The sequence below is a fragment of the Plecotus auritus genome (assembly GCF_963455305.1).
Source record: "Plecotus auritus genome assembly, chromosome: 8".
Lineage (NCBI taxonomy): Eukaryota > Metazoa > Chordata > Mammalia > Chiroptera > Vespertilionidae > Plecotus > Plecotus auritus.
The window spans coordinates 106,388,551-106,532,729 of record NC_137782.1 but is presented as its reverse complement, the minus strand read 5'-3'; the positions used below and the strand labels follow the sequence as shown (position 1 = coordinate 106,532,729).

Here is a 144,179-nt window from a genome sequence, read left to right as displayed (position 1 = left end):
CCTCCCTCCCCCTTCCCTCCTGCCTTCATCCTTCCTTCATCAGAAGTGGAAGAGATAATAAGCCTAACCTGCTGACTAGCACTGTGCTTACTTGTGTCTCTGATGAGGCTGGTTTCTGAAACAGCTCTTCACACATCCTAGCCTGGACTGGTTGCTCTCTCTAGTGGTCCTCTTCCTTCCTGTCCACTTTTTTACTCTGCTCTCCTAACCTTGGTTTAACCAGACCGGAAATACTTAGGGATAAGTTGGGGTTTCCAGTCATCAGAGCTGGTCACAAGCCTGTTGGGAAGTGCTCTTCTTGCACACTCTCAGGGCATGGGTCCCACTGGACTCTTCATCCCTACGCCCCAGTGTCACCCATCCTCTCTGGCCCACTCCGTGGACTATCACAGGCAGCAACTCCATCCACAGGGTCCCTTGACATTTTTTATGACTTTGTGAGTGAACTCTCAGCACATTTTCAACATATGCATTCATACCCTTTCTTAAGGTCAACTGGATCCCATTTTGTAAAAAACAAAAAAAATTAAAAAACAACAACACCAAAAAACCCCAAGAAACAAAAATAGTTATTGGCTGAATTATGAATAAATTCAAAATCATTTTTCCATTTGGAGAGTTTTATACTCCCCTTCAGGTGCAATAATAATATTACTAATACTTTGGGAATACTGACTATATCTTTGGCAATCTCCTAAGCACTTTCCTATTGCAATAGTTGATCATCTCTCATTTAATTTTGACAGTAGCCCTATGAAGTAACTACTACAACTTTAAGGAAGAGTGAAATAAGACCCAGAAAGTTTAAGCAACTTGCCCAAGTCAAGTGGCAAGGATGGGAGAATGCCAAGCAAGGACCTGCTGAGAAGAAATAGGACCTTTCAAAGTACGTTTCCTTTTCCCTCACTCCATGCCTACCGTGGAGAAGAGACTTCTTGTAGGCGTTTATTCTTCTCAGTCTTAGGGAAGCGGAGAGAGCCAGGACAACCACAACTGCCTAGTTTTGACCTTGACTTAACCCTGAAAGAAAGGAGAGCAGGGGAGAAACCAAGATGGCGGCATAGGTGAACACCTAAACTGCTGCCTTGCACAACAATTTCAAAACTACAGCTAAAAGATAGAACAGACATCATCCAGAACCACAGGAAAGCTGGCTGAGTGGAAATTCTACAACTAGAAGGAAAGAGAGGGGCACACGGAGACTCAGAGGAGCTGCAAAAGGCTGAGGTACAGAGACACGCTTGCGGAGAGGACGGGCGGCTGAGTGCCTGGCTAGCTTTCCCTAGCTGGAGAGAGATGAAGCTCCCGACTGCACTGAACCCCAGTACTGACTGCACTGAACCCCAGTTCCAGGCGAGACCCTGGGGTCCCAGACTCATACAGGGGGGAGTCTGGACTGTTGGGAAAAAAGAGGAGTGCACGGAAACTCAGGGGAGCTGCGAAAGGCAGAGGTCTGGAGGCACACGTGCAAGTGCGTGCAGAGAGGACTGACTGCTGAGTGTGCTGCTGGCTTTCTCTAGCGGGAGAAAGGCAGAAGCTCCCGACTGCACTGAACTCCAGTTCCGGGCAAGACCCTGGGGTCCCAGACTCATACAGGGGGAGTCTGGACTGTCAGGAAAAGAGGAGTGCACAGAAACTCAGGAGAGCGGCGCCGCTGGCTTTCTCTAGTGGGAGGAAGATGGAAGCACCCGACTACACTGAACTCTGGTTCCAGGCAAGAATCCGGGAATCCAGATTCATTGGGGGAGAAACTGGACTGTCTGGCAATGGGCGGAACTTGAGGGCGGCTTTCTCTCAGAGGTGCTTGCAGCGATTACTGAGGGACACTGAGACCTAGGGGCCTCATAGGGCAGGGCTGATGGGAAGCCCAGGCTGTCTGCTCAGCCCTGAGACTCCGCCCCATCCAAGCTGAGCACAGAGGCTTTTGCAATTTTGCAAGTCTTGTCTCATAAGGCTATCTCCAGCACAGAAGTTCTCCCAGCATAGACACAGCTGATCCTCACAGTCAATTGGCCTGGAGGTCAATTCCTCCCAGTGATACCACAACAATCAAGACTTAACTACAACAAGGCTGTACACACAGTCCACAAAGGGGTGCACCAAGAGTGTCCACCTCAGGTAACTGGGGAGGCTGAGCCACTGGGCCATATAGGAAACCTAGCACACAAAACTACTCTACCAACTCAGGGAAGTAGCGAAAATGCGGAGACAAAGAAACAGATCACAAATGAAAGAGATGGAGGAAAGCAAATGACTGGATATAGAGTTCAAAACCACGGTTATAAAGTTTTTCAAGAATTTCCTAGAAAAGGCCGATAAATATAACGAGACCCTCGAGGATATGAAAAAGGACCAACTAGAAATTAAACATACACTGACTGAAATAAAAAATATTATACAGAGACCCAACAGCAGACTAGAGGAATGCAAGAATCAAGTCAAAGATTTGAAATACAAAGAAGCAAAAAACACTCAACCGGAAAAGTAAAAAGAAAAAAGAATCCAAAAATTTGAAGATAGTGTAAGGAGCCTCTGGTACAACTTCAAGTGTACCAACATCAGAATTATGGGGATGCCAGAAGAAGAGAGAGAGCAAGATACTGAAAACCTATTGGAAGAAATAATGACTGAAAACTTCCCCCACCTGGTGAAAGAAATAGACTTACAAGTCCAGGAAGTGCACAGAACCCCAAACAAGAGGAATCCAAAGAGGACCACACCAAGACACATCATAATTAAAATGCCAAGAGCAAAAGACAAAGAGAGAATATTAAAAGCAGCAAGAGAAAAACAGTTAATTACCTACAAGGGAGCACCCATACGATTGTCAGCTGATTTCTCAACAGAAACTATGCAGACCAGACAGGAGTGGCAAGAAATATTCAAAGTGATGAATAGCAAGAACCTACAACCAAGATTACTCTACCCAGCAAAGCTGTCATTCAGAATTGAAGGTCAGATAAAGAGCTTCACAGATAAGAAAAAGCTAAAGGAGTTCATCAACACCAAACCAGTATTATATGAAATGCTGAAAGGTATTCTTTAAGAAGAGGAAGAAGAAGAAAAAGGTAAAGATAAAAATTATGAACAACAAATACATATCTATCAACAAGTGAATCTAAAAATCAAGTGAATAAAAAATCTGATGAACAGAATAAACTGGTGAATATCATAGAATCAGGGGCATAGAAAGGGAGTGGATTGACAATTCTCAGGGAGAAAGGGGTGTGGGGGTTGTGGGAAGAGACTGGACAAAAATCGTCCACCTATGGATGAGGTCAGTGGGGGGAGGTAAGAGCAGAGGGCGGGGTGGGAACTGGGTGGAGGGGAGCTATGGGGGGAAAAAAGCGGAACAATTGTAATAATCTGAACAATAAAGATTTATTAAATTTAAAAAAAAAAAAAGAAAGGAGAGCAGCCCAAAAAAAGCAGATGTTTGACTCCATAAAGAACCCCCGTCTCTCTATAACAGCACATTGTTTTGCTCTTTTATTACATCATAATAATATCATGATACAATTTGCCTCAGATACTTTATTGTTATCAAAATCAGTTATTTGTTGCTGCTATCAATGTTATCTTTAGATCATCTATACAGCATCAAAATGAATTGTGAAAAATACAGTCAAGCACCTGGCCAGACCTTTTTCTTGTTTGCATAATGTCAAAGTCAAATCTAATTTTTATTGAATGAGTTGGTCCCAAGTATGTTTATAAAAATAGATTTTTAGGGAAAATGGGAAATTGACCGTTGCTCTAAGAATTTCATATGGAGAAGTGCTCTCTTCTGTTTGATAATGACATGCGACCAAGCACTCCTGTGTTCTTTCCTTTTCCCTTGGTCAAGAATTAGAATACACATTGACTTAAAATTAAATAAATTCTCATAAGCATCATTCACATCCCCACTGTCAGTCACTAGCGCTTTGTAAAACTGGTTTTCCATTTAAATGGTTTCATGTCAAAATGGGAGCTGACTGCGGCTGCTCGGGTCCAGCTGGGAAGCAGCCTGACCCGCTCAGCCTGCGGCCAGGGCGGCCCAGGCTGGCGGTGGCCACAGGAAACCGGCTCGGGCACTGCAGGAAGATGTAGCCAGGCAGTGCCAGTGGCTGAAGGGCAAGCAGAGACATGGAGGGCAACTTCGGCTGGACCAGGGAGAGGGGCAACCATTCAGCTGACTCGTAGATCAAGGGCTCCTGAGGGAGTTCATCTCAGGACACCTTGCTCCTTGAATTGGCCCGCGGGGCACTCGGCTGTCCTCTGGGCGGGGAGCTGAGGGCCACATCCCATCGCCTCTGGCTCCCTCCAGATGGTCAGTGGATCACGTGGCGGCTTGGGGCCATGGACACAGCTTCCCCCTCACCAGGCAGTGTGGGACCCTTTCTCCCGAGAAGGCAGGAGGCTGTGCTCAGGCAGGCTCTGGGGTAACCACTTTAAGGGATTTTTGCCTTGTGATTCACTAGTTGTATGGAAAATGTGAGAAAACAATGTTACATAATTCATTCTTCCTTTTCTAATTCGGATGCTGTTTTTAAAATGTGACAGATTTCAGAATAACTAAATAATCTCCAATGTCACTTTTTTCGTCCAATATTAGTATCACATGTGAACCTGGTATTTTGAGACTTTCCATCATCCATCTGGATCTCTAGGAATCTTTAAAAAGTACAAGTACTTAAAAAAGAATGAGAAAGACAGAAAAAAACAATGTTTTAAACGATATACATATGTCCGTTTTGCCAAAGTACTTTCTAGTATTGTCAGCAAGCCTCAATGAACTAAGCATCACTATTTAGTCTTACAATTTATCAAATAAACTAAAAATTTTAGGGTAACTGACGTTCCCATGAATTGCTTAGCTGACAGATTGATTTCTGCATTCTTTGCTATACACCCTTGGAGAGTGTTTAGTGAAGCCACATTTAAGCTGGATTTAAGTAACCCCCAGGGGTCACACCGCTGGGAGGAAGGGAAAGCCTCCTCACTCTTGCTTGACTGCAGCCATTCTTAGCTTCTACTCTGAGTGAGCACCACCATACAGTCCTGGAGGATCATGTGATCACAGTGGACCCAGGTCATCACTGGGGACAACTGTGCCAGTGGGACATTCCTTGCTGCTCTTTTCTCCTTAGACAGGGTGGTCACATGCCCTCAAAAGTCACTCCAGCCTCTGCTATAGTTCTGTCCTTTTTACTGTTAGAGTGATTGCTCCTTCTCATCTCCTGATCCGGAACCATGTTCTGAATGAACAGAGCTCATTCTGCCAGGCATTTGATCAGCTGTGATTGAGCTTCAGGTATTTCTATAAATTATCAAATTTTACGGTATTATAAACCTGTGTGGTGATTTGAGTTCTACATGCTGTTTTCTTTTTGCCATTCTATCTCAACTTCATTTCTAGAGAAATTCTTATTCCAAAGTGTATTAATTAATGAGAGCCCTGACAGTGAGCCATGCATGGTCAACCACCTAAAATATGTGTGGTACTCAGGTATGTTGCTGTGAAGATCCAGAACAAAGTGGAGATGGCAGCACGTTTTTAAAAAAGATCAACTGGAGTTCACTCCAGAACGCAATAATAGTTCACTAATAAGAAATGTTAATATGATTCGATACTTTAATAAGTTAATCTCAATCCTTTGTTGCTCTGAATAAATGCTAAAACATATCTTAGAGATAACATCTCACTCTGATTTTTAAAAACACCTTCTATAATGAGTCTAGATCCACACTTCATTAACATGATAAAACTGCACACAGAGATCCATTCCAGGATTAGTATTACATTATCATGTTTGTGGTAAAACCCTAAAAGAGAAGTGTTTCTATTAAAGCCAATAGCAGGTCAAGGGTCTCTGTTATCACCAGTATCCTCTCAACCAGCGGCCACCACCCGGTGGTCCGTGGACCACTGTGGTCCGTGAGGTCCCAAAGGTTGGCGACCGCTGCTAAGCTGTCCTAGAAGTCCTAGTCAAAGGAATCAAAATCACATAATAAGAGGTGCAGCATTTTTATTATTTGCAGTTGACATGTGGTACACCTGGGAACCCCCATGAAAATGAAATAAAATCTTACTTAAAAGCAAAATAAATTATTGGCCACTTACTGACAAATTAAGTTTTTAACCATAAAAACATAGGACAGAAGAAGAAAAGGGGGAGACAACATTTTATTTATTTATCCAACACCTTTCTTGAGAGGCTCCTTTGTGCCTGGCGCTGGGGACACAGCTACAGTAAGACAGAGTCCTGCTATCTCTCATAATTAGAGATAAACAACCATAAATGACAAGTGCATAAATGGACAACTAACACTTTCAGGCAGGGGTAAGTGCTGAGAAGGAAGTCAGGAGAATAAGGTGATGGGATAGTGGAACTACGAGGTCAGGGGCAAGCTGGGCCAGTGCTACCTCAGGCGGGAAGGCCTCTCCCAGGCGGTGGAATGGGAGCAGAGACAGGAAGGATGAGGTGGCCAGCCTTGCTCAGAGCTAAGCAGAGGATTAGAGAAGTGGGGGCGGGCGGGCAAAAAGAGCGGGCCTGTCAGAGACAGGAAGGAGCCAGCCCGGTCAGGGAGGGGCTGGAGCAGCATCACTCAGCATCAGGCAGGATCACTTAGCATCAGGCAGGGTCCTGCAGGATCATGCAGGATCACACAGCATCACCCAGGATCACACATCATCATGCAGCATCAGGCAGGGTCCTGCAGGATCACACAGGATCACTCAGCATCACACAGGATCACACAGCATCATGCAGGATCACGCAGCATCAGGCAGGATCGCACAGCATCACGCAGCATCATGCAGCATCACGCAGCATCAGGCTGGGTCTTACAGCATCACGCAAGGCACATGCAGGAGTCTGAAACTTATTTTAAGTGCAATTGGAGGCCATTGAAGGGCTTTAAGCAGCCTAGCATTGATACTGATGCAATGACCTTGGAAAATTTAATTCTGGCAGATATGTAGAGATTGGATAGTAGGAAGCATGGGCAGAAACAGTAACCTTCGACCGGGTGGGGGGAGCTAGCCATGGGGTGGCGATGGGAACAGCTGCGTAGGTTTGACTTCAGATGCAGAAAGAACTTGCCAACAGGTTGATGTGGAGAATGAGGAAGAGAAAAAATCAGGGTGTAATTCAGAGATTCCATTCACAATAGAAAACAAAAAAAACCATGAAATGTCTAAAAATACATTACATAAGAAATGTCCAAAACCAGGCGAAGAAAGCCACACGCCTGCCAGGGCCTATGAGAAACGGAGGAAAGAGCAGGGGTACTGGATACACACTGTAACAGAAACATCTCGACAGTTGAAGAACTCAGGGCAGGCCCAACAAACGTATCTTTTTGTGTTTTTGTTGTTGTTGTTGTTTTTAACATGACAAAATGATACACAAGTCCATCTGGAGAAATAAATATTTGGGAATAGCCAGGACAATAGTGGAAGAAAAAAAATGTTCAACAACCAAAGACAGTCTCTACCAGCTACAAAATGTAAACTAGCCTGGCTGGCATGGCTCAGGGGTTGAGTGTAGACCTATGAACCAAGAGGTCATGGTTCGATTCCCGGTCAGGGCACATCCCAAGTTGCAGGCTCAGTCCCCAGTGTGGGGCATGTAGGAGGCAGCCAATCAATGAGTTTCTCTTGTCATTTATGTTTCTATCTCTCTCTCCCTCTCCCTTCCTCTCTGAAATCAATAAAACTATATTAATAAAAACAAAACAAAACAAAAATGTAAGCCAAAGCTTCAGTCATGAAAATAGGGAAGTGACTGAGAACTGCACAGGCACAGATGAGTGCAGGTTAAGGATCCAGTGAGCAGTCAAGATCCAAGTTTTGTCACACACTCTTTGTATTGAAAAGGGGCACATCCACCCAGAAAAGTGGGCTGATTAACCAGTCCACTAGCCCTCTGGAAGAAAAAAGCTGTATCACTCTTTTATTGCTCACAAAATAAATTTAAGTGGATCAAAAACATAAAGAAAGGAATGTTTTGTAATCTTGGAGTGAGGAAGACATTTCTAGGCATAATACAACATTTTAAACCATCTGAGGAATGATTGTCAACTCAAACTACATAAATATAAAAAATTGTTTGTATACCAAAGAAGCAAGCAAGCAACCCCCCTAAGTTAATCGAATTCATTCAGTTCCGTGTGTTTAAATCTTATCTATTTTCTCATGAATTTCAAAAGATACCTCCAGCCAAATGTCCCCACATTGCTGTGGGCTGGATTGGACTGTGCCCTCCAGAAGATGTGTTCAAGTCCTGGCCTCAGGCACCTGGGAATGTGACCCTATTTGGAAATTGGGTGTTTACAGATGTGATCATGTTAGGATGACGGTATCCTGGATTATGGTGGCCCTAATTCAATGACTGCTGTCCTGATAAGAAGAGGAAAATTTAGACACAAACACACACAAAGAGAAGACAGTCATGGAGATGGGGGCAGAAATTGGAGTGATGAGGCTAAGGAACGCAAGGTTCGCTGGAAGTGAGCAGAAGCTAGAAGCGAGATGTGGGACAAAGTCTTCCCTAGGACCTCAGAGGGGGCACGGCCCTGCCAACACCTTCATTTTGAACGTCTGGTCTCCAAAACGGAGAGAATACATTTCTGTTGTTCTAAGCCACCCGGTTTGTGGTAATTTATTACAACAGCCCCAGGAAACTAACACACACATTAGTATCTGATATTAGGGCTTATTAAACTTAACTTTGTTAATATAAAACTCTTTGTCAGTTACACATTAGCACATACATAAATAAAAAATCTGAAATAGCATCAAGCAACAGCAGCAGGTAATGCTGGAGGATGAGGATCATGAGGATTTTCTCTCTACACGCATTTGCACAATCTGACTATTTTACAAATTGCATGTGTTGCTTTTATAATAAATTGCAATTTTTAAAGAGAAAATGTACAAATGTACAGAAGCCTGCCATAATGTCATGAGTGGAATCCAAAACATTCAATTGTGTGAAATGAAAGGTCGTGACATTGGGGATGAATAGACCAGGATGAACACGAGCAGCTAGCCAGGGGTCCAGCTGCCCCTTTCCCAGCCCATTTTGGTCTCATCTGGGCCTTGTTGCCATCATGGTGATTGTCTGTGCTGATTAAAGATCCAGGGTGTTGATTCTGAGACTTGGGGTGGCTAGGATTCCCGGGATAATGGCTCTATTCCCAGAATCTCCCAGTCAGTTGGCACCTGTTTCATGGGGCCAGCTGGGGAGACCAGACCTGAGGAATTCAGCCAACACAGGGACCCAGTCTTTACCTTTCTCCTCCCCACACTGCATCGCCGAGCATCATCCATCTGCTTGGCTCTCCAGTTCCTCCACACCTGTCTCACTATAGTAGCACAGCCTTAAGAACTTCAGCCTATCCTTTTGTGAATTTGAAATGCATAAAAGACAGGAACCAGTAGCCAATCTCAGTATACATCTGAATGTGCATTTCTACAGGGTGTACTAAGAAGTGTGTGTATTTCTTATACATTGTGCCATGACTTGGATAAGGAGTAATAGAAAAGAATAATAAATCACTATATCCTACATGATTCCAAGCCCCAAATCCCACTATTCTCATGTTTAGTATTTTTGTTTCAGACTCACATTTATAAATTATTGATTATTACCTGGATTATTAATTCTCCTGTATTACCATTTGCCATATATGCTCATTCATGTTCTAAAATGTTTTGCTTTATTTATTTCAATTCTACATTCTATATACCTTACATTGGGCCTGATAGACTACACTCTAAAGGTTCAGATAATTGTTCAACCAATGATAATTAGCCTTAAGTAACTGACCCTCCAACAGTGCTCCAGAGCAGCAGAATAAAGGGTATTCCTTTAATGTGCTGCTTGGGGCCATCTAAAACATCGAGAATTCCAACTGCTGCCAACTCACTGTCTTCCTGACAGAGATGTCAGGGTTGCAAAGCTTTGTCCGGCCTTTCTGCCACAGTCCTGCCGTGAATCCTACTCCATACACCAGGCCCTCTGCCGTCTTACCACCCCAGCAATCCAAGGTTATTTTGCTGGTTAATTTTACATGCCCACTGGCTGGGCCCCGGGATGGCCCCATGGCTGGGAAAACACTCTTTCTGGGTGTCCCTGGAGGGTGTTTCTGGAGGAGGTTAGCATTTGAATCAGTGGGCTGAGCAAAGTAGCTGGCCTTCCCCAATGTGGGTGGGCATCACCCAGTCTGTAGAGGGCTGCAGAGGACAAGAAGGTGGAGAAATGAGGGTGCATGCTTTCTCTCTCTGCATTGGATTGAGACTCACACCCCCACTTCCCTGGTCCTTAGGCCCTGAGACTGGACTGGAGCAGCACCATTGGCTCTCTGGGTCTCTAGCTAACAGGTGACCCATTGTGGGACTTCTCGGCCTCCATAATTGCATCAGCCAATTCCTTATAATTAATAAATACATTTATTATATAAATACCATTGGTTCCGTTTCTCTGGAGAATTCTGATGAATACACCAGTCTGTAGCTCTGAGGCCGACTCCTCCCTGGGACTTTCAATCTCTCCTAGTCGCCTCAGCCTTTCTACATAGCCCTTGAGTAAGGAGCCGGAAACCCTGGTTTCACCGTGCACCAGACCAACGTGATATCAGAGCAAACTCAGAACAACCAACTCGTCTTAGCGTGGCTGATCCAAGTGCCAGCCGAGGAGGGGAGAGCCAGTCCTGCTCAGGAACTCGCAGAAGCCCCCACCCCCATGCTATTTTTCTGACAGGAGTTAAAGGAAGGAGAGACAGAATTTATTAACTATGTCCTTGGCCCGCTGCTGCCTGACTTCCTTTGGGCTCACCAGACATGGTTTAGGCGCCAGACATGTATGGATGCTGTCATTGCGTGTCTGTGTTCAAGTTGACTTAATTAAGGGAGTTTACCTCAAATAAGTGCTTAAATGAATTCTATTAGTGGTGTAAGACTTTTGCCTGCTGCCTATTGCTGTGCCTTGTGGCTGAGAAAGGACAGACAAATGAACTCTGCAGCCACTATGAAGTCATGTTTACATGACTGGGGTCGAATGAACTCCTGTTGGATAAACAGAGATAAATAATTCAGATCCTCATTATAATAGAGCATAGGCCCTGGCGCATGGCGCACCTGCCTTTGTGCGATGTGGTGTGCACTGGCCGCTCACAGGCTATGCGTGCCACCCAGCGCTGATGCTCACATAAACAAAGGCAGGAATGGGCGATGTTTTCAAAGCCTGACAGGGTAACTGAATCCACACTCTAGAGCTTAGTCCTCCTGTGGATGTTAGTAATCATGTAATAGAAATGTTGACCTAGTTGAGATATTCTTTGTATTACTCTCTGAGAGGATCTTTAACACAATGTCTTTTGTAGACAGTTTTTATAGAATGCATTGAACAAAAAGAAATATGCCTGTTTTGGTAATGTGGTATGTTTCATTAGCTCAGCCTACAGCGATTACATTCTAAAAGGAGCACAATTAATAACAATGCGAGATTCTGCTCTCATAGGTAGCTGCTCTCACCGGTCCCGGCGATTCAGCGGAGGCACCCAGCGCCTTTGTCTGCACACCCTAACGGCACCCTGTCTCCGCGTGTTGAAGAGTTATTTCGTTAGCATAGAATCTGTAATTTATTTTGATGTTTTCTATAATTCAGGCCACCATTATAACAAATGATTTTTCTCTCTTTTTTTATTCAGGTAAGAAAAAATCTTTTACAGTAACTAGCGAGTAGAAATAAACATTTCTTTGGAGTGGCGCAGCTTCCATTTCTCTATAAGGGGTGAATGATGACAAAGAAGATGCGCACAGTAACTGCTGGGACAACCAAATAACACCCCCGCTGCTGCTACAGGAGCACGTGCAGGCCCCGCGCACAGACGGCCATCCAGGGGAAGCTGCTCTTCGGCACCATTAGAATAATCAGCAGGATATGATTCCCCTCCTTGGTGACCTTTATGCTTTATGCTCAATGACAGTGACGATTCTGGAACACGGTGATTCCCCAGAGTCTCAGTAGCCAAGGTTTCTTTTTTCTCTAAAGAGGTTTCATGTACTTCTCTCTGCATGCAGAAATAGCTCGTGGCTCCCTTCACTGGTCAGCTCTAACAGCCAGAGCAAAAGATACACTGGTTTGAAACAGGAAAATTCTGGTGTTTAAAAGCAGAGGATAAAGGGTCCGGCTTAAAATCCCATTTCTGTGTGTCCAGTCTGTTTCAAGCTTTCAGGGTCATGGTCGTGTTGGGCCAAGGGGAGGCTGCAGGCAGCAGGTGAGGAGAGGGTGGGGAGAGCCCCCGCCAGTTATTCCTGCTGCCCCAAATGTATCCTGACGACTTTCCTTGGCGAACATCTACAGTCCGCGTGCAGGTGTCAGAAATGCCGCCACGGAGCCTGAGCCTTGGGGGGATCAGTATGCGATTTCACTTCCACTCCTAAGTAATGCATTAAAATTTTGTAGCTAATAAATTCTTAATCCGAGAGGCTCCTGGTAACTTCTCACTCACACAGCTCCTTGGTTAATGGAACACCAGCCTGGCCACCGCGCAGGCCGCCTGCTCTTTTCTGCGCTGTTTTCCCAGGGCTGGCACACGCGGTTGGCTGGCCTGCCAACTCCCCCTTCCTGTGGCCACTGCTTAGTTCCTGCATAAATGCAGAAGCACACTCCTCTTCAGACAATTAAATCACACCAAACTGCTCGGGGACTGAGACCTGGGAAGGCTGGGCAAGCAGCCCCGCCCCTGCTAAGTATTATTGACAAATCCATCAAAGGCAGTGATGCATTGGTTTCCACCTTACCTAGAAGGACACTGGGGCAGCGGCGACATGCTGTCACCGTGGCAACTGCGGCTGAAGTGAGCAGCCTGTTAGGATAGGTGACCTCTGTTGGCAGTGCGCCTAGAGATGTAGCACTTGCCTGGTGCCATGTCACGGGGACCCCAAGGAGTGGCCCAGTGCCCTCAGATTGATTCATTAGGCCCTAAACATATCGATCGCTCCAATTTGCAGGAATTTATTATATTGATATTGGACTGATTAACATTTTGTGCCAGACTGGTTCGATATGTGCTTGTAGCAGCTTTTAATGATTAATTGACTTTTATGATTCCATCTCAGGGCTGTCAGTGAGCTGTGAACTGTGGGCAGGCGTGCTTCTGGGCTGTCCCTCAAGTGGCACAGGGCAGTGATTGAATACCTCGGAAATTAGTGTCCTTGCTGTCTCATTTTATGAAAGATAAATGCTATGACATTTAATGCAGACCTTAATTTAGAACAGAACTGAGGAGATCATTTTGCAATTTAATCATAAACAGGTAAATATCAAAACTTGTTTAGCATCTTGCAAGTTAAGCACACAGAACGCAGGCAAAGTGGGGCAGGCAGCAGGGGACCACGGAAGGCAGAATAAAATAATACTGGCTGGGACAGCGCCGCAGTGTAATCATCCCGCAATTTATCAGAGCCAACATCCGAGCCCACTTTTCAGCCCAGAATACACTGCCCTCATTCAGGCGGTGGCGAGCCCAGGGCGTGCCCCTTGGCACCAGCTGAAAAGGTAGCATTTACCTTCCTGGCCGCAGGCAGCCCTGCGACACTGCCTGGTGAGTCGAGAAAAATACATGGACTGACTTGCCGCAAAGTAAATAGAGGAAGGGACGGGCTCTAGTTTGGTAGGTGCCCGCCATGTAATAAGGAGAATATTCCACTCAGCGCAGGTTACGTGGCCCCTAAAACAGCCATAGACGCATTGGGAGAGGCTGGGAAGGTGAGACCTCGCTGTGTTCTCCAGCACAGGAGAGAGGCGGCCACAGCTCACCTCCTTGCATTCCTATTTACAACATATTTCCTTTCTTTCATTTTAATTAAAAGCCTTAAGTCAGTGAGAAGCTGTGTCAACACCACGGCAGGTTATTCATGTGTGCATGTAGAAGGTGGGACACGCAATGGGTCTCCTGCACACCGTCTTTCTTCTTCCCCGGCTCCCTTTCCCATCGTGCTGAGCAGCGAGACACCTTGACCTGGTGTGCAGTTGTCAGTTGCTAAGCGTAACCTCGCGTACGCAGTAAACATATTTGCTGGCCTGGCTGAGATATGCTCAGACCATTTGTGTTTAATCCAGCCTTCCACTGCGCGGAACAGGGGCCAGTGAGTCAGGCACCTAAAGACACAGGGAACTCCGTCCTGCAGCTCCATTCATGCCTGACAAAGGCCTCGGCCGCCCCCTCTTCAGCTTGCGGACAAACGACCAGCGTCATTTGCACTTCTGTGCAGACCTGTGTCTTTGATCTTCACGATTCTTTTATTGGATGGAAAGCAGAGCTAAATTGGGGGTCTTGATATGTGTGTATCTACAGACACACCCAAGCGGGAAGTCTTGACTATACGAATTTCACTGTGTGGTCGGGAGCACATTAGCCTCCCCACCTGTCCCAAATTCCGAGGCTGCTTGGCTTTGGTAGCAGTTGGCTTTGTGTAGCATCTGGCATCGTGACACCCCTGTTCAGCACATCAAGTGTAGAGGGGCAAGGGCACTGGGACCCCCCCAAAGTGCATTCCTCCTGTTTGGAAATCGAGGAAGCAGAAACGTAATTGCTTTTGCTGGATCCCAATCCTGAATAGCAGAAGACCTTTCAGACTCTGCCCTGCCTGCGAGTGGCTCCACCTCCTCTCCCTCTGGCTCATGTTCACCATTCTGCGTTCTCTTCATTACCAAGAGCTCTTTCCATGCCAATGTTGTGTCTGCTGAAGGGTGGCTTGGACTCAGGTAGGTAATCGGATCCAGCGCCACACAAACCCATAATAGATGAAGGCACACCACGCACAGATAAGTTCTACAGCAAGAGCTGTGTTTCATGCTTAAGAATCTGGTTCTTTCCCTTGTGCCGGAAATGCCACATCCCCCAGCACAGAGAGGGGGATGGGTCTCTAGCCATCCTGGAGTTCTGCTCTGGGCTTGCACTGCTAAGCTGCAGCTGGAGTTGCGCGTGCATGTGCACAGTGTGGGAGACTGGGGGCTGATAAACAGCGGCAAACACACACAGCTCTAGGCACGCACACTCAGGCACACGCACCAACACTTCTGATCCATGAATCAATGTTCTGTGTTGGTTCTGCCCATTCCGCTCTATCAGGGAGGGCTTGTCTTTTGAGTGTTTCAGCAGCATCATATACTCATGCTGCGTTCCAAATTACAATTCAGATTTCTCAACTTGGCCCACACCATTGGTTTCACCTTCCCCATATTAATTCTGCAAGGAGAATTTTCAGGAATGGCTGAACCCCTGTTGCCTCTTTCCTTCCAATCACTAATCGAATAATTTTCTGCATCTATTTTATCTTCTAGTTCTGCTGTCAGATACCTGTCATACTATTAGCAGGAATTCCATGAAAATTTTAACAGGAAAAAAAATGTTGATTCCCCCAAGTGGACTACTAGAATACATTTTCTCCATATGCTGTGGTTATTAGCCTTAAAATGCTTTTAGTGAGCAGTTTAACTCAGGCAGAGAAAGTACACAAAGTGTAGAAGAGGATCTTATTTTAAATCTAACACCTAAGGAAAAATATTCAAAAGTTCAAGAAAAAAAAAATATCCAAGTTTCTTGTTTTATTTAAATATTTTTTCTTGCCCAGCCAGTGTGGCTCAGTGACTGGGCATCAACCCATGAAACAACAGTTCGATTCCCGGTCAGGGCACATGCGTGGGTTGCGGGCTCGATTCCCAGTGGGATGCGTGCAGGAGGTAGCTGATTGATGTTTCTTTCTCATCAATGTTTCTATCTCTCTATCCCTCTCTCTAAAAATAATTAATAAAAACATTTTAAAAATATGTATATATAAATATAGAGAGAGATTAGCATTAGATTTCAAAATGGAATATAGAATACACACACACACACACACACATATATATATATGTGTGTGTGTGTGTGTGTGTATTCTCTCTCTCTCTCTCTCTCTATATATATATATATATATATATGTATTCTGTCAATTTTATTAGTAATATCTACCAATGAACCTCTATGGTATGCTTTATGTTATAGTCATAAAATATGCAAGCAAACTGTAGTAGACTACCTACATGGAATAGAAATTCTAGTACCAATATTTTACATTTTTTGATATGAGAATTACTATTACATATTGAAATTGTACTTAATACCACCCTGATATTGCTTTTAAAATTGATGGCATAATCCATCACAGGGTATGAAGGTTAGATTATATTATTTTATAATCATATTTGCATGTCTCTAAACAACAATATCCCCAGTAAAAGGTACATACATAGATATATCTTCACTTAGTCTCTTAGTCAGTGCAGACTGCTATAACCAAATACCATGGACTGGGAGGCTTAGAAACAACAGAGATTTCTTTTTTTTTTTTTTTTTTAATATATTTTATTGATTTTTTACAGAGAGGAAGGGAGAGGGACAGAGAGCTAGAAACATCGATGAGAGAGAGACATCGACCAGCTGCCTCCTGCACACCCCCCACTGGGGACGTGCCCGCAACCCAGGCACATGCCCTTGACCGGAATCGAACCTGGGACCCTTCAGTCCGCAGGCCGACGCTCTATCCACTGAGCCAAACCGGTTTCGGCCAGAGATTTCTTTCTCACGGCTCTGGAGAAAGAAATGTGACCAGGATGCCAACATGGGTAGGTTCTGGTGAGGCCTCTTCCGAGTTGCAGGGAGCCAACTCCTATTGTGTCCTCGCATGGTGGGAGTTCTCTGCTTTCTTCCTACGAGGGCACTAATACCATTCAGGAAGGCCCCACCATCAAGACCCAATTCCCTCCCGAAGACCCCCCTCCAAACATTGCATTGGACATTAGATTTCAATATAGAATTTGGCAGGTGGTGGCCAGGGAACATACATACAGGAAAACATTTTTTCTCATTTCATAGCTACATGAGTTGGAGTTTTAAACTTAGCCAAATTAAATTTATCTTCTTATTTATCTCCCTAAAGCCAGAGGGAAGTCGTTACTGGCTTCCATGATTTGATCTTTGAAGGGATCTGGAATGTCAGTACACGTTGTTTCCAAATAGCTCGACATTGGCTGAAATGCATACAAAACTTCTGGTTCGAGGTGATGCTTCACTTTTTATGTATATGTTTGGCAGTGTGCAGACAAAAAGACCAACTTCTGAGTCATCACTGCCTGAGCCTCTATTCCTTTTTAGCTCCAATAGTTTCTTTGTCTGAGGCAAAAGAGTACCTGCCTTCCCTTGGCTGTTCACAGACCAGCCTCCCAGCTGGGGGTCAGTTCTGGCCTTTCCGGGGGAATTCACCACCAAGAGGGCTTGTGGGCTGACAGGTGAGGCTCTGGGATTGGTTTGGAGGCCGTGCTATGGTTTGCTCCCCTCAACTCCCCCATCTCTCCTTGCTCCAGGTGGAAGGTAGAAATAGGTGAGCAAAGGGGGAGGTGAGATGCTCCTTTCCTCTCACTCTCCCAGGTGTGGCTGTACCCAAATGAATCATTCCTTAGCAGCTGCCATGTATTGGGGCAGAGACCTCGGTCCTCAGGTCTGGGTTCAGGCTCTCCTCGCAGCTTCTGTGGGAGAAGGACTTGGCATGGTAGAGGCGGTGGGTTTTCCTCCTGACTCACCTAGAGCCTCAGCTGGGCTCTCCGCTTTGCTGGTCTCCTTGACTTCAGCCCTAGAAGAAGTGCTTTCCCTGTGAAACACGGGCAGCCTGCTGCCCACTCCTGCTGTGGTAGCTCCCCCCTTCCACCTCCACTTCAGCATTAGCTCAAGTTTCTGACCCAGGTGTGTTAAGATTGTAATGGCGCCCTAACTGGCTTGGCTCAGTGGATAGAGGGTCGGCCTGCGGACTCAAGGGTCCCAGGTTCGATTCCGGTCAAGGGCATGTACCTTGGTTGCAGGCACATCCCCAGTAGGAGGTGTGCAGGAGGCAGCTGATCGATGTTTCTCTCTCATCGATGTTTCTAACTCTCTCTCCCTCTCCCTTCCTCTCTGTAAAAAAATCAATAAAATATATTTTAAAAAAACATATTGTAATGGCAACTTGTAAGGAGAAAGGAGGAAATGGGGACTTTGGGGCAGGGACTCAAAAGTCCAGGAGTCAACAGGCAGGGTACCAGACACCTGAGCTCCCACCTCCACTTGGGCTTGCACCTGTGAACCAGGCCGGGCCCTGGGTTCCAGGGGCAAAGGCAACAACTACAGATGGTGTGAGACCATCCTAACTTCCCCCATGTCCATCTTAGTTGCGACAGGCCTCCTCCCAAGAGATTGTGGGTGCAGGTCAGTAGATAGGCTCCATCCAGTCTCAGGGAGGAAGGGAGGTGGAGGGTGGAGAAGGGAGAACAGAGGAGTGAGAGGCAACTGAGCAGAGGGCTGGGAGGAAATGGACATGGCTGAGTCTGACCTGAGCTGGGCCCTGAGCCAGGGAGTCACTGACGTAATCCCATGTTCCTGACTGAGGTGTGCTTCTTGAGTCACTGATGGATGAGCTTGTGAGGTCATTGAAAAATAATAAGGAGCCCAGTCTGCGTGGCTCAGTGGTTGAGCATTGACTTGTGAACCAGGAGGTCACAGTTCGATTCCTGGGCAGAGCACATGCCCAGGTTTCAAGCTTGATACCCAATATGGGGCATGTAGGAGGCAGCCAATCAATGATTTTCTCTCATCATTGATTCTATCTCCCTCTCCCTCTCTCTTCCTCTCCAAAATCAATAAAAATATATATTTTAAAAAATAAGTAAAATATATTTCATACCAAGGTAAGGGGAAATAACGTAGCTGTTATGTAACTGACTGAACTTGGAGAGACACTGTATTATGGCATGAAATCTTCATCAAAGCTGCTGGTGTCTCAGGGTCTTTGATGCAGAACCATGCAGGGCTCTTTAGTCCAGCCGGAATGGGACCCGTATGGACTGTGTCATGCGGCCTGGCCAACACCAAGACAGGGAAGAAACGGGAGTGTGGCAAGTGCAGGGGACAGGGACTGCATTCCCACTAGAATCTCTAGTGACTAAATGCAGGGCTGAGGCTGCCAGATCAACCCAGGGATCCCCATCCCAACTAGATCTGGGTCTCAGCTGCATGAGGGCACAGGAGGACTGAGCCACACAGCATGAAAAGCCCTTGTCCTAGGTCAGATGCTGCATTGCCTGGGATGCCCATTTCTGACACAACAAACCCTATGTGGTTGTGGAAATGCACGAAACTCCCAAATGTACAAGCTTGCCCTCCAATGTGTTTATCCAACGGGCCCAACCTTTAGCTCTGAGGGTATGAGAAAGCTGGGGCACAGGAAGTGGCAGGAGTAGAATGGCAGAACCTCTCCTGAGTTTGTGTCCTGGGGTCCTGCTGTTTTTCCTGGTGTTTGGGTATTTGGGAATAAATTCTTCAAATTGCATGTTAATTACTGCATTTGCAGTGTCTGTAGCATCAGGCATTTTCAGGAAACGTTACAGTTATAATTTCCAGATTAATAAAACTGGAGACAAAGTTGACCCAGTGGACATAATTTACTGTACTTTTCAGAAAGCTCTGATAAGACCCCTCATAAAAGGCTATTAAGAAAATAAACAGCCATAAGATAGAAAGGAAACATCTGTAAATTACAGGATGCAAAAGCACTGAACCCTGCACAGAGGTACACACAGACTTGGTTGAATTGGGTTGTTTACCTAAAATATATGAGCAATTGGTGGTGAAGAAATAAAACAGTAATAGCCCTTGAGTTGCCATCTGATTGGCCTCCAGATTGCCCAACCCTATGGAGAAACAAACTGAGTGGGCTTGAGGGTGCCACAGGGTGGAGGCAGGCTGCCAGTGAGTGAGGGCGCCGCCTGAGGGGTGGGCCAGGAGGAAATGCGCTGCTCTCGAAGGGCTGCAGGCTGGGAGGCAGGTCCAATCTAGTAGGAGTTTTCTGGTCAAGCTCTAGATAAACCCCTCAGGAAACAGCACTTTGAGGAGGAAAGATGAGCACACACAGAGAAAAACAGAAAAATCCCGGCCCACAAACAAGCCACGCAGCCCTGGGGAGACCTGGGAGCCCCGTGCTGCTGGCCTTCAAACACGGGAGGCCAGCCTCCAGGACAGCCCTGGGCCAGGCCAGCTGCCCTCAGCTGCCTGCCACCGTGGGCTTGGGGGTGATGTTTTAGACCAGCCGTGGGCAAACTACGGCCCGCGGGCCGGATCTGACTCCTTCGGCTGTTCTATCTGGCCCGCGGAGCCAAAAGAGCGGAGGGTTCTCTTGCTCTCCCCTCCACTCCTTCACCAGCAGCAGTGTTAACATGGCAACGTCGGGAAACACTGCCGCAGCTCCTTCTTCTGAGTGGGTGGATTTATATCCGCCCATTCAGTAGAAGGAACAACCTCTCAATCTTCCAGAGGCTCCTTGTAATGCCCGCGGACGCATCTCCCGACATCACCTTGGGAATGCGTAGACACGTTATCGTGGTGATGTAGGGAGACACGCCCCTGGAGAGCACAGTATCAGAGCCTTTCTGAGATAAGATTAAGAGCTCTACTCAAACACAATTTTTTCCTGTTCCCACATTCTGTACATCACAATGACTTGTTAATAAAACAACAAAGACTTTCAGCTTTTAGGGCTTGTATCCACTGCTGTTTTTTTTCCCACTGCAGAAGCGCGCAGCAGGGAAAAAGACACACAGAGGACATGTCACACTAGCCATGCTGCGGCTGCATTTTTTTGCTGATACGGATGCGGTATCAGTAACGGTACCGTGGCCACTAACCGCATGTGTTAGCGGCAAAACAAATGCATTTTGCGCTGCGTTTGCTTCTCCCCCTTGCGCCTGTAAAAATGCATGCTACAGGGCATTTGTGTTAACATGAACCACTTGCACATTAGCATCAACGCAAACATGATGGAAACCTGTGTACCCTGCATTAACCCTAGCTGCGCTGTATTGCAGTACTGCACCACACTGCAATGGCAGCACGGCTAGTGTGAACAAACCCTAATTCAGTGGGTTGAACAAAAAGATTGTATAGAAATGTGATGAACTAAAGATTTTATTACAAAATCGCTTAATTTCAGGGTTTCAGAAGTAATTGGACAAATGAAAAACTGAAAATCAAATGTTCATATCTAATACTTGGATGAAACCCTTTCCTGGTAATGACAGCCTGAAGTCTTGTACTTATGGACATCACCAGATGCTGGGTTTTCTCCTTTGTAATGTTCTGCCAGGCTGTCACAGTAGGGGTATATATATAAATATCCTGCCATTTCCAGCTTTTAATAAGAAAAACTGTTGCAATGGGCATTTAAAAGTGGCACTTGGTTGTTTTTATAGAGTCCAGTGGATGCAATCTGACATTGATAACGGGCTCTTTCACACTATGTGCACTGCGGCTGTTTTTTGCCAGTAACGGAAGTGCTAGTGGTAACTACTGGTTACCCATGTTTTGCACTGCCCTAGCACCTCCCATACAAGTGTGTCTGGAAGACACAGCAATGTGCAGCTATGTGTGTTACCATAAACAAAGGGCCTGTGTGAAAGATACACAGGTTTCCTATGGAGGAAAGGGGTTGTTCTCTATGGTCAGGGTGTGCCTCTGTCCCATGTCTGAACTTTTTCAGATGATTTTGTTATATATATATATTTTAGAAGACCAAAAATGTTATAGTAGAGCAAATTTAATCACTTGTTTTTATACTTTACTGTCTTATTTTAGTAAAGAATTTAATAAGAGAATGGTACTGTTGGTTTTAGCCCAATATTAAACATGAGTGGACCAAAGAAAAAGAAAGTGGACAGTGAATGCCGAGTGTTTAAGAGGGAGTGGACAACAAAATATTTTTTCACCGAAGTCCAATCAATGCGGTATGTCTGATATGCCAGGAAACACTTGCAGTCTTCAAAGAGTACAATCGCAGCCGTCACTTTGCCACAAAGCATGGCAACTATGCTAGCAAGCAGTCACCTCAAGAACAGGAGGCTACTGCACAGAGGTTGATGGCTAAATTACAGGCTCAGCAAAATGTCTTTCACAAACTGCAATTCAACAGACAACTACCAAAGCAAGTTTTATGCTATCATTCAAGTTATCAAAAGCTAGCAAACCTCTCTCTGAAGGCGAGTTTTTGAAAGAATGTATGATAGAGACAGCAGGTCTCTTGTGTCCAGAGAGCAAAGGCAAGTTTGAAAAACTCAGCTTATCGCGCAGGACAGTGACTCGTCGAGTGGAACTGATTGATGAAGACTTGGCCAGCAAGTTAAATAGTAAGGCAGAGTTCTTTAAGTTTTATTCACTAGCATTGGATGAAAGTAATGACGTAAAGGACACTGCTCAGCTCTTAATTTTTATCCGAGGGATTAGTGACAATTTTGAAATTACGGAGGAGTTTTTAGCCATGGAGCCACTGAAAGGAAAAACACGGGGAGAGGACTTGTATGACCGGGTGTCTACTGTCATCGAGAAAATGAAGCTACCATGGAGTAAACTTGCTAATGTCACGACAGATGGATCTCCAAATTTAACTGGAAAAAATGTTGGACTGCTAAAAAGAATTCAGGATAAAGTGAAAGAGGAGAAGCCTAACCAAGATGTTATTTTTCTTCACTGTATTATTCACCAGGAATCCTTGTGCAAGTCTATATTACAACTTAATCATGTTGTTAATCCAGTTGTAAAGCTTGTTAATTTCATTCGAGCAAAGGGACTTCAGCACCGTCAGTTTATTAAGTTTCTGGAGGAAACTGATGCGGATCACCACGACTTACTTTACCACTCTCGTGTCTGCTGGTTGAGTTTGGGCAAAGTTTTCCAACGAGTGTGGGAGCTCAAAGAAAAGATCAGTGCATTTTTGAAATTAAAGGGGAAGTCTGACGAATTTACTGAGCTGAGTGACAAGAACTGGCTGTGTGACTTTGCATTTGCTGTAGATATATTTTCACATTTGAATGAGCTAAATGTGAAGCTACAGGGAAAAGATCAGTATGTACATGACATGTACACTAATGTGAAAGCCTTTAAATCGAAGCTGATTTTCTTTTCCAGACAAATTTCAGAAAAGTCTTCACTCATTTTGCCACACTAGCCACACAGAAGGAGACCATCCAAAACGTGAAGAAATACAGCAAATCACTGGATGACCTGCATGCAGAATTCTGTCGTCGGTTTTCTGATGTTGAAAAAATTGACCAGTCACTTCAACTGGTGGCCTGTCCTTTGTCACAAAACCCTGAAACAGCACCAGAAGAGGTGCAACTGGAATTCATCGATCTTCAGTCTGACTTTGTCCTAAAGGAGAAATTCAGCTCTCTTGAACTAAGAGACTTTCATGCTTCACTTAATGAAGCCACTTTTCCAAACATCCGGAGGATGGCACAGAAGATACTGGTGCTGTTTGGGTCAACCTATGTTTGTGAGCAGACATTTAGCGTCATGAACATCAACAAAGCCCCTCACAGATCCAGCTTAACTGACGAACACCTCAGATCTATCCTGAGAATAGCCACAACAAAACTAACTCCAGACTTTGATGCATTAGCTAAAAAAGGAGACCAACAACACTGTTCCCACTGAAGTTGATGTTTTAAAGACCAAAAACCTTTCAACCCAGTCTACATTGCCATCTACATCTACGTCCCAGGCATAATTTGGAAGTTGCACTAAAGAAAATGTTTAATTTACTGTTTACACATTTTGTTCTTTTCTATTTGTTTTAGTTTTAAATTATTTCATTATATTTAAGTTTAATTTGAAAGGCTTTTGTACCTTTCCTTTGTTAGGCAATTTTATTTTGCCTTTGCCATCTTCAATATAAGGTATGTTATTGTGCTATGATTCCTCCATTTTTTGAAGTTTCAAATTATAATAATTAGTGTTTACATTCTTCTTGTTAAAATGTTTGAAATGAGTAAAACTATTGAAATAAAAAAAACAAAGACCGTACCCTTTTATGTAATGATGTTTACTTTGAATTTATATTAGTTCACACAAACACTCCATCCATGCTTTTGTTCCGGCCCTCCGGTCCAGTTTAAGAACCCATTGTGGCCCTCGAGTCAAAAAGTTTGCCCACCCCTGTTTTAGACAGTCTGCTTTTTACAGACATGGCAGAGGCTCTCCTGCAAAGCCTCTTGCTGAATAGCTGTGTGTGCCCTCTGCCCAGCCATCAGCCAGCTCCTCCAGAGCCTGGTCAGGAGGCCAACGAGTGACTGAGCTCGACTAGCACCCTCTCCTTGCCCCACGGTGCATGCAGACCCAGCAGGTGGCCAGCGCGGTGCAGAGACCTGGCACCATGAACTGTGTGACCAGAAACTCCCCAGAATGTACCATCATATATATATATATATATATATATATATATATATATATATATATATATATATATATATATATTTTTTTTTTTTTTTTTTTGCCTGAAAGTTTAAATTCTTGGCTCATGTATCTCTCAGGGATTATGGGAAAAGAGGAAGTAATACTTTCATGGAAGGACCTGAAAATGGTTTTAAAAGTTAAACCATTAGGTTAATAATCTAATGTGACAGTGTGGCAAATGCAGGGAAGGGTGATTCTCCTTAGAAGTACTGATTTAATAATAAAGCTTAACATTAATCGAGTGCTTGCTGTGTGCTGGGCAGGCACTGCTATACCTGACCCCACTTACCCCTCACAGAGACTTTCAGAAAACGCCCTGTGCACACAGGGATGATGAGGCATAGAGAGGTTGAGGGACAGGCCCAAGGCCATGGCGTTCATTGGCAGAACCAGAATCTCAACTCGGTCAGTTAGATCCTGGAGCCCGCCAAGTGACCCACTTTTACAACAAACATTTAGCATAATCAGTATGCTAGTCCCTACACCCATAGACTTCCACATGCAGTGACATGTAACTATGCCATGGGAGCAATCTTACTTAGGGTTATGAAGGCACCTGCTTGGTAAAGTCCTTTCTGGGCACTACACCTCTCAATCCTCATTCCACGTGGTGATGCTGATGCAGTTATCACCGTCACTGAAAACTATGCAGACAGCTTATATGGTTATTCTGGTCCAGATGTTTCTTTTTCTTCAGTAGCCCACCCACTGCCCTCTGCAGATTACCCAGAGATCTCGAGTTCCCTGCATAGCCAAAGCCCAGCGGCTCAGTTCTGGCCTGGTTCTGTTTTCTCTACAGTCCAAAGAGCTGATTGGAACAACCCACTCATTAGGGTGTTAGGTAAAATCAGGCTTTTTCAAGGTAAAATCCAGACCCACAGTAGTACAAGGCCAAGCCATCCTCCTAATGATGGACATGTCATAGGAGGTCTTAAATTTTTTAGGAGTGTTTCCAACTCCTCTGTGCCAACCTGTGTTTATTTCATTTTCATAAGTGAAGCACATTGCTGAGTGCCTCAGGGGGCCTGGAAATTCAGCTTTATGCCAATACATGTGCAGTAGTACAGTATGTGTATCGTCCATTGTCTGTAAGGCTTAATTCTTTGGAGTAACCCTTTCCTTACACATTGGAGGTTTTCCGTGAGGAAACATACCATTTTAATTTGTAGTTATTGTTGTTAATCCTCACCTGAGGATATTTTTCCATTGATTTTTTTTTTAGAGAGAGTGGAATAGACGGGCAGGGGGCAGGGAGAACAGAGAGAAAGAAACATCAATATGAGAGAGACACATCGATTGGTTGTCTCCTGCATGCACCCGGATTGGGGCCAGGATGGAGCCTGCAACCCAGGTATATGCTCTTGACCAGAATCAAACCCGTGATCCTTCAGTCCGTGGGCTAACGTTCTATCCACTGAGCCAAGCCAACTAGGGCCAATTTTAATTTAATGAAATAACATGAATGTCAATGACCAATTCTTGAATCTAATCACATAGCAAAAATTATATGTGCAGGTAAACTTCTCAAAGAAAGCAGTCTTCTTCCACCTTTATTATTCATCTTCTATCATATGAAGCTGAAGCATGGATCTCTTAAATGGCTGAATCTTCAGCCCTGAGCTTATTTTTTGCTTGTTTCTCTTTGTTTTTGCTTAAGGCCATTGGGTAGGCTACTCTAATTTGCAGCCAGACAGTCCTGCATGCATCATTGGTCTGAAACCAGGTCCAGTTCCCTTATAGCTGTAAATGGGCCGACCTTGGTTTGTGCTGTGCTGGTCTTCATTGGTCTGTCTAGTTCGCTCTGTGTGGCTTTTCCTGTGTCTTTCTATACATCTCTTGTCCCATTTCTCTATCTCTGGTTTCTCTTGCTTCCTTTGGGAAGCGTTAACAAGCTAATGTGGAGACTTTTCACTGTGATAGGATAGGAAGAAGGATATCATCTATTAACCCAAAAGATACAGCTTCCTGTGCTGATTTGAGATATTTTATTGGTATGTTTTTTCTATTTTTGCTAATCACACTCTGGTTCTTGTCTTTATAGAGAGAAGACTTCTGGGTCTGAGGAGGAACTGTTTTTGCTAGCTAGGTTTGTAAACCCACCGACCTTATTAAATATTAGAATGACTTGAAATGCTCAAAAGCTGTAGTTGGTCTAAATATGCCACCGACCAAATGCATATACCTGGGGATCCATCCTGGGTTTGATGCAGTTGGTTGTTCTTTCCCACATTGAGGTAACGACACTCCTGCTCTCCTAGTGGGTCTTCGTTGTGGAGCCCAACGACAAAATCAGGGTTGGAATGTTAGAAGGTGAGGCACTCCATCCAATTTGCTGTTTGGTAGGTGCATGGCCCATATGCAAAAGGCTCAGGGCTCACTGGGGCGTCCAGGCTCGCCTCAGTGGGCTCGATCCTAGCACAGGTGTGCACTTGAGTCACCCATGGAAACATTTTGCTGGTGATAGTCCTCTCTCCACCTCAGGAAGGCTGCGATCTTCAGTGAGCTTGTGCATAATGTGCTCTAGGCTGTATCTAAATGATGCATTTCTCCAACCAAAGACTGACAAATTCAGATGGTTTGCACCATATTTTTATATATTTAGAAACAGCTGGTTGACTGACTGAATTTTTAATTTTTCTCAGAATGTTTGATGTTGGGGAGATTGGGCCTTTGAAGTCCTCTGAGGAAAGAAAAGATTTATACAAAAGTTTCTTTTTCTATAAATATTTTATATTTCACTGAATGACTATGAGCAACAAATTAAACGATTTATGAGACAATCCTTTTTGTTTTTCAGGGTCAGGGTTGTCCACTCCCACTTTGGGAACCTGCCCCTAAACCCTCTCCAGAATTCAGGGGTCATCAACTCTCTATCACATTTTAGGATTGGTTTGCTGCTACCATATTTTGAATAAAAAAGCCTTAATATTCATCAAGATGCTAAAATCACCTGACCTGCAAAAAACAGGCCATTACTGATCTTTACACCTTGCACATGATAGGCACTCATTATAGACATTAGTATATATTCCATCAATATTACATATTCATTAATTTTTAATATACTAAAATATCAACATATAATTAGTGTTAGATAGTAATATATATTCATAGAAATTAACATCTAATTAATAATATAAAAGATATTAAATTGAATTGAATGTCATCCCTCAGGGCAAACACATATAGACAAGGAAAATGTCTCAAAGAGTGACTAGACCCTGCATGAGAAGGAGGTGGTATTTACTGAATATGGAGCAGATTCTAAGTGTGTGAATGCTTCATAAATGATTTCATTTAATCTTTGCAAAGTCCTGGGGGTAGAGCCTACTTTCTCCAGCTCTCCGAGAGGGACTCAGTGTTCAGAGAGGTGAAGGCTCTCCCTCAGGTTGCACAGCCAGTCGTTGAGGTATCCTGAAAGCTAACCTAGGAGTCTAGTTTCAATGGCCAGACCTTGACCCCTTTGTATTCTCTCGATCCAGCTCTCTCCTAGGTCTCCAGTCATAATTTTGCCCTGCTCTGGAAGTTCTACCATTAGGCCTACTTGCTGGATCAAAAAGCAGCTTTTGGTCTTGGCCTCCAGGGGGTCATGATAAACATATACCCACATGGCCTGTAGCTGGAACAGGTGGGGCAGGAATCTCCCTGGCTGTCACCCTCCAGGTGTGGAGGAACATATCAGATGGCTTGGTTGTCCCCTCACATACTTGCCAGGGCCCAGCAGATTAGAAATGATGGGCTCATAACTTCTCAGAGTAATTGAAAGCACACTGAATCAGGAGGGCTCAGGAGACCCAATTGAGCCAGAGAATAAACATCCAAGTGTTTGACACCATATACTTCGGCACTTAGAAACATAGGATGCTCGTGTCATTCCCCTCTTACATCAGACTCAGGTTGTTTCTGATATTCTACCATGGTCATGAGAGGAAGAAGGAAGGAAGGAAGGAAGGAGAATGCTGGGATTGGAGTCAGTCACAAGTTAGCATGTGTGGAGGCCCCTGGCAACACTCAGGGTGCTCTCCACAGGTCAGGAAGAAAGGGATAGGGCCAGCCATCACCCCTCTCACCTACGTGGGCCGCCAGAGTCCAGTGTCACCTCCCTCTACAGAGTCCCTTTGATAAAATTCAAAACTCACAAGAAAAGATGAGTTAATAATATGTTTGCTATATGTTAGCAGTATCTATTAATTAGACATGTCAAACTTCTTTACTTAGTCAATTATTTTAAGTTGTAAACAAATTTAATTTAACAAGCATGGATCCGGCACTTGCTATGTGTCCTCCTGTGCGGTAGCAACATCAAAGTGAGGACCAGTTGCCTGCTAGGGAATTAGCTATGATGATGCCCCTTCAGTGTGGGTCTCAGGTTTAGAATTCCAGATCATCTTGGGATGAGGCTCTGAACGAAGGAGGGGATGCCACATGTGACAAAAGGTCCAGGCTTCAAAGACATGGGTCCCAACGATTCGCTATGGTACCTTGGCCAAGTCGCTTAATTCCTCTGACCTCATTAATTTTTGCACATACAGTTGAGGGTTAAATGGGATCGTGAGTAGAAAACACTTAGTCTTTCACTCCTAGAAGATGCGATTGGTACCCTAACAGCAGAAGAGGCGGGGCCCTGTTCCTTGAGTTCCACAAAATCAAACTGAGCGAGGCCCCAGCACAGGTATCAGAAGCTAGGCTCCTTTCTTTTAAAAAAAGCGTTATCAAGATTTGATTGAAGGTTAAGGACTAGAACAATTGAGAACAAAGGTAAGCCTTGGCAGTATTAATGCACAGAGGCCCCCTCCCTCTTTTCAGTGGCATAATTTGGGAAGAGCTGACTCCAGTGTTTGGATCAGTGAGAGGGAGGGTGGTGGTGAAGGAGGAAGGAGGGGGGGGGGTCTCTTAGTCAAGATTTGCAGTTGTTAAAATATAAACCCCAACTTGGCTACTATGACTCTGCTGAGAGTGGGTGGGTGGAATGGCAAAGCCAAGCTGGAAACCAAGGACGCCTTTGATGCATCTAACAGCTATTCCCCTCAGACTTCCTTTTTCTCAGGAGGTGGGATTTACATAAGCATTTTCTTGAGTCCAGGTAACAACACCCTGCTTTGAAAGACATTTCACTTTTTCTGCCCATAATCTAGGCCAGTGCCTTCCCAGATTCCTTGATCAATAACAACAAAACACATGCTCACTGCACTCTGAAAGCCGTCCAAGTCCCAGGGCAGTGCAGGCCGAGGCGATGGCAAAGCCCGGCCATCCTGGCACCTCAGCGCCCTTTGTCTGGGACCCTTTCATGCCCTTTCCCCTCCCTGCAAACCGTGTGGCCTAGTCAAAACCCATGTCGGCTTCTTGATTTCTTGCACAACAGAAAGGAATCCATCAGACCTTCCTAATAAACCTTCGCCCAGTGAAAAGTATTTAATGTGTGCCCGGAAAAGCCGGTAAAAATATGCCATTTCACACACGGAGGGAGGCTGCCCCCAGAAAGATGAGGGGGCCTTTCTCAGATGAAAACGCCTTTTTCAGGTGCAGCGGAGGTTCCGAAGCTTTTATATCTCAGATGGATGAACTTCGGCTGGAGAATGAATGATAGCGCTTCCTTGCTGTCGGCACCCACTCTCCACTCATGAAGAGCAGGCTCTGTACAGCATTTGCGTACTACAAAGACAGATTTTAAATGATTTAAATGCCTAACAAATAATTGTTATTCAGAATAAAAGGTTGTGCTTGTTAAGTGCCCTCCTTTTTAACACTGTTTTGTGTCTCCATTACAGCCTGAGAACACAGAGCTGCGCGTGCAGGGGGCAGGTCTGGGGGGCAGCACACCACCGGGCAGCACACCGGGCAGCGCAGGGCTGGGAAAGGCCTGGTGGGTTGTCCCTGCCCCCGCATTCCACATGTGCTGGGCCCCGCCTGTGCTGGCAGGATCTGGGGCTCCGTGGGGGACACAGGTCATAGGAGATTGTCTAAATTTGAGAATTCGAGTTTCATTGCCCCGATATAGTGGAAGCATTCCACCTGGTCGTCTTACAGGGAAAATGGCCCCCACGCAAGCCCAGCCTGCGCTCCGTCTCCCAGGGCTCTTCCCGAGCACAGTCCCCGGTGCCATGGGGCGGCCGCCTACCCGGGGAGGGAGGAGAGCAGCGAGCCTCTCCCTCCTGTGCCCGTGGCACCGCAGAGTTCCCAGCTCGGAATATTCTACCCCTGGGTCAGGGGCAGGCATTGGTCGGCGATGAAGAGTTTAACCTAAATCCCTCCTGCTTAACGCCTCTGCCCGAATTAAGGACGGACAGTCATGCTTCCTTGTATGAGAGCAGAGACGCGGCCCACATTTTGTGTTCTGACTTCCTCAGTGCGCAGGCTCCCAGGGCTCCGCTGATGGCTCTGGGCTCACAGAGAGAAGCTTGGGGCAGTGGACGCAGAGTCGTTGGGGGTGCTTAGGGAGCAGCAGGGTCCCTGGGTGGGGGCGGGGGCGGGGGCGGGGGGCGGGGGTAGGGCAAGATGAGCGCTGCCACCTCGCAGAATCAGAACAGGAGAGACCGGGGCAGAATCAGAAGAGGAGAGACCGGGCGCCTGGGCTTGCCACTCAAGCTCCAGGCGTCTCTGCGAGGTTCCGAGGTTCCCGAGCCTTGAACTCCACCGGTCCCCAGGCAGCCACTCTCCAGGTTGCTTTTCCACCGCTGCTCACCCCGGAGTGTTCGCACCCCGTGGGTTCTTTTGATATCACCCTCGAAGGAACATGTCTGGATTTTCGCCACTGTTCCAAACTGATGTCGAGTTTACTGTGCCCCCACCCTTTAACTGTGTGCTGTCTGCCTGGCACCCCCCACAATCCTCTCTCCCGGGCATGCCAGAGGTGCCCGCTCTGACCGCATGAGCAGGCCTCTGGTGCAGCCAGCCTTGCAGGGGAGCATGTCCTCGCAGCAGTTGGAAGCAGTGCCCTGAGGGTCGCCGAGGGGCTGCAGAGGACTCCTCTCGAGCCTTTCCCTGCCCTTGTCCTAGCTCCGGGCCTACGCTGCCAGCAACTTGGCAGTTCTGAGAAAGGATGCTCCAGGGACAGAGCTCGCCACAGCCCCAAGTCTATTCTGACTTCCTGTCTGTGGAGGGACAGACTTCTCTGCAGTCCTTCCCCACAGTCCAAACCTGAGGACCTTCATTCCTAAAGCGTTGTGACAGGACAGGACAACATGCTGATTTTCTGACATCACACATGTGATTGGTAGGGGAGGGCCCTGGAAATAGATGCATTGGAGGTAGGGAATTGCATTTGTTAGGGATTTCCAGATGCTGAAAGAGGTGAACTGGGCTGAGAGCGCAGAGCTGGCAGAATCCAGAGCAGCTGATTAATCTTTCTGGCTCACCTTTTCCAGGTTTTTGCAAGTGACAGCACAGGGCTCTCCCCGAGGGGAGACCACCCGTTCAGCCCTGCCCAATGACAAACTAGTGTGCCTCATGCCCAATTTTAGGGGGAAATCAACCTGTCAGTGTGCAGCTTTTACGGCCCAAAGCTAGTCCAGGGTCTTCAACTGCTTCAGAAAGCCGAAAGGCCAAGGTCGCGATAGGCGTGGGGCAGGGCGCGGCATGGCTGGTGCGCTAGACACCAGGGGAACTCGCCCTTCTAACAGTCCTGGCCATTTGGGGTGGGCCTCTCACTGACCATGGGTTCTGTCCCCTAATCCATCGAGGGGTAACCCTGCAAGTCTCCACAGGAAGAACCTGGTGGAACTGACGTGGAGATAACGTTCCCCTGGAAACTGTCGAGGTACAGAATGGCGTTTAGATGCTGTTATGTCTGGTATTTGATGTCCTTGCTTATACTACCTGTCATTTTCATCTGTTGTTTTGAAATACAGTTTGCAAAGCTTTTACTTTATTCTGTGGTGGTTCTTCTTGGTTCTTTCCTAGAGCAATATAGTTAAGTTAAAATTTATAAAGATGAGAAAAGAATCACATGAGAATGTATGCACAACTCTCAAAGCGCTTAGAGTAGGAATTTGGTTCTGAACTCAGATTTTGAGTGTTTTAGTCACACAATGTCAGATGAAGATGGTGACATTCACTGGATTACTCAGACCGTCAATGTGTGGGATCTTAAAGTTGGGACAAACACCATTTTCATTCCAATATTCACTCTACAGAGAGACTAGGTGAGACCAAAGAAAGAAAAGAGTAAATAAAAACACCCAGATTTTTTTTCCAACCCGGAAAGATTGCGCTTACTAAGTCAGGCCAAATCTGAAATTTATAAACTCAGATAAGACTGAAAAATATACAAACAAACAAACAAAAAACAAAGCTTTCCCTTTGAAACACAGTATATTTCTTAGAAACCCAATTCCTGACAGCACATTTTTATCTGCTCTAATGTATCTCTTAGTGAGCCAGTAACACTACCAACAAGGCAATAAGCAAAAGATCAGCTTGCTTATTATTTTCCTCAAATGTGTGAATTTTACTTCTCCCATTTTCAAAGGGGGCTCGCCCATGCACACTAATTATAAAATATTATATTTTGTACAGATTGCACTCTGATATATATATGTATCATCTACCAGTAACACACACACACACACACACACACACACACACACACACACACACACACACACATATATATATATATATATATATATATATATATATATATATATATATATACTAGAGGCCCGGTGCACAAAATTCGTGCACGGGGAGGAGGGGTCCCCTCAGCCCAGCCTGCACCCTCTCCAATCCGGGACCCCTCGGAGGATGTCCAACTGCCGATCTAGACTGACAGTCAGACATCCCTCTCACAATCCTGGACCACTGGCTCCTAATCGCTCACCTGCCTGCCTGCCTGGTTGCCCCTAACTGCCGCCCCTGTCAGCCTGATTGCCCCTCATTGCCTCTGTGTGCCAGCCTGATCGCCCCTAACTGTCTCCCCTGCTGGCCTGGTCACCCCTAACTGCCAGCCTGGTCACTCCCAACTACCCCCCCTGCCAGCCTAATTACCCCCAACTGCCCCCCACTGGCCTGGTTGCCTCTTACTGCCCCCCTGCCAGCCTGGTCACCCCCAACTGCCCCCTGCTGGACTGGTCACCCCTAACTGCACCCCCCTGCCAGCCTAGTCACCCCTCACTGCCCCCCCTGCTAGCCTAATCGCCCCCAACTGCCCCCCCCCACCAGCCTGGTTGCCTCTTACTGCCCCCCCTGCCAGCCTGTTCGCCCTCATGGACCCCCTGCCGGCCTGGTCGCCTCATGCAACCTGCTGTTCAGTCATTTGGTCATCCCTCACTAACACCCCTGCTGGCCTGTTCGCCTTATGCAGCCTGTTGTTCAGTCATTTGGTCATCCCTTGGGTGGCCCTGCATGGCTGGGCAGCCTCCATCAGAGGCTTGCCTATGCCTTGGGCTGGCCCTGGGCGGTTGGGGGCTGAAGGGACTGGGGGACTCTGGAGGCAGGTGCACAGAGCAGCCAAACCTGCCTCGGGGCGGGCCTGGCCTTGCCGCATGCCTGCCACTCTGGTGGGGCTGAGGGGACTGGGCGCCACCATCTTGTGGCTGAGGGTGCTGCCATCTTTGAGGGCATGGCAGTCAATTAGCATATTCCCTCTTTATTAGATAGGGTATATGTAGAGAGTACCTGGGAAGGCACATGGGCATTCTTTAATTATTGTCAGCTGAACCCAAGGCAACAGGCAAAGCCACGCCCTGGGAACACGCTTTGCCAATAAGGCAAGGGTGTTATCAGCTTGACCTTCATTTCAGCCCAGGTGTCAGGTAGTGGGTTTTGATATGTAAATCCAGTCAAGCACCAGGAATGCTTGGGCCTACTCAAGAATGCAAACAATCTCCTTTGTCTTGACTTTTGGTTAAACTTCTTGGTATTTGGGGGTATAAAATAAACATGCGGTATCTGGGTCACTGTCTCTCCAGCAGAAGAGGGCAGATGTCCCACCCGGTTCCCAGCTTTTTCCTTCCATTTTGTCTTGTCTCTTTCTTTCTTTTATTTCTCAATCCCCAGCTCCTCTACTCAGGAACTGGACCCGCTCTCTAGCCGCGCTGGATGCGAAAAAGAGAGAAATATTTTTACATTAGGTATGAGAGAGAGAGAGAGAGAGAGAGAGAGAGAGAGACAGAAAAAGATGGAGACAGAGAAGGCACATTGAACTTTTGTATAACAATTATATATAAAAAAAGATCAGATATAAATAAAAGAAGATTCTATGGAAATAAACTAGATGTAAAATAAAAAGATTATATGTGAAATAAACTAGTTGTTCTTTATCTTTTAAGAGTCTAAAGCCTATAAGAAAGAATATTTGTACCCTATTAATGTAATGAGTTGTTTTGATGTACTCTTTTTGCCTTATTGACTTTTTAGAACATTTAAATGATAAACTGAGTCAAGTTCCACAACCTCTGCTCAGGATAAAGGGCAACCTGGTATTGGTTTCTCTAGTGGAACAGCACCCAACCCATTCCCACCCAGAGCAGATAAACCCTGCCCCAGGTCCTTGGCCCAAAGAAGCAGTGGGTCCCGTGCCCACGGCCTCTGCCCTGGACCACAGGGATGGCCACAGTTTGCAGAGGCCTCGACAAACACGCCCTGATCTCTGGGAGGAAAGAGGAGAGCAGAGTGGAGAGGTTTCTGTCTCTGGCTCCGGCACCATCCTCAGAATGGAGTGGCCAGCAGATCAGGATGGGTTCGATGGCACCGCCTGAAGAAACAAGAAGGGACTTACGTGAACACTTTCAGGGAACAAATCAGAGGCACCAGCCATAGCTACAAATGTGGCACCATATCTCGTGAGGAGTGTGGCCAGCCACAAAGCATTCCTAGGAGCAAGCAGGCAATGCGAAGGTGTTGGGGACCCCTCGGCTAGGACCCCTAGAACAGCAGGTCTGTTATGGACATTTATGATCTCCCTCCAGTCAGTCCCACTGTGTTCATCGTTTGCAGACTACACTCCATCCAAGCACAGAACCTGGGAATGGAGCCAATGGAGGCCTCTCCTCCCGGCAGCTGGAGAGTGTGCTGTGTGCAGAAGGCAGCGTGCCGGAGGGTCTGGTGGGATATGCAGTGAGCAGGTGGCCCCAAATCTGTCTGTGTGGGGTGGAGTATGAATCTGAAAATATGTTCTGAAACTGAAATGTGAGCCACATAAAGGAGGGGACACGCTCTAAGGTAGTCTTCTCAAAAGTTCCCACGCAAACCTCCCTGTCAGGAGCACCTGCGTGTGCAAGCCGAGAAGATGGGCGACAGGTGTGCTGGTCCACACCACCCTCTCCACTCACAAATGCACTGAAGTCTTGGTGTGCGGTTTTGATTCTATGGTAATGTTGTGTGCTTTTGTATAATCACCCATGCTGGCTTTAACATAGATGTGTCATTTGAAATTACCAGTTAAACTCCTTAACTTGTCCCCTGGAGAATCATGTAGTGGATTGCTGCTTCAGGAAGACACTGACTTGTTTCTGTGACCTGGCCCCAGCCCCTGCACCCTCAGCAAGTCTGGTTTAACCGAAGTGGCCACAGGCAGGCCTTCTGCTGAGAAACCAGCGCAGGCCTCCGTGGAGCAGGCTCCGCAGCCAGGGCCCCTGCGAGTGCCCCCCCAACCCCCTCGCTCCCCCCACCCCGCTCCTCACCTCACGATTGATCGCTCTCCAAAGGACTGAACAGTTAAAAAACTAAGACTCGAAGAAAAGGGAAAAACAAACAGCAATTAAGTACAAGAAACACAAACTGGCACCTTTCTTGCCTCTTTCACTTGCTCTCACCTGAGGTATGAGGTACAGAGCTTTAGCTCAGGACTGGCCGGGCTTGCTGCAATTGGACCCACACAAGCTCGTGTCCCCCTCTAGGGCCTGGTCTCCTGGACACCCAAGGAAGAAGAACTGTGGTCAGGGCCCCAGTGTGACTCAAGACACACATGGTGTCACACACACACATGCACACACACACACACACACACACACATGCATCCGGGACACAGGGCAGTGAATCTTGAATCAAACAGCTCGTTCATCTTGGTAGAGTGGAGAGTTTCGTTCCTTTCGGGGCTCTCACATCCTTCCTTCCTATGGAGAGGCCAGCAGGTCAGAACGAATTTGATGTCACCTCCTGAAGAAACAAGAGTGGACTTAGGCCCTAGCCAGTATGGCTCAGTGGATAGAGTGATGGCCTGTGTCTTGAAGGATCCGTGGTTCAATTCCGGTCAAGGGCATATGCCCGGGTTGTGCATTCAGTCCTCAGTGGAGGGTGTGCAGGAGGCAGCCGATCGATGAATCCCTCTCATCATTGATGTTTCTATCTCTCCCTCTCCCTTCCTCTCTGAAATCAATCCTATCTAATCTAATAAAATAGTAATATGCAAATTGACCATACCTCAAGCCACAAGCTACACCCACAAGCCACGCCCACAAGTCACACCCACCAGCCAATCAGGAGTGAATATGCAAATAAACCCAACCAAGGTGGCTACCACCACAGAGAGCAGGAGGGAGGCTTGGGTTTCCCCGGCAATGGAGGAAGCCAAGCTTTCCGCCTGCCCTTGCCAGCACAGGCCTCCACTCAAGGCTACAAAGTTTCAATTATAGAAGATACATAAACCCAAACAGAAATGGTGGCAGCCACGGAGCTGGAAAGAGCAGGAGGCTAGGGTTGCCCCCGGTGATGGAGGAAGCCAAGCTTTTGCAGCCCTGGCCTGCTTTGGCCTCCGCTTAAGGCTACAAAGTTTCAATTATAGAAGATAAATAAATCACAACAGAAATGGCTGCCTCCATGGAGCGAGCAGAAGGCTTGGCTCTGCTCCAGGCTACAAAGTTTCAATTGTAGAAGATAAATAAATCCCAGATACCAGGGCCTCCGCTTGGGTCACTGGGGGGTGTGGCCAGCCTGCAAACCACCACATGCCCCTCGCCCAGGCCACCCCATGCCCCAAGGGACCCCCCACCCTGATCCAGGACACCCTTCAGGGCAAACCAGCTGGCCCCGCCCGTGCACCAGACCTCTATCCTATCTAATAAAAGAGTAATATGCAGATTGACCATCACTCCAACACATAAGATGGCTGCCTCCATGTGGTCAAAGATCCTGCCCCCATGTGGACACAAGATGGCCACCATAAGATGGCCAGCAGGGGAGGGCAGTTGGGAGGAACCAGGCCTGCAAGGGAGGGCAGTTGGGGGCGATCAAGCCTGCAGGGGAGGGCAGTTAGGGGTGACCAGGCTGGCAGAGGAGGGAAGTTGGGGGTGACCAGGCCTGCAGTGAAGGACAGTTGGGGAGGACCCAAGCCTGCAGGGGAGAGCAGTTGTGGGGGACCAGGCTTGCAGGGGAGGGCAGTTAGGGGTGACCAGGCCTGCAGGGGAGGGCAGTTAGGGGTGACCAGGCCTGCAGGGGAGGGCAGTTAGGGGCAAACAGGCTGGCAGGGGAGCAGTTAGGCATCAATCAGGCTGGCAGGGGAGTGGTTAGAGGGTGATCAAGCTGGCAGGCAGAAGCGGTTAGGGGCAATCAGAAAGGCAGGCAGGCGAGCAGTTGGGAGCCAGCAGTCCTGGATTGTGAGAGTGATGTCCGACTGCCCGTTTAGGCCCGATCCCAGTGGAACCCCCCCCCCCCCCGCCCCCGTGCATGAATTTCGTGCACCAGGCCTCTAGTATATATATAAAGAAGGGACTTACATGAACACTTACAGGGATGAAATCGAGGCAGCAGCAGGAAGTACAAAACAGCATCAGCACCTGGAACCCTCCTCAGTGCTGGATCTGAGGGGTCTGCTCTGTCAGGACATGGCAAGGATGGGATTACTGGCAAATTGAATAAGTCAGATAAGATGCCAACTCCGATATGCAGGGTCTCCTCAGTCCTGTACTCTATCAAGTGTAAAATAATGCTGAGTCACGCAGTGAGCACGACACTCCCACGTGACTCCCACTGTGGATCAGGAAGAGGGCAGCCTTACCTCAAAGGCACGATGCAGAGCCAGGCACCGAGTAGCCCCTGATAATCTGGGGGCGGGTGCAGAGAGTGCATTCCATGGCAGTCTATCCCGATATATGCAGGCCGAGAGCATGTATATGATAATATACATGATATGTCTTTGGTTTCCCTCTTCATCACTGTGAAGAAATTGGCAACAAGGAAACAGAATTCACTTAGTTGGAAATAATACATCCTCATTTCCAGAACAAACACCACAATTGAATTCAGTCTCTGAAATTTAAGTCAATTGCATGATTTTGTTTCCACTGTGACCTTTGGAACCTGGCTGGTGAAGGCTGGGTCTGCGAGCACAGCCAGTCTGTCCTTACTTACACTGACCTGCTGGAACCCCAGCGGTTTAGCCAGGCGCAGCTACTGATCAGCCAGGCTCTGGTTAATCTTTAGTGCAAAGAAGTTGCCAGATTTTTCAGCTGCCTGCACCCAGGTGCATGGAGGAGCCTTTCCTTTCATCCTTGTCCTGTCCCACAAGGGCAGGAAGGACAGTCTCCTGTGGGAAGGGTCACTGAATAACTTAGAAAAGATTTGGTGACAGCAACTGAGCTCGAGGCTGCAGAATCCCAGCCAGGAACACAGGCTCACATCCATCCAGCCGACGCCAGCTCTCCCTCTGCACCGAGCCCAGCTGGAACTGTTTAAATAAGGGTGCACCAGTGTCAGCACACTCTACCCGCAGTGAAGATCCTAGGTACAGACAATCAAAACACCGACATTAAGTGCGAGCCCGTCTGTGGTCTCTGGCTTCACAGGAAGGACATTTTGCAGGGTAACTGTGTGTTAAGGATACACTTTGACTATCTCCCGTGGCAGGGTCAGTTGGAGGGAGAGCTAATCACTCAATAAACAGAGAAAAGGGAGCTGCTTATACTTAATAAGCCATTGCAAATGGAAAAAGCAAGCTCCTACCCAACGTGATTCTCTCTAGAAACAAATGGCTTGGATCCAAGCACTACAAAGCCCTCTCAGAATGCCGAGAGGCCTCCAGGCCCCAGAGCCCAGAACGTAATCCTTCCGCATCTTCTTTCATATGGAAGTAGCTTCACCCAGGGAAGAGGAAATGATTGTGCGCCCCGCGCGTGTGTGTCACAGTAGTGATTTTTTCTTTTGTCTTAAGTTACGGAGCTCCTGATGTGCCATCAGTCCTTCTCTCTGGGGAGCAGACGCAGCAATTAAAGGGGAGGGCCAGCCAAAGGCTGGAGCCCAGGTACTGGGAATCGCCTCCACAACCCCTCCCAAAGGGATTCCCAGACCCCTTCCTCCATGCCCAGGAATATCAATGAGCTAAACACCACAGAGCTTCAGCGGTTCAGCAAGTGGCAAAGCTGGCCTGGTGGCAGAAGGGAGGTTTCTGCCAAGGCTTGCTGCTCTGGGTTCTCCCGTCTCTGCCCTGTGCCACCCCTCCTGTCAGAGGAAAGAGCCAGTGTGGTTCAGCGGCCAAGGAAAAGCTCAGGCTCAGAGCCTTGGCCACGACCCTGTCACCACAGTCCTTTCCATTTATGATCTTGTACCCACTCTGGATATTTTCACTTAAAATGTGGGAGGAAAGAAGACTAACCTGGGCTGGGATATAAAAAGAAGAAGAAAGGATACTAGAGCACTTTGTAAATACAGTACCCATAACTAGCAAAGAAGGCTGGCCTGGGGTGACCCGCAAATAGGGTCACGTTAAGGAAGTGGAGGGGCACTTTGTACATGAGAGAGCTCCCAAACTAGGGAATTCAGGGGTTAGAATGACAGTCCCCCCTCCCCCCACTTGGACACATGCTATTTCTCATCCCCTTTCTAGAAAAAAGGCTTCACAGATTTCTACCAGTCCACAGCCCATGTCTGGGACACTGGCTTCTCTTTCAATTGGAATTAATTTTAAAATCCAGGAAAAAGACAAGCATGACTTTTTTCTTTGCCCTCTACTTAACGGAGGGTGACTCTCCTCTGGTCTCCTTCTAGAAACAAAGAAAGGAATAGGGCTCACTAATATGACAGCCCCTCTATTTTCCAGCTTGCGATCAGAAAAAGGCCAAAACATGGTCATCAAACAGTGTTAGTTCTGCATGCCTTTCTGTCTTGGCCATTTTTCCTCTTTTCTAAACTCAAAAATTAAACATCAGAGATTTGAAATAATTGCCAGAGTATTTCCACTCTGCTAAAACCTGGGCTTATTAGTAGTATTTCATTATGTTTGTATATTTACAATGAAAAAACTGTTTCAGCCTGACCTGTATGGCTCAGTTGGTTGGAGTGCTATCTCCTACACCAGAAGGTGGTGGGTTCGATTCCTAGTCAGGACACATACCTCAGTTGCAGGTTTGATCCCCAATCAGGGCCCATACAGGAGGCAACTGATCAATGTTTCTCTCTCACATTTATGTTTCTCTCTCTCTCTCTCTCTCTCTCTCTCTCAAATCACTTTTTTAAATGTTTAAAGAAAAACTGATTTAAAACCACAATTGTGTATCACTCAGGCTATCATTTCAAAAAACAAAGTGGAAAATAACAAGTGTTGGTGAGGATGTAGAGAAATTTGAACTATGATGCAATGCTAGTGGGAAAGCAAAATGGTGCAGCCATGGTAGAAAATGGTGTGGACGTTCCTCAAACAATTAAATGCAGATTTACCATAGGGTACAGCAAAGCTAATTCTGGGTGTGTATCCAAAAGAATTGACGTTAGGATCTCAAAGAGATGTGTGTTCATCACTTCATGGCGGCATTAGTAACAACAGCCAAAAGGTGGACACAACCCAAGGGCCCATCAATGGGTGAATGAATACATAAAATGTGGTAGATACATACAGTAGGATATTATTAGGCCTTGAAAAGGAAGGAAATTCTGACACATACTACAACATGGATGAACCCTGAAAACAGGCTAAGTGAAATAAGCCAGACACAAACGGTCAAATACCGCATGATTTCACTTACATGAGGTCCCTAGAGTAGTCAAACTCAGAGAGAGAGAGAAAGTAGCAAGGCGGTCACCAGAGGCTGCAGAGGAAGGAATGGGGAGGCAGTGTTTAATGGGTGCAGACTTACATGTTGGGAAGATGAAAATGTTCCGTGGATGGATGGTGGTGATGATTGTACAACATTGGTAGTGTAGCTAATGCCCTGAACTGTACCCTTAAAATGGTTAAGATAGTAAGTTTTGTGTGTGTTTTACCACAATAAATTAATGTGTATGTCCGACTTCATGTTCTACCTCAGAACATACTTGAGGGAGGAACAGGTATTCTCCCCTCCATCCTATAAACCCAGGAAGGCAGGGCAGAAGGCTCTCAGTGTTTCAGCTATTTTGGGTCCAGACTGGTGAGAGCCACTGCTTTCCCCTGGAATCTAGACTCCAGCCCAGGCACCTCAGGGGGCATCGCCAGGGCAATGGCTGGCTGCCCACTGGCCTTTCCTGCTCCAGCCCTTTGTCTGGAGGATGGAAATCGGTCACCCACCTTGTTAATCAGCAACACAGATGCAGAAGTTGGGATCTGGGGGGAGGGTGGTTGGGCTGGCAGGCATGTCTCCTCCCTTCTCATCCTGCGGCACAGCTGGTTGGAGACACCAGACCTTCTGCCACCTTCCCAGACTGCAGAGATGCCTGAGCTGACAGGAGTGATGGCCGGATGTATATCTTCCATGACCACTGGCCCTGACAGTGGCCTAGAACTTTGGGGGAAGGCCTGGGTCTCCTCAAGCTCTAGCTCACTTTCTGGGTAGGTGGATCCTGGCCCTCCATCCCTTCCTGTGGCCGGGCCTTTGTCCTCCGGGGCGCACCACGGTCAGGCTCCTCCAAACAGCAGCTCCCAGTGTCCAGGGCAGCTCCCCAGAACCCGACCCCTCCCTCCCAGGAGACGCTGTCCGAGGCCACGGCAGGACCAGACCCCCAGTGGGCCTGGCATCCCCTGGACACTTTGTTGGCTGCAGACCTCTTCATTAGGGGGCTGATCCTTCCGGAACAAGTGCACCCGCCGGCGCTACTTAGGACTTTCCATCACAGGCCAAGAGAAACGAGAGCTTGAAGGACCCCAGGGCCCTATTAAGGCAGGTGCAAGACCATCGGTGCTTCTCTTCGGTGGCTTGGGGAACGAGGGAGGGAGGGCAGGGCAGTGGCTGGCCCAGCGCACGGACGCAGGTGGTAGGCTCCCCGGCCCCTGGGAAGGTGGGCTTCGGGGGACTCCGGAGATTCTGAGAGCCTGTACCTTCTGTGTGGAGACGGTGACAGGTCCCAGAGTGGAGGAGGGTGGGGGAGAGGCCCCTCTGCGGGGACCCGCGCCTCCTTGGTGCCAACCTGCACCCTGCGGCAACTTTGTGCTGCTCCCGTTAGATGGCGCCCAAGACTTTCTAACCACTCGTGCAAGCGCTCCTGCCCGGAACAAAAAGAGCCGCGGGTGCGAGTGTGTGTGTGACCGTGAGGGCGCCGCGTCGCCTGGCACCACGCGGGCCTGGTCACGGGTGGGTCGCCCGGTGAGGACGCGCTCCCGGCGCAGCCTCCACACGGGCAGCCTGTGCCCCCACCTCCGACCACCGCCAGCGCCGGTACCTGCCGCGCCCCGGGGGAAGCAGGAGTGGGCGCCCGCGGGCCTCGGGCGTGGGGGGCCGGGCTCGGGGGCGCCCCGAGGCGAGAACTGGGGCGCAGACAGGAGCCTCGGCCTGGCGCACAGCAGTCCCTTTCTCCGCCTTGATCTACCGCCACAACCCGGCTCACTTTTTAAGAGCAGGGGCAGGTGCGGGTGTGATTGTTGTTTTAATTGTTCAAACGAAACCGTTGTTCAGGGCGAGGTTTACCTAACTTCGTGCGTGCGTGGGGTCCACACACACAGGCCGGCTTGCTCGCTGTCCCCGTGCCGCTGGGCCTGGGGACTCAAACAGACTCTTTAAACACACAACCACCACCACCACCAGCCCCAGGGAGCCCAGGGCAAACGCCGGAGCTGGTCTGAAAACAGCTGCTTGGGGTCCAGGGAGCGCGCTTTCTCTCCTCTGCCAAGTTCATCGCTCCTTCCACACCCTCCAAGGACAGCGGCTTACGCTGAGGGACCCGGTTCCCGAGCCCCCTAAGCCTCGGGAGGGCTCGGAGCGGGGCTGCGCGGGAGGCTGCGTCCCGGCCTCGAGAATGCGCGGAGGAGGCCTCCTTTGTGCGTCCCGCGTCCCCGGAGCTGTGAACTATCCCGAGGCGGGTTCTCCTTTAAGAAAGTAGCCTTCTCCATGAATATTTAATACCGAGGCGGCCGCGGGCGGAGGGGATCCCACCGGCCGGCGGTCCCGCGCGCAGCGCCCGGTGCAGAGACGCGGGTGGGGGCCGGGTCGGCCGGCTGGACTCGGACAAGGGGTGGAGGCGGTCATTTCCATAAGAAAGCGGAGGGCGCCTGGGTTGGAGGATTTCTCGCCCTTACCGCCCTGCCTGTCCCCCGGTTTTCTGCTAGAAGCGGGCTGGGAGCTGAGATGCCCAAGTGTGCGCTCTTGGCTTCGGTAGTTTTGATAAAAGGTGGTTTCAAACGGTGCCTAGCCTGAGGCCTGTTTCCTGCTGCGTGTGGAGTGGAAGGACGTCTCCGGGTGAGTCCAGAGCGCCCGGGCCGCAGCAGGATCAGGGGACGAGGAGAGGGAGGGGAAGGCAGCGGCGCGGCCCTCGCAGGGCAATGCTCCCGTGGGTTCTGCAAGGGGCGCGGGTGGGACGCAGAGCCCGAGCGCAGGAGCGTGAGCGCGAGCGGGGAGGAGGGGAGGAGGGGAGCCGGGGAGCCGGGGAGCCGGGGAGCCGGGGAGCCGGGGAGCCGGGGAGCCGGGGAGCCGGGGAGCCGGGGAGCGAGGTCGCGCAGCCCCGACCTTGCGGCCTCTAGCGGGAAGTTCTGGCCCGCCTCGCGGGGTCTCTCCTCAGAGACCCGGCAACTTTCTCTCGCGCGGCTGACCCTCTTCCTGCGAAGGAATAAAGCAAATTTACTCAGATACTTGGTTCCACGAGCGGCTCCGTTCTTTTTGCTTTCGCATTGCGTTTCTCGTAGGCTTTCCTGTGAACAGCAGCCACGTGTCCCCAGTTCTATAACATAAAAAACATCCTGGTACGTTATGCTCCCATCTGGATAAGTTAAAACCTAGACCTGTACTGTTTATATTTAGACAGTTTACACAAAGCAGGGAAAATGTGTGAGACACATGTCTGCAAATATAACAAAAGTACTTTCCTTTCTGCTTGAAAAAGTTCTGCAAATGGCTTTCCTTTACTGATTCTGAACCGCCTCCCCCAAAAAACAAACACAACTAAATCAGGTCATGAATAAAGCAACAGTCAGATCAAACAATTAAATACCAATTATGACTATTAATGACTTTATTACTAATGATTGGAGCTGAGGACTCCAAAATCGCTTAAGGTAATCAAGCTGTTTTAAAATTCTGCTACCCAAGATTTTTACAACACTCCATCCCAAGAAGAGAGATAAGAAGACAGGGATGTTTTCAGAGATTTCCAGTAGGTACCCGATGGTCAATGTTGAATTTATTTATTTCAGTAAAATTTATTACTACTTCTGATAAATAGCAGAGCCTACATTGCTGGAGTGTCAAGTATGCAAAGTGTAATTGATGATGGTGGTTACAACGTATTTGGTTTGGATGCAGAATTGACCTGGGGAAGGTACTTCTCCCTCCACATACTCTGGTAAAGCTGGAAACCTTGACAGATATTAAGGAAGTGTTTTAAATCTTCAGATGGGGTATGGATAACAAGACAGCGGGAGGCGAGAAAGTGAGGGATGGTCAACTCTGGGAGCAAAGAGAAATGGGAACTTGGTCTCCATTTGAACATTCCTTTTTGCTCATGGGTCGAAATGGTTTTGGCCCTTGGCTGAATGACTGAAAAGAAAAGGTCAGCGAGAATAGCTTGGGTGTAAAGGTTACTGTGGCTGGATTTGTTTATTACTGAAGATTCTTCACCACCCTGCCCTGCCTCTTTATCGCACCCCTTCTTATCCCAAATGGAAACCCAAACTCCATTCTGGGAAGGGAGGAGCACACAGGGAGGAACCACGGGGTGGGGGTGGGGGCGTAGATTGCTGCTGGCAGGAGGAGGGGGGTGGGCAGCTCGCAGGGGCTCTGGTCAGCCAGCACAACCCAGGCAGGCTAAGGCACCTGGCCATTCATTTCAGGGTCGGTCCCTCTGCTCATTGGCCCAGAGGTCAGCCCTTCATAGTGCCTGTCAGGACACTGGGTGGGGTGGGGCAATGAATTTCAAGTCTGTCTTGTTGGGACATCTCTGCAGCACCTCTAGTCCTGTCTAGAAGCCTGCAGCAGCACACCCCTGGTAGAGGTGTTTACCAGGCTGGGAGGCAGTGTGCAGGCTGCATGGCAGAAACCTGAGCTGGTGGTGACAAGCAAACTCCTCTCTTGGTGTGTAGCACGGACCTCCCTCCTCACCCCAGTTTGTAAGAGTTAATTGTCCTTCAGTGAGGGCATCTCACACCTTGGCCAAGGGATGCATGTGAGAAGGAATTCTCCACAGGTAACAGGATGGCACAAGCAACACGACAGGTGGAACAATCTTGGACATCTGAAGGGTGTTCTCACCTGAAAAACCTCACCGCGATGAAATGGGCCTGGGTATTCTCCCTTCAGTGCTTCCTGGTATAAGCCTTTGTGCCTGGCCCAGCTGCCTGACCACAAAGCTACTAACAGCTTCTTTGGGTGGGCAGCCACCCCCAGACTCAGATCTTAGCAGCACAGCTTCATATGTCAACAGCAAGTTCCCTGCTATCCCTAAGAACCCAGAGGGACCCTGAGAGCAAATCCCCTGCCAAACCTGAGAACCCCATGAGAGAGGGGCCAGGGGCTGGCACACAGCTCCCACAAATCCCAGCAGTCTGGACCCTGCCTGCCACTGAGCCTGGTGTGGGCGGGGGCGGGGGGTGGTTTGGTTAAAGGGCTAAGAAAGTCCACGTTGCCCTTCTTTGGATCCACGGCAGACAAGCCCAAGACAGCAAGTACCTGTGCACAGGGCTAGGGTGGGGTGGGAGCCGCCAGGGCTCTCTGGCAGTTTGCAGTCTCTGAGCTAAAAGACCAGAGCTCTCCCAAAGGGCCCCTGTGAACTACAGGCGTGGCCCAGAGCAGAAGGCCAGAGGTCATTGGTCCCTCAGACCCTCATTAGCACTCCCACCGTGACCTAACAGAGGCCCACACCACCAGGTCTGAGAGGGCTGGCGCTCTCAGGAAACCTGTGGGCGAGTGTGGTGAGAGTTAGAGGCACTTTCCTACACAACTCTTTTGGAAATTGACATGTAAAGAGGAGAACCAGACCCTATCACCCCCACAGGGCTCCACTGTGTCAGAAACCTCTCACTTCCTGGTGAATTCTTGAGGCCGGCTCCAAGCAGCCGGACACTACACTTTGTTCAGGATGGCAGGTAAGCTGGGAGGAGTTTGATCTGTCCCCTATCCAAGGAAATGCAAGTGTATTCTGCTTCATAAAGAGAAATGTATGGCTTTAAAGTTTCCCAGCAGAATCCGCGTGGTTTCCTCCAGGCCCCTTGTCAGCAACCGCAGCCCTCCCCGCTCCTTTTTCCACTCTTCTTTGTGGCCTAAGGTTGCATTGAGAGGGCTGTTTGTGTGAGCAAGCCTCCCTGTCTCCACTTGCACCCCATCTCCCTGGATGCAGTTGCAGTTGGAAACCACACACACACAAACTCTTTTAAAATTTTCTGCTATTCTTCCTGACTAGAAGAGTTGACAAGACATAGACACATTAAGATGCATAAAATACAGTGGACTGATCAGCCAAAATGCATCTCATTTGCACTTGTATATCGCCAGGCGTAGGCGTTCGTGTCACTCAGGGCCTCCAGCCCTCTCTGCCATGCTGGGCTGACTGGCTGGAATTTCTGAGAAGGCCCCAGTGCAGGGGCCATTTGTGAGATCGAGGTTGCAGCCCCAACCCCAGTCCAGCCCAAGCAAGCAGGGTGGGGGCGTTGGGGGGGATCTGCAGGCCTGGCCAGCCTTGGCAGCCTGCTTTGAGCAGTGCAGGGAGCTAGCAGCCTGGCTGGGTGGGCAGGCAGCTGGATACCCAGGTTTACAGCAACTCTGAGGGGCCTTCCCCTAGGCTGAGTTAAAGAAAGAGGACCATAAAGTAGTCACTGCTGACATTTTATACCCACTTCTAACCCTTCTCCCAAAGTTTTGTTCTCTTCCCCCAGGTGCCTGGTGGAGGGACACCTCTGCCTAGTGAGTTGCTCCACCTACTCCTAGTCCTGAACTTTGACCCTAAGCTTCTCCTTCCCACAGAGGTCTGCACTGAGCCCCACTCCTGGGCCCACATTCCCGGATCAATGTCTCTCTCACCACCTGGCGAGACTCATGGGAGCTGCACCAGGGCCTTTGGGAACCCACTGGGGCTGGGGGCGAAGTTAGGGGTCTCATGATGTTCTCCTTCACCCCCCACCCAATCACTTCCTGCCTGGGTCTCAAGTCTTCCCATTCCCAGGTGCTGGGGTACCAATTCCTATCCACCTGCTGGAGGTAGGGGCTACATTCAGATGCTGGCTCATCGCCAGGGGACGGGGTTCTAGGTAGGGGGTCCAGAGGAACTGGGATCCTCCAAGAGCCTCAGCGGTGCCAGAGGAAATGCCCTGCTGGCTGCTGTGAGCAGCCAACAGCACATCCTGGGCTCGTCCTTTCCACAGTGTCCTGCTTGCCTTCCTTGCAAAAGCCATGGTGACAGCTTCCACCAGCTCCCCACTTCTCCAGTGGACGTCCTCTCGCCCCGCAGGCAGGCTTGTGGCTTGCTTTTGGGCCTGCATCTCCAGGCCAGATTGCAGCCCACGACTTTCCCAGGACAGCCAAGGGCAAGCATGCTGCTCAACAAGACCACCACCTCCCCAGGTGGCGCCTGGGGAACAGCCACCGACAAGGGCCTGAGGACCCAGACGCAGCCACCACCCACACCCCAGGCAGCCTACAGGAGCGCTGGGCCGAGGCTTTGAGGCCAGGCAGCGAGCCCAGCGCCATTGACAGCCCAGGCACATCTTTGCAACCCCAGGGAACAATCAACAGACTCTATGCCCTGAGAGCTGGTGACAGGCCCATAAGGTGTGCGATCCTTTAAAGATCCTTTAAAGATCCTTGGTACTACTTTTGCATGAATCCTTTGTTACAGCTTCATCAGCCTGCACGCCTTTAGCAGCTCCCTGTACCAGGCCTCTCGCCCTTCCTCATTTCCTTCCCACAACCCCAAAGCAGAGAGGGTCTGGCATAGGGAATCTGCCCAAATCAACTGCCCTGCTGCAGATCCCCTCCTGCCAAGTGATTGTGCCTGGGCATGCTCTCCCCTTCGAGCTTGGGGCAAATGAACAAGGTTGCACTGCCTTCGCTGTTTGAGGAGGCTCTCTTGGAAGAAAAGGCTTTCTGAATGTGACCTGGGGCAGCAGCAGCCGACTCCTGCTGCTGGTGAATGAGTAGATCTTGGCCACAGGCAGTGACTGGGGTGGGCACAGCAGAGCACATGGGTAGGGGTAATCTGCCCTCACACAGGAAGGATTGCAGGATTCTGACAGAAAGAGCAGGGTGAGGATAATACAGCTCTGAACTCACTTGGTTCCTAGTGGCTACAGGGCAACCAGCTCCCACTGTTCTGGGGTGGATTGCACCCCCCTTCCCAATTTAGGTCTGACTTCTCTACAGCCAAAGTACAGCCCTGGGCAGATGTTTGAAGGAAGATGCCTGGCACACAGGAGGTGCAGTGACGGCTGTTTCCATCCATGCACATAAGCTTAGCATGAATTGTCAGACACAGCTACACATAGCTATACAGCTCGCATTAGTTTTCTATTTAATTTGTCTCCATTCCTCCTTCCTCAGCCTTGCTGCCTGCACACAGTCATTTGGAGAAAGCTCCAGTGAGCAGCGCCCTGCAGAAGGCCTCTCTGTTATGTAACTCACTCAGGGAGTCCTCAGTTACCATTTTGCTCCAAATCAGCCGGCACAAGGGTTTCTGGCTGGGGTGGGCTGTGGGTATCAGGGTGTTACAAACGGGGTGCAGGCCTCATTCCCTGGGGGCCTTTATTTTCCTCCGTCAAGCCCCAATTCAAGAGCCAGGAACAAAGGGGATAGGTAACTGATCCATCTTTGGGTCTCCCTTCACTTCTACCCGCCTCCTGGTCAGCCCCTCTGCTTTGATAAATCAGGGAAAGCTTGTGGGACCAGGTACGCGTGTAAATAGTGCTGACCTCTGCCGGCCCCTCCTCCCGAAAGGCAGGCAGCTCACATCAGGGGCAGGCTGTTCAGAACCCTGGAGGGCTCACCTCTTCCATTCCCCCAGACCTCCCTGCACAGAACTAATGTGATCTCCCAGGAAGGCTGCCTGCTTAGCATCCCTCTTGTTGAAAACATCCAGGACAACTCCAAAATACTTCTCAGGAGAGTTAATGACGGGTCTCAGGTCTGAAACATTTTAAAGCCCCGCTAGGAAGAAATCATCCAGGAGCACAAAGTCTCGTCAGTAGGATCGCCTAAGCAAGTGTGAGATTTCTCCTCCAAAAAGGTTAATTAAAAATAGTTCGTAGGTGTTACTTGGTTCACGGATGGGTTTTTCCCTGTTGTAACTTACGAATTCTCAAGAACAAGCTAGTAAGACATTTATTTTCATTTTGTTAGTTTTTGGATGGTACTGTACTTTCTGATTAGACCTTTTTAATGTTTAAAACTCTGCTGGAGGGTTTTTCAACCGTGGAAATGTAAATGAAAAATAGACTCTCCCTTTGAGACTCTTACAGGGTCGGTCAGAGTGAATAAACCTGCCTGGCCCGACTCACTTCTCCAAGTAGCCCTGTCTGAACTTAGGGAGAGTGATGGTGGCAGGTTTTGGCACCTTTAATGCTGGCACAGGCGAGCTCTTTGAAATGAATATTCTAGTGCAGTGTGCAATGTTCCAGCCGACTAAATGGGCTTCCCTTCCGCCGAGAGGCAGTCCTGGGGGACAGAACTAATGTGATCTCCCAGGAAGCTTTTCATCAGAACATCCTCTGTGCTTTTGTTTTTGTATTAAAAAGATGTTTTTGCTTTCCTCTCAGTTCCTCCACCTTACTTTGTAGCTACAACAATGGACAGCAGTTATCATTTTTTTTGTGTGTCATTTGTAAACTCGTGTCATGTTGGGACTCACAAAGCCCAGACATAGCTCAGGTGTGTCTTGAGCTTCTGGTGTTTACTCATGGCTCAACAGGGCACCTGGAGACTCACAGTGGGGTCTGCCTTTCCCATGGAAGGTCTCTCCCCACAATGCCCCTCTCCCAAGTTGCAGGGGAGGGGGGTTCACTTAGAGAAAGCTCCCTGAACTAAAGAAGACCAGACTCAGGTTGTGCAGGTAAGTGATACTGGCTTCCCCTGGCAACTAGCATGCCCAGAGCTAGCTCTCTCCCCCTTGGCATAACTCCTCTCAGGAAGGAAGGCGGCAGGAACCTTTCCACGGACATTTTTAAAACTATGGCAACTAAGTGAGTTTACAGGTAAAATTCTGGTATAGTCCCAAACAACTCTGGTTATTTAAATTTGAGGTTTTTTTCCCACATGTACACACAGGCACACGCACAAACACACACCAACCAAGGGTAATTACCAGTGCATGTCCACTGGCCCGCTCTGGTGACAGCAACCACGACCAACAAACTTCTTTTCTGAAGAGTAAAAAGGGGGAAAAAACCCTCTCCATATCTTGTGAATGGTCATCTCATACTGCTTAACACCCCGGAGGCAGCGACTGGCCAGACCCCCTGCTCCTTTCCTAGGAACAGGTAAACCAGCCCCTCCTGCCCTCCCCCAAGACCCCGCTATTTTTAAAAGCTGAAATTCCTCTTTCCAAAGGGAGGAAAAGGAATGAATTCCATTAATGAGTTAGGTACACGGAACCTGGCTTGTCTAGGGCAACTGTATTTGTAAATAAATGACTTCCTGTTTATTATGTACATTTTTACTAAACCAACAACAGCAACACGAACTCCAATGCCTCTGGAGGATTTAATACAGCAAATACTTCGACATATGGTTTGATTTCCACTCTTTTTTGTGTTCTTTTGTTGGTACTCACTGGAGTCAGGGCGGAGGGCCATCATCCTCCGGCGTCCAGGCTGACTTGGGGAGGAGTCACCCCTAAAGTTCTCACGTCTGCCCAAGTGTGCTCGCAGCCCAGCCGGGAGGCACCCTGGCCACGCCACTGGACTCAACCTGGGGAGTTCAGTTTTGCCCCTGAATCTTTCTAAAGCTGACCACGGCTCCTTGCAGCTCCCACAGCGAAGCCCGTGCGAGGATCCTGTTGGCGCTACACTGGGCACAGCCCACGGCCGGCCTAGCCCACGGCCCGCTCAGCACCCCGCAGGCCCCGCTCGCGTCCCTGGGCGGGACGGGGGGCGGGAGGTGATGTGCGCGGCCAGGCACTGGCAGTCACCCCAGGGTTCCTCGGGAGCTCGAGTTTCCCACCCGCGCGAAGCGGAGAAGCAACCCCAGGCGCCTCCGGCTCCCCAGGTGCAGAGCCGCCAGCGGCCTCCGCCCTGCCCTGGCCCCGCAGGCCGGTTGGAGACCCCCCACTCACTCCCAAACGCTGCGACCTGCCGCGCGCGGGGCCGGCCCTCGCTGACCTCGGCTGCCCCCGCAGCTGAGCTGCAGCAAAGGGCTGGACCCTTCTTCTGGGCAGCGCGTCTCCTTCCCTGCGCGGACCCGCGGGGAGAAACCCAATGGGCCCCCGAGGGCGTCCCTTAGAGGGAGGCCGGACCCCAGCAGGGACAGCCCGCCCGCGCCGTGCAGAGGTCGGCGGCCTCGCGCCTTCAGCTCCCCCCGCGTTCAGGGTGAGCGCCAGAGCCCTGCGACCCGCGCTCGCGCAGCCCCTCCGCCAGCCTTCCAGGCCAACTTCCCAACTCTCCGTTTGCTCTCTCCTCCGTTTTTTAGGTTTTCTCCAGCCTCCAGCTCGAGGACTGCTCTGACAACTGCCCTTCAGGCTCCGTGGCTCCCAAGGCCCGAGTATTCCCACGATGGTAACAATTGTTATTGTTAGGCGGGGGAGGAGAGCAGGACGGAGGACAGCGGACCGCGGGGAGAGTAGAAATGGTGATGCAAAAGGTTATTTCGACCTGTGTTTTAAAAAGTTTCATTTGACAATTATAGTAACCCCGATAGAAAACTCCATTAAAAAAAAGATTTACTACTGCTTCTGAAAAGCCGTTATTTTTTACATTGCTTTTAGGAAGATAGATGAACAAAACATCGCGTTTCAAGCTATTTTGATCTGTAATTAAATGGCAGGATCGGTTTGTATTCTCCTACGGCTTTTACAGAAGTTGCAGTGATCCAAAGTCGGGTTGCTGTGTCAGAGTGGCATTTTTATTAATGAGAACACAAAAAGCTTGCATATTCTTAGCCCTGCTTGAATTTAGTTGCTTAGCAACCGCTGTATGGTAATTCATCCGCGAAATTTAAATCTTTGAGAAAGGATCGTGCGTTTTGCTGAATGGTCGCCACGAGGAAAACAACTTGTGGGACTGGCCAGCTGGTCCGGCGGGGATGCCACCCCACCGGCGGGCCACCACCGTCCCCCCTCGCCGCCCCGGTCCCAGCACCACTCTCCGCTCCTTTGATCTCCGTCTCCACTGGAGGCAGGCCCTGCACCTGAGCGAGCCCTCTGCGTCCCCAGGGCTTCGGAGATCTGGCTGCGACTTTCCGCAGCACGCCCCCCCCCCTCCGCTGCACCCACAGACGCGCGTGTACACACACACACACACTGGCGCACACATCGTGTCACCACGTGAAGGCCAGTCGCCCAGAGCCCTCTGAGGTCACTCCCAGAGCTGGCTCATAAAAGAGCGCAGCCCCCAGCCCTCCAGAAGGCCAGGCTGCTGCCCTGGCCGGCAGTGACATCATAGGCTCCCGCTGACCACGCGCGCCCACATCTCAGGATACTGCAACAAACACGGATGTGAAATCAAGAATGAAAGAGAGTAATCTAATTAATAGGCCATGAGCCAGGCTAACAAAATCAAAGAATCTGATTACACAAGTACCCTTCTTGCTGTCTCCGCTGCCCCCACCCCAAGCATCTCTGCAAGCCTCCGCAGAACTTCCTTTCCTAGACTGGAAAGTTCAGGAGGCAAACCCAGAACTCTCTGATTTCCTTATTGAAATCAAGATCAAGCCCACGGCGGGCTCCACAGCCAGGAGATCACAGGGGAGACCTCAGGCAAGGAAGTGAGATGACCATGAGACAACAAAGCTTGGAGAGCTGGCCCCACACTCCCTACCTATCACTCTTCACAACAACACCTGCACTGATTCCCTGCTTAGGCTGTCAGTAACTGGACAAGGAGAGAGAGGCTTTTCACTCACAGCCATTTTAAGAAGACACTTAACAAAAATAACACAGCACAACTCGTTTTACTACGTTACCTGGTTTCTGGGTCACCAATAACCTCAAAGTCTTAACTTTCTTTGAACACCCTTCCCCAGTATAGATGTCTGTGCACAGCCAGGTACTAGGTTTTATCGTGGATACATAGTTTTAATCTGTCCAGTCAGCCACTGCATTTCATGAAAGAATTCTTTAATTTCTACCCTTCTGCCTTGAAAAAAACCAGGTCCACCTCCTAAATAATTAATTTCAAGTCTGTATCCAGTGCCAATACTTGTTGCATCCATTTGAGAGTTTGATTAATTGCCCTGGAACTTGGGCAAACTAAACTCCATGTGGAGAGAATGTTTCTGCCTTCAGTTTAGTTCTGAAAGCTACACATTATTGATGGATCTTACTCTATTTACATACAAATTGGTGCAAATATGCCCATCTCTTAAAATGCGTTTTCTATAAATATATAAAAGTGTCATTTTTGATTTAGCTTGAGAGGTTGATCATTTATTACAAAAATAAACGAATAAATACAACAATATATTGTTGCTTCCAACAAGATAAATACTTTTACAAATATATAATTTTAAAACAAATTTAATTGTTAAAATTATTTAAAATATTACACTTATCGATAAAACTATCAATTGTATATACTGCATTTAATATTAGAACCAATTATTCTCTGAATTTTGAAACCATTCATACAAAACATTATGAGCATGGTAGTGAGCAAACCCTGGAGGCTACAAGGAAGCAGAGGGACTCTCTAAGATCAAGAATGAACAGTTCTGTTTTGGAACAAAGAAGCAGTCCTTGGCTAAGGACTTAAAAAAAGGGGGGGGGGCAGAGAAACAACAGCCAAATGACTATTTTACATACACCTTGAATGATTTATCGCCCAGATTCGCAGAGGAAGATGGTTGGGTGAATGAGATGGCTGAGGCTTGGACCACAGGTCAGGAGCCACAGGAGTCTGCAGACTACAAATGGGCCTAGTTTGGGATTAGCCAGATTGATGGAACAGAACTTTGTCACTTTCCTTTGGGTTGGAAGGGGAGGAGGGCTGGATTGAAATGGAGGAAACAAATGGGTACTTTACAAAGCACAAGACACTTGCTCTGCAAAGAAACACAATGACCAAATTCATTAAAAAGATCTGGTGATGTATAACAATATTTTCATTATTTGCGTGTATAACAATATAAGTCTAACACCAACCTCTCAGTTATATCTGCTCTCTTTTGTTTTTCAACCATGAATTTCATTTTGTAGATACATTCAAAGGGTTGATTTTCAAAATATGGAGTGCCAGCATTAGCTCGCTTTAAAAATGCAAAATAATGAAATAAAATGGTCTTGCTTTTCCAGCTTCTCCAATTAAAAGTTACTCTGTTACCCCTAAATCAGGACTTCTTCCAAAGTAATCAGCAAAGGTTGCTTTTTAACAGAAAACAGTGTAAAAGTGAATGGTAGTTCTTTTGTTAGCAAAATCGAGTAAGCAAACAGCTCCTAAAATTTGTATAGACCCACTGTCTAATCAACCACTACCATTCCCGCTGGGGAAACAGGACTTCATCTCACGTGCCAGTGGTATCCATCATTAAAAACAACCACACCCAATTCTCAGCTTTTCAATAAGGCCTTCTTTGCTTGCCCCTGCAGACCCTCAAAAACGGATGAAGTTTATATCCACTCCAGGTTTTAAATTTGCTGGGCAGGGAGATTACAATAGCAAGAGAAATAAGGAAACAAGAAAGCCGAGAAAAGTAAATTGTGGTTTCTTATTTTCATTTTTTCTTCTTTCTGTTTAATAAATATGGCCTTTTTCAGATTTCACAAATCAAAATGATTGTGATTTTTAGTACTATCTGGTGTTTAAAATAATGCAACCCAACACAGGCCATCTGGCTAGGCTTGATTTATGAAAGTGACACAGGGTCTGTCTGGAAGAAATAACTGCTCCTTGTTGCTCGCACAGTTTTCCGGGTTTTTTAACCCCTGCATTGATATCTTAGGGGGAGGAAGTAAGGATGAGAGAAGGCAAAAAGTGAGTGACAGCTAAATGAGATTAGGGGAAAATTATCCTATAAAATCACTGCTTTATCACCCCAAATACTTTTTAAAAGTCCAGTATGAAAGGACTCAACTAAGCAGTCTTTAGTACTCACAACCTGAGGCATCACACTTTCGCTTTCCCACATGGTAAATATTGATACATTGATGTGATAAATGTGAACGCTCTGCAGGGTGTATCTAAGGAGTGATCCAAAAGCTAAAAACCCCAGGGTCAGTGAAGGAGGTACAGAATCACACTGGAGAAACACCAAAACACAGACATGTAGACTTTTAGGTCTGAGCTGGTAATCACACCAGTGTGGACCACATGCAGGATTTTAGAACTCCCTTCTTTCATTACAGAAACAAGCCAACAAAACAAACCCTAAACGGCTTAATAATTTAAACCTAATCACATAATCATCAATGGAGTAGTTGTAAGCTATTCTTCACAACTATTAGTCTTCAGAAAAAGAAGAAAGAGACATAACAATATGGTGGGGGAAGAGAGGAAAAAGAGAAGCTAAACTTTGGAAAAGGGCTCTGTATTAACCATTAATAACCAGCTGGCTCATTTTTACTGGTGATGCAATCCAATCTTTTGATAAAGATGATGAAGAACACAGGTATCTCCAAGAAAAGTAGTAAATACTCCCCTAAAAAATCCAATAAAATTAAGGAAAGGAAAAGATTGTGAAACTGACAGCTTACCAGGGAGTGCCAAGTAGATAGAGTACTAGCATTTCTGTCATGACTGTCCTTTGCTCTAGATTTCCAAACACACCTCAGTGCAGCAGCGCGACTGGGCTTCCTCAGCGCCATCGCTCAAGGGTATGCATTAGTAAAAAAATATTTTCTAACTATTTTCTTCCCACACAGTGTTTACGCATCAGACACAGACTATTTCATTCTAACAAATTTATTTTCTCGATCAGCTCTTACGGAATCACTACTCAAATTAAATTACAATCAAATGATCACATCAAAAGATACCCTTATTACCTAACAACTGTCCATATTTTCATTTCATTTTGATTTGTGCTCGTCTGAAAAAAACACGTAATACAAGATCTGGGGAAAAATAAATTACCATTTTGCAGCAGTTCATAAGTATTCTGAATAAAATATTAAAAGAAGTCATTTAATGAAAATATAAAGCAAATATTTTTAGATCAACAACGGATCTAACAATCTATATTGCCGTCTTTTGAAAAGTCTGTTTATTAAAACCTACCAAAAACACTGCTTGGAAATGGCAGTATTATAATCACAGCCACAGCACCCATTCGATCAAAGTTGGCAACGGATTGAGAAGCGAAGTCCAAGACGTGCAGCGGCTGGTGCTCAGTCTTTCTAAATCCCTTTATGAGTCAGTCCAGAAATAAAAAATAAAAAATATTAATAAAAATTATTAGCGGTGGAATCTTGACGCAGCCCTCGCAGCCGGGCTGTGGCCGGGCCTCCCTCCATGCCCAGTCTGCGGCCCGCGCCCGCCCTGCTCTGCCCGTCTCGCCCCCTCCGCGACAGAGGAGCGGACGTCCCCTGCGCCCTGGCCTATCCCTCTGCTCTTTCGTGATGTTTTTATTTCCAAGGTTATTTGAAGGAAACGTATCCTTTTGGCTTTGCTCTTCAGCTTGTTAATTTCAGAAGCTGTGAATATTATTTTTGCTGGAGACTGTTCTTTTTTCCTCCTTCCCATTTCATAGTCAGTTTATTTGTCCCCAAATGACTGAATATGGCCAAGAAGAGCCGGTTCCCAGTAGAGTCGTCCCTGATTAAGCCCGGTGCCTCTGCGTTCCTTCAGAGGGCTCCCAGGAAACGAAGTTCCGGTCGGTCTGTCGGTCACTTTAGGCAGCCCTTTGGCGGGAAGGGGAGGGATTGGCTTTTTTTTTCAAGAGGACGAGGCAGGTACTGGGTGCTGTCCACCGTCGCCCTGAGGGGCTTCTCAGGGTGGGCAAAACCTCACGAGTGCAGTTTTGGTACGCTGGGCATCTTCACCCTTTTTAAAAAACAAAAACAAGAACAAAAAACGAAACATCACCACAGTATAAATGAGATCCCAGGGTCGCCCCCTTTTTCTCTTCCGGTGTTGTTTGTGTATACCGTTTTGGTGTTTATGATGTTTTGTGTGTTTTGTCCCTCTTCTCTAGGCCTCAAAAACCGTCTCGCCGGCCAGTCTCTCTTTTCTTTCCTCCAAGGGCGAGCATGCCTGGCTTTGGGCGGAGGGGAGGGCGGCGGACCGGCGGGGACCGGGCGGACCGGGTGCGGGGTAGGCGCGGCGTTGGCGGCGGCGGCAGCGGCTGCGGAGGCGGCGGCGACTCTCTCGTCGCTGCGCCCCCGGCCTTCACTGCACGCTTGTCTGCAGCCCGTGGTGCGGCGGCGGCGTGTCGGCGCTGACGGTGCCCACTTGCGAGTAGACATCGTCCGGCGTCTGCTGTTGGATCCCGGGCGGCGTCATGCGCTTTTCCTTTTGGCGCCGGTTGCAGAACCAAACCCGCACCACCTCCTTCTCGAGCTGCAGGCTGTCGGCCAGGTTGGTGATCTCCTGTGCGGAGGGCTTGGGGCACTTGAGGAAGTGGCTCTCGAGCGCGCCCTTGACGCTCACCTCTATGGAGGTCCGCTTCTTGCGCTTGCGGCCCTGCGCCGCGATCTTGTCGATGCTCGTGGGGCTGCCTGTGCTCGAGTCCGCCTCCTCCAGCCACTTGTTCAGCAGCGGCTTGAGCTTGCACATGTTCTTGAAGCTCAGCTGCAGGGCCTCGAAGCGGCAAATGGTGGTCTGCGAGAACACGTTGCCATACAAGGTGCCCAGGGCCAGCCCCACGTCAGCCTGCGTAAAGCCCAGCTTGATGCGCCGCTGCTTGAACTGCTTGGCGAACTGCTCCAGGTCGTCGGACGTCGGTGTGTCCTCGTCCGAGTGCGGGTCGTGGCTGTTGAGTCCCGGCCCCGCGCCGCCGCCGTGGTGCGGAGGCCCCTGGGTGTGGTGCGGGTGCGGTGGGTGCGCGTGGTGGTGGTGATGGTGGTGGTGGTCCGCTAGCTCGGGGGTGTCCCCGCGCACCAGCCCCGGGTGGACCAGGCTCTGGGCACCGCCGCCCGCGCCGCCGCCGCCGCCTCCGGGCCCGGGTGGCGCGCTCAGCATGCCGTTCACTGTGAAGCCGCCGGGCTGCGAGTAGAGCAGGCTCTGCGGCGGCGGCTGCTGGCCTCCGGCCATGGACGGGAGGTGCGCGGCGGCTGCGGCGGCGGCGGCGGCAGCTGCGGCGGCGGCGGCGGCCCCCCAACCCCCGGGGTGGCCCTGGTGCGGGGGCGGCGGCGGGGGCCCGAGGTGCGGGGGCCCGCGGTGGTGCAGCGCGGTACCCGCATGCAGGTCCTCGCGTCCGGCACCGCCCTTCACGTCGGGGCCCTGCGGCGGCGGCGGCTGCGGCGGCTGCTGGGGGCTGCCGGCCATGCCCACGGCGCTGCCGGACCACGGCGAGCTCGCCTCCACGGCGGCGGCGGCGGCAGCGGCGGCGGCGGCGGCGGCGTGGGGCAGGGCCGTGACCCACTGATGCGCGTGGCTGAGCATATGGCCGCCGTTGCTGGCGGCCATGGCCCCCTGCATGAAGTCGCTTTGGACCATCTTGACGGAGGACGGGTCCCCTCGGTAGGCGCCGGAGGTCACAGCGGCGCTGCCGGGCTGCATGCCGCCCCCGCCTCCCCCCGCGCCGCCGCCGCCCCCCCCACCGCCGCCCCCACCGCCGCCGGCTCCCGCCGCGTCCGAGTGTACAATGGAGCCGGCCGCCAGCAGGCTGTTCCCCGGCAGGTAGGGGTTAGAAGCCGCCGTGGCCATGCCGCTCCGCTCCCGCCACCCCACCGCCGCCACCACCGCCGCCGCAGCAGCAGCCGCGGCCGCTGCCGCTGCCGCCGCGCCCCCCGCTTCCCGCCTCCTTTCCTCACTCCTCCCCCGCCCCCGCCCCGGGCCCCAGTCGGCCCTCAGTCGGACCACTGCCTTCGCCGCCTCCTCTGCCGCCGCCGCCTCCTCCGCCCCCGCCGCCGCCGCCGAGGCCCCTGGCTGGAGCAGCAAGGCCGCTCGGCAGGACGCGGGGGTCGCGGGCCGGCCTCTGGCAGCAGCAGCAGCAGCAGCAGCAACAGCAGCAGTGCTCTGGAGTGGAGAGAGGGGCTAGCTTCTCGGGGCGCGTTCCTTAGTCGCCCCCTTCACGGGGGTTCTTGGCCGCCCCCCAGCCCCGGCGCGTTCGGCTGGCTCCAGCGGGGCTCGCCGGGCGGGGCGCGGGCCTGCGCTCGGGCTCTCAGGCGGGTCTCGGGCTCCCACTCCTCCTCCTGTCCCGGGAGCGCGGACTCTGCCCGGGCGCGGGGCTCGCTCCACCTGCTCAGTGGCGATTTCACAGGAGACAACAAAGGAAGAAGCCGTTCCTTTCTTCTTGAACCAAATTATGGATGACCAACAGCCGGCCTGCTCCTTCCCTTGGCGGCTCTCCTTTCAAGAACACATTTCGCTCCTTGTCCTCTGGAGTAGTAAAACTTTTTGAGTCCTTGAAGGCGTGGTGATGCTGGCTGCTGGCGTGTGCGGAGAGGAGAGCTGGCTCCTGCTCTCCCTTCTGGTCCTTTCGTTTCAAGTTTTTTTCTGTCCTAGGAAAACTTCTAGCGTTGCTGCATTTCTCTGCAGTTGCTATTGCCGGAGCTCTTGGTTGCCTCTGAAACAAGAGTCCTTCTTCATCCTCCTCGCAACAGTCACAGTTTGATGCGACATCTTTCCTTTTGGGCAGAAATGAGGAAACAAATATAACAAGGAAAAAATTCAACAGGAGTAAAAATGAGGTCGAATGACTGTTACCTTGTTGCTGAAGGTTGGGGTTGGTGTTTTATTTTTTCCCCAGCAGTTGTCTGGAGGAGGAGGAGGAGAAGAAGAAGGAGGAGGAGGAGGAGGAAGAGTGCATTGGTAGAGATGGAGGGGTGTGTGTGCATATAGGGGATCCTTGATACACAACCAACTCCAGTGGGCACGTTGTGCGGCTTGTAGGGTGCACGGCTGGCGCTGGCGCTGGCGCGGGCCGTGCCGGAGCGGAGTTGCAGCGGGCGCTCCCTCCGCGCCCTGGTTTGCGCTCTCTCTTCCTCCCTCACTTTCCCCTCTTCCTCCCTCTCTCCCTTTTCGCCCGCCCGCCCGCCGGCGCTCCGATCTGACAGTTCGCTCTCCGTCCCTCCCTCTCTGAGCGGGGACTGTCGAATGTTTACCCTCCGCGGCGAGCGCGCACCCACCACCACACTTTCCCAAATACAAGGAAGTCGAGCACCAGGGCCCCCGCTGATTGGCTACCTGCTGGGTGATTGGCAGGCCCGGAATGACTGGCGCAGGACGCGAGGCCCCCCTTCCGGCCGTTCCGATTGGTTGCTTTTTAATTTAGGCAGAGCATCGTAGACGCTGGAAAGCTGCTGTCCCCCAGGCTCCCTCCCCCTTGCCACTTTCTCCTCCCCGCCCCTCTCCCGCCACCCCTTCCGCCGCATCTTAACTCTTAGTGTCCGGCCGAGTTGTAGGCGTACCCTCCGCGGCTCTGGGCGTTCGCTGGAGGCCTGGCAGGAGGGAAGGAAAGGGGAGAGAAAAGGGACAGAGGGGGGCAGAATCAGAGGAAAACAAAGAGGGGGGGGGAATGCATGAAATATAGCAACCAACCCACTCCACTCAGGACTGCGTCGTGCTGCAGCCCTCCCGCCCCCTCCCATCCCAGAGATTTGTGAAGCGCCCGGCGAGGATGCACCTTTCGAGCTAATACCTATAGACAGAGGTGTCCCCCAATGGTTTCAAAGTTTCCTTTTTCCGTCACCAGCCGGCCCCCATCTCTGTTCAGCAGGGGTGGGAAAGGGGAGCTCGCAGCGCCAAGAGCTCGGGTCGTGGCCAGGCTTCTTGGAAATCCGCCACCGCAACTTTTCGCAGTCGCTGCGCGCCGGAGGCAGCCCCCTTTGTTTAAGTTCTCGGATGCCACCGTCTGGGAAGCCTTCAGCCGGGGACCAGCGCAGTGCCCGCGCGTGCGGGACGGACCGCTCGCTGCCGCGGTGGCGCTCGCCCCCACTTCTCGCTCCACCTCCCTCCGCCCTCCCCCTTCCTTCTCCGGGTCAGGCAGGTAGCTTGCGAGACCTTGTGATTTGGAGGGTGAGGGTCAGCGAAGCTGGGCGCAGTATTTGAAAAGCAGTCAGGCCGGCCTTTCCCCATAGATACATCGTAAGTGTTTTCCATCCCAACGGCTTGAGGAATTCCCGCTGCAGCAGGGCCGGCCTGAAGGACCGGAATCCACTCGCCGCGCCTCCCGCCGCTTACCTGTGTGTGCTCACTGTGTGTGTGTGATTTCAGTGTGGTTATTAGTGGCGGGGTTTGCTTGCTGGCTATTCTTAGGCACGGTGGTGCTTTTCTTTCTTTTCTGTCTCCAAAGGGTTTGTGTAGTGGATGGGGCTGGCGGCGACAAACGCTTTCTCAGCCACAGCCGGGCTGAAAGGGTTAAGGGGGACGGGCGGGGGAGTGCAAAGGGTAGGCGGGAGAGCCGGGGGTGGGGAACGCGACCGAGCGGAAACGCTGCACAGAGGAACCTCGGCGAACCGAGCAAAAAGAGAAAGTGGCAACGAAAACAAGGGCAAATTGAACCGTCCTCGGGGCTTTCCAATGAACTGACCCAACTCGGACATTCAATAAATGCATCGTTCCTAATGAGTGTGTGCGCGCGTGCAAACCGCACCCCAGCTCTGCGGCGCCCTCCCTGCGCCGGCCTCCCCAGCTCGCTCTGGCGGCAGGCGCCCGGGCCGCCGCCCCGGACCTGGATGCTCCCGTTCAATTGTGCACGGGCTGTCCTTCCTCCCGGGAATAGTTCCTCTGCTGGGCTTAGTCAGGTGAACTCAGTTCAAGCCAGAGCCCCGCCGCAGCCACGCAGCCACGCAGCCACGCAGCCTTTGCGTGATGTCCCGATTAACAGTGGACGCCGTTAAGCAGGATTTATGCGGGATCTCGTCCAGCTCTTGCTTGCCCGGGGAGAGATACCAACGTAGGTAGGTTTTAGCAAAGCCATTATTGTTAAGGTATAGATGTGAGAAGCAGCAGTAACTAGACCCCAAACTGCACGGATTTTTCCCTCCGCGTCCCCCTAAGGTTCCTTTTTATATTTATGTATGCGCATATGTATATATAAAAGATGGAACACAGATTTCATTGAATAAATCTGAGGTCTCCAGGTGCAGACGTCTGAAGAGTCGGTGCCAGTACGCTGTGTTTTCCTTTCCTGCCGATTTTGCTTGGATCGGGCTCAAAAACCCAGAGTCTCGTGGTTTTGTTTACACTGAATGGGGAGGATAGGAACAGAGCCATGGGCCGTCTTTCATTAATATACAGTGAGGATTTTGTCTAAATTACTGCTATGAATTTCACAGTACACGCTTTCAAAAGCAGTCTCAGGTGGCCTGATGAAACGCGATAGCGCCTCTCCAAACAGATCCACTTTCTTTCTTCTCCAGGAGGGTGTGTGTGTGCTGTGGGAAGCCCCCCAAAACGCAGCACTCCTCTGTAATAGAAATACACTTCTATTCTGAGGTTTGTCCCCTTCATCCCCCCTTTTCTCCTACTCAGTTCTCCAGTCGCCCCCGAGCCTCCCCCAGCCCCACTCCACTTGCCCCCTCCCTCTGCGAGTGTGATTGTTTTGTCTGGAAAAAAAAATCCAAAGTATATAACAAGGGGAGAACAGTTAGTGCTGATTTTCATTTGCATACATTTTCATATATTTTGGTGAAAATAATAGACTAGTGGAGAGCTGGGCTCCGAGGAGTCAGTGTGAAGGGAAGGCTAAGGATGCATCGTTCTGGGGAGTTGAGAATATGCCTTCACTGCCTCCAGTCACTTGATTGAAAAAAAATCTTTTATTTTAAAATCTAACCCCGGAAGTTTGTTCGGTAAGTGATTTTCATCTCCTCTTCCTACTTTCTCCTTTTCTCCCCCTTCTTTCTGTGTGTTAATGCTCGTGCAGGTTTGGGAGTTTATTCTCATTGCTTGGGACAAGAGAGGGCTCACAGAGTGACCGTTTGAAGTAGGAAGGCGAAGTGTGCTGGGGGGGGGGTGGCGGGAGTAAAACACCATCCCGCCCTGCTAAAATATTATATAAAAATACGGACTCATTCCAAAGCTCCCACAGCAAGGCACGTTGGGGGTGGGGGAGAGTGCTATCAATTTTAATTGCTGATTGCAAGAGGGCAAAGGGCCCTAGAAAAGAAGCGTTTATAAAGTTCGCAGTATTATCAACATTTCTTGTTTGGAAAATTAAAAAAAAAAAAAAGAGAGAAGCAGAGGGAAAGAAGTGCTCTTTCTGTAGCCAGTGCTGACGGTGAACTGAGATTGCCTGCTTGGGACTGGGGTGAGGGGATTCCTGCTGGGAACAGGGGTGGAGTGGAGGGGGCTCGAAAAGGGGGGCAAAGGGCTGGAGATGAAGGAAGCAGGGGAGGAAGAAGAGGCAGGAAGTCCTGCACCCGGGTTAGAACCGCAGGGAGCTGGCGACCATGCAGCTCCCAGCTTCTGGTTGAGAGTCCATCAGAAAGAGGGTGATCAATCAAAACTAACCAGGGCACCCTACCCTTTCCTGCCAAAGGGCTGGCGCTTGAGCATCGAAAACTGGATTTTACTCTGTTCCTCATATTTGACAGTCGGCCTTGCCCCCCTCCTAGCCACTGCCCCTGGGTTTTGTAAAAATTAAGGTTGCAGTTACTTGCTAGATGCAGTTAATTAGATAAATATGGCTGAAGGAAATAGCTAAACAATTCCAAGCCGGTGGGGGCACCTTACCTTTGTGAAATAGGCTGGAGTGAATTCTCAAAGCTTCTTGGTTTTGTTCTTTTGAAAGGAAGCCTTGCCTGGGTGATGAGGGGGTAGAGTCAAATGGCTAGAATTTTATTGCACTTTTGTATCCAGAACACCTTGCAATTTAAATTTTGTAGTTTCTTTGGCAACAGTTGATGCCAAATCAATGAAATGGTTTGTAAGGAGGGAGGAAGAGGTTGCAGTGGGGGAGAGGGCTGAGATCCGCCAGTTTTCCACTCCTTGTTTACTGCTTGGCAGCCTCGCTTTTGACTGGGGTTAACTCTCTGTGCTCCATTGGACCAGATGCCATATAGAGCTGCTCCCTGAAGATCATTTGTTTCCTTGATGGGGAACATTTCTGAGCAGAGCATATTGGTTGCCATAGAGAAAGAAATAAAAGGAAGAACACTAGTCACATTAAGCTATATGTTTGTGCACTGGGCTTTAGATAAAAGGACCTTGGTTCAGCCGAGAAGAAGCCAGACTAGAGATCTCCAGCGCCACTAAGACTAGCTTTATTTTGTTTTGGACTTTTACAGTTGTAACATATAAGCTAATTTTATTGGTGGTTGTTAATTTTATATGACACGGTTTACTGAACAAAATAAACTTTGGAAGTGCTCAGGAGTCGGACTGGAGACTTGACAGCAGGGGGCGCACTGACTCGCTTTAGCAGGTACTGAGTAAAATGTAGCTGTTTCCAAAGCAAATCTGCTCATTCAAACTTGCCAAAGGAGCAAACCTTTCTGTGCAAATTCACCACGACCAGTGAATTCATTGCACAACACAGGATTTTAAATACGAGTACAATGACTTCCCCATCTCCCACCCATCCGTGTCTGTGAAATGGCCCTGAAAGAAACAGTTAAAAAAAAAAAAAGGATTCGTCCACTTCTCTCAGTGAAGTGTACATAGGGCTGAAAAACAGATTGGGCTGTGGAAGCAAAAGCACCTTAAAATTATTAAAGGTATGTAATAAGCTACTTTAGGAGCAACCATTCAGGTTGCATACTTGGGGAAGCAGTCAGGAAAATAAAATGCATCCTAAGGTATTAACTATTAAATAATGAATGCTCTTCAACTTGATACATGCTTTGACTTCTAAGTAAAACTCAAGATCCTGGAGATTTAGTCAAGGCGTGGATGATCTCTTTTACTTCATTTTATATCTAATGGCTGCTTTAATCTTGGTACCTCCTATGGCTATAGAAGGATTTTGGATTTATCTTTGAAGGGCTTGTTGGGGAAAAGAAAATACAAAATAGCCGTTGGTTAGAGGTAACTGTGAGCTTGAAACTTCTTAGCATAATATTACTTAATACAGTTGGAGAAAATTTTTATACAGTACCAGGTTTCTGCCCCAGAGAGTTTTAGCTATCGCCGATGAAGACTGAACTCTATTTTGATATAGGATAAAAAGATACGTGAAAAACGTCTAAAACAGTGAAGAGCAAATTCTGACCGGTTTTGAGCAATTAGTTTGTTACTAACAATTTTCCCAAGGAGATTTAGAGAGCACGACTAAGAAAGGGAAGCTGTAAGTGACTGGAAGTGAGCCGCTAGCGTCCACAGCTCAGCAGTCCAGGGCACCTGTGACTGTCACAGCCTGCTAGGAGGGGGCCTGGGACATGAAGTTCCCCTGGAAGAGGGGAAGACACCCTTCTCTAACTCAACTCCAAGATCAACCAGCTGCCGGCCATGAGCTTTTCTTTGAAACTAAGTTTGAAAAGTGCAGATTTGGCTTTAATTGGCATTCAAACTAGGAGGATCGAAAGATTTTGGGAGTAATATAAGCAAAGGAGACACTTTAAAAAGCATTTTAATTCTGTTATTTTCATCTGTGAGCTCTCACATTTAGACTTAGAAAAAGCACTGTCAGGTTTGTACTAATAAAACAAAATGGGAAATTGAGGAAACTGTAATTTGAGCCCAAACATTGCTTTTTCTTAAGTTCTCTGGACAAAAGATTTCTGGGGGAAATCCACATGAACTGGACAAACGCCTCAGAGCTCTACCATACTAAGCATGCCTGGGCCGCTAAATGCATTTAACAATTATTACGGAGAAAGGGAACTTTTCTATTTAGCCAGACATTTTGCAAAACACTAGTTAAGCAATAATTGTATATATGTATTTAAAGCATACTTATTTTTGTATCACTTTTCACGAAATCTGTGACTGTTACTATTTTGGCAGTTACTTATTTTTCTGTTTTGCAAAAGTACCTAACCCCCCCCCCCCAAAAAAAAAGAGTTTGCTCTTCATATCTATAGTCTTAGGTTACCTAAAGTGAAAGAACTAGGAAATAGTGATTCTGAGTAAAGCAACAAGTTAACTTGAGAACTGATATATTATATTATAGAAACTGCTAGCATTCTGTAATGATTTGGAGGTGGAAACGATCGAGCTGGATATATGAATTAAGATTCAAAGTGCCGGGCAAAGCTACAGATTTTTAATTGTTGGGGCTGGGGAACTGCTTTTGCCAAATGAGAGAATGAAGAACATTACCTGGGTCAAATGTACAAAACACAAAGTGGGTACTTGCTCATGTGCCTCCATTTGAGAATGACAAGGTGCTGGGTGTGTGGAGGTGCAGAAGCACACTTGCCATTATCATTTACAAATTAAAATGTGAAGCACGCTCACAGCCTACAGCATGTGCTGTCTACAAAGGGAAGGGCTCTTCAATTGTAGCTCTTGGGTGGAAATGGGTGTGTGTCTTCTCCACAGTGGAGGGGTTCTCTGGTCTTGCTGAGAGTTTTGGAGCATGCAGTGGTTCCCCCAGTTCCTTGTATCACGTTGGTAACTGATTTATCTGATCTGTAGGAAAGGAGCAAGCACTTAGTTTTTGTAGATGGGTTTGAAGGAGCAGTTATAAATTCACACATTGTAATTTCTCACCCTAAAGTAAGAAGTTTTACTTCTGATGCTTGTAGGACAGCTTTAGACAACTGGCCACTTTTGATGGGGAAACCTGAATTGAGAGGCGTGATAAGTTGGTTATGGAGTGCATGCTTTTGAAACAACCCATTTCCAACAATTTGCCCACTCTAGCTGCATGCTTGCAGCCCACAGGCCTGTTCAGGAAGCTCCCAGCCTGCTGCGGAAGCCATAGCTGGCGCAGCGTGATAGACTATCTCACCTGTCCCCCTCAACTCCGCACCCCTCACCCCCCATCATAATGCTCTTCTTCGAATTTAAATTCAGAGGGCTAGGTAAGTAGAGCCCATCTGACTGACCAGAGTGATGATAATGATTTATTAACAAAAACATGTGGGCATGTCCTAGCTAGAAAAATATTCCAATGTCAACTTGGTGTGTGTGAGTGTGTCTGTCTGTGTTTTTAAAAACAAAACCCAGAAATATTAACGCAGCTTTGCCAGAGAGGTGCTTGGATTTCTGGAGGACACCAACCATTCCCTGTGGGGTAGATGGCCTCTCCTTCCCAGGTCAGAACAGGGGAGTCTCATGCTGTAGGAGAGGCCTTGTGGCACATCACAAAAAGACAACCTTTACGTTGGCACCTGTGTTTTTATTATACTTTTCAAGATGTAACTTAGCTATTGTCTGTGATGCTGGGCACAGGTTGCGGTTTACCAAGCTGAAGGCTGCTCTTTTGAGCATTCCCCCAAATGGTGCTTATGTGGGTTGCTGAGGCCCCCCTTCACTGTCCTGCTCCCTTCCTAGGCCCACCCTGGACTGGTCAGCTTGAGGGGGATCTTCAAGAGAGTGTGGCTATTTTGTTCACTTTAAACATACAGTATCAACATACATGGATATTTGATACTTCAAATACTCCATGGTTTGCAGCAATATAATTTCAGCTCTAAAATATCTGGTGAAGAGACCTTGGTGGTAGAACTCCATGACCTTGCTCTTGCCCCTGGGCTTGACAGTCCCAAGTTGAAAGTTATGTGTCCCTGATTGCCTTGAACATTCACCCCTCCTCCCATATTTTCTAGTTTTTCAATAAAGCCCAAAGGGAGGATTCCAGGCTTGAGTGGTGGTGCTTGACAGAGGGCAAGTCTCATTCAGTTTTATATCAGGGTGCAAAAAGCCTCCCGAAGTAAAGGCCTGTATTGTTGAAAGGGGGTTGGTGGTGCTCTCTTTATTTTTAATTCACATCGCAAAAACAAAATTTCACTCAGAAAAACTATTAAAGTATCCTATTAAAGTATTTAATAGAAAAACTATTAAAGTATTCAGAAACACCAAGACTTCCCTGCCCGGGTCTGGCAAGTGATTCCTAAAGTCAGATTGGAACTTCCCCTAGGAACGTTTGCCTTGGGGTACCGGGCACTCATGTCTCCATCCCATGGCGGAGGGGCCTCCTGTGATCTGTGGCCGCCATAGGAAACCGATCCCGATAGGCGGGGACTGGGGCCCAGGCACCGCCACGGCCTCAGTTGGCATTGTTTTATTGAGAGCACGGTTTGAAACTGAAATTGCTCCTCTGTTCTCCCCAAGCCTAGGCACGCAGAGGCCTTCAGAAGTCCAATCGGCATTGCTTTGCTGTGGAAGAGAATAATGGAAATAAATGAAAAAAAAAAAAAAGGCAAAGAGGGAATAAGATAAAAGGAATGAGGTGGAGAAAAAGCAGGGAGGGGACTGGGGACAGAAAGGGACAAGAAAGAGGGAGATAGGGTGCGAGGCCGCGAAGAGGTAAACTGAAGAGGTAAACGCTGAGTCATCCTAACAGGTCATTGTGTACACGGGAGGAGATGTCGCAGACCTGGAGAGCTGGGTGCAGATCGCACCCCGGTAGCTAGGCCTCCTTCGTGTCCTGCCGTTGGAGCGCAGACTGGGTGCGCGGCGCCTCGGACCGACGCTGACCCCGGCTGGGGCTGGCCGCGGGCTCGCACCGGGGCTTTGTTCTGACGGAGCCGCAGGACCCCGAGCTCCGCCGCGTCCCCGCCTCCCAAGCTGGGGACGGTGGGGGTGGGGACTGCAGGAACAGCGCCGGGACCAGAGGGGTGTTGCTGGGAGCATCGGAGCCTGGGATTTCGTTCCTTCGCGCCTTTTCGTAATTGAACATTCTCCCTTTGGCGGGGGAGGAGAGGCTGCGCGGGAGGAGGGACGGCGGAGAGCCCTCCCCTCCGCGCTCAGCCGGTCAGAGGGGTGCTGCGCTCTGCGCCGGCCCGCGGCGTGTACTGTGTGCGCGGACGCGTGCCCGGGAGGGCGGTGGATTCTGTCCTAGGTTCTAGGTTTCTGGACGCGGGTTGGTAGCTGCAGGGCGTCCCGGGTCGGTGCCTGCTTATTTCCGAGCTGCTCTCGAGGTGCTTTGGGGCCGCGGGTGGGCGCTGTGGACGCACCCTGGGTCCGGGGCTACTCACTGAGAACTCGCAGATCCCCGTCGCGGAGGCTGTGGCAGGGGACAAAGAGGCACACACTGCAGCGAGCAGAGGGCAGGCTGCACATGCACCCACGCGCGCAGCCCGCCCAGGGCTCCTCCCGGGAGGCCCGCGCCTGGAGCCCAGGGCCCTACCTCGGGGAAGCCCACCGCTCGCAGCGCCTGCTCACCGCTCTCGCCACTGCGTTTACCAACGCCTGTCACCTTCTCCCAGCCGCCCCCAAAGGTGTGGGCAGATTGCAAGAGTTGCTGCTCTGTTATTGTTTGTCAAACAGGCCCTTTCTCTTGGGAGAGGGGCGAGGGGCATGTGGTGGATCCCGGGCAAGGATTATATTAATCAGAGCATTATTTCCCCAGAGAAGCCGAGCACAAATCAGAGTAAATCCTAATAAAATTGGATCGTGGAGAAATGGTACGCTTTAAGTAATCTGTGGTGCCTGATAAAAATCTCACATTTATAAGATGTGGGTTAAAAAAAAAAGTCCGCACACCTCTGGCCTGGGGTGGCTGCTGGGCCCGTATCAGGACGGGGTCAGTCACCAGCCACAGCTCAGCTGAAATTCTGGAGTGAGAAAGGGACACGGACACCCTGGAGTTCGAGGTTCCGCAAAATCAGGTTGACTCCAAAGGCACTTTCGGACCTGGGCGCCCCCGTCAACCGGAGTATCTGCAGGCCCATGCGCTAGATCGAGTCCCCTTAGGCGTCCTGTGAGGAGCGAACTCTGTTTCTCTGGGAACGAAGCCCCCATTTTCCTCCTCCCGTAAAGCTGCAGGGTGGGCAAGTCCCCGTGGATGGGGGCGCAGAGCCCTCCCAAAGGGCAAGGGCTGGACGCCCAGGCGCGGCGGGGACATATTCCCGGGTCTTCCCACGCCCCCAGCCCATGTCCCGCAGCATCCGCGGGGCCGTGTATTAGGCGGCCTCGGGTCCCCTTGGCCAGGGAAGGGGCGTGCGTTTGAGGATGAATGCTGGGGACGCCACTGTGCGCAGCTAGCAGGCGAGACTTCTGGCACTTTCGGGTAGTCCCAGACAGGAAGCAAACTTCATCTGCCTTCGACCCCCCAGTGTAGGAAACTTCCCGATGCGCCTCGCTGCTCTGTGAGAACAGAAAAGCAAGGCTCTCAGTCCCGACCCCAGAGCAGAGATTAAGCCAGCAGCTGGGAGGCAAACTTCCCAGCAGCTGAGGTCTCTTGCCGCGGCCGAGACCGGAAAGGACGCCCCTCGGTCCCTTGAGGGTGACAGGTGTGACAACTATCCCCATCTGGCTGAGCACCAGCCTCAGGACTCCGCCCGACCTTTCTGAGAGGCGCAGAGACCACCACTTCGGTCCGGGTCCCCGCCGGCCCCTCCTCTGCGCGGGGGCAGGCGGCAGGGTTCCCGCCGGGCGCAAACCCGTCGGCGCCCTCTGCAGGCTAGCGCCAGAGGAGCCCGCGCGCGCCGTCCGCGGTCGTGCGGGGCCGCCTGGGTTCTCCGCGCCGCCCACGTCCTGGCCCAACCAGCGCGCACCCACACCCGCGCCGCGTGCCCTTCCGAGCGAGACCTCCCAGCGGCGGGAGAGCGGTAGGTGTAGGCAGAGTCCCAGAGAGCGGCGCGGGGAGGGGTGCAGCGGCGTCACCCCTCCTCGCACCCTGCCCGCCCTGGGTCCCCGCTGCGTTCCCGCCCACTCTCGGGTCCGAGCCAGGCAGCCCAAGCTGGTGCCCGCGGCCGTGCGCCTCGTTCCCTGTCCGCGGGTTCTGGAGCTACGACAGCCGCGCCAGGCGCTCGACGGGGTCGGGCCTCAGCACCTCCGGCGAGCGCCCCTCGGAGGGGCCACTTCCACCTAGTCTGGCGAGGAGAGAGGCTGGGAGCAGTGTGCGTGTGCGAGTGGGGGCGAGGGCGGGTGTGCAGGTGAATGCGGTGCGCGCAAAGGGCAGGGCAGGCGTGCAACAGCGTGCTCGAGTGCAAGAGTAACCTTTTTAGCCTTGAGATCTGAATCTGCAGCCCTAGAACTTACACCCTCCCGCCCGCATTTCTCTCTCCCCCCCTCCCCCCGTCTTCTCCTCCTCTATTCTCTAGAAGTGCGTCTTTTTTCACCTGCATCCCATCTGCTTCCCAAAGAGATCCCTCTTGTGGTCCTGGGACATTCTTGGACACCCTGACTCACGTGAGCGAGGATAAGGCTGAAAGGGACAGTATTCCCGAGAAATGCCACTGAGAGCTTTTCCCTCGTCCAGCCTGCTCCTTAGACCACATTTCCCCACAGGGAAGCCACATTTCAGGGCCTGGAATATCTGCTTCCTCTGTCTTGGCCTTAAAACTCGCTTGCATGGAGGTCGTTTTTATTTTTGGAGGCACAGGAAGGCGGCAGGAGCCAACTAAAATCACTTTGGGGGGGGGGGGCGGTTCTCTTTAGCTGTCCTGTTGTGTGCCACTGCCCTCAGCCCCTTTCCAATGTACTTGCTCCTTTCAGTTCTGAAATTTGGAAGGGGGAGTGAAGACAACCACACCTTTTTAGTTCTGAAATAATGACTCCCTTTCCCTCCAGTCTTGATTTCCATAATTTCATTACAAAACGGCTGTCAGTTACCTCATTAGAAAAGAGAAAGCAGACTAGCAGGAGAAAATTTGGGCCTAATGAAGTTCCTCCTTTTGAAAACATTAACCAGGCCCACCTGGACTTCACCTCTCAAGGGGAAAGTGGGGCAGAGAGAATTCAGGAAAAGGTGACATAGTTACATCCCAGGGAATATGAACCCAATTGCCAAGTTGTAAAAAGACACTTTATACTTTTAGTTGTCCTCTCTTGGCCCTAATGTTTGCATCTGAGGATTTTCAGTAATTTAGAAATACTAGTGGTATGTATTTTTTTTTGTTTCTTGGATTTATTAATGTTAGATGGTTCTACTATTAGCCATGATTCTCTAAAAGCCCTCAGTCCTGGAGACAGGCTCTCAGTACAGTTTGCAGACATTCACCTCAAGAGACCATCTCCTGCTAATATGCTGATGGAACTTTGACCACACCTTTCCATAAGATAATTTGTAGACAGCTAAAGTTTAATAAAGAATGTTAATGATAAAATGTTAACGTTTAACTAGATGAGCTTTTGTTTTTAGAATCAAAGTTTAGCTTTTCTTTGAATTGTTTATCAAGCCATTTTCCCATAGGCCCTCCTGAATGAAGGACAGGATGAAGGGGAGGGACCACTCATTTATTTACAACATATGTGGGCATAAGGTTATGAAACTAGCCTTTTGGAAAACAGTAAATAACTGAACCATGTCTATAAACACCCACCTCGGTGGCTGTGAAAAAAAGAAAAACCTAATGACTTTCATGAAACAGTTAACTAAAAAATATTGTATGGCAGCCCTCAGAAGCTCTTCCTCTTCCTTCAGGGTAGCATCCTTTGGTAATATACACATATTTATACATGATGTAAATATACATATGCACAGGGTAGATGTTTATGTACATAACATAATGAAATAATATACATACCCAACTGAATTCATTTGCATATAAAAACCCATGTGTAAAATACCAAACTTCTGCAATTAACAATATATTCTATGTCTTAAAATAAGAGAATGAGTTTATCTTAATATTAACACGAACTTCAAAATTTCTTTTGAAATCTGAATTGTGCCAACTGTATATGATACCACAAAATTGGTAAGTAACACAAGCCTCATATTAATATTTTAAGCACACCCCATTTAAAAGTATTGTGAACCTAAATAACTTGTTTTATATAAAATAAAAGGGCATCATACTTTCAATGCACATTTAAAACATTCACATTCTATCAAAATCCAGGGTTTATTTTTTTTGCCTTTTTCTCTTCGCAAATTAAATACTGTTGAAATAAATTAAAATTAAATTCTGAATGTGGTAACAAAAAACATTAATTTTATTTTCCATTCTACTATAAAGGAAACATTTTTAAGTAGTTAATTTTATGGGCCTCTATATCATTAAAATACATTCAGGCATTTAGTGATAATTCAAAATGTGAAAAAAAATTGAAGCATGTATTTATCATTGAAATGATGTATAAAATGGGATGACATGTTACTTTTCTCTTGTTTAGTTTTTTCAGTCTTTCATTTTCAAAGGCTTTTTTTTTGTGTTAAAATAAGAATTCATTTTGGGTTGAAATGAATACATTGGCAAGAATCCAATGCTCATTTCGGCTGAGCAAATGTAGATAAATGTTATAATTGAATGTTATACCTTAACAGCTATTTGTCCTAGCTGATAAAGGAATCAAAAAGTAAAGTTTTGAACTGTTCTTGAAAACCACAATAGGTGCTCTCTCACGTAATGAGACTTACTTTTATAATGATATTATAAGATTATTTTGTTGACTTTTCTTTGTTTATGTAAATGTATATTTCTTTACTGAAAAAACATATACAATATTTATGGTGGCATTTATTCCCATATGTAATCTATTGCTTATTGATTTCAGAGACAGCATTTGAAAGACTGATGACTCATCAGTGGTGTCTAAATATTAGTGATGAGCTTGTAAAAATTAAAATCAGTTTTAGGCTCAACTGCTTTTTGAGGTTTGTTTCTTAATCTCTTAAAATGCTTGAAGTTAAAACCATGGAAATACCACAAGTGAAAGTCTTTAAAAAGAATATAATTTGGAAAGAGGTGCAAACATTTTATTCTAGATGGGCTTTAAAGTCAACTGCAAAAATAAGTTAGTCTTCTATTTTAAGAAGTTTTCCATGTGATGGTGTGCTGTGACTTAAGGAAACACAGGCTATATAATGATTTGCACAATATTCATTCAAAAATTTGGATGAAAAATTGAAATGTAAAATAATCTTTTTTGTCGATTTAATTAATGAAGGGGGTAAAGGCCTATTTTAGTAGGCTCACATTACAGACATAGAAAGATTTGTATGAATAAATATTTTGGCATTCTGTAGCCTGCAAGCAGACAGAAGTATAATGTAGCAAATAAAACTCCCCAGAACGTAAGCATCCAAGATTCAATTTCATTTAAAAATTTGGCAGTTAAAGAAAACAAGGAAAAATGCTTATTAACTCAGGGCAACTGTAAAATGTTGACAGATTTCAAGTTTCATATCTAACTAGGCCCAGAAAACTGCTGGGAAGTTGGAGTACAAGTTATTCTGTCAAACCATTTTTCATAGTGAATTATCGTTTCAATACTCTCAAATTTAAACTCCAACTTAATAGATTACCCATTTCCTCCCTCCCTCCCTCCCTCTTCCTCCCCTCCCCTCCCCTCCCCTCCCCTCCCCTCCCCTCCCCTTCCCTTCCTTCTCTCAAGTCTGCAAGCAGTTGGGTGAGGCTAGTTCAGTGAGGTTCAGAGAGACATCATGGGGGAGGTCAGGTTTTAAAACTCAGTGTTTAGACATTATCAGTGCCACATCGAGTTGAGATGTATCTGTTCTCTCAAAATGCTTATTATTTTTTCCTTATCCAACTACTAGTGACTTCTAACGAGAGAATCAGGCAATATCTACTAAAAGCAAAATAAATTGGAGAACTGAGTTATTTGGAGAACTCAGGCATTGCTGCTTTCTCTTCCATCTACCTGCTAAGAAAAGAAAAAAGGACGTGGTGAAACTTGAACAATCTAGATTGGCTATCTATAGTGATTCAGTTTGTGAGAGAGCAACTAATTCTATAAGCTATTGCTTGACTCCGAATTCTCCCAGTGTTATGAGAGATGAAACACACCTGAATGGACCTCCAGTTGAGACATTTACCAGATTTAAATAAAGAGAGTTCAGGGGCCTGACTTGCCAGGTTTGGCTGAGTACATTGATTGAAGTTATTAGATAATTGTTCACCTTTCTACTTAGCCCCATGAGAGGAGCCATACACACACATTATAAAATACTTTAAATTAATATTAAATAGTCCAACTGGGATTGCTAAAGTTATTTACATTTAGCAATAGATTAAAATGTTAGCATTATACATTTACTGAATTGGAATCCTGGCCGCATTGTATGCTCTGACTTGGAAACGGTAGTTGAACACATTTTCAAGGATCTTTCAGGGAGGACAGTTTTCTCAGTGTAATTTGGTGAACTGAAAGATACAATCCTTTTGCTTCCTGTGGGGGACAAAAATCCAGAGAATAAGAGAGGACAGTGTTATCAGTTGTAGGTGGCTAATAGACCCAGACACTATTTTAAAGTTGTCTTTGCCAGAGTAGGATGAGAGTAAGCATGATTTGGGTTTAGTCTAAAGATTATTAGTAAACATTAATTACAGGCAATTTTTAAAAAGCTATCTAGTTGCACCTAGAACGAACGATATTAATATAGGCTTTCCTTTTGCATATATTTCTAGAAATATATGTCAGTACATTTTGCATTCATCTAATTAAACATCTGAAGTATTATTCTAACACAAAGCATGGATACTCCAAGAACAAATGAAATTGTATGCCAGATAAAAAGAAAATATTGCTGACTTCATATTTGCTGTAATTCCGGGAGGGAGTGGCCAGGTGAAAGCTACTGACTGGGGCTCTTCCCCAGAGCGGCCATAGGTGGCCTCTGAAAATGGTTCGCTAGTCACTAGGCCCAGAAAACCCCACGGAATCATGCAAATCCAGAGGCTCAAGTCTTCGTGTTCACTTTAAGAACACTCCGGAAACTGCCCAGGCCGTCAAGGGTATGCAGATTCGAAAAGCCACCATGTATCTGAAGGATGTCACTTTAAAGAAGCAGTGTGTGCCATCCCGTAGTTACTATGGTGGCGCTGGTAGGTGGGCTGGACACAGAGTCGGTGGTCCAGAAAGTGCTGAATGTTTGCTGCGCGTGCTTAAAAACGCCGAGAGCAATGCTAAACATCAGGGTTTAATGTAGATTCTCTGGTCACTGAGCACTTTCAGGTGAACAAAGCTCCCAAGATGCCACGTAGAACCTACAGAGCCCGCGGGCGGGTTAACCCACATGCATGCTCCCTGCCACACTGAAACGCTCCTCACTGGAAAGGAGCAGTTTGTTCCTAAACCAGGAGAGGAGGTTGCACAGAAGAAAAAGATCTCCCAGAAGAAACTGAGGAAACAAAAACTTATGGCCCGGGAGTAAATTCAGCATAAAATAAATCTAATAAAAGTAAAAGCAGAAAAAAACCCCATTACTGACTGGGAATACTTTATATTTATAAAATTGTTTTATTACACCAACAGAAATTATGTTCTTTGTAGTAATCTTAGAAAAAGTGAGATAATCTTTTGGAATTTTTAATGATTTCTTTTTTTAGATGCACATACATAGAAATAGGGAAGTACCTGATAGCTTTAATGTTTGCTTGCACAGAAATTAAACATATAGAAAAGGTTTAATGAGTAAGTGAATGAAGGATTTTTAACAACTGGACAGTTAAACCAAAGATTTTACTTTTGCTGTTTAACTGTTGGTCATCCTATGCTATTTTTTTTTTTATTTGAGCCTCCATAAACTTACCCTATATGAAATTTTTATGGAATTACTAATTATTCTTCACCACAGGCCCTTTTCAACAAATTGATGCCATCCACTGAAGATTTATGGCAAAACAAGGTAGTAGACTTATTATTAGGAAGTTCTCCCATCATAATAAGAATTTACAAGATTTTTTGGAAATACTACCTACAGAGATATTTATTTTGCTTCTTTCCTTTCTCATTTTAGAGTTAGGGCCTAATTCTTGGAGTTGGCTGTTGATCACAGTACAGGCTGGTGAGAGGTAGCCATGTAATTTCTTTATCTTTCACCTGCAAATTACACACATTATTTTGCAGCTCAAAATAAGCATTGGCACTGAGTTGCATTCAGTAAGTGTCTTTCACAGCATTAGTACAGAACTGAGGTACAAAAGAATATTAATCTAATACATTCCAAAATTCAAATACTTGTGATTAATAAGCATTATTATCTATAAATAAGGCCCTAATGATACTTTGGCAGTGTTGTAAACACAAGAATCAGAGGCAATTATTGTCATTATTGTTCGGCAAGTACTTCCATGAATACCAAATGGGTATTGCTGTCCAGCTACTTGGCAACTAGGTTCCTATAAAGAAACAGATGTTGGCCAATCAGGACTGGCTGCTATTAACTGCCCTTAGCCCCAAATGCAGAATCCTTAAAGAAAAAAAAGAAACCCAAGACATTAAAAACAGTTTTAACATGATTTTTTAAAACTGTCCTTTATAATAAATATAAAGCATCTTGAAAATAATGCTGTTTCCAATACTGACTTCGGTGAATTGGCTCCATTAGCAGCCATTGTGTGAGCTGGAAGCAAAGGTCTCGTTTATGAGGCTGTAACCCAGTGTGATGATGAGATGCCCTTGAAGTCAATCCGTGGACAACAGAAACTAGAGAGCATGGGTGTGACCACGTCTTCATCTTCTTTCCCTTCCTCAGGCCACCCAGAGTTCGCTCATTCCTGCCTTTTAAATGGGACCAGCCTACCAGGCCCAGTTCCAACACCCTGCGCGCGTGTGTGCGTGCGTGCGTGCGTGCGTGCGTGCGTGCGTGTGTGTGTGTGTGTGTGTGTGTGTGTTGGATGTGGAAGCTGCTGCAGTGCAAGGTAAAGCAAAGGCCTCACGCTCATAGAAAACTGGCCACAGGCCCCTGGCCACACACTCACTTTGCACTCTGTGGCTTAGAGCCAGGGCAGACCAGCTTTGCTGTGTCGATGAGCGGATCTTCGCTTGCAGTTTTAGTAAATGCAATGGCATTGGTAATAGCTAGTGTAGTTTTGTGGAGAAAAAAATGTTTCGTATACATTTTCTTAAGGGATAGGTGCCTTAAGCATTGAATACAAATTTATTGTCTATTTTTAAATTTTCTTGTGCTAAAACCTTATGCTTTAAAGATGTCACAGGTCTGTACGGGGGTTGAGAAAGCATTGAATTGGTTTCCCATGACTTTGGAGAGGAGGAGTGGGTGGCGTGGGATAAGTGATGTTGAGAAGAAACAACCTCTGTGCCAACCACTGTTGTTGGCTCTCAGTTCTAGTGGGCCATGTTCTTTATGGAGAACGAGTTGTTAAAAGGGACACAACCTATTGGAGGTGAGTGAGATTGCCTAGTATGGACTCCCCCCCCCCTCCCCTGCGCTCCCCCTTTACCCCTCGCCCAACAGACATCTCTTTATCCTCACTTTAAGTTTGATGGGATCGTCCCTTTTATCCTCAGGGAACCAAAACAGAAGGGATTCCTGGGAGGGGAACCGGAGGAAGGCTCTGAGATTTTCCTCCAGCTCCTTCTGAACATCCTCTTACCACCTCAGCCTGGACTTTGCCATGGGAACAAGGTGGCCACGTTCAGGGCAGGCAGCTGGATTCCAAAGCCGTGGCTGGCCGGAGGCAGTGGGGCTTTTACCTGGACTCTCTTCCCTCTCTTCCTCTGAATGGGCTGGAAGGAGAACAGTCCCCCGGTGCTGTCTCTGGGTCTGGGAGGTGAGAAACCTGAACTCTTTTAAGCAAAGCTTTTCTCATTCCCATGCCTACTGACTCAAAAGAGAATTTCTCTAACAACAACAAAGATAACAATAATCATAATGACACAATATTACTGAAGACCTGCCATGTACTAGGCATGAAAACATGTGCCGTGTGGACATTGTCCGGTTTAAGCCTTTAAGCACCCTTTAAGTGCTGCTCGCACCCAGGTTTGACAGATGAGTCAACTGAGGCATCTGAGGACTAAGTTGCCATGTGGTGGTGGCACCCACTTTGAACGCTGGTCCTATCTCTTAGAGACAATGTGTTTTTAAAACAAATTTAAATGTTTTTATTTCTTTTTAGTGAGGAAGGGAAAAGTATAGAGAGACAGAAACAAACTTCTGCACTCTACTGGGGGTCGAGTCCACAACCGGCAAGTGCTCTGACTGGGAGTCAAACCAGGGACCTCTTGGTTCTTGGGTTGAAGGAAGGGGGTGGGGGAAGAGAGAGAGAGAGAGAGAGAGAGAGAGAGAGAGAGAGAGAGAGAGAGAGAGAGAGAGAGAGATACCTGACCAGGGACCAAACCTACAACCTTGGTGTATGAGAATGATGTTCTAACCAACTGAGCTAGCCTGGCCAGGGCAAGACAATGTGCATTTAATAGCACTGCTTTACTGTTTTCCAAATTTGGGGTGCCCCTGCTGCTTTCTCCCCTTTAGGGACACTCATGTTAGCTGGCAAAGCAGCCATGTGATATTTGTGAGTTCAGTGCCCTGCTAGTCTCATTCACAGCAAGGATTGCGAAGGCTCGGAGGCTTGCTCTACCCACTCTACCAGTTGGCCACACGGCCTGACCCTTTGAGGTGCTGGGAGCAGAACCCGGCTCACCATGCTAACCTGAAATGATGAGCACAATTTGGCCTGGACAGTCCATTTACACTGAAGTAGAGCAAGTTACAGGGTCTCAGAAAGTGCATGTGTGCACAGCCACAAACACTTGCGTTAAGTATGCATGCGGCCTCTGAGCAGGGTGGCTACTGACTCTGGTGGGGCAGCCTGTGGGCTGCTTTGGCTGGTTCACTCCTCAGGTGCTCAGCTCACCACACCATTGAAGGAATGTGTGACACCTTGCAGCCACAGGCAGGGCCACTGTCTTATTTGGGGGACCCAGGATAAAACAGTGCTGTGGGTGGGAGTGCTGTGAGGTTAGGTGGGCTCCTCACAATGCTGGGGGGCGGGGGGGAGCAGGGTGTGCAAATGCCGGTTCCCAGACAGCTGGAGCCGAGGCTTTGCTTGGGTCTGAGAGGAGAGTTAGTTGTGCTACTTTGAGAAACATTGGTGCTCCACCCACAGCTAGTGCCCCAAAGGGGAATAAACCTCAATGACGATTTCCCGAAATGAAACCATTGCTGCCACTCACCCCCAAAGGCAAAATGTTATTTGTGAAAGTCAAAATGAAAAGGTTACTTGGCTCCCAGCAAAATGACTCTCACCCATTAATTAATTAGTTATTAATGAATTAATATTCTGACTCACTCCAAGAAATTAGGGCAGTTTATAGTAACCCACGACAGAAAAACCACGGTGGAGAGGGAGCTGGGTAAACCAGAGGCGGCTGACACATGCTCTTAGTGCTGCCCTCGCTGGGAGAGGCCAGAGCACACAGCGGCCCAGCACCGAGTTTACTTTCTTTGTAGCAAAAACATAAAACAAATTAAAAAAAGAGTTTTACAATAAGCTATCAATGTTAACTTTTATTTAAAAAGCCACAGTTTTCAAGATGAATGTCAATTACATCTGACTTGAATATACTTCCCAAATACCTCTGATGTATCTAACCTCAAAGGAAATGTTCTGAGAGGAACTTACTAGGACATCTTTTGTACTAAAAATAAAAAAGTGTCCATTAGAATTTAATATTAAAGAAACAGCACGATGATATTCTTCGACAATTTTTAATGCCAACAGTTGGCATTGTACTGCCTATATTTACTTCCCATAAGATAATTTGATAGTTTCTTCCCAGTATGTCCCAGGAAATCAATAAATTATGTTTTACTGTTTCTTCTCCTTCTTTGGTTTAGGTGGTCAAGAGTCAGACAGTGTAGAGAGCTCAGCACAGCTCCTTGCATTTAGGGCCTGTGAATTCATACCCTGAGCCACAGCTAACACAGTGATTGTTGTCTCATGTCACTCTTATGGTATTGGTTTTCTCATCTGTTAAACCAGGGTCTGGGATTTAGTTGATTTTTAAATTGCCTTCTAGTCATAAAATTCTGTGCTTTGAATTTTCTGTCATCGAGAGAATCCATTAATGTGAGCATGATTTTTAAATATCTAGCTCTATTTTATTTGAGCTAGAACTTACATGTAAAGAAGAACACAGGGCATTCTGTTATGCAGTGTAAATCAATAAAATGAAAATGTATCCATTGACAACATTTGTATTTTCACCTATTACAGAGCTGTGCCATCTCTTTGAATACAAACACTTTTATGCCCCATTAAAGCATGCTTGACGTAACTTTCAACTACTTGCAAATGCTGAGAAGTTGAAAAACATAACATTTACTTTAAAAGATACATCTGGTGCATATTTATATGACTTTGGATAAGGAATCATTTAAATACTGCTGAGCCATCTCCATATTAGGAGAAAAAGATATTCCATGTCTATGTGAAATCAGTAGTAAAATACATGAAGGTTTAAATTTCTACTATGCATTTCTTCACTTACACATGTTAAAAATATGGAAATATTGATCAGGGCTTAATTTATCTGAGTTGTTGAAATTGCTTCTTCCCTGAAATTTATAGATTACATCATTAAAGCTAGTGTAGATTTTAAGTTTTGAAAAGGGTTAAAAGTAGCACTTTCTACTCAGAAAAGTGGCTTTTTGGGGGGCAGAAATTCTTATTCTGGGGTTTATGGGCCCGTGAACCCACAGAGGTGAGCCCACAGAGGTGAGCTTGGGCTCTGTGTCCTCCTGAGTTTTTTGCAAACATTTGTGTATGTCTATAGGCATATGACTGTTTTTTCCTGGAGAAGACCTAACTCACATCAGTATCTTAAAGAGGCTTATGACCCTGGAGCAGTGGGAAGACTTGGACCATAGGAAATACTTGGGCTTTCCCCTTACTAGTTAGGTGTCTAACCGACATTCTGCAGCGCCTACCTCTGCAGGCCTCACCTGTGAAACAAAGGGCTGCATGAGGACTTCTCTAGTCCCAAGTCAGAACCTCACCTCCGTCTCCTCGATACTTAAGCCACCAACACCCTCAGCGTGCTCTACTAACTGCCTTCACTGTTAGGTGCTCCTGCGCAGTTTCCGTGTGGAGCAGGGGTGGGTTATGCGGGAAGCGTGCAGGAAAGCAGCACCCTGGGCGCCGCAGCCCTCCTGGAATGCATGTGCTGTAGCCTCTGAAACAGAACTTATACCCTCCCGCTCACACACACAAGAATTAATGTATGGACCATGCTTTAAGCTGAGAGGAGTGAGAAAATCAAGGTTAAGGACGCTCTGTTCCTCACTATGTAGAAAGGAAAAAAGACAGCGATGTAAGTTAAGGCATTCGTATCTCCTTGTCAATTTCTTATCTGTTGTCAGCTTGAATGATTTCTAAATCAGAAGAATGCTGAAGATCTGTTTTCCCATCACTTTTGAGCCTAAGGAATTTGGTGCTGGAGTTCTGAGCCAGGAAACAGCCCTGTTTTGAATTCAGAGGCTCTACTGCTGAGCGCAGATGCCAGGCTGATGATGGGTTCAGCGTGAGACTTTTACTCTGGGGGTCAGAGAGGGTGCTGTGGGGTGGGCAGATGAAGAGTCGCGAGCGTGGCCGGGAGTCTTTAGTTGCAGGACAGGCTTGGGGGACGTGGTCAGCTGAGAGAGACCTGCCTTTATTAAGTAAACGGTTGTAGCGGGCACTACTGGCCTCAGGATGTGAGGTATTACTGAATTTCTATATATTTGACTTGGTGTAGCTTCGACATCTACACAGCTTTCTAAAGTTTTCGCTTCCCAGTTCCTATGAGTCATATGGACCCAACCTCCAAAGCTGATCTGATCTATTGTGAAGAAGGTGGTATCTGAGAAGTCCGAGTGGTGTGTGTTCCCCAGATTCTTTTCCGAGCCCTTCAGGTTGGGCATGTCAGTGCGGCAGCTGTGGACGACCCGCTCCACACTGCAAACCAGTGCAGCCTCAGGCAGGCGCCGCCACCTGGATGTCTTCTCTCGCCCCCAGCCATGTTCTGTATTGCAGATCCGTTAGAACTCTTCCAATACACCGAGGGTGGAACTTTGTCTGACTTCCAATCCCCATGAGACTATTTTCTTGGGAGGTGGCTTGAAAGGGTCCTACAGCTGAGCTGTCAGCCTCCATGATCTTCATAAGAAATGACTTAAATCCCACACAATCTGATGTATTGGCCACGCTGGGACATTTGACAACATTGGGATTGGTTTATTAGTAATTCATACTTCTAATAGTAGACAGGACTTTTTACAACCAATTGAAATGACAAAAAAAAAAAAAAAAAAGAGAGACACAATTAAGGAATGAAACTATCACAGAGCAATTTTTTTAAAAATATATATCTTATTGATTTTTTACAGAGAGGAAGGAAGAGGGATAGAGAGTTAGAAACATCGATGAGAGAGAAACATCGATCAGCTGCCTCTTGCACACCTCCTATTGGGGATGTGCCCGCAACCAAGTTACGTGCCCTTGACCGGAATCGAACCTGGGACCTTTCAGTCCGCAGGCTGACGCTCTATCCACTGAGCCAAACCGGTTTTGGCAGTCACAGAGCAAATTTTGATGAGGAATGAAACAAAAGTATATTATTTTTTCTAAATGACCATCACCCCGTGCTCCAAAGCCTTAACGAAACCAGATGTGCATCCAGCATGGAGGGTTCCCCATGCGATTACATTATTGATCTGCCTTTTGCCGTTACTCATCTTGATGGAAACCACAAGATACCTTGACTCAGCTTGAGTTCCAGGTAACCCCTCGAGGTGGGAGGTCAGAGTAAACCTGGCTAATGATGTTGTGTTTTCACTTTGGGGGAAGGGAAAGAAGGACTGCCAGCTTTTGATGCTATCTGCCTCTGTTGGGAGAGCTCGGAATGATGGGAGCTGTCCTCTGCATCTCCCAAACCACCCAGCAACTCAGGCGTGGTAATGGCACTTGATTTTTCTACCCAGGAGTGTCCTCCTGGGAAACTCTTTTAGCACATTGATAAAGCAACCACAGTAAACTGGAATGTCATGCCACTGATAAGTCTAGCTCGTTTAGGGTTAACTATCACTCCTTCAGTCAACAATATACCTGTTTACTATTTGACTTCAGTATCGTAATGACTTTGGAAGAAGAAACGAAGTGTGTTAAAAAAGGTCTCACAGGTCGAAAGTGTTCACCCTCACAGTGAATCAGTGCTGCTCTGCAGCCAGAGGTTGTAAGACATCCATGGAAGGGCAGGTGAGAAAGAAACAAAAAGAAAAAGGATTTCTGATCCTCTTTGGCAGTCTCCTTATTCAGATTTTCAAGTCCCTTCCATGAGGCCCTGGTGTTCCTGCCATACTTGACAGTCATTATTTTGACTTGAAAACAAATGCCATTTGTTTGTCATGATAAGTTGGCGATGACACTCCGCCTTGGAGACCAGACACACCTGCCTGGGAGAGAATTGAGACCCCTCCACTGGGCTTCTGTCTGGCTCAGCCTAGAGAATCTTTGCTTAGGTCTCTTGAACATTTATATGTTAACTTCATTAATTAATCTTTATGTGACTTCCAGGGCAGTTTTGCTAAATAAAAATGAAACAAAGTGGATGAAAAAAATCCCCAGATGTTCTGCCACCTTGCTGCCCTCCAGTGAAGGCACTGAGCCCAGTGGGCTGAGGAACCCTTCCATAGGCGTCATTTAGAAAACATGACCATGACATCACAAAAAGTGACCCAGGGCATCTCGGGAACTACATTCTTATGTGCTGGGCTGGAAAATAGTATCATTTGATGTGTAGAAACATTTCTTTTTTTTTTTTTTTTAACCAGTTGTTTTCATCAGGCCAGCATAGAAGGTCTTAAATGTACTCTTTCCTCATGTCATCAAACAGGAAGGTTTTTCTGATGAAACAGATGATTAAAGGCTCAGGGAAAGTGCTTTTAAAGATAAAATTCTCCATAAGAAAAGGCATGAGCAACTAAATCGTCCAAATAACGTGGCATGGGCTATTAAATTATCTCTTCAACTTGGGGATCAATGGGTGAGCATTCACTATGCAGTTCTGTGTCTTCATATTATAGATCCAGAATTTAAGAAAAGCCTTTCTGCTAATATTCTGCTATGAGGAAGCGGTGCAAATTAATTTTCATATTGAGGAAAGCCCATCACGTATCTATGTTCTTAAACAGCTGTCCTGTTTGGACTGAAATGAGTGATACTCAGCTATACATTTCAGTGAAGTTGGTGAACCAGTAAACTGGGTGAAGCAGGGCTAGATTTTAAAACATGAATTGAATGGTATGAGTATGCTGAAAGTCCAGAATGCAGTGAGAGAATTTGGACATATCCCCCAAGATAAGGAATTTCTTGTGCTGCCATTTGCAAAGAAGTGAAGGAAGATATTGCAAACTTTTTTTGGTAATTGTCTGTGATGAATGTATGACTATGGAAATGTAAAGTAGGAAAGTAATTGGGGGAAAAGACCGAACTATAAATCTGGAGGTTTGCAACAAATATATGTTTAGAAACCTGCATATGTTTTGAATATTGAAAGGCAAGGCATTTCTTTCTCTCACTGTGGTTATGTTCTTAGCCGAGCCAGGTGACGTGGCCCTGGGTGACTTCCCTGTCGCTTCTGGTGCCTGTGTCAGCCTGTTTTTAAGGAGACAGTATGTGTTTACTTCTTGCAGAAATCATTTTGACCATTTCAAACTGCTTAATTTTAGTGTCTCTCTCCCCCCGACCCCCCAAGTTGGTCCTTGGATTTTTCCCCCTTTTGTCTTGTTTTCCCTTTTAATGTCTAATGTCACTTCCCACGAATCTTTCCATATTTACTCTCTGGTCCCCCCTTTCTCTCTGGAGTATTTTCTCTGCCCCATCATTGAATTTCCTGTCACTATGGACTCTCCTTTACCTGTATCGCCCTTATCTCTCCCCAGTCTCTTTGTCTTTTGGCTATAATAGGTTGTCTTCTTCCTGTAGAGACTTCCCCAGCTGGTGGATATTTTAAACCAATATTTGTTAACAGACAGCTAACTTTCGTAAAATTTTCACTGAATTTCAAATTGGCCTGGGCCCTAATTTCTTTCTCACAGTTGCACATTCTTGCCCTCTTCCGAATGGGCGCAGCCCTGTATTCTCCTCCTCGCTGCCTGTCTGCATCCTTTTGTCTGGTGTCTGTGCTTCCATCTAAGAAACTCTAGCCTGAGAGTTCTGCCAGTAGCTTCACTTGGGCCGTTTAGTGCATTCTTCTCCTCAGCTAAATGCTCGGCACCTGCACATGCAGCCTTTTTGGTCCCTGCGAGGCTGGTAGCAGGGAGGCCCCTTAGACAGAGGTGGCACTGTGTGTGTTGACTCAATGGATAGACAGGGTTCTGGCCGGGCTCTCCACATACCCGTTTGTGTCACCCTGGACAGACTGCTGACTGCTCTGCACCTCTCTGTTCTCTTGGAGGTAACAACTCCCAACTCCAAGGGCTTTGTGTAAATTTTGTACTTGGGATATTTCCAGCAAGTGTTCGTTCCCTCTGTACTTAGCTATATAGAGACCTCAGGAAAGTTAACGCGGTTCCACACAGCAGACGCAGTGGACGCAGTGGGGGTGAGGTGCTGGAAATCAGGCCACTAATATAGCACTTCCAGTGGAAAGCACATTGACCCCGTCCATTTCCTTCCCGCACAGTTACCTGGGGTCCGGTGAGGGCCCAGCCCCGCAGCCGGCAGCGGAGCATCGCTCCTCTCTGGCCACTGCCGCCACAGGATTGACTTGGGAGGAAAGCAATGCCCACTAGGCAGCCACAGGGACATTAGGGCAGTGATGGCTAGTAAGAGATCATCCTGAGTGTGGAAAATCGGACCATTCAGCCTCACAGAAAGAGGAAATTTATGTTTCATTCCTAGTTCGGAGAAAAGAAAACCTTCCCTTTTCTTTCCTCTTTGTTGTTATTGGCAAGACACTGTAAGACTGCAACTCGCCTGTACGGCACACTGGGCCAAATTCTCAAAGAACCTCTGTGCTTGGCCTGTTGGATTTTCATGCAGAGCTGCAGTCTGGGGCGGGCGGAGTAGGTGAGGGGAGGGGAGGTGGGCGCAGATGGGCCCTTTACATTCACCACCTCACTTGGAATGTGATCATGTACTGACTGTGTGAGATTTGCTTTTCTTGAAAGTAGAGCTCCTTACGGCGGCTGATCCCTGGCACAGTGCAGCCTTAAGTGAACAGCTCTGAGGATGACAAAGAACCCGTGCCTGTCTGCTGGACAGTGGGAGGGAGGGGATTGTTGTCTGAAACAGAACTTAGAGGAGTGCTCCAAACGATCCCGTAGTCCGTGTGGAACAAATGAGTGACTCAGTTCTTGCAGGTCACGGCCCAGTGCTTGCCCGGGTACTTTTGTTGAGAGTAGACCTTCACTAGGGAATGGTTAATGTCTCCGAGTCAGTGATGAGGCAATAGAGAGGCTTGTGGTTTCTGTTTCTTCTCAGAAAGACCGAGATCCCTTCTTTCTGACATGATGACTCGTGACTTAAACCCCTGGTTTTGGCTACTTGCCACCTATATCTATTAGAATAGAGAAGGTTAGACTGGGGTAGCAAATAACTGTCAAAACTTCAGTGGCTTCATATAACAAGAGTTTACTTCCTGATTCTACTGTGTGTCCACATGGGTCAGAAGGGGTGTCTGCTGCTTTAGACAGTGGGGGACTCAGGATGGTTAGCCTGCTCTGTACACCTGCGCCCACACGCACCGCAGTGGGAAGGGAACATGGCGAGGCTTGTCCTGGCTCTTAACGCTTCTGCCCAGAAGTGACACCTGCCATTTCTCACATATCACTGGTCAAAACAGTCACATGACTATACCTAACGTCAAAGTCAGTGGGGACACTCCATCCTTCTGTGAGCCTGGAAGGAGGAGAGAGAAATATTTAATAAACTGCCTATGACTACCTCATTACCCATTAAACACAATCACACAGGGAAGGGGTTCTCTATGCTTACAGTAACTTGCACCAGCAGCAGCAGAATTCCTCTGGCCCAGACATTTATGAGCATTGGTGAAAAGTGTTGTCACATGTCTCCACGACAGTCCCCAGGAAGTGAATGTTCTGCATCCTGGGAACCATGTGATACAGCAGGTTTAAGGACTATCGATACTTTGAAATACTTTCAGTGACAATGATTATTATGAAAATAATAATGAAGCATAAAAACTCACCCACAGAAAGAAGTACATCCCTTCAGCAGTTGTTTTAACTCCATTTTTTTGGCCTTTCTTTTGAAAGTACCTTTCAAGTCTTAATCAAACAACAACATCTTTCTGATCAAATTAATCAACATTTGGCAGATATGGAAATTAAGGCTAAGAGAAGATAGGTAGACTTTTTACATCTCTAATACATAAGTTGAAGCGTTTAATTCATTTTTAAGCAATTGGATTGTAACTACCCTCACCACCTATCAACACCTATCACCACCACCACCACATCACCACCACCACTACCATCACCAGCACCATCATCATCACATTCACCACCATCACCACTCTGACCACCACCACCACCACAACCACCATCACCACCATCATCACCATCACCATCAACACCATCACCATCACCATCAACACCATCACTACCACCATCACCACCACCACCGTCACCACCACTGTCACCACTACCACCACCATCACTGTCACCATCACCGTCACTAGTACTTTCATTACTGCCACTATCATTATAAACACACACATGTGTGACCCATATACTATTTTTTTTCTTCAGACCATCATGGAGACCAGAAAACGAGGTAAGATTTTTAGTAATTGTTTCTTTTTTTCTACATATTGCATAATCCAGGAATTAAGAAGGTCAGAGGAGAAAAGTGGCAACTTAGAAGTGTCTTGGAGACTGGGTTTGCATTAAACCTATCTTTCTCCTTCTTCAATTTTTTTTTCATTTGAATTTCCTTCCTGTGGTACTCTCGCCTTTAAACTTGGAAGAGAACCAGAGCAAAAATGACACACTCTATGACATCATGACCTCCAGGTCCCAGGAAGGGTCTGTGTATCATGGCCGCATGTTCTTTAACTCAGTGTATCCTTTTGAAGTGCCCATGTGTGGCCAGGATTATCAAAGTTAGGGCAGTTTTTCCTGCCAAACTCTGCTCAGCAGTCATCGGGGGAAGCTAGATGGACCAGTCCAAAATGAAGTGGCACAGTAGCCAGGGAATCAGAATAATTCGGCAGGTTGCAATCTGCAGGTCCCACTTCAAGAACTCACCTGTCTGCTCTGATTTGGGTGTGATGTACTAGGCCTCTGGGAATAGTGTTCAGAGCAGGCTTCCTGAGGGGATTTCAGTGCCTCCAGAGCTGTAGAGATCAGGTTCTGTCCTGACCTCTGGCTTGGACCTCACCCAGGACCTGTGTAGGTTTAACAAACCTTTGAAAAGCCTCCAGGCATTTGTGTTTTTAAACCCCCTTGCTGGCTGAGGTAATGGTGCAGAGTAGAGAGATTCTGGCCCAAAGCTAAAGCCCTAGAGTTTAATCCCCCCACCCCCAATATTAACAAAACAAGGATATTATTAAATTACCAATCCTGGCTCCAATTGAATATTTGCCAAGAATTCACTGCTTCCACCTCATACAATACGTCTTATTTTTTGTTTTGGGCATTTATTTTCTGTGTCAGTTTACTTCTTTGTGGTTCCTTAATTACCGAATGGAATTCCCTCCATCTTTCATCCTTCATCATTAGGGGTAAAATACAAAATCATTTTCTGGCAAGAAATAAATATCTTAAAATGAAAGACAATATTTAGTGACCAAAAAAATCCCCCAAGAGTACCACATTTCTGATGAATCAGAACTGGAAGCGATTAAGGGCTCATTGCATTAAAACAATGAGCACTCACATCCTGTCCTTTTTTGTCATACGACAATCAGACCTTCTCTTTTAAGTAAGTTGGGGGCTGCTTCACAAATCCTTTAAGTGAGCCATAGATAAGTGCATTGGCATGGTTTGAGGAATAACATAGAGGAAATTAAAAATGTTTATTCTATTGAACTAATATTCCCTTCTGGAGATTAAAGTGGCAAATCCATCCCACAACTCTAAGACATGTGCAATTCAACAATTTAGTTTCTATTTATTTATCCTGTCAACTTGAACTTGAGTAGAAGTTTTAAGTTGTAACTTATAAAATGCTTGTAAGCGTGTTCCTTCAATATAAAATGGGGTTGTCTCAGATTGTATTTGCAAATGAAAATATACTTAGTTTGATTTTATTTGAATTGTGGAATTTTTTATAGATTCAAAATTTGAAATTCCTGAGAATCCTTAGGTTGACTAAATTTTTGGTATGTTGTAGGGGATTATGATGTGAATATCAGATATTTTGATCATGCCAATTTGGAAAGCTCCTTATGCCATATTTTAAATGTATTTCATAAGAAAACATTTTTATTTTTATTATTATTTTAAAAATTTACTTTGTTGTTGAGATGTCCCCCATTTCCCCTCTTACCCCCTTCTACTCGGCTCCTGCCCCACCCCAGTCCTTCCCCGCACTATTGTCTGTACCCGTGGATTATGCATAAATGCATACAAGTATAAGAAAACATTTTTAAAGCCATTATTTAGAAATCAGGGCTAGCTATTTTTGTTTTAAGTGGCTACATCTTAGCTATTTGTTTTTTTTTAATTAATTAATTAATTTTTATTTTTATTATTATTTTTTTAATTTAATAAATCTTTATTGTTCAGATTATTACAATTGTTTCTCCCTTTCCCCCCATAGCTCCCCTCCACCCGGTTCCCACTCCACCCTTTGCCCTTACTTCCCCCCACACTGTCCTCATCCATAGGTGTACGATTTTTGTCCAGTCTCTTCCTGCACCACCCATACCACTTTCCCCCTGAGAATTATCAGTCCACTCCCTTTCTATGCCCCTGATTCTATTATATTCACCAGTTTATTCTGTTCCTCAGATTTTTAATTCACTTGATTTTTAGGTTCACTTGTTAATAGATATGTATTTGTTGTTCATAATTTTTATCTTTACTTTTTTCTTCTTCCTCTTCTTAAAGAATACCTTTCAGCATTTCATATAATACTGGTTTGGTGGTGATGAACTCCTTTAGCTTTTTCTTATCTGTGAAGCTCTTTATCTGCCCTTCCATTCTGAATAATAGCTTTGCTGGGTAGAGTAGTCTTGGTTGTAGGTTCTTGCTATTCATCACTTTGAATATTTCTTGCCACTCCTGTCTGGCCTGCATAGTTTCTGTTGAGAAATAAGCTGACAATCATATGGGTGCTCCCTTGTAGGTAATTAACTGTTTTTCTCTTGCTGCTTTTAATATTCTCTCTTTGTCTTTTGCTCTTGGCATTTTAATTATGATGTGTCTTGGTGTGGTCCTCTTTGGATTCCTTTTGTTTGGGGTTCTGTGCGCTTCCTGGACTTGTAAGTCTATTTCTTTCACCAGGTGGGGGAAGTTTTCTGTCATTATTTCTTCAAATAGGTTTTCAGTATCTTACTCTCTCTCTTCTTCTGGCACCCCCATAATTCTGATGTTGGTGCGCTTGAAGTTGTCCCAGAGGCTTCTTACACTATCTTCAACTTTTTGGATTCTTTTTTCTTTTTTTTGCTTTTCCGGTTGAGTGTTTTTTGCTTCTTTGTATTTCAAATCTTTGACTTGATTCTTGCATTCCTCTAGTCTGCTGTTGGGTCTCCGTATAATATTTTTTATTTCAGTCAGTGTATGTTTAATTTCTAGTTGGTCCTTTTTCATATCTTCGAGGGTCTCGTTATATTTATCGGCCTTTTCTAGGATATTCTTGAAGAGCCTTATAACCGTGGTTTTGAATTCTATATCCAGTCGTTTGTTTTCCTCCATTTCTTTCATTTGTGATCTGTTTCTTCGTCTCCCCATTTTTCACTGCTTCCCTGAGTTGGCAGAGTAGCTTTGCGTGCTAGGTTTCCTATATGGCTCAGTGGGTCGGCCTCCCCAGTTAACCTGAGGTGGACACTCTTGGTGCACCCCTTTGTGGACTGTGTGTACAGCCTTGTTGTAGTTAAGTCTTGATTGTTGTTGGTATCACTGGGAGGAATTGACCCGCAGGCCAGTTGGCTGTGAGGATCAGCTGTGTCTACACTGGGAGATTTTCGGTGCTGGAGACAGCCTTATAGGATTAGCCTTGCCAGATTGCAAAAGCCTCTGTGCTCAGCTTGGAAGGGGTAGAGTCTCAGTGCGGGGCAGACAGTCTTGGCTTCCCATCAGCCCTGCCCTTGCGCGCAAGTCTCCAGACCTCTGCCTTCTGCGGTTCCTGAGTTTCCGCCTTACAGTACAGATTTCCCCCGTAAGAGCGTGGGTCCCCAGGGGCTCACCCGGAACTGCGGTTCAGTGCAGTCCGAACTGGGGTTCAGTGCAGTCAGGAGCTTCCGACTCCCTTCCGCTAGGGATAGCCTGTGGCAACCTCCGCAGTCAGTCTTTGTGCACACTCGCGCCTCCAGACCCCTGCCGCCGCAGCTCCCCTGAGTCTCCGAGTCTCCGAGTCTCCGTGTGCCTTTCTCTCTACCTGACAGTCCAAACTCCCCCTGTATGAGCCTGGGTCCACAGGGTTTTGCCCAGAACTGAGGTTCAGTGCAGTCGGAACTGGGGTTCAGTGCAGTCGGGGGCTTCTTTCCCCTCCCGCCAGAGAAAGCCAGCCAGGCACTCCGCCGCCCTTCCTCTCTGTGCGCGCCGGTCTCAGTACCTCAGCTCTTTGCCGTTCCTTCTCCGTGAGTTTTCCTCTTTCCTTCTAGTTGTAGAATTTCCACTCAGCCAGCTTTCCTGTGGTTCTGGATGGTGTCCGTTCTATCTTTTAGTTGTAGTTTTGAAATTGTTGTGCGGGGCAGCAGTTTAGGTGCTTACCTATGCCGCCATCTTGGTTTCTCCCATCTTAGCTATTTGAATCAGTGCACTGTTTAAGCTTGGTTGTGGTCAGTGTAAGACTTTGTTTTTATTTGCGATCTATAAAGGAAGGGCAGACACAGTCCACAGAGACAGCCATGCTTTTCTCAGGAGGCGGATAGTAGCTACAGTAGTTAAGTTTCAGTAAGTCGTTCCTATGTTCCAGGCGATAGATAAAGCATTTTCTGTCATTATTTTATGTGGAGACAGTTACTGTTTTACATTTTACAGGCGAGGAAACTGACCACTCAAAGAAGATGCCTAACTTTCCACACGCCCTGTGACAAGTGGCAGAACTGGGGTGCTCCTGAGACGTCAGGCTGGCCTCTCCCCCAGAGCTGGTGGGTTTCTCTCACAAAAAGAAGTGGCGTGGGTATTGAAAGATGGTCTTCAAGCTCTGGGGACAGAAGGTGATACACGCAAAGTGCAAGGGTAGATTCTCATCCGTTTCCTCTTCATAGCAGTTCTCCTGCAGAACAGCCCTGCGTTTCTAAGCCAGCTTCTCCATGGGCCCACACTCAGTTCAGTTCCCACTGTGCCTCTCACAAGGTTTCTTCCTCAAGATTACAAAGACTGGGAACCTATCCCATTACTAATATTTTTAAAAAGTTATTCTGGCTCTTTCAGGGCCATATCAGTTTCAAAGATCGCTGTCAGGGTGGGAGCAACTGGAGCTGAAATAGCCTCAGAGCGGAAACTGTTCTTCAGAGCTGAAAAGTCAGTGGAATATTCATAGAAATGTAATATGAGCACAGGATACCGAGTCAGTGTCAAAACTTTGTTCCAAACCATATTTGCTATTTCTAAAGCAGGCCGGCTCCTCGGGGATGGCTGGGCTCAGGGAAGAGGGCAGGGTGGGGCGGGTGGCAGCAAGCCTAGAGCCTGGGCTGTGGGGCGGGTCTCCTCTCCCCAAGGGAGGTGGCGGGGGGGGTCTCTCTCCACAGGAATTAGGGTTCTGAGGATGGGGAGGGGTGATGGGATCCAGCCCTGCCCTCTCTAACAGGGCCATCTCTGGCTGACTATGGAAACCTTTCCTTCATGTTGCCACGTAAGTTTTGGGCCTGATTTTGAAATAGAAACTATGGTGGAATCGATATGACAATCACTGTGCAGTGTTTTGCAAGTGCAGAAATGACACCATTTGCTTTTTCCTTGAAAGTCTCCTGCTCAGGATGTCACTAAAAATCCATGGCAGAATACACCCTGAGGAGTAGCATCTTCAGATGCCAAAATTATGTCTTCAAGGCAACCAAAGGGATCATCTGCAGATGACCCAGATTTCTTTTCAGGAATGAACAAATCTCTCTCATTTCCCCCTTGAGGAGCTAGACTCATTTGTAGTTAATCTAAGAATTAACATTTAGCAATTACTGCTTCAGTGCAGTGGGTGAGGTGGGTGCCTGTGGCTCAGATGATTGGAACCCTGTGACCAGGAGGACAATTCACTCCCTGGGTCCCCTCCCACCTCCAGCCAGCCTCCAGCCAACACTGGTCACAGGCGGCCTTCGGGGAGGAGTGTTCCCATGGGAAAACAAATAGTACCCTGGAGTGCCACACTTCCAAGCTTGCAAGTTAAGGGGAGTATCATCCAGGAAGAGTAGGAGGTCCACGCTTATCCAGGGGACAGACTCAGAAGGACACTTTGGGGTGGGGGTTGCATTTTCTCTATTCACTTGTATATGAGATGGATCATTTTGGGCCTTCCAATTACTGTTTGTAGTCATGTAATCCATGGCACTGACGCATTTCTCCCACAGCCAGGCCACTCCAGCCAATTGTCTCAAGTTGGTCAGAGACACAGCTATGAGCTTCAAGAACATGAGTGAATCTCACTCTGTGCTTTTCCTCCAGTGTCCACTCTCAGAAACCACTTTTTCATATCCAGGTCCCTCCCAGGCCAGGTCTCTCCAGAATGACCAGATGCATCGATGCCCTCTGAGGCCCCTTTTGGGTTCAGGGGAGAGTAATGCCTAAGAGTTCCCCTTATGCCTGGCGTGTTCACCATTCACCGCCCCCACCCCCCCCCCCCGCCCTGGCTCTCTCCATTCACCAAGAACACCTGCTCCACGGCAGAGGCCACCTCTTTTTATCCTTCAATTTTTTTTAAAAAGTTTAATTACTGGATCCTTATCACTCAGCAGAATGCTTTGTATATGGTAGGAGTTCACTAAATATTTGTTGGAAGAATGAGTGAGTGGATGAAAGTATCAAATGTAGAACTGATTCCATTGAGACAAAGACTATTTTTAAAATGTTATCATTTTCTTGTTTTTCCCTTTACAAAATTATACATGGTTATTGAAAATAATTTAGAAGATAGAGGTGAGTAGAAATTAAGAAAATAAAACCACCCATAAAGCCTTCACTTGGAGATAACCTTTCTTGACATTTGGGGGTGTGTTATATTTATATCTATATGCATATCTATTATATATGACTTAGGGACTTAGACAGTAAGTATTATTGTGTAGTTGTTTTTACTTATATCAGAAAGTTTTGAAATATAGTATAGATTCTTCCACATTATTTTAAAAAATTTCAGAGCATTTTATTGCATGACTTCAACTTAATCAGTCACATATTACAGTGTCCTTGCAGCTGAACTTTCTTCCTAGCTTGTTGATCTCCTTGGGATAAATTCCTACAAGAGGAACTGCATGCTCCATGGTCTTCTAGTTCACTACATGTTGGCAAGCTTTCGGTCGGAGAGGTGCCCCATATGTGCTCCTACCCGGAACAACCTAATGTACTGCCCCTCTCCTTGCTGAACAGGCCGTATTATCATTCTTTTAAATATTTGTTAATTCCTAGACAAAGAGTATATCGATGTTCTTATGCTTTGCATTTTTTAAAATATGTTTTTTAAAATTGACTTTTAGAGAGAGAGAGAGAGAAAAGGAGAGGGAAAGAGACAGAAACATTGATTGGCTGCCTCCTGCACACCCCCTACTGGGCATGTGCCCTGCCCTGGCATGGAACAGCTGGTCTGTTGGTGCATGGGATGGCGCTCAGTCCACGCAGCCACACCGACTGGGCGCATTCCTTTTATTAACAGTGAGACAGTGATGTTTCATGGGGTCATTTTAATGTTTTCTTTGCAAATTGCCTGTTAATATCTTTTAAGGCCCATACAGTTTGGGGACCAACATACTTCCCCTCTCTATTTTATAGGGCTGTTGTAAGAATTAGGTGAAGTAATCTATTTGTATATGCTTGAAAACTACAAGGCAATACACAAGTGTGTTGATGTAGTTTGTGACCTGGTAGGGTGAGAGCCAGTAGGAACAGGCACTTGCAGACAAATGGGTTAAGTAAATGCTACCAAGCAAAGGCTTGGTTTAGTTTTAAAGAGGAGGGGTAGGGAGAGGCACCTGTAGAGAAAGGGAAATAGGCCTTGCCTGGAGATTTGTTATTTTGAGAAAGTCACTGGAAATAGACAAGATCAGAAATAATACGGGGCTGTCAGGCTTGAAATTTGAGCCAATTAGAAGCAAGGAAGCAAGCAGGGCGGGGGGGTGGGTGGAGGGGAGGAATGGGAAACCAGAGTCTGCTCGTGTGGTCTGTATAGTGTGGGTGGAGTGCAGGGAGAGGAGGAGAGGCCTCCCTGAAATGTCCCCAAATCAGCAACTGAGAAGAGAAAACAGCAGCATTGTCACTTCTCAGAGGACTCACCTGAATTCCAGGGAGACTATGCAGTTGTGTTTAAGATGGAAAGGGAAGCTGGTGTCGCTGCACACTGGTGTGGTCCTTGGGCCAGGCTCACCTGTGCTCTCCAGGAAGTGCTGGAGTAACCATACCTGGAAAGGCAAGCAAGATAGAGATGGGTGGTGATTAAGATAAAATGCTGTCTTAAAATTCCTCACTCATGTAAAATTTTACACAACATAATTTTATATTCATGTGTATTCACATATAATTATAAATGAATATCCCATCTAATAAAGAGGGAATATGCTAATTGACCATCACACCCACACAAAGATGGTGGCACCCACACCCAATAAGGAAAGAATATGCTAATTAACTGCCACACCCTCAAAGATGGTGGTGCCCACAGCCACAAGATGGCAGCGCCCAATCCCCTCAGCAGGGGCGTGGCACAGCCAGGCCCGCCCCCAGATGGGTCTGGCTGCTCCGTGCGCCTGCCTCTGGAGTACCCCAGTCCCCTCAGCCCCCAGCTCCACAGGGCCAGCCCGAGGTGCAGGCAAGCCTCAGATGGTGGTTGCCCAGCTGCCTAGAGCCAGCCTGAGGCACAGGCAAGCCTTGGATGGTGGCTTCCCAGCTGCCCAGGGCCGCCCAAGGCTCAGGTAACCAGGGCTGACTGAGGCTTGCGCTGCCGGCAGTGGCAGCAGCAGAGGTGTGATGGGGGTGTTGCCTTTCCCTGATTGCCTGGTCACCTCCTGTCCCTGAGGGCTCCCAGGCTGTGAGAGGGGGCAGTCTGGGCTGAGGGACCCCCCCATTCAGTGCATGAATTTTCATGTACTGGGCCTCTAGTATATTATATACATTGTGCATATATCACATTATATCTATAATAATAAAATCATAATAGGCAAATCAACCAAACCACTGAACAGCGGAACGACTGTCTAGATGACCATGCTATGACACCCACTAGCGCCAGACCAGCCAAGGCAGGTGTGATGTGATTGGTTGGGCCTGCCATCGCCCCATGATCACCCTGCAGAGGGAGGCCCAGGCCACCGGCCAGTGGGGCAGTCAATTGGGGGGCTCCATGATCGCCCCAAAGAGGGAGGCCCAGGCTACCCCATGGCAGTGCTGTGACACCGTGGGTGGGGCCTCCCTCTGTAGGGTTGATCCATCGCAGAGCCCCAGCCGGGTGGGCAGGGCCTATTTCTTTGGGGTGATTCATTGTGGAGCCCCTGCCAGGTGGGTGGGCCCTACCTCTTTGGGGCAATTGATTGTGGAGCCCCACGATTGATTGCCCCACAAAGGGAGGTCCAGGATACCTGGCCGTCAGCACTGCGGTGGGTGGGTGGAGCCTCCCTCTATGGGGCGATCGATCATGGGGGTCCCAGACTGCGAGAGGGCACAGGCCGGGCTGAAGGACCTCCCCCCAGTGCACGAATTTTGTGCACTGGGCCTCTCGTATCCTATCTAATAGAAGAGTAATATGCAAATTAACCATCACTCTGCTACACCCACCAGCCACGCCCACCAGCCACACCCACCAGCCAATCAGGAGCGAATATGCAAATAAACCCAACCAAGATGGCTACGGCCACAGAGAGCAGGAGGGAGGCTTGGGTTTCCCCGGCAATGGAGGAAGCCAAGCTTTCCGCCTGCCCTTGCCGGCCTAGGCCTCCACTCAAGGCTACAAAGTTTCAATGATAGAAGATACATAAATCCAAAAAGAAACGGCAGCAGCCATGGAGCTGGAAAGATCAGGAGGCTAGGGTTGCCCCCGGCGATGGAGGAAGCCAAGCTTTCCGCACACCCTGGCCTGCCCAGGCCTCTGCTTAAGGCTACAAAGTTTCAATTATAGAAGATACATAAATCCCAACAGAAATGGCTGCTGCCACGGAGCAAGCAGAAGGCTTGGCTCTGCTCCAGGCTACAAAGTTTCAATTGTAGAAGATAAATAAACCCCAAATACCAGGGCCTCTGCTTGGGTTGCCAGGGGGCGTGGCTGGCCAGCAAACCACCACAGTCTCCTCTCCCAGGCCGCCCCATGCCCCAAGGGAACCCCCACCCTGATCCAGGACACCCTTCAGGGCAAACCAGCTGGCCCCCACCCATGCACCAGGCCTTTATCCTATCTAATAAAAGAGTAATATGCAGATTGACCATCACTCCAACACACAAGATGGCTGCCCCTATGTGGTCAAAGATCCTGCCCCCATGTGGACACAAGATGGCCACCATAAGATGGCCAGCAGGGGAGGGCAGTTGGGAGGGACCAGGCCTACAAGGGAGAGCAGTTGGGGGTGATCAAGCCTACAGGGGAGGGCAGTTAGGGGTGACCAAGCTGGCAGAGGAGGGAAGTTGGGGGTGACCAGGCCTGCAGGGGAGGGCAGTTAGCAGTGATCAGGACTGCAGGGGAGGGCAGTTGGGGGGGGACCCAGGCCTGCAGGGGAGAGCAGTTGGGGGGACCAGGCCTGCAGGGGAGGGCAGTTAGCAGTGACCAGGCCTGCAGGGGAGAGCAGTTGGGGGGGACCAGGCCTGCAGGGGAGGGCAGTTAGGGGTGACCAGGCCTGCAGGAGAGGGCAGTTAGGGGCAAACAGGCTGGCAGGGGAGCAGTTAGGCGTCAATCAGGCTGGCAGGGGAGTGGTTAGGGGGTAATCAGGATGGCAGGCAGAAGCAGTTAGGGGCAATCAGGAAGGCAGGCAGGTGAGCAGTTGGGAACCAGCAGTCCTGGATTCTGAGTGATGTCCGACTCCCTGTTTAGGCCCGATCCCACCGGGCTAAATGGGCAGTCGGACATCCCTCGAGGGGTCCCAGATTGGAGAGGGTGCAGGCTGGGCTGAGGGACACCTCCCCCCCCCCCCCGTGTATGAATTTCGTGCACTGGGCCTCTAGTATATATATAAAAGCCTAAGCAACCATTACGACCGAATGACCGGAACAACTGGAATGACTGGTTGACCAGTTGCTATGACACGCACTGACCATCAGGGGGCAGATGCTCAATGCAGGAGCTATTCCCTGATGGTTAGTGCACTCCCTCAGCTGGAGCGCCACTCTGCTGGAAGTTGGGCTCACAGTTGGGGAGCACAGCTGCAGCGGCATGAGTCTCTCCTGCCTCTGCAGCAGCTCTACCGAGCAGTGGCGGGCAGTGGCAGGTGCAGTGGGGCTGGGGTGAGCAAGAGCAGTGCAGTGCCCGGCCCCGGCTTGGGCTCATTCCTGGCTGCCTGCAGTTTAATGCACTGCTACATCCCTTGTACCCCATAAGCCTGCAGTTACAATCTCCAGAGAACAGTTGAAGCACAGATACTTGGAGTAACCAGGATGAGCCTGATATCACCGCTGGGCTCCTGGAACTCTGCCTAGGGCATTGAGATCAAATTTCATCCCTTACCAATTGCTCCAGAGCTACAGAGGAAGGCAGCAAATGACAATGGCCACAAGGTGGTGACTGACAATGGGGGTAAAAGTCAAAGATGAATCTGAAGGGTGGGAGCGTGGGCAACAGAGCACCCCTGCCTCCCAAGATCCCCAACTTTGTATTGTTCAGCTCCCAGTGTCTCTTATCCAACTCCGAGTGGTGGAAAGCATCCAGCATGGCCCAAAGTGTCCACTGGGGACCTCCCGGCCGGCAGAAGGGACATTTGGAAGTATTTTTTCAGGAAGCTGCGGGGAGGAGGTCAGACTCTCCATACGACTTCCCGGTGGCTCAGGGGATGTGGAAACTCCCTGGGCACACGGACTTCCGGTTTCCTTTCAATTTGCATGAATCCGTGCACAGGGTCACTAGTAATTACATAAGTAACATGAATACAGGCATGGCAATGAGGTGGGACAGGGGGAGAAAGAATAATCTTTGCTTTTGTTCACATTTTTAAGTGTTTTGCTTGTTACAACTAGTATATATTACTTCTCTAATTTGAAAAGGATCCAATATTTAAGACTAACAAAGATGTCCACGTGGTGTGTGTGGCTGCAGCGTGGGTGGGATGGCTCAGCCGCAGGCGCTGAAGTTCTGGGCTGTCACTGGGGCCCCAGCTCAGACAGAGGCCCCAGGAAGCATGTGAGAGTCACTCATGTGTTCACAGGGCACCCGCCATCACCACCCACTGCACACTTACAAACAGGGAAAGCAGTGCCTCCGTGGCAGCAGGACCCTGGCAGCAGGCAGGATGTTTACCAGGTCAGGAGTGCATGCAGGTCTTCCCTCCAGGTCAGGTGCTCCGCACCTTGTGGGGGTAGGGGTGGTGGTGGGGGGAGACTGGACTAATGCCAGAAAGCATTGGAGCTGGCGTGGGGGTGGGGGGGTAGTGGGGGAGGAAAAGTGAGAACTCCCTCCTCCGGTTCAAGGGCTACAGCAGAGTATCTGACTGGGTTTGTGTTCTTTTACAGCAGGTGAAGCTGTGTTAGGCAACGTGGTTTCTGTGTCCTCCTCCTGCCAGGCCTGTGCTGGGCTTGGGTACCAAGGGAGGGGTCACCCACAGCTGAGCTGGGGAGGGGAGCGTCATGGTGATGTGGAAGGCGGAGGCAGGGGTAGGAGCCTGCTAGAGGACCTGTGAACCAAACCAGGAAGGAAGAGCTGGGGCCATCGGTGAACACCCAGGCCCGGGAGGGAGACTCCGCGGCCGACTCCAGCTCGGACTCTCCCAGGAGCGTTTGCAGAGCTGTGCGGTGGGGAGCTGGTCAGGACGTGGTCCAAGAGGCCAGCAGGCATCGGGGCATGCCTGGCCTCGGCGTGGTTCATATTGAGGAGTTCGCTGTTGCCCTACATGTGAAGGCCAGTAACATGTGCTCAGAAAGCCAGCATCAGACGGTGGAGCCTGAGCCGCAACTCAGTGTGTGTCAAGCTTTGCTGAGTGAGTGCAAAGTCTATTTTGGAAGGTGATGTTCCATGCTCAGAAAACATCTTATTTGCTTTTTAAACTTTGGTTTTGACTTCTGTCACAAAACATCCTTCATGTAGGTGAATTTTCTCCGAAAGACCGTGTCACAATCATGAGGACACAGTCACAAGTCTGACGCTGAGCACCGTGCCTGGGGTCACAGCAAAGGTTAATGAGACGGCCTGCAGCAGGGGTCACGGGAAGTGCTTTTACACATGGTCACGTCTCACCTTTGGCATCACCCAGCACGCCAGGCTGAGCTGGCAGCACCCCCACTGTCTCCCTGCTATGGATGACAGAGAAGTGGGAAGACCTGGCATCCCCGGGAGCAGTCCCAGGAGCAGGCCCTCTGTCCCGGTGAGCTGTGAGCACAGAGAGCTGCGTGGCTCCTCGGCCTCAGGGGCTCCTGCTACAGGCGTTGTGGAGCAGGAAGGAGCCCCTGGCCAGGGTCTGTGCACCAGGGAGACAGGGAACAGGCCTGCTGATCTCACTCTATGGCCCCGAATAGCCGCATCCCACACCTTATGAGGCTCCCAAGTCTTGAGGAGCCCGAGGTGATCAGTGGAAGGTCCATCTTTCTCCTCCCATTCCAACAATTAATGATGTGGAGCAGTGAGGATTTTGCAGGTGTCACCTCTCTGTAGATTAGCATTTGGGTCCTTTGTCATCTGGATCCCTTGCCTGTTCTCCCCCTCTTCCTTGAACTTGCGTCCAAGGAGTCTACTGTGGTCACTAGAATCACCTTTGTTTTCTGAGGTTCAGAGAGCCGTGTTAGCATTTGGGACTTGCTTGTGTAGATCTGTGTTTCCTCTCCGAATTCCACAGGGAGCTCTTGGGGCAAAACCATTCCTTTGCAACTTAATCATCAGCATGTGGAATACAGTATTCCCTGTCTGAGCTTGATTGGAAGGAACCCATCATCTTTGAGTCCTCGCTCTTCAGAAAAATGGCAGCTGCTGCCAGATGTGAACTGGACACTTGAAATTGGCAAACAACTGGGAGTTAGTGTGAGAGAGAGAAACAGACATGGGCTTGGGGTTGGGTACATGTGGGTTCTGGATCAGCTCTACACTTACTGATGTGGGACTTTGGAATAGACACTTGGCGTGATCGCTCTGAGGCCTGTTTCTCCATCTTTAAAATAGGGTGGTACAGAGGCAGGCTCATGGTGTGTTGGTGAGGATTCAAAGAGGGGAATTTAAATGGCACACAAGGGGCACATAAGAAACATTAGTTTCTATGATCCTCTACAGTCAATAATCTAATGAATCCTTCCCCAAAATAGCATCCCCTTTAGAGTAGAATCCTACTCATTTTTCACCATGGGACACCCAAAAGGATGTTAGAGCCCTTTGTTTGGTTTGTGGTAAGTTGACTTTGCACTTTAAAAGGGAAAAAAGGAAACCTGTAGTGCCTCAAACAATGAGCCTTTTTAAAGCCTGCATTGGACTCCAATTTCAAAGAATATTCTTATTAACATACTTTCTTATAAATAGAACACCACTCATCAAATATTTATAAGTCGTAGTCTGAGAAGCCAGTGCGGTGCTGGGCCAGCCGGGGACATCTCCGCGCACTGTGGGGTGGCAGAGGCAGGGGAGCCGGTGGGTTTGTGGCCTGGTTTGGGGGCTCTGGCATGAGCCTGTCCTAGCCTGGTTCCTCCCGGCCTGGGCCTGTTCTGGAGCCTTTCGGACTCCCACACAGCTGGCTTTGTAGGCGACTCCCTTTGAAGTCCACGGGAGCTCTTTGAATGGAAAACGTACACAACAGGGTTTGATGCAAGTAAGAGTCAGGCCTGATGTACATGGGGGAATAGTGGTGCTTCTCACCCCAAATATTAGTCTTTAGCCCAGAAAGTATGGTTTTATTATTAAATAAAAGACTCTCCCCAAAGAAACCCCACAAACTACCTCCCAAGCTCCACCATCCATTCGCTGGGGAAGTGATGAGCCTGCTAATTGCCTGGGAGTTTAATTAAGCAGCAGATGTGGACAATGCAGGCTCTGTTTTTACTTTAAACATGTCAGTAAAACAAACATTCTCAATTCCAGGGTAACTTGCTAAATAAAAAGTAAACATTACTATCCTTTGAAATATCACTCGTTGAGTGTGATCATTTTGAAAAATATCTCTATTAGAGATAGTTGTAGATATTTTTGGTTGGAAGTGCAATCGCCGATGGAGCACAAATCTGCAATTTGTAGACAGGTTAAGTAAATTATATCACTCACTGTCTCCCCCCCCCACCCCCCCCACCCCCCCGCCAGTGGCTTTAAAAGTTAAAGTAATTTGCAAAGAATATGCTCAATTTGAATTGGTTTGTAATATCTGTTAATGATCTTTTAAAAACCCCACTTATTCACAACTCCGTCCCTGAGGGAACGCGGTTAGCGATCAGAAAAATGTCTGAAGTCTGAGGTGTCATTAGCTAGTATTTCTTTGAAATAAAAAGCCCTAAAAATAAATTATGTAAGGTACACAAGTGCATAGGACAATCACTTTGATGAATGATCTCGGTGTTTTTCATTCCTAAAAATGTGCCAGTTGAAATTCAAGCTGCTAAATGATAGAGCTGATTTTGGAATTACATCAGTGTAGGCATACCTGCTCTGTTTATTTCACACATATATTGAGACCACCCATATATTTCTGGGTTGTTGATGCAAAAACAGTTGTGTGAGGAACAATTTTGACGATATTCATTGTGTTTCCTTTCAGAAACACAAGGTGTTGCCTGAATACAGGCCTACAGGTGTTACCACCCAGAAGTAAAACAAGAGCCCGTTTCAGTGCAGCCTCTGCACCCCCAGGCCAGGTGCTGGGCAGAGGTGCAGACGCTGCGAAGCCCCTCGGATGGGCCAATATTAGGTAACAGAGCTGTGAAACGCTACACCAAAGTGAGCCTTCCTTCCTGGCCCCAGCCAGCCATGGTCTGCCCTGGAGGCCGGGGAGCCTTTGTAAGACAATATTGGTCCGTGTAACTAAAGATGCCTATTTGGCTACTGTAAATACTATAAGTAGCTTTTTTTTGAGGGTGGAGTTGGATTTTACTAAACCATTGGCTACATGTTAATTATACATTTCATAAGACAGCATTTCCTTGTAGCCAGTCTAAATTTATCTTTAATCCTTCTTTATGTAATAAGGCAAGGCCCTTCATCGTTGTCATTATTTCATACATTGGGCCTTTAACTTTTCTTTTTTTCTCCTCACACATTAATCACCTCTCAGCTAAACTGCAAAGGGGGCCAGTGACATTCATTTTCACCCCAGAGGAGGGCAGCCTCTTAGCGCAGCCTACCTGCCGTCCTATGTGGTTCTTCTTCTCTTCTGCTCTATGGGCGACATCCAGGGAGCCAGCTGAGCACAGGAAACAACCACTAACTGATTTTCATGAAGATCTTCTGTGGTATGTTTTGTGCAAGCCCCTCCATTTACTTCCCGTAAGAAATAGAAATCAACATTTGAAACTTGTTTTCAAGCGTTACTGGGGCTCCAGGATTACGAAGAGCAGAAGCCTGGACTTGATGCCTTCCCTAGAGCTAACATATCCTGCAACCACCCGGGCAAGGAGAACTGAGCCAGCACTCCGTGGCTGGGATGGCCTCCCCTTCTGAGATAATCACTGTCCTGATTTCTGACGCCATAGCTTTGTGCTGTTTTGGAGCTGCTTATAAATGGAGTCCTAAGGTGGGTGCTCTTTTGTCTGGTTTGAGTCTGTCAACATTATGCTTGAGTTGTACCTATGGTGTTGGGTGTGATGATAGTATGTTTTCCTTCCACTGTGTCAATAATGTACCACAGCTTACCTATTTCACCCTGGATGGGCATTTGGGTTGTTTTCAGCTCTAGGCTGTTTAGATAGTGCAGTGGTCAACTCCCCACACGCCTTTGGTGGGCGTGTGCCTGCATTTCTGTTGGTCTTGCTGACTGCAGGAGAGCTCACTGAGTTGCACTGTGTGGGTGTGCTCAGCTGTAATAGTGTCAAATAGCTTTCCAAAGAAGTTGTGTCCATTCCACTCCCATCAGCAGTGGGTGGAAGGCAGGCTGCTCTACATCCTTGCTGACATCTGGTGTTCTCAGTCTTTTTTATTTTGGTCTTTCTGGTGGTTTGGAGTTGAATCTCATTGTGGGTTTAATTTGACTTCCAGGTTATTAATAAGTTGAGCATCTTTGCATGTATATTGGGCATTTGGCTATTCTGTGAATGGGCTTTTCAAGTGTCTTGTTAATTTTTCTATTGTATTATTCATCTTACTGATTTGTAGGAGATATTTACATAATCCTATATAATAAAGAGGTAATATGCAAATTGACCATCATGCCCTCACATAAGATGCCACACCCATGTGGTCACAAGATGGCCACTACAAGATGGCCGACAGGGGAGGGCAGTTGTGTATGATCAGGCCAGCAGGGGAAGGCAGTTAGGAGTGACCGGGCCGGCAGGGGAGGGCAGTTGGCGCCAACCAGGCCTGCAGGGGAGGGCTGTTGGGGGCGACCAGGCCTGCAGGGGAGGGCAGTTGGGGGCAACCAGGCCTGCAGGGGAAGGCAGTTGGGGGTGACCAGGCCTGCAGGGGAGGGCAGTTGGGGGCAATCAGGCCAGCAGGGGAGCGGTTAGGGGGCGATCAGGCTGGCAGGCAGAAGCAGGAATGAAATGAGGATTCAAAGAGGGAAATTTAAATGTCTGGCACACAAGGGACACACAAGAAACATTAGTTTCTATGATCCTCTACAGTCAATAATCTAATGAATCCTTCCCCCAAATAGACTCTCCTTTAGAGTAGAAATCCTACTTATTTTCCACCATAAGACACCCAAAAGGATGTTAGAGTTCGGGCCTAAACCGGCAGTCAGACATCCCACTAGGGGTCCCAGATTGGAGGGGGTGCAGGCTTGGCTGAGGGACACCCCTCCTAGTGCACGAATTTCTTGCACTGGGCCTATAGTCTGGATATAATCCTTTTTTTAGATATATTTATTGCAAGGGTCATATATCACCCTGAGCTTGACTTTTCACTCTTTATGGTATCTTTGGATGAACAGAATATTTTAAATTTTAATGTCATCTAATTTTCCAATTTTTCTTTATAGGCAGTGCTTTCTATGTCCTTTTTAGGAGAACTTTGTGGCCATGGAAATATCCTCTTATATTATCTTCTGGAAGCTTTATCGTTTCTTCTCTTCCATTTACATCTATAGATTACTTATAGGTTACATTGTATTTACTTATAGACTATATCTATAATCCAATGACATTGATTTTGTATATGATGTGAGGTTGGGATCAAGTTTTCTCCTCCCAAGATATCCATTTACCCTATACCATTAATGGAAAAGACTTCCTTTCCCCAGTGTTCTGAAGTGAGACTTTTGTCATAAGTTAAGTACTCACTTATTTGTAGAATGATCATATGACTTTCCTCCCTTATTCTGTTAGTGTGGTGAATTATTCAATAGGTTTTTGAATGCTAAACCAATCTTTTTTTAAATACATATTTTTTATAGATTTCAGAGGGGAAGGGGGAGGGAGAGAGAGTCAGAAACATCAATGATGAGAGAATCATTGATCAGCTGCCTCCTGCATGCACCCCACTGGGGATTAAGAACGCAACCTAGGCATGTGCCCTTGACCGGAATCGAACCTGGGACCCTTCAGTCCTCAGGCCGAGGCTCTATCCACTGAGCCAAACCAGCTAGGGCGTTAGCCCAATCTTGAATTTCTGGACTAAACCCAACTTGGGTATGATGTATTATTTACTGAATGTATTGTTGAATGTTTTGATAATATTTACAACACACGTATGAATGAAATTTACCTGTAATTTCCCTTTAGTGTTATGTCCCTGTTAGGTGAGTTATGAAGGTTTAGCTGGCTCATAAAATCAGTAGAGATGTATCTTCTTTATATTCCTTTTTTTAAAAAAAAATATTTTATTGATTTTTTTTACAGAGAGGAAGGGAGAGAGATAGAGAGTTAGAAACATTGATGAGAGAGAAACATTGATCAGTTGCCTCCTGCACACCTCCTACTGGGGATGTGCCTGCAACCAGGGTACATGCCTTTGACTGGAATCGAACCTGGGACCTTTCAGTCCATGGGCCAATGCTCTATCCACTGAGCCAAACTGATTAGGGCTTTTTATATTCTTTAAAAGCAAAAACATAAATGAGTTAATGTAAATATGGTAATTAAATATATATATAACTTGTCTTAAGTATATTAGTCAGGGTTCTCCAGAGAAACAGAACCAATAGGGTAGATATAGATATGAGGAGACTTATTGCAGGAGTTGGTTAGCACAATTACAGAGGCGGGAGTCCCATGATATGCTGTCTGCAGGCTAGAGAACTAGGGATGCTGGTTGTGTGAGTGCAAGTCTGAAGGCCTGAGGATAGCGGGCTGGGGGAAGGGTGTGATCAGACTGTGCAGTGGGGGAGATAGAATAAGTCCTGGTTCGATTCTGAGGGCCCAAGAACCAGAAGATTTGATGTTCAAGGGCAGGAGAAAATGAATATCCCGCTTAAGCAAAGAGAGAAATGCACACTTTCTCAGCCTTTCTGATCTGTCCAGGTCTTCACTGGATGTCATGATGCCCAGCACGTTGGGGAGGCCATCTTCTTCACTCAGTCCACCAACTTAACTGCCAGTGTCCTCCAGAGCACCCTCCCACACACCAGGAATAATGCTTACCAGCTACCCGGGCATCACCGATCCCAGTCAAGTTGACAGAAAATTAACCCTCACAGTCAGTATTCACCATATTTCTTCTGTTCCAAGCTTCTGTTTATTTTAACTTAGACATATGGCAGGAAACTGTTTCTGTGTGAGTTTTGCAAGGGAAAGTCAGTACAAGTTGGACTCTCTTCTAGGAGTTTTCACATGGCATGCAGCAGTCTGCTCGTGGGCCCCAGCTGAGATTTCTGCTGCATGTCAATCCCGGAACCCATGATCAAGGCCAACCGGGGTTTAAGGAGAACTTGGAAGTGGGGGAGCTTTGTGGACATATGACAAGCATTCAGTTAAAATACTTCCTCCCCAGTGAGAATCTCCAAAGACAATTTAATTTTCTACTTTTGACCAATTCATTCACTGTTCCACAGAGGTTTATAAAAATCTCCTTCAACACTGTAATCTCATACCTCACCCTATCTCTCCATTCCTATTTCACCTCTTGCCTGGGCTGTGGCATGTGTGGGACACTGAGTCTCCATTTCTTCCTCTTCTCAGCATTCCAAGTACTCAAAATGGAAAACTGCCCCTTAGTCCCTGTGGAAAACTGTTTGGTGGCTCTGCATTGCTTTACAAGATGCAGCCAAGGCTCATGAATGTGGCACCCAAGTTCTTGGCCATCTGGCTCCTGCTTCCCACTCCTGTTTCCCACTCCAGCCTGTTCTCTGCCCTGCTCCAACCTTCAGCTTCACCACCCAGCAGCTCCATCTGCTCACAGTTTTCGTATCACCTGGGATTATTGGGGTCCCAGCTTTTGTGTATGCTGCTCTTTCTCCCTGGAACAGACTGCCCATGTCTTTCTCCTGGATAATCCATTCTTTAACGATCAGCTCAGGCCAGATCCCTGGGCTGTGTGGTATCCTTTCTGCCCATGCCTCTGTCTCTGTGATCAGACTGTGAACTCCTTGCAGTGAAGGTCCTAGGCTGTAGTCATCCAGGAGTGTCCATAACTTGCTGTGTGCTGGTGGACAACAGATGCTAAAAGACACTTACAAATTCAAACAGAAGGCACAACACAGACTAGTTGACTAGTTTGAATTTCACTCCATCTCTTTTTGAAAGCTTGAGATGACATAAAATGGCCAAAATGTCATGCATGACCAGAGCGAGGCAGGAAGGCAAAGGCTATGGACAGTCAGCAGATACAATCTCTTCCTATGTGTCTAAACCCAGTTCAGGTGATTGAAAGTCTCTATGGTGGAATCTGCTTTTTGTAGAATAGATGAGTAACAAGGCTTTTCTACAAAGATGGATTCTTCCAGAGAAACACATCTGAACAATTTATTCTAAAATTTAAATGAAAAAATAATTCTATTTAAAAGGCAAATTGACTGATATCCTTCTTTTCTGTGATTAATAAAAGAGTTTACACAGAAGCTCTGTAAGAAATTGTGTGAGAGATTCAGGAAGATCATTAAAGTCTCTACTAGACATTCACTTGCACATTGTAAAATAGGCTATACTGTCAGAATGGTATCACATAAAAATGGAGTTTCTGGGCTCTTACATATGAATGGTTTTAGTTGCACAGTGGTGCCATTCATTTTATTTGGACCATTTATTGCAAGTACATTCTAAATTTGGCCTTAATTATTTTTCCTTTCACAAAAATATTTTGTGGGATCTTTTTGAGCCCTGGCTACTTCCTTCTTGCCCCTTAAAACAGAATCCAGGAGCATTATTTTTGTTCTCTTCTAATTAAAATAATTGCTTAGTTTCTTTTAACTAGATTCATGCAGTTATTAGCCTAATGCATGGATGGGTGCCATGGGTGCTTGAGAAACAAAATGAAAAGTGGTCGTGTAGCTGTACATGCAGAAGGTCCCGTGGTGCCAAGCACATTGTCTCCTTTGAGCCGGCGTTTCAGGAAGGCCTTCAGTGGAGCTGGCCCTCAGGCCCCACTAGAAAACTATTGAGTGAAAGAAGAGTCCTATTCTCTTTATTAAGTTTGCAGAAAACTCTGTGCGATTGGAAGAGGGCCCTTGCTAGTTGGGTATGGCACAAAGACCTGGGGTCCAGCTCAATCTCTGCCCTGCTTTGTCTTTCAGAAGAGTTGCAGTTGAGGGGAAACGCTCCAGGTTCCCTCTGCTGGGGGTGGGGGGTGTCTTAATCAGAGGACGGTGGAGGAAGAGGGATAACCATGCCTGGGTAGATGTGTTAATGAAGAGTTGTTAAGACCCTGCCTCTAAAAGGAAGTGTTAAAATAATGTTTTTGACTTCAAGACTTTTCTCAGAGTTGTTGCAGCCCAAGGGTTTGGCAAACAAAGGCCCACAGGCTAAATCTAACCTGCTGCCAGCTTTTGTAAATAAAGATTTATTGGAACGCAGCTGCCCCATTTGTTTGTGTATTGTCTACTTGGGCATTTGTGCAGTAGTGACAGAGACCCCGTGGCCTGCAGAGCCTACAAGGTTTCCTCTCTGGCACTGTACAGAAAATGCTTGCTGACTCCCGATGTGGTCCACAGTTCAGAGGGTACTAAGTGCCTGGGCCATGCTGAGCATCTAGTTGCAGGGATTTTTACAGTGGCCCTCATTTGATGGGGGCTTTGGTAATGTGCAGGTGCACAGATAGCAGTAAGTGAGAAGGGTTGGAAGTATGTAAGAAGGATTTGAGGCAAGAAGTCATGGTTTGAGAAAAGGTTCTGCTGTTATGGTCTCAGTGGCAAGTAATTGATCAAGGCTGGGCTCTTGCTTTGTCTGTTTCCTGGAGGAGAAGGTGTGGACATGGCCAGAACTTCTCACCTGAAGTGCATCCTTATTAACTATTGACTATTCAAAGTCAACATTGTGGACCTCTGCTTCCAGACTAAAAGATGGGCACCCTTTGCCACCAGTTGGTTGGTGGTTGGGAAGGTCAAGTGAGAGAATGTGAGCTCAAATATTTTCTAAACCATAAGGTGCTACATTTGTGGTATAGAGAATATCTAGAAAACATTAGAATAAGTTCTACTTGGCATGTGAAAAATGAGACTCAGATAGCCTATCCAAGATTAAATAGTAAGTCAACATAAGATTGAAAGCTAGGTCTCCTGGTTTTAGTGACTGCTCTTCCAGTATACTACATGCTTCTCTGCATCATGCTTCTTCCCATGGTTTCAGAAATGCTCAGCTCTTTAGTTCACTTATCCATTCATTCACTCACCATTCAACATTATTTAAGAGCCTGCTATGAACTGGAAAAAGAGCTCAATTTTCCAGGGAGTCTGATAACGATGTAAAGACAAGTTGGAAGGCTCTTAGAACAATTTCGTTCTTGAAGCCCTCTGGCTGGAATCATCTAGAAATATATAGATTTTCCTCTTGATTTCTCCCATGCTGCTCAAGGAGTTGGCCATTGTTTGTGAAATGAAGCAAGAGAGAGTAGGTGGGATGGGAAGGGGAGAGCAATCCTGCCACTCAACAAAATGTTGCTTGACATGTTTTAGGTAGCGTGTTGTGTGTGTGTGTGTGTGTGTGTGTGTGTGTGTGTGTGCGCGCGCGCACCCATCTGTATGTGTACATACCATGAAAGGAAAGAGAAGGAGAGACACTGGAATGTTGATAGCAGATTCCCAATAATTAATCAAGGTTTGGGAAATTTGAAAGTTAAGATTTTTGTGCATAGAGTCCAAGGGAATTCTTTCAGAAAAAAATTTCAGATAGGAATTACCCAATTAAATGACAAATCTTAAAGAAGCCAGATGTGAACTTGCTTCACCATACTGTTCATTACAATCTCCGTTCAGGCCGTATTTGTTCAGTGAGTTTTCTTGAATACTGAATTTGCCTTCTCATGGTAGGAGAGCTGAAACTCTTCAGTTTTTCACTGTTTTTGGTACTTTCCCTTTTAACGGTGAAGTTTGCCACTATTTTCTTTTTCTTTTTTTTAAAAAATGTTTTTTTTTAAAATATATTTTATTGATATTTTACAGAGAGGAAGGGAGAGGAATAGAGAGCCAGAAACATTGGTGAGAGAGAAACATCGATCAGCTGCCTCCTGCACACCTCCCACTGGGGATGTGCCCACAACCAAGGTACATGCCCTTGACCGGAATCAAACCCGGGACCCTTCAGTCCGCAGGCCGACGCTCTATCCACTGAGCCAAACCGGTTTCGGCGCCACTATTTTCTTATATTCAATGTCATTGGCTGCTGGTTCTCTTCAGGTTTATCTGGAAATCTAAGTCATGTGATTTTCTGAGACAAAGGTGCCAGTGAAGTTGCCCCATAAAAAAACAACCTTCCAGAATCTTCAATTTTACAATTGTCACCTGCAAAGACCTCTGAGAGGCTACAGTAAAAAATCTTGCTTTATTCTCCTCTTTCCCCCACCTAAGTTGGGCACAGTCATCTGGGTGGCGTCATCTGAACCTGCAATTTATCCACAAAGCTGTGCTACTTCTCAGATATGCCAGGACCAGGACGCTACTGTTTTAAGAAATGTAATTTTTTCAGCTCACAGAAAGTATATTCATGGCAGGACTTAGTGTGGTGCAGGTAACTTTTCTTCTGTAAGAAATTTGTAAGCATTAACTCATTTATTTAACTTTTCTCTAATAGAGTGAATATTCTTCCATTTACTGTGGGAAAATCCTTCTTTTACTAATTCCAATCTTTAGCAGGTATTCTACTGGAAAGTGTCACCATGCTGCAAATGTTTTGTAGAAGGGAAATAAAATTTTCAACATGGTGTAAAATTCCACTGAAATAGTGAAATAGATGACCTCCATTGCCTCAGTGTATATTTTTAAGTGATTCAGCAATGCTCTGAACACTGTAGGAACTGCTATTGTAACACTGCTACTATCTACTGTTACTGTGTGCAATGTTCTTAATAGTTTACATATGTTACGTGGGGTTCTCCAGAAAGGAGAAGCTTGAGGGAAACTTCATGGCTGTCTCATCAGCAGAGAGTTCACACCAAGAGTTGGGGAGTTGGAGGAAGGGGAGTGAGGCAGAGGTAACAGGAGCAAGACAAGGCTGTGTGACGGTGTGGTCCCAACTTGACAGGAGGTGGAACAGCTCGCTCAATCCTCTGGATTGACTATTGGCCTGTGAAGAAATGTGTGCATCCTAGTTCCTCGAACCTGTGACCATTCCCTTATATGCCAAAGTCTTTGCAGATGTGATTAGGGTTTTGAGATGCAGTGATTAGCTTGGATTATCTGTGTAGGTCCTAAACCCCATTTCAGAGAGGAAGGGAGAGGGAGAGAGATAGAAACATCAATGATGAGAGAGAATCATTGATCAGCTGCCTCCTGAATATCTCACACTGGGGATCGAGCCCACAACCTAGGCATGTGCCCTGACCTGGAATTGAACCGTGACCTCCTGGTTCATAGGTCGATGCCCAACTGTTGAGACACACTGGCCGGGCATAAGTGTCTTTATAAAGAGGCAGAGGCAGTGGTTGGAGAGGTGTAGTCACAAGCCCAGGAAGGTCAGCAGTCACCAGGAGCTGCAGGAGCTGAGGAAGGGCCCCCAGAGCTCCAGGGGAGTACCCCCCAACCCCCGCACCTTGCCGAGGGCCTGCAGTACTGATTGCGGACTCTGGCCTCCAGAGCTGTGGATAACGCATTTCTGTGTTTAAGCCCCCACATTTGTGGCAATTTGTTACACAAGAAACTACACAGAGACCATCCTCTCAGCATGAACTATTAGGTCTCAAGATAGACTGATTGGGGAGGGAGAGGAAGGAAGGGAAAAGAATTCATTTGCCAGTTCCAACCTGTGATTAGCCTATGGATTTCCTCATGGGACATGGACACCCTTCCCTTTCCCTCTAACCGCCACTGCGTGTGGTTGGCCCTGAGTGTTGCTGGACACGGGAACAGGCTGCATTGGCTGTGCCCTATGAAGTCTGTTGTGCAGACACTGAGGTGAAACAAGGAGGTGACAGTCCTGAGCAGTGTGGCCAAGCCCCCTCTGAGAGGTGGCATATGAGGGGGTCTGAAACCATGGTCCCCTTGGTCCTTCTCACAACCCAGCGAGACAGGGACGATGGGATTTCCTCAGCCGGCACCCGCCCCATCTGGGACACTGAGCTTCAGGCTCAGCATGGCTCAGGGTGTGCATCTCTCTCAGAGGCAGGAGCTGGCACGTCTGCCGTCACGGGGACCATGCTTCCTGCACATGAAATCAGGCTCATGCTTACACATGAATGCTCTCTCGAAATATCCAAAGACAATCTTTATCCTTTCTTCCTTATCAGGACAGGCACTCCCCATTTTCTCAACACTAGCCTTGTGAGGCATTTGTCCTTGTGACTGGTGTGTCCCACCCGCTCGTGGGGACACAAAGCTGCACCGATCCCCAGGCCCCGTCTGCTCAAGCCCACGGCAGCCTGGACTCCTTGGCTGTTATATCATTATGTAGCCAGAGGGTATTTTTATTTATTTTAAAGTTTTGGCAAGTGTATCATTTTTAGTTGTACTACACACAATGTTGATGAAAGTGCCCTCTCCTTACCCTGGGGTACAGCGGAGTGTATGTTAATACCCAAGGTGCCTTCAGAGCCCCCAAATAATTCATCGGTTTGCAAGTGGTGTTACCACATGGCAGAGATCAGAACGCCAACCCACATCATGGCACACAGATCTCCAATTTTATTCATAATTGAGGTCAGCTGGTGAATCCTACAGGGTAGTACCCATCAGCCATGCCAACTGAGATGGGCTCTTAGCCGTCCTGCCCTACCTCTGCCCTCCTTCCACAAAATGGCCATCAACCTGCCAACCCACAACCAAACCCAGTTCTTCGGCTGGAGACCTCCCGGCAGGCCCTCCCTCTGCTGTCTCTCGGCAGCATGGATTTGGGTTCTGTCTCTGGTCCAATCCAGGCCTCCAGGAACTTCTACAAGAAGAAGGGCTATTGCCGTGGACTGAACGGGCCAGTGTGCACGGGCACCGTGCATCCATGTGTCTCCTCATCACAGCAACTCCGCAAGGTAGATAGTAGCGTTCAGATAAAGAACTGTTTTACAGGGAAGAAGTTAAGGATTGGTTCAAAGTCACTTTCCCAAGGTTGCTGTGAGGCAGACCTGAGGTTCTGACTCTGGCAGCTGACTTCCTGCTCCACCTGGTGGCAGACAGACTGCTTTTGAAGCTAAGAGAGGGGCGGGGCCCGGGACCTTTACAGAAGGGCCGATGGAGCAGTGGCTCAGCTCTGTAGGTTCTCCTTGGGTAACGGGGTCTTCTAGTATCACACATGCGGGCCCAGCCTCCACAGTTCACACACATGGGCGTGCTTTTGTTTGCTTGTTTCTTTGACCCATCTGGTCACCAAGTGCCCTCTGGGTGTCCTGGGCCACGTGTAGGCCATGCAGCCTGTGAGTAGGGGTATGAACGGAAGCCTTCAGCGCCTGCTTTGTTGAATCTGGTTTATGTGGAGGAACCAATAGCATTTGAACTTCTCTGGGCTCTCTACCCAGACCCATATGTTCTTGAATCTGGGTGGTAAGTATTTTATGAAACATTATGCAATATTTTACATTTAGCTTCTCTTTTCACCTTTACCTTATTCAAACACCAGGCCAGGGCCTATTTTGGGAGAAGGAAATGGCAGTGAAAAATGAGCCTTCTCCTGGCTGTGGAAGATTTCCTAAGCTGACACCCTCAACCCCCTCTTTACCCCTCTTCTAACTGCAGTGGGGGCTCGAAAGCTACAGCTCACTTTCCAGACCACCCTCCACATTGGAGCGGGCCGATGTCCCCAGCACTGACCGGGGTCTGCTGTAGCCACTTTCATTTCTGGCTTCTTCTTGTTCAGATGTGGGGACAGCTGCCCTGCTGAGCGGTGGCCTGGCTGGAGAGAGGAAGAGCCTGGTTCTAGGACTGCATGTCTGAGCCATGCCAGACTTTCTGTTGTGTCCCATGATAAACCTGTGTTTGGTCAAGCCTCCACTGCTGGATTCCTGGGATGGTTGTCCACGTGTAGGCCTTAACCAGGATCTTGCTTTGATTTGCTGTAGCTTTGGATCTTAGGGGGACAGAAGGGCCCGAGGGCCCAGCGAAAGAATTTAGAGAACGAGTCTGTGGGGACATTTCATAGCCATGAAGGTGCGTGTGGAGGGAGAGCTGTCCTGGTTCTCTGGACACCTGGGAAGGTTTCCAGGGGTGAGACAAGAGCGTGCCCAGGGCAAACTGATGTCTGGGAACCAGGTGGGGGGACTGAGTAACATCTCAGAGCTTGACGAGTAGAAATGTGACATCAAACACAAGTCTTAGAACTAAAGATCCCACAACTTGGTCGTGACTCAGGGGAAGGTGAGACCCCAAGACTGAGTTTCTGCCACCCTTGAAGACTGCTTTTAAATAGGAATTATAATGACTTATAAAAATGTTTATTTTTAATCTACCTGAGTTGTGGACCAAGATTTGTATTAGGATGGTTAGAACACAGAGAAGCAGTCTTTGAAAGACTTAAGGGCTCAGTTGCATGGGGGAAGCCCTTAGGCAGTCCTGTCCATCCACTCAGGTGGGGCCTGCACAGGACAAGGTCACAGGGTGGCGGGGGGTGGTGGCACTGCCAGTGGCCAATTTCCAGGATCTCAAAGCTGTCCTCTGCGACTGACCCCTGTTCCCACAATCTGTGAAGTGCGTCTCAGTCCCAGGGCTGGTCTCCCCTTCCCCCTGGGGGTGGATTCGGGATGAAGATCTGGGGAGGGTGGGCAGGGAGGGTGTTGTCTCTCTGTGCTCCTGGGGAGACTGCTGAACAGCGCTGAGGTGGTGGGGGTCTGAGCCAACCAGTTTTATGTTGGAGATGATGATAATTACGCCAGATCATTCCCTGCCTTTGGTAAAGCCACCGCTTTTCTGACTTTCTACTCAGTTAAATTTAGTCCCTGAGCAGCAGGTACTGGTCTCAGAGTGGGCTGCCTGCTTTGCTGCCCCTCCAGCACCTAATAGCCATGCAACCTTGGGCACGTTGCTTCATGTAGGTCTGCATTGCCTGTGGGAGGAGCCGCTGTGGAGGGCACAGGCCTCGGGAAGGCTGGGCTGGCACCCATCAGGGATCAGTGATCGGCGATCAGTGTGGGTATGAGCTCCCCAACCCACACACACACCACGGCCTGGAGACCAGCCCTATTGTTCCCAGGAGCCAGCGGGCAGGTTTCTATGAAGGAGCTACAGCACCAGACACAGATCTGACACTTTCCTCTACCAAGAGCAGTGAGCAACAGTCCCCTTTTATAGCTCTGCCCGGCCGTGCTGGTCTTACTTCTTGCGTCTTGTTTGAGGGGAGGACGCTTGTGTTTCCTTGAAATCTTATCACTGACCCCTACACGGGACCCTCTGCTCACCCGGCAGGGCCTTCCGCACGTGGCTGAATTGTATTGAGGGTTAAACTCCCCATCAGAAAGTCAAGTAGCGTTGGACTAAACCTTTACAAATAAAACTCCTAATTGAATCATTTATAGTTACACTTTATTTCCTTGGCTCACTTCTAACAGTTTACCTACTGATGACAATGGTTATCCTTCTCCCCCTTGTGGTCCTCACAGTAGGGGACCCCCCTCCCGCCCAGGGACGGCTGGTTTCCCTCTCTTGCACAGAAGACTGTTCCCCGGTGCTCCTTCCCTTCATTCATATGCCGAGACCACACTTCCAGGGGACAGAGACGGGTCTGTGGATGTACCTGATTAAACTACCTGTTTTTTTTTTTTTTTTTTTTTAAATATATTTTATTGATTTTTTTACAGAGGAAGGGAGAGGGATAGAGAGTTAGAAACATCGATGAGAGAGAAACATTGATCAGCTGCCTCCTGCACACCCCCTACTGGGGATGTGCCCCCAACCAAGGTACATGCCCTTGACCGGAATCGAACCCGGGACCCTTCAGTCCGCAGGCCGACGCTCTATCCACTGAGCCAAACTGGTTTCGGCTACCTGTTGTTTTAAACCCATTTTCACAGAGACTTTTCCTGCAATAGACATTTAATGGCACAACACATTACACATTATATCTGTGTCAGTGGTTTCCGCTGTGCTGTTGCATTTGTGTAGTGTGTGTGCGCGTGCATGTGTGCGCGCACGCTAACCCAGTGATCCCTTGTGAGGATCAGTGTGTCTTCAACAATGTGAAACAATTGCAGCTTCAAAAAACAAGGCTGGGCATGCATTTTTACTGAGCAGTTAAGCAAATCACATGCACAGTTGTGTAAAACACCAAATATACAAATTACATTAAAATGAAAAAGTACAAGAAAACAGTATTAACCAAAGGCCCTCTCCCTGAGTGACAGACTCTCCAGGGTGTGGGCGGCTCAGCAGGTCTCTCCCAGGGCATTTTTCTAATGTTTTTGCATCAGCAGCGCCTGGGGAACAGGCCTGATGCAGACACGCCAGTCCTCGCCCACCACTGTCGGCAGAACCTCCATTAATCTGTGAGCTCTTTGCCCCCACTTTACCTAAAGAATAATGCCTTCCCCAGAATTTCACAAAAATCAGTGGTGGAGTTAATTGAAATCTGGATCCCTTAATGTTTTTTCTTTATTAAGTGATTGCTTGGTTTCTGAAAAGTGGGGTTTGACTCAAAGGACGGCTTTAACAGAGGGTGAGTGTCTTGGTAAGAGAGAGAAAGTAGAGGTAGGTAATTTCCCAGATAGCTGAGAGATGTTGTTGACATTTAGGATTTATTTCCTTTGAAGTCCTACATCGGGGCTAAGGCATGAGAGGAATGACCGGGGCATTTCCAAGGCCCAGCCCCTGCTCTGTGTCCCAGGAAAGGGTGGGGCATGCCCTTTCCTCCCGGACCAGAGAGCAAGAGGGAGAGGGGAGTGGGGGAGGCCTCATTGACCACTGGGAGGTGGCTGGTGTCTTTATTTTAATGCCTCCCCGTTTCTGACCATCAAGGTATTCATATCCGGGGACCTTGGGCCTGTCATTGGCTTCGTAGCAGCAATACTTTTATATTCAAGCATTTTATAACCTGCACAGTAAACTTGACTTCACTGGATTCTCACAGTAGCTTGCTGGGATAAATGGGACTGACATTTTCAACTTTACTTTGTGGAAGAAGAAACTGAGGCTCGAGTGGGTTGGAACTTTCCCAGGATGTCCCAACCAGCATGGTATGCAGTGCGTACAGGTTCTGGCTTTAGGGAAAGAGAGAGTGGGTCAAGGGCTAGGCACTTCCTTGATGGAGATCCCGATGGCGGGCTGGACCGGCTCACCCCCAGCCAGGGGGACCCGAGCGGCACCCCTCAGCACCCTTGGCGGTGCCCACCCACCCCCGAGCGCTGCAATTCCGAATGCTGGTCTGACTCTCATAGCTGGAGCTTCCCAGCCTCTGAGACCACGGACTCCAAAGGCATCTGGTCACGCTTTGCGAGGGAGGAAACGTAGCCGCTGGCTCCCCAGCCCTGCAGTCAGGGGCATGATTATCCTCCTCCCGATCTAGCTTCCACGGCTCCAAGTGGGATCCGTTTTCTAATTAGTTAATGTCATTACCTGTCATCAAATCCAGACCATGTTGGTTTCCAAAACCTGCCGTGGCCAAGAAACCCACAGCTGACATCTTTCCACTGCTTAGCAGAGTTTCTTTGATAAGCCTGGCCACTCTCCCCTCATTCCTAGACCACAGGTCTGAAAATTAGGAGAAAGATGTATTTCTTGTATTTTTAAAGCCAATTTAAAATTCTTCGGTCTGCTTTCTAAAACCTTTATTCACTCCCAGCAAAGCATAAATATAATTTTTTCAATGAATCTCACACCATACTCTCCTTAAGATGTCGTTATGTTTTGTTTTGGGCAGAATGGCCAAAATAGGAACCGGCTTACCTTCGCAGACACCGCTACGGACTGTTCTCACCGCCTATGACGTGCTGCTCGTCCTGCTATCTCCTTTGTTAAGTACTGGGCAAGTGGTTCTCTTCTTTCTCCTCTCCCGTCTTTGCACAGATACACTCCGAGTGCCCGTGGCCAGCAGGTGCTGCGGCCCAGCGGGGACCTGGCCAGCCGACTCCCTCTCCTCCCCTGGCTTCTATTCTAGGGGGGCGGGTGGCCAGTGGGCAGAGTGTGGAGGGGTCAAGTGTACAGCGTGTGGGCTGCATTTGCCTGGGACCCACTCTCCTCTTGCACCTGCTGTGTGCAGCCCCGGGGAGGAAGTCAGTGTAGGTGGCATCAATGTCTCCTTTGCCCTCGGGGTCTGGCTGGGCCGGGAGCCAGAAACTGAGGCGCTGGACAGTGAGCTCAGGATGCCAATGCTCCCGTCCCTCCTTGGGGCCCGAGGGTGACACAGCTGCTTTTCTGTCCGTGGGAATCACCTCTCGCTGCGCCGCTTCAAGCCAGGGTGGTGATGCTCACCACAGTTTTGGGTTCCTCCACCCTGACGACACCTCTGCAAACAGAGCCCAGGCCCTGCATAGCCTCCCCAGTCCCCGCGTGAACGGCCATCTGTTTCTCACCGGAACCCAGGCTGGAGGCAATGCACGGCGGAAATGCCACTGCGTCCAGGCCCCGTTGTCACCACACTGCTGTCACCTGACGGCTTTGGAACAAATGTCAGCAGGCTTCAGGCTGCATTGCTCCCTGAGACTCAGGCACTTCTTGCTAAGCCACGCAGTTCATTACCATCACCCGTCAGAGAGCAGGGCCCCGCCTCGCAGGCTCTCTGAAGGCAGCAACTGTGCTCCGTGATGACTCGCTAGCCCTCAGCACCCAATGCAGTGCGTGTGCCTGTGTGTGTGTGAGCGACAAAGATCTGCTCCTTCATAGACCAGTTCAGCAAGCTGCCAACAGCCTCAGGAAGGTGCCCTGGCCCCCCGGTGTGGTCCCCGAGACGCTCCCCACCCAGCCCTTGCTCTGTGCTCAGACCCCCATGAGAAAGTCCAGCTCAGGAATCATCTCAAAGCCTTCTCTGGTTTCATCTGTTTGAAGAAAGGGGTCTTAATTTTTTTCTAAAGGGTATAATTTCAATTGATAAATTTTTATTAGTTATGAAAAAAAGGCATGTTGACATAGGGAACATGAAATCCAGAAGTTAAAATATCCACCTAACTCTCCTACCTTAGCCTGCGGACACGGGGCCGCATCCAGGGAGCTTCATCTGGGGGAAGCGCGCCTGCACATCGCCAGGCCCCTCCGTCCACTGGCTGCCTGTGTGCACCTCGCCCACTGGCCCACCTGCCCCTAGGCCACACCGAGCCTTCCTCGCCGGCCTGCAGCTCATTGCTGAGGTCGCGAGTGGACCTGGCTCCATGCGCCGCAGCTCCTCTTCATGGTCTGGAGTGCGCCCACACGCTTATCACTTCCTCTGGGAACCCCCGACGGTACCCTCAGGCCAGGAGGCTTTGCTCGCTGTGCTGTGCGAGTTTGTTTGCCGCTTACTCCATGGCCCCTAGAGACGTCAGAGTGCGTCAGGCCACGTGAGGGTTTCCTGTACAAAAAGCCCTTGAAATGCCAAGTTCCCCAGTTCCCTTGCTGATAGGAGTGACAAGGAAAGGGAAATGTCACAGCTTCGTCACTTGATGGCGCTTGCTAGGTGGCTCTCCTCCAAACCAGCACGGAGGCATATGTGGATTTCAGCCACACCGGGGGCTGTGGGGACAGGAGCCACGCGTGGACGGCATTCCTGCAACAGTTTTTTACCTGCAATAGATGAACTAAGCATAATATTCTTCATTTGGTAATGCACTCAGGAGGCATTCACTGTAAGTTTGAGTTAAAGCCTAGGTGTCCAGCAGCCTGTCAGAAAAAGAAAACAGTCCGGCCGAAAGGTATCCTCAGGAAACCAGCCGGGAAGAGTGGGCGCAGCATGAATGAGTTATTTAGCTTTTCTTGGAAAATGGCATGATTCTCGGAGGACCGGGGGCTACGCATTCCCCAGATTTTTGTCAGGCGCATGTGCCAGCCCACAAAGTGCTGGAACCTCACACGGAGAGTCTGGATTGGTTTCAGCTTCAGTCATTCAGGTGTTTGTGGCATAGAATAAACACCACCCAGAAGGCAGCATCCTGAGTTACCAGAAGTTCCCATGTGTAATGTAATTTTAGGCAACATTTTCAGCTTCCTCTGCAGGGATAGTAAGTTAGTCATTCTGTCCACATAACAGGTTTTTTTTTTTTTTTACTATTTAAAAAAGAAATTCCGAGTCAATCAATGTTTGGGACTAATCTGCTCAATTTATTTTCCAGGGTCCTGACCTCCACCCGATAGCTCAGTGGCATCCTGTGGAGTGGATGCCTCGCTGTTCCTGTAGTTGGATGTCATGAGCTGCGCAGCACAGTGTGGTATGGACCACTTTCGGGAGCTCGCAGCCTGGCCGAGGCAACTGGACAAGTGCTTGGGAACCAGTCACTGCAGCTGCTAACCCGGGATTGTGTTGAGGACACCAAAGAGGCCTGCCTGTCTGGCTCCTCACTTCAGGTTAGAGCAGCGGGTACTCTGCTCAGCTGCTTTCTGCATGTCCTTCGTGCACAGCGAGTGAAGAACGGAAGGGGAAAATTTAGATGCAAAAATAAAAATGCATTTGGATGTTTCTGGGCTCCAGATCCAGCAAGGAAGGAAAGTATTGGACTGGTGGCGTTGGTGCCCAGGTGGGGCACTGCCTGCCCCTGAGGCCCTGCTGCCCCCTCCGGCGCCCACAGGCTGCAGGGCCGAGGGGATCCTGGGCCAGAGGTCTTTGTCTTCCATCAAAGACAGAGTCTGCACAAGGCTCCGCACCCAGACAGGCCTAGGAAATGTCCTACTAAGAGAGACGTCTAGAAACGTGTGGCGGACCGTCAGCTTCCCCAAAGCCACTTTCACTTTCTCCTTCGACATGAAGCCAACTAGCTCGTCCTGCTATCTCCTTTGTTAAGTACTGGGCAAGTGGTTCTGTTAAGTACTGGGCAAGTAGAGACTCCACTTCAGGACGGAGACTAAGTTACTGCCTCCGAAATGGGAGTAGAAGTCATACGTGCAACTTCTACTTCCTGTTTTAGCTGGAAATCGCTCTTCCTAGACTTCCTGTGGTCTGGGACCTGGATGTGCTGGTGACACCATTAAACCAGGCAGTGGAGCAGGTGAGCAGCCCTGGAGGCAGGTCTGGCCTCTTCTCGGAGAAACAGGCCGGGCCGCAGCTGGGCCAGCTCCAAAGCCTTCCGAGAAGGGGAAGGCAGTCCAGCCTTGTGAGCCACTGCATTATGGGATCTGTTTGATCGAAGAACAGAGATTTTTACCTTGAAAAATAGCGACCATGTCTGGGCGGGGAAGTAGAGCACCGGCTGCAAGTCAGTAGCTCACATTCCTTCAATCTCCCCTACTGTCCTTCCTCCCGCATGTGCTTATTGAGCACCAACTCTGTCTGAGCAACATGTAAGCTACTGGTGATGGGAAGCAGCAGAGCCATGGCCCTGTCCTCCTGAAGCCGGCATCCTAGTAGGGCAGGCAGACAAATACAAGCAGGCAGACTAATTAAAACTCCCACAGACCTGCTTTCTGGAGAAAGAAAGAACTGGGAAAAGGTAACAATTTCTTTCCACAGGATACAGTAGTCCTGGCAGGGGAGGCTGGGAAAATGTACAAAAAAATCACAGCAGAATTTCTTTAATCACATGGTATTTGAATTCAATGAAAAATAGTAAGTCTCAGTAGTTTTAAGAGTTAGGGAGAGGGCTCCTAGGCGTTACGCTGTCCACTTCCGTGCGCTGGAACGCTGGGTAGGAGGTTAGTGGTGCTGTCACCCAGGCATCACCTGGGGTGTGGGTTGTGGGTGAGCTGTTGAAAGGGGTCTCCCCGAGCCCCAGCGTACCGTGGTTCTGCGGGTCGTTGGCTGTGGGCCGTGTGGCCTTGGGAATTTCTACCTCTGGTTTAGAGATAGTAAAGCAGGAATGGAAATATTTTAATTCATAAAACTTCCCAGACCATTAAAGCTACCTATTTTCTGAAGCAAGTGAGGTCCATATTTAAGAACCGCAGTTTCCTTCCATATTAATTTTTCTAAGTGAGATTTTGGATCTTACAAAGCAATATCCTGACTCCTTTTGAAATAACTATTAACAAGCAAGTTGTTTCTGGAAGGAAACAATACGGTTTTCAGACTACAGATGTCAATGCAGTGATGATTGGGTTTTCTTTCTAAGGTTCCCTTTCCCCTCAGCTTAAGTGAGATGTAATTGACATAGCACACTGTGAAAGCTTAGGTGTACAGTGTGTGGACTTGATACACATATATTGCAAATTTCTGAGGATTTTAACACTGTTCTCAGAAGTAGGAAATTTTATTTCTCTCTCTATTTTTTTGACAGAGAGGAAGAGATGGCGGGGTTTGAAACAGTCCACGTTGAGGATATTGTTAGACTCCCCTTTGTTGGGTTGGTTTTCTGCATATCTAAGAAATCTAACAAGGGCCCCAAGTTTCAGCTTTTGCACATCAGGAAATGGTTAGTGTGCCCCAGTCTCGCCTTACAGATCTGCCAAGGACCGAAACCTTCCTTTCTCTTCCCTTCCCCCCGCCCAGCCCCCCATCCATCTCTCACCCCAAAGGGTCTCTCTCACCCAGAGGGTTCCCTGGGAATCAGGGTATGCTTGGCTGCCCCTGGAGAATGGCCGCCCATCAGTGCAGCTGCTCCTGGTCGCCAGGAGCCAGGCTCTCCTGGGGCGGGAGGAGGCAAGAGGAAAGTGTGGGGTCAGCTATGGCTGGATTTCCTGTGGCAAGGGTTCCTTGTATGTGCTTTCTTCCTCTGCTCCAAAAGGGCCTGGAAGGGGCCTGGGCAATCCCATCAAAGGGACTGGCCTAGAGCCAAAGCTTGACTTCTCCCTGTGCGGCTCGGGCCAGGAACTGCCGGTTCTCAGGGCTCCATTTCTGTCTGCTGAAACCGATAGGGAAGGTTAATGAGATTAACATGGCCAAGCACTGCAGGCTTCTGAGGAGGAGAAACCAGGGATGAGGTGGCCGCTGCGGAAATTCTGGCCAGGCCACGGCAGCTGGGAAACGCAATTGTTTTCAGTAAACCATTTGGAATGGCACTCAGGGTGATCTTACCAGTGCTGCCCCTTAAACGCTGCTGAGGCCATGAACGAATGAATGGATGTCCTATTTAATTTGCTTCCGATTTTTCACCAGTTTGGTCCAGTACTTGATGCCTTTCCAAATATATAGTGGTTAATGTTTCCTGGGGTAGGTCTTTTTAGTCAGAAAAAAAGTCTAGTTTATGATAAAATGTGGTAAAATAAAGAAATAGTCAAGTACAAAAACTACACCCTACAACAAGCTTAAAGATGAAATATCTCTTTGGATGGAGATTTCCTGAATAAAATATTGCTGAGAAAAGTGGAGAGATGGCAATGTTTGTGCATGCGTGTGTGTGTGTGTATGTGTGTGTGTGTGTGTGTGCGCTCGCGTGCGTGCTTAGGAGTATTTAAAAATGTGATGTAAGCCGAAAGAGGAAGAAATTTGGGTAGATCTATAAAAGCACCACAATTTATGAGAGTTTAGAAGGCAGCTTCTTTTTAAGGGGCAGGTTCCTAATTTCCCACATGCAAGCATGGGAATTGAATAGTAAATCCTTCTCTCGCAGACAAGACCCTGAAAAGAGGAATGAAAAAGAGTTACTGTTCCGTTTCCATTCATGTCCCTTGAAAGCCGTGGCTGTGGCGCTGCCTGGAACACACAGCCTGGGTTTCAAAGCTGCCCGGATGACTTCTCAGAAATGATCTATTGTGGCCCTTTGTTTTGTCCGGGTCGCCCTCGTTTTGTTCTGGGGGCCGCCTCGCTCTTCTGCCACGGCCATCAATCCCCCGTCACTCCCCCGTCACTCCCCCATTCAGAGGCACAGCCAGGCCAGGAGGGGCGGCAGGGTTGGGGAGCTCACCTGGCCTGGGCCTCGCAGGCAGGAGGCGGAGGGAGGGGCGCTCTGGGCTGGCTTGCACCTGCTGGGAGCCCCGCAAGTTGGAAGGAGCTTTTCTCACACTTGAGAGTCTGGCTGAGTTGCTCGCTGGAGGACCTGGGGCTGCCCGCTTGTGTCACCTGCCAATGAGCCGCCCTTATTTTTCAGTTTTGATTGGATTCACTCACTTGAGCTGGGTATCTAGGCTCCTTGTGGGTTAAGGGTTGTCAGACTGGGATTAAATGGCAAAGGATAAGAATTGTAAAAATGGAAATGAAATCCGAAATCTCTCCTTTGGTTAGTAACTCATATTTGATTTCCACCCTGTGTTCTGTCCAGGAAATCTCCTTATATTCAGTTAGGTTTTAAATGGGGACGATGCTCCCTTTTCCCTTCCTCTATCCTAGGCATCGCTCGCTTTTAACAGTGCGAGGGGACTGTCCAGAAGTCCCCAAGGGTTCCTGCGACATGGGGGTACAGGGGGGTAGCAAACATGTCCCAAACATCAGCAGCCTGACATTCCTGCCGGCTGTTCCCACTGCACAAGTGGGGGTGCGGGCTCTGCTGGCACCACAGTCAGGGGCCCAGGGCATGCCATCTGCAGGCACCTCTCAGAAGGAGGTCCTGGCTCCTGAGATGATTCCCCTGAAGAGGAGTCAGTCCAAGGGCTGTACCTGCCTCCGGCATCCAGAGAGAGGAGACCCGGCTGCCTGCCAGGACATGTCCTATCCTGCCATGCCCTCAGGGAGAAGCTGAGGCTGCACACACATGCGCACACACACTCACATGTGCAACACCACACACACACACATGCATTCACACAGGCACACCACACACTCACACCCACACCACACACATGCGCATACACCATACATACCCGCACACACCTGCACACACACACTCACCTATGTATGCACACGCACGCACAAACATGCAGGGCAGCAAAACATTCTCAAAATTTAACTGAATAATAAAAGGATTGAAATGTTTTGAACACATTGTGGTTAGCTCCAGCGTCCACTGTCATTTGAGCTGTGTGACTGCAGGCAAATTAGCTGACTTACCAGCTTCCATTTTGTCATGATGAAGTGAATCGGTGGGGCTAGGTCGGTGCTTCTCAGAACCGGCTGGGCTTCAGGTCACTGAGCGGACTTTAACAAGCGTTAATTGCAGGCCCTCACCCCCAGAGATGCAGCAGGTGTAGGGTCAGGCCCACAACTTTCATTTCTAATGAGTTCCCAGGTGATGCTGCTGCTGGTCCACGGACGGCATTTGCGATGGTCTTCAGATGAACTTTTGGGTCTGATGCAGCCAGCAAAGCCAGTCCTTCTCTCAGGGGATGAGGTGGGATTAGCTGGTGAGTTGACTAAGCTATAGTAAAGTTTTCATGTTCAAATTTGACTGGAAAATGATTCACCAGAGTGTCACCAACCCTTCACTTCTTTTTGACAGCATATTTGCATGTTGGGTTGACACATATAGTTTAAAGACACATCTCAATTACAAGATGTGGTCCAGATAGCTGCCCTTGTGGGGACAGAGGCAGCCACTAAACTCTGAGCAATTACTTGAAATTAGTCTTGTCAGATTTGTTTAGGGTGACCAGGCAACTACATACAGTGACCTAATGTCACTCTTCCTGGAAAGATTTGTAATGATTTTGCATATCAGTCAAACTATTCAAATACTAATGCTGCCTTCATGCCTTCATCACCATTCTAGTCAGATGTCATTTCTAGAAGCCCTCGGGGGATTTACATTCCTTAATTATTCTTCAATACCCAAACCAAGCATCTTTAATTGGTGTAAATTGAACAGCGTTGCAATGCAAACAAGGAGAGGGTGCACTGATCAATGATTCTGTGCATGTCTATTGGAAAGTCTTTGCTATCAGATCAAGTAACAAATCCTTACCTCCGGTTGCTTCCATGGAAACGCCAGCTCATGGAGACTCCAAACCTGTGTCCCCCTGTCATCACAATTCGGAAGCTTGGACTAGGTTAGTAAGCTGTGATTCCAAAGTATCAACCTTTAGGGAAAGGATTAAAAATCATCCTAAGGTATAGAAATGTTCACTCACTTATATTCTACACCCAAAACTACTCTAGTAAATGTAATATTGTATACTAACTATAATTAAATAAAAATTTAAAAATCTAATCATAAAGATACTCTGTTCCAATGCCAGAAACGACATCTAGGAGCCCTTTTTGAGAACTGAACTAGATATATACATGTCTAATCACTACATTGTACACTTGAAACTAACATGATATTGTACGCCATCTATAATTGAAAAATTAAAAGAAAATAACAGAGAACTCAGCTGGAGACAAAGTGTTTCTATCCTCTGGAGAGTCAGTGTCTCAATTTTTTAATTAGAAACAATGTAAAATTTTGGTTAATTTGTGAAGCCATTCTTTCTCATGGTTTTTTTTTGTTTTGTTTTGTTTCTGATAGTGTATGATCCACCTAATCATATATCCAACCTGTGGTCATGTAACATGAGACAGGTGTTCCTTCTCCTTTAGCGTGATTGAAAAACTCCAATTACGGTCCTTCTAGTAAGTGTGTCACACTCACTTTCCCTCTTGTCTTATCAACTTTTTCACATTGACTATGTATTCCTGGGGTGGGAAGAAAAGGAAGCATAGGCCCATCACACAACCCAGAACTGACAGTCTCCCGCTCCCTGGGCTCAGCAAACTATGTTCTGATGCTCTCGTGTGTAGGAGCCATGCTTATTCATTTTTAATCTATCTGATTTTTGACAAAATTGGCTGGTTATTAGAGGGAAACTTTCAAGTTGATTTGTGTTTAGAGCAGTCCAGGGCAGAACACTTAAAATGAGTGGAGAGGAGGAGTGAGGGAGCTGTCAGCTTTCTGGACAACCTTTGTTCACTGGTTTGGATTTAAAGGGGGGCCTTTGGTGGGGAAGCTCATTTGGGTAGCCTGTCTCCACGGGGCAGGGGCTGTGGTTTATACACATCCTATAGAATGCATTGCTTAGTTTTCAATGACCTGGCCAAGGGTTTTGAGGACCTTGGGGTAAACTTTATGAAGACTTTGGGGACATCTTGGACTCCGGGGTCACTTGTGGATGAATGCAGACAGAACTGCATCCGGGGTCACATCCAGCTGGATGGATGCAGACAGAGCTTACACCCCATGGCCATCTTCATGTACCACCTTGGTAGGTCTCACAAACCGGAATTATCACCCTGAAAATAAAAGCACATTGATGCTGGGAAGTCAAAGCCAATCGGTATTTCTCTATATGGATCAACTTTGAGAGTCCATAAAAAAGAGCAGACTTGAAAATGGGTGCAGAAGTGCTCTGCCCCTCCCTATTTTTGAGGGACCCCTCAGAATCTGCAGTGGTGTGGCTCCATCATCTGTTTTATCTGTCACCTTTTCTTTCATGGTCACTTTACCTGGCCTTCCTCAGCCCTGCGATGGGCATACTGAATTTGAGAGTCAATTTCTTGGTTCTGATTTTTGCTTTTCCCCTTTGAAATCATGTTACCTCTCTGGTTTCATTTTTATCATCTGCCAAGGGAAGCAGTCGAATTTGGTGAACTCTCAAATCCCTTTGAGACCTACCAGGTGACGAGTTATTTTCTCCAGTGCCAACTCCCATGAAAGTCAAGGGAAAGGAGCCCACATTCTATTTCTCTGGAGCCCATGGTCTGATTCATAGAAATGGGCATCTATATCAGCACTTCCCAAACTTTAATGTGCATCCAGGCTGCCTGTGATCGTGTGAACTGGAAGATTCTGGAATTGTGAAAATGAAGGTTCTGGCTCAGTGGGTCTGAGTGGGGGCTCAGACCCTGCTTTTCTAACAGCTCTCAGGTGATGCAGCAAGACCTTGCGTGACAAGACCTCAGACACTGGGGAAGTGAGGCCCAGGGGTGGGTGTGCTTTGTTCTGCGAGGGAGCCCTGGCTCAGAGTGCACACTTACAGCTTACTTTGCTTTTGAGGAAAGGAGCACTGAGGGAAGGGCAGTGAGAGGGAGGGGTAAGCTGTGGGCTCCTAGTCCTCGCGTCATAGCCCATCCTCGACATCTCCCATTTGACTTCTGATGGGATGGGGAGGTGGCACCACAACACGGGCCTCTTGCCTCACTGGGCCTTGTGGTCCTGAGATCTCAGGGGAGGCGCTGGTGAGGAAGCAGGCCCCCTGCCCCCTTAGTCCTGGCTCCTGACGCATCACCGGGGCCACAGTTCTCAAGCACATACTCTTACACACTTTTGATTTCTCTTTGATGTCCGTTTCAACCACTGCAAATTACTTAGTGGCACTGAAGGGTGCCACACAGCATGACTATGGCTTTAAAAATTAACATTTTATGGAAGGTGCACCGGTCTGGGGATGATTCTATGGTGTAATTCTGGCTGGCGCACTGACTGGGGCCCTGAAGGCACCATCAAATGCTCTGAGCTCTTCACAAGGATAGCTTTCCCGGCCTCATTGTGTGCAGAGACAATGCTCCTGAAGGTCCTGTGTGAGTTGGTGTTTTGCTGCTCCAGCAATGGCCGTCCATGGAGGCCAGATCCACACCTGCGCTTCTCTCACCCCCAGTCCCCTCTCACCTTACGAACACAGAGCAGGACATTTCTCTCTCTTTCTCTCTCTCTCTCTCTCTCTCTCTCTCTCTCTCTCACGCACACACAAATGTGTGCTTTTTACATGTAATCTATTTTTAGCACAGAGTTTCCCAGACTTTACTGATAAGAATAACCCTGGGCCCCCCATGAGCCACAGGTCTGGGCTGGGAACTGGGGCACTCCTGCCACCCTCTTTCTCTCTATCTTTTAAAACAGCATTGTTGATTTTATTCCCAGAGACATTTAGGACACAGTGCTTAGCGCACGGTTTCCCGCTTGGCTGCCCTGTGGATCACCTGGGAAGCTTTCATAGGTTCCTGTGTCCAGGCTGCACGCAGACCAGAAAGTCTGGGAGAGGCCGGGCAGTAGTGACCGTTAACGTCCCCAGAGGGACCCCCACGCACAGTGGGGTTAAGCACCTCTTCTGTGATTTCCAGGAGCTTGTCTAGCCCAGGGAGGAAGCCGGGAAGCCCAAAGCCTTGTCTGCCAGTGATTCTGCCATGTGAGCGCATGGTAGAGCCATCCAGGCCCCGTGTGAAAATCCTGCTGCCTAGCTCACACATTATGCCAATTAAGCCAGAATGTCTGGGAATGGAAGCTGCCTCAGGAGTTTCAAAAGGTCCCACTTGGTCCCAGTTGCAGCCCAGATTCCACCTGCGTGTAAATTTTAATGATGACCCATTGGGCCCGTGCCCTCCTCACTGCTGCTACTGGGGACCTGCTGCTTATCACCCTTATTTCTTGAACGAACCCGAGGCCATAGGGGAGGCCTCTGGCCTTCACAGAGACCTCTCAGCACCAGGTCGGAGGCGCCTCTGCCCACGCCTCTGCCCTCCTCCCCTCCCACAGACACCCGAACACCGAGTGGGAGAGCGGTTTTCATAGCGTCTAGTGCTTTTCTTAATAGAGGTGAAATTCACCTAACATAAAATTAACCATTTTAAAGTGTATGATTTAGAGGCAGTTAGACCATGATGTACAATGCGCCGCTGCCCCCTGAGTTATGTTTCTCTAATTTCAAAACTTTTTCATTAACCAAGAAAAACACAACATACCTATTAATTCTTCCCCATTTCCCCTCTTATAGCCCCCGACAACCACCAATCTGAACTTTGTCTGGATGGACGCCCTCCTGGGCATTTCACATCAATGGAGTCCTACTACATGTGACGCTGTGTCTTCTTTCATGTCCCAGGATGTCCTCCAGGCTCGTCTGTGTGGCCGCGTCTGCAGACCCCTTCCTTTGTGATGCCCGGGTAATCCTCCATTGCACCTCCATTGCCTGTATTTTTCTAAATAAAGTTTTCACTGACATAGCCACGCCCACGAAGTCTCCTGCTATTTATTGTGGCTTCCCGTGTCAATGCTGGAGTCCAGGAGCAGCGACAGAGGACATATTCCCTATTTGCCTCTTTACAGAAACTGTTTGCTGGGCCTGTTCTAAATAATACTTCTGGGAAACCTTGTTATGATACCATGTATGGAAATTTTAGTTTCAACACAGTTTACCTTTAATAGTGATGTAATTTAAAGTTCAGCTGGATGAGCAAAAGTGACAGGAAGGCTGTGACAATTTGAAAGAGAATAGTGGTAGGGAAAGACTGCCTGGTGAGATCGGGCAGCACATCAGAGGGCGCGGTACTGGGTGCTGGTGCTGTGGGTGGGTCCGGAGGCCTGGGGAGGCAGCCAGCAGGAGCCATGCCACAGGCCGGGAGGAGGAGCTGGCTGCTGGACAGAGTGGAAGCTCATGGATACCAGCTGTGTGGACTGTGAAGCAGTTCCCTCCACTCCTCCGAGAATTCCAGAGGAACAAAATATTGAAATATGGATAAAAGACACTAAAATATCAGAAGAAAATGTTGATGACTATCTTAACAATATTGTAGCAGAAAGATTCTTTTAAGCTTGATGAAAGATGATATAAAGCAAAAAATTGACTAATTTAATAAAACTGGCTAACATGTAAACCTTTTATATGGTAAAAGCAATATAAGTAAAGATTAAAAGATAGGACCAAATTAACCTAGGGAATATATAAGAACTCTGGCAAATGAGTGAGAATCTGAACAGTACAAAATTAAGTCCTTACTTATTTTGGGAAAATACAAGGTGTCCCAAAAAATGTATGCACACTTTGAATAATTATTAATTTCAATGAATTAAATCTGAAAAAAGGAAACATTGGAATTAATTATTCAAAGTGTATATACTTTTTTGGGGGGTTACCCTGTATACAAACACAAACTAGCAATCCTATATAATAAAGAGGTAATATGCAAATTGACCATCACTCCAACACACAAGATGGCCACCCCCATGTGGACACAAGGTGGCTGCCACAAGATGGCCAGCAGGGGAGGGCAGTTGGGGGGGACCAGGTCAGCAGGGGAGGGCAATTGGGGGCAACAAGGCCTGGCAAGGGAGGGCAGTTAGGGGTGACTGGGCCTGAAGGGGAGGACAGTTAGGGGCAATCAGGCTGGCAGGGGAGGGCAGTTAGGGGCAATGGGGCCAGCAGGGGAGCAGTTAGGCATCGATCAAGCTGGCAGGGGAGTGGTTAGGGGGTGATCAGGCTGGCAGGCAGAAGCGGTCAGGGGCAATCAGGCAGGTAGGCAGGCGAGCAGTTGGGAGCCAGCAGTCCTGGATTGTGAGAGGGATCCCAGATTGTAGAGGGTGCTAGCTGGGCTGAGGGACACCCCCTCTCCCCCCCGTGCACCGGGTCTCTAGTAATGCAATAAATGCAAAGGGTTGGTAAGCATGATACTGTGCATGTTCAACCTTGTAAATAATTAATGCAAATATAATGTAAATTTAAATAAGATGTCATTTTTGCTGTTTATTTGATTGAAAGAGGTTGAGGATCCCCAGTGACAGGGAGAGTGTAGAGAAAGGACTCTCTAACTCGTGTTCAGTATTTCTGGAGGGATATCTGGTGGTGGTACATACAGATCACATTTTTATTTTTTAAAAATTTTATTTATTACATTTATTGGGGTGACATTGGTCAACATGAACATATATGTTTCAGGTGTGGGTTTCTATGTTACAAGATCTGCATATTGCACTGTGTGCCCACCACCCAAAGTCATCTTCTCCTGTCACCTCATATTATGACCCCCGTCTCTGTCCCCCACCCCCTCCCTCTGGCAACCACCACTCTGCTGCTTGTGGCTATGAGTTCCAGTTTTATATCCCACATATGAGTGAAATCATATGGTTCTTAGCTTTTCCTGACTGACTTATTTCACTTAGCATAATGTTATCAAGGTCCATCCATGTTGTTGCAAGTGGCACAATTTCATCCTTTCTTATGGCTGAGTAGTATTCCATTGTGCATATGGACCACGTCTTCTTTACCCAGTCCTCTATCGCAGGGCACTTTGGTTGTTTCCATGTCTTGGCCACCATGAATAATGCTGCAGTGAACATAGGGTGCATATATCTTTGCGAATACATGATTTTGAGTTTTTCAGGTATATACCCAGGAGTGGGATTGTTGAGTCATATGGTACCTCTATTCTTAATTTTTTGAGGAATTGCCAGACTGCTTTCCATAGTGGTTGTACATCTACATTCCCACCAGCAGTGAATAAGGGTTCCTTTTTCCCCACAACCTCTCCAACACTTGTTATTGCTTGTCTTGTTGATAATGGCCACTCTAACAGGTGTGAGGTGGTATCTCATTGTAGTTTTCTTTTTTTTTAAATCTTTATTGTTCACATTATTATAGATGTTCCTCTTTTTCCTCCCCATAGCTCCCCTCCACCTGGTTCCCACCCCACCCTAGGCCCTTGCCACCCCACTCTCCGCATCCATAGGTACTGCATACATGCATATAAGATCTTTGTCCCATCTCTTCCCACACCCCCCCACACCCTCTTCCCCCCAAGAATTGTCAATCCTCTCCACTTCCATGCCCCTGATTCTATTACATTCACCAGTTTATTCTGTTCATCAGATTTTTTATTCATTTGATTTTTAGATTCACTTGTTGATAGATATGTATTTGTTGTCACTTTGTTGTTCATAATTTTTTATCTTTACCTTTTTCTTCTTCTTCCTCTTCTTAAAGAATACCCTTCAGCATTTCATATAATACTGGTTTGGTGGTGATGAACTCCTTTAGCTTTTCCTTGTCTGTGAAGCTCTTTATCTGACCTTCAATTTTAAATGATAGCATTGCTGGGTAGAGTAATCTTGGTTGTAGGTTCTTGCTATTCATCACTTTGAATAGTTCTTCCCACTCCCTTCTGGCCTGCATAGTTTCTGTTGAGAAATCAGCTGACAGTCATATGGGTACTCCATTGTAGGTAACTAACTGTTTTTCTCTTGCTGCTTTTAAGATTCTCTCTTTGTCTTTTGCCCTTGGCATTTTAATTTTGCTGTGTCTTGGTGTGCTCCTCTTTGGATTCCTCTGGTTTGGGGTTCTCTGCACTTCCTGGACTTGTAAGTCTGTTTCTTTCACCAGGTAGGGGAAATTTTCTGTCATTATTTCTTCCAATAGGTTTTCAGTATCTTGCTCTCTCTCTTCTTCTGGCACCCCCATAATTTGGATGTTGGTATGCTTGAAGTTGTCCCAGAGGCTCCTTACACTATCTTTATATTTTTGGATTCTTTTTTCTTTTTGCTCTTCTGTTTTTTTTTTTTTTTTTTGCTTCCTTGTATTTCAAATTTTTGACTTGATTATTGGGATCCTCTAGTCTACTCTTGAATCTGTATATTATTTTTTATGTCAGTCAGTGTATGCTTAATTCTGACTGGTCCTTTCCCATTTTTTTTTTTTTTTTTTTGCATTCTCACTAAGATCCTTGAAGGTCTCACCAAGTTCTTCAGAGGTTTCTAGAAGATTCTTGAGTAACCTTATAACTGTGGTTATGAACTCTATATCCAGTAGTTTGCTTTCTTCCATTTCTTTCATTTGTGACATGTTTCTTTGTCTCCACATTTTGGCTGCTTCCCTGTTTTTGTTTCTATGTATTGGGAAGCTGCTAAGCCTCCTTAAGTTGATAGAGTGGCCTTGTGTAGTAGGTGTCCTATAGGGCCCAGTGGCTCAGCCTCCCCAATCACCTGAGGTGGACACTCTTGGTGCACCTCTTTGTGGGCTGTGTGCACAGTCTTGTTGTAGCTGAGACTTGATTGCTGTTGATATCACTGGGAGGAATTAACCTCTAGGCCAATTGGCTGTGAGGACCAGCTGTGTCTACAAAGGAAGAGCTGCTGTGCAGGAGACACTCTTATGGGGCAGGACTTGGTTCAGTGGGGCTTTGGTGCTCACTGAGTCTGCCCCTTGAGTGTGTCACTTATGGATGTGAAGAGTTGTAATCTGGTATGTTCTTGCACTGACCACTGGGTACACTGGCTCTTGAATCTCCAGGGAGGTGCAAAGTCAGCCACTGCCTGGGGCCACCCAGTAGGATCTACAGAGAGATCTGCAGATTCCTCCTCTTTGTGTTGTTTTTGGAAGTGCCCAGACGATGCCCAGCTGTGAAGCAAGGCAGGCTGGTGCTGGTGCGGCCTTGGGCCTTCTTTTGATAGCCTGGGGCTCCCTGACCCAGCTGCAGCTTGTTTGACAGGTTTTAGGCTGAGAAAGGACAGGCCATTCATATGCAAAAGCTGCTGTGCTCAGCTTGGGTGGGGTTGTAAATTGGTTAGGGTGGGGTCTCAGGGATCTCCAGGGTAGAGCAAACAGTGATGGCTGCCAGTCAGCCCTGCACTGGGGAGGTCCCAGCACAGGAACAATGACTGTTGCGAGCACCTCCATCTGGAAGAAAGCTGCCTCCGCATTCATGCCCCAGTGCCAGATAGTCCAGTTTCTCCCCTTATGTGTCTGGGTCCCCCCGAGTCTCACCCCACACTGGAGTTCAGAGCAATTGGGAGCTTGTATCTCCCTCCCAATTAAAAAAGTGGCACACCCAGGTGCCAGCCCATTCTGCACATCTGCACCTCCTACCAGTGTCAATGCTCTTTTTTCTTAACCTCTCTAGTTGTGGTACTTCCTCTCAGCCAGCTGTCCCACGGTTCTGGATGATAGTTGTTCTGTATTTTAGTTGTAATTTTGATGTGGTTGTGGGAGGCAGCAAGTACAGGTGTTTACTTATGCCACCATCTTTGTTCTCTCTCATTGTAGTTTTGGTTTGCATTTTCTAATTGCCAGTGAGGTTGAACATCTTTTCATATATCTATTGGCTGTTCGTAGGTCTTCTTGGGAGATGCATATTTTCAGGTCCTCTGCCCACTTTTTGATTGGACTGTGTGTTTGTTTGGTGTTGAGTTTTATGAGTTCTTTATATATTTTGGAAATTAAATCTTTGTCAGAGCTACTGTTTGTTAATATCATCTCCCACCTGCTTGGCTGCCTGTTAGTTTTGTTGTCCATTCAGATCACATTTTTTTTAAAAAAATATATTTTATTGATATTTTACAGAGGGGAAGGGAGAGGGATAGAGAGCTAGAAACATCAATGAGAGAGAAACATCGATCAGCTGCCTCCTGCACACCCCCCACTAGGGATGTGCCTGCAACTAAGGTACATGCCCTTGACCGGAATCGAACCTGGGACCCTTGAGTCCGCAGGCCGATGCTCTATCCACTGAGCCAAACCGGTTTCGGCCAGATCACATTTTTAAATGTAATCACCTTTTGACCCAGAGACTTGACCCTTGGATATTTTATTTTAATCCTCACCTGAGAATGTGTTTTTATTGATTTTTAGAGAGAGATTGAAAGAGAGGGAAACATCAATGTGAGAGAGACACATTGATCGGTTGCCTCCCAGGTAAGCACCGACAAGGGGATCAAACCCAACCAGCAACCCCCAACCAGGAATCGAACTCACAACCTCCTGGGTCATGGGGCGGCGCTCCAACCAACTGAGCCACCCTGCCAGGGTGGCACCTTGGACATTTAACAAATGGAAAATTAACATAAAGATGCACCTTGTGGACCCCAGTAATGAATGCCGGCACCACAAACAACAGAAAGAGAAAAAAATTTGCTCCTTGCTGCAGGGAAAAGCTGGAAACCATCTCAATTCTCATCAGTGGGTTCTATATTTTTAAAAACACTTTATTGAGGTTTGATTGACATGTAAAATCTGTACGTTTTTAATGTGTACAACTTGATGAGTATGGGGATAAGTATATACCTGTGAAACCATCACCAACATTGAGGCCATCAACATATCCATCACCTCTCAAAGAATTCTCCCTTCCCTTTATTATTATCTTATTTATTATTATTTTGTGTGGTAAGAGTACTTAAATTAAGATCTACCCAGTAGCACATTGTAAGTACACAATACAGAATTGTTAGCTAGTGGCACTGTGCTGTGTAGTGGGTCTCAGAATTTGATTATCTTACATAATGAGCTTCATACCATTTGACCATCCCCTTTCCACATCTCCCTGCCAGTGTAATTTGATAAAAACAAGTTGTGATTATCTATATAATGGATTTCCAAGAAGCCATTGTAAATGAAGAAGACTTTCCAACGTGGATATAGATTCTAAGTTCTTTATCAAGATTGGAATTATGTTTGTTTTCCTGGGCCCATTGAGGTGCAAAATAATGCACCTAGCAGCCATCCTCATAAAAATGATGGCTATGACATATTTAAAAATTTTTTACTTAATTTTTTTTTACTAGAGACATTACATTTAACATTATAGCAATTAAGACTTGAAACATATAAAAAGCATGGACTCGAGTTTGTGTGTGATGTGCATATATGTGTGTGCACATATTTGTATACCTGTGCATATGTGTGCATGTGTGTTTGTATGTTTGTGCATTGTGTGCATGTGTGCATGTGTGCCTATGAGTGTGAGGTCCCTGGAGAGCCTAGCATCCAGCTGAGGATGCTACCACACCCTATCCCTCCAGAGAAGTGGCTGTTCCTCATAGGACAGATTCAGGGGATTAATAAATCAAGTAAGGACATAAACTCTGTCTCCGTGCGGATAAAACTTTCTGCCTGTAGGGACTCCTTTGTCTTCCAGATGGGACAGCATGGGATGTGAATGCCAAGGACAAGCACAGAGAAGGCTGATAACACTTGCCATTTGGCAACAGGCCCCACAATCCTTACTGAACCCTTTGGAAGTTCTGGCCTTCCATTCCCTGTCTTTCAGGAGCCTGTCCACCTCCTCTGCTCCTTTGAAATGAATTCCCCTGGTAACTTCCCTGCCTGCTCACCCACTCTTCACTCTATCTCCCTGCTCCTTCCTTCTTATTGGTCTGGTACAAAAGGGAATGGGTACCCGCAAATGCATGGTGCTGTTGGTCCTCTGACAGCTACAGGAGTTTATTTATGTTTTAATTTTTTAAAAATATGTTCTTATTGATTTTAGAGAGAGGAAGGGAGTGGGGTAGAGAGATAGAAACACCTATGAGAGAGAAACATCAATCCTCTGCCTCCTGCATGCTTCCTATCAGGGATGGAGCCCACAATCCGGGCATGTGCCCTGACCGGGAACCAAACCAGTGACCTCTTGGTGAATGGAAAATGCTCAACCAACTGAGCCACATAGGTCGGGGCTACAGGAGCTTATTAAAGGGTAGGTTGCCTGAGAGCAGTGATCACCAAACTGTATTTGATTGCTCACCCTATCACTAAAACATTTTGAGCATAATCTCTTAATATATACTTACTGATTGGTTGATTAGTACTATTTTACTAATAGATTATATACATTATGAAATATACATAAAAGTGAAAATTCAAAATGATGACATTTAAAATAATATATGGAAGTTTGAATATTTTCTCTCCACATCCCAGGGGGCTCCGTTTGTGGCCAGTAGACCAGAAGTGGAGAAGGCTCTTTATGTCTAACTGTGGAGGCTGTCGGGCACTACAATCTCTTTCCCTCCTCAAGGGTCGGGCTCGGCCACAGTGACCTGCCTGGTCCACGCTGCCTCTGGGCTTCTGTGAATCCCGGACATGAGGCGCTGCTGCTGAGGATCGGAGGGATTCTTCTCTTGCAGTTTCTTTCATGCCCTTCCCTCCCTTGGAGGCCCCACTGCTGCCCTTTGAGCTGCACTTGTGCTCCCTCTGCCCGCTCTGTTTCTCGGTGAGGACTCATACTTGACCAACCGCTCTTAAACAGGGGCAGCTCAGCGCCTCTCCTCTGCCTTGTGAGCAGGTCCCCTGCCTGACAGCTTTGCTTCCTCAGCCGCCTTGGATGCGGGCGGCTGTGCCTCTCCTGGCACAAGGCTGGCTTGTAACTGTCCGGGGTGGGTGGTGGTCTTACAGAACTGGTCCAGGATCTCAAGGACTCTTACCGACTCTTAAAAGACACAGGAAAGCAAGGACTCAGAGACACACAGAGAGCGATCTCTGTGCGCCGGAGCGCACACTGGTGGGTGCTGCTGGGGGCAGTGCTGCAGGCAGGTTCCCCGACCTCCTCCTCCCAGCACCCAGGGCAGTGCCCGAGGGGAAAGGCCCACGGAATGGAACGGACCAGTGCTACATGTTTTGTCTTGGGTTGGTACCAATTATGAGCTCTCTTCCATTTCTTGCTTTGTTTGGGGTCTGAAGAAACATTTTAATTCACACTCAGGTTGTTTTTCTTCCAAACTCGGAGCAGCGGCGTGGGGAAGCCAAGGCTCGGTTGTCATGCACACGCTCATTGATTTACTCAAATAGAACTCGGGGACCATTGCGCAAGAGACATCCTCACGTCTTTTCTAAAAGCTCCTCTACCTGGTGCCCGCGGGCCTTGCTGGTCCCCAGTGGGAGGCCTGGCTTCTTCCTGGGACTTGATTTCATCATTAGGCTTTTTTCTTATATCTCTGGACACACGTGTTTCCTGCTGCTCTCCCCTAGGCTTCAAAATTCTTAGTTCCTCCTTACCCTGCCCCCACCTACTCCGCAAGTGAACATTCCCTTCCTCTGAACTTCCTTTCCATCACAGCCCATCCCCCTTCTAAAAGAAATAAAAAAATTAAACAATATTTTGATTGCGGTGAAAAGCATAAAGTTTACAATCTTTTTAAAAAATATATTTCTTTATTGATTTCAGAGAGGAAGAGAGAAGGAGAGAGAGATCGAAACATCAATGATTAGAGAGAATCACCCCTGTCGCCTCCCGCCCCTGGGGATTGAGCCGCAACCCAGGCATGTGCCCTTGGCCAGAATCGAACCTGGGATCCTTCAGTCCGCAGGCTGACGCTCTATCCACTGAGCCAAGCTAGCTAGGGTTAAAGTTTACAATCTTAACCGTTTTTAATGGTACAGCTAATTTGGGTTAAGGATACTTACATTGCTGTGAATAGGTCTCCAGGGCTTGCAAGTCTACACCCATTAGACAGCTGCACTTTTCTCCTCACCCAAGCCCCTTGCCACCACCGTTCTATCTGTCTTTACGAATTGGATTACTTTAGACATCGCCTGTGAGTGGAATCATGGAGTACTTGTCTTTTTGTGCTAGCATCTTTCACTCAACGTTCTCAAGATTCAACTAGAGTACATGGCAGAATTTTTTTCCTTTTAAAGTTGAGTGGTATTTCATTGTATGCATATGCCTATTTTCTTTATCCATTCATCTTTTGATGGACATTGGGTTTCTTCCACCCCCTGGCTACTATGAATAATGCTTCTATGAACATAAGTATTTCTTTGAGACCCTGTGTTAGATTCTTTTTGGATATACTAGTACACCTAGAAGTGGCATCGCTGGATCATATGGTAGTTCTATTTTTGTTTTTTGAAAAACTGCCATACTGTTTTCCATAACAGTTTTCCCATTTTACAATTCCACCAAGAATGCATAAAGGTTTCTTGCCAATGCTTGTAATATTCTATGTTTTGATAGTAGCCAAATGGGTGTGAAATGATATCTTACTGTATTTTTAATTTTTTGAGGAACCTCCATACAGTTTTCCATGCTGGTTGTACTATTTTATAATCCTACCAACATGAACAAGGGTTTCAATTTCTTCACATCCTCACCAATGCTTGCTATTTTCTGTTTAAATTTTTTATACTATCAATCTTAAGGGGCATTAGGTGATATTTCATTTTGATTTTTTAAATTAACTTGATTTGGATAATATTAGTTAATGACATTCTATATTTTTCAGGAGTATATGATGTCTTTGTACTCTATAGTGTGCTCACCACCCGAAGTCTAGTTGCCATTTATTACAATAAATTTGACCCTCTTCTCCAACTTTGCCCTCCTTTCACCCCCTTTCCCCTCTGGTAACCACCATTTTCTTGTCTGTATCTATGAGTTGGTGTACATTTGCTATGTTAGTCCATTTGTTTCTTTTTGTTTTATAATCCACATATGAATGAAATCATATGGTTTTTATCTTTTTCTGTCTTACTTATTTCACTTAGCATAATACACTGAAGATCCATCCATGTTGTTATAAATAGCAATATTTCATATTTTTTATGGCAGAGTAGTATTCCATTATATGTGTTGTGTGTGTGTGTTTGTTGTGCACTGGTGGGGTCCCTTAACCTGGCCTGCACCTTCTCGCAATTCAGGACCCCGCAGGGGATGTCAGGCTGCCGGTTTTGGTCCGATCCCCACAGGCCAGGCTGAGGGACCCCACCAGTGTATGAATCCATGCACTGGGCCTCTAGTATGCATCTAAGATCTTTGGTTAATCTATTCCTGCCCCTCTTCCCTTCCCTCTGAGCTTCACCAGTCTGTTCCATGTCTCCATGCCTGTGCATTGAGCACCTGCACCCTGGTGGTCAGTGTGCATCATAGCTACCAGTCAAACAGTCGAATGGTTGCTTGGGCTTTTATATATATGGATTTTTATTTTTATTGATTTCAGAGAGGATGGGAGAGGGAAAGAGAGATAGAAACATCAATGATGACAGAGAATCATTGATTGGCTGCCTCCTGCATGTTCCCCACTGGGGATTGAGTCTGCAACCTGGGCATGTGCCCTTGACTGGAATTGAACCCAGGACCCTCAGTCCTCAGGCCGACACTCTATCCACTGAACCAAACCAGCTAGGGCAAAAATATTTGTTACTGATTTCAGATAGGAAGGGAGAGGGAAAGAGAGCTAGAAACATCAGTGATGAGAGAGAATCATTGGTCGGTTGCCTTCTGCATACCCCCTACTGGGGATCAAGCCCACAACCTGGGCATGTGCCCTTGACCAGCATCAAACCCAGGACCCTTCAGTCCATAGGTTGACACTCTATTCACTGAGTCAAACCAGCTAGGGCTGTGTCACATCTTTATCCAATCATTTGTCAATGAACACTTAGGTTGTTTCCATATCGTGGCTATTGTAAATAATGCTACAATGAACATAGGGGTACATATTTTTTTACAAATAAGTGTTTTAATGTTTTTCAGGTAAATACCCAAAAGGGGAATTGCTGGATCATATGGTAGTTCTAATCTTAATTTTTTTTAAAAAATATATTTTATTGATATTTCACAGAGAGGAAGGGAGAGGGATAGAGAGCTAGAAACATCGATGAGAGAGAGACATCGATCAGCTGCCTCCTGCACACCTCCCACTGGGGATGTGCCCGCAACCAAGGTACATGCCCTTGACCGGAATCGAACCCGGGACCCTTCAGTCCACAGGCCGACGCTCTATCCACTGAGCCAAACCGGTTTTGGCTATTCTTAATTTTTTGAGCAATCTCATATTGTTTTACATAGTGGCTGCGCTAATTTACATTCCCAGTTCCAGTGTATGAGGGTTCCCTTTCCTCCATAACCTCTCCAAGACTTGTTATTTATTTATTTATTTATTTTTTTGGTTGATAGTAGCCACTCTAACAGGTGTGAGATGATAGATATCTCATTGTAATTTTGATTTGCATTTCCCTAATAACTAGTGATGTTGAACATCTTTTCATGAGTCTGTTGGGCATTTGTATGTCTTCCTTGGAAAATTGCCTGCTCACGTCCTCTGACCATTTTTATTATATATATTATTTATTTCTTTATTTCTTTATTAATCCTCACCTGAGGATAGTTTTCCATTGATTTTTAGGGAGAGTGAAAGAGAGGGAAAGACAGAGAGAAACATCGATGTGAGATAAACACATTGATTGG

General features: G+C 47.6%; 1 protein-coding gene and 1 long non-coding RNA gene across 3 annotated transcripts; one reads left to right on the top strand and one right to left on the bottom strand.

The window, feature by feature from the left end:
- Window positions 1-54,257: 54,257 nt before the first annotated feature.
- POU3F3 (POU class 3 homeobox 3) lies at window positions 54,258-59,661 on the bottom strand. Its single transcript, XM_080683728.1, has 2 exons — window positions 57,829-59,661; window positions 54,258-57,724 (listed from the first exon to the last, which is right to left on the bottom strand). The coding sequence occupies exon 1, from the start codon at window positions 59,546-59,548 to the stop codon at window positions 58,070-58,072; it is 1,479 nt and encodes a 492-aa protein (XP_080539854.1). The 5' UTR covers window positions 59,549-59,661; the 3' UTR covers window positions 54,258-57,724; window positions 57,829-58,069.
- Window positions 59,662-62,254: 2,593 nt separating this feature from the next.
- On the top strand, window positions 62,255-132,482 carry LOC308255801. Of its 2 annotated transcripts, none has more exons than XR_013961391.1 (4): window positions 62,255-62,745; window positions 120,471-120,575; window positions 122,851-124,161; window positions 132,224-132,482. It is a non-coding gene; the product is annotated as an uncharacterized lncRNA (long non-coding RNA). The 2 variants fall into 2 exon arrangements; XR_013961392.1 differs by lacking the exon at window positions 62,255-62,745 and adding an exon at window positions 63,510-63,639.
- Window positions 132,483-144,179: the final 11,697 nt, after the last annotated feature.

Coding starts and splice junctions, on each gene's coding strand:
- POU3F3 (XM_080683728.1), bottom strand. CDS start 59,548: ATGGCCACGGCGGCTTCTAACCCCTACCTGCCGGGGAACAGCCTGCTG.